We start from the raw sequence: 116,439 nt of genomic DNA, 5'->3' as shown, positions 1-116,439 counted from the left end.
AATCATTTACTTCAAAAACTTGCTTGATTTATTGTTGTTAATGAGTTATATGTACAGTTTACAAAAGTGTTGTGGTTTCAGCCCTCTTTACCATGTTTACAACATAACATAAACCACAGGACCTACAAAAGTATATCTGTGATATTTGAATTCTTCTACACACTCGCTTGAAATGATCAATGCAATTTTTGCCAAAGCTCACTACTATTCGCAAGATGATGTGAACTACCAAATCCCAACAGTTTAAAATAGATGCCAACATTAAACTTCTCAATGATTCACCTATTTGTCATTCAAAGATTAAAGATACAATGGTCTTGACCTGATTTACCCAGACATCTTTATCTGAAATTGGGCTATTCCCGTTGAAATCCATACTCCCCCATGGAAGACATGACCTTTATCTTTCACACGCAGAGTGTGAAAGATATTAAATGCAGTTACCTGATTGTGCGACTCCATTTGAAATCTACATTATCTATATGGAAGATTAAGGTCATATCTTCAATACAGGGGTGTATGGATTTTAATTGGAAGAGCCCAATGGTCTTGACCTGACTTGGCCAGACATATAGGGATGAATTCAAAACTCGACCAGCGGGCAACTGCCAGTTCCGGGTGGTTCCGTCTGGTTGGAGCCGGTTTCTATTGTTCTAAACAATGGAACGCAGTTGAACTGTGGGTTGGCTGGCGGTCGAGTTTTGATTTCCTCCCCTACCTAAATATTGTTATCAGTCATTCTTATAGACTTACCTGCAGTAGAACTGGGTTATAACAGTGGTGTAGCACCTGGGGGAAGGGGACAACAAGAAAGTGGAGCAGCGTTCTTTGCCTTTGGTGCAAGAGGTCCCGGGTTCAATTCTCCGCAGGACAAAAAAAAATCTTATCCGCTCTCCCCGTGGCTCATCTAGTAAAGGCGGTGCAGATGACCCATGATAAAAGACCTTGTTACAATCGGTTCCAATCAGGGTAACAAGCCCCATTGTTGGCTACACTTGACTGTCCTGTAAAAATACCCCAACCAGCTATCTACGGCAACCCCCTTCACCAGGTCACCTGTGCCTGGCTGAAGATTCATCAGCGTTATCTCCTAGATTCCAGCTGTTAATGCCTAGATATGCTCGACATAAAAAATTTAAATAAAAATTCCCTTTAAAAGGGAAAGCCAGCCTCAATGTAGAAGAGGTCTTGTAATTAGTTTTGGTCAATGTGAAAGGCATTTTTAGGATCACGCTTACATCTACATGACACTGACAGTCCACCAAACCATCAACGATGAGAACATGCACACTGAAACAGCAGAAAACATTAATTCCTAATCTCATGTCAACTCTTTTAATGCATTACATGTACTCCAAATTGTTCTGGTCTGTTTGTTTTGTTGTTGTTGTTGTTGTTGTTGTCGTTGGTTTTTTTTGTCTTTTCAGCTTTTTACCCACGATATCTCAATTTCCAATTTTGTAATACCAGAACTTACGAACTCGATTTCACTGCTTTCGATATATACACTGCCGGTTTGAGTTAACTTACATGTACATTTTATTTTAAAATAACTTAATTAATTCGCAATGTATAGTTTAAGCCTACTATATTATAATAGATAGTGGCCAGCACATTTATAAAGGACTGGTTACTCACTACAATCTTCACTCTTAAACTGTGTTTTTCTGAATGTGCTGATCACGTTGATTGCTAGTCGGAAACTCCTGCATGAAGCTATGGACATGGCATCTTACATACTCCATTCTATAACAGTCTGCCTAGTGCCTTGTGTGTTTTCTCTTCAATCATTTTGTTGAATGTAATTTTATGAATCAAATAGTTATGTGTCATTTTATTTATAATAAAGAAGTTATTAAATTAATAAAGTAAGACAATTTATTTATCTATAAGTGCATGTCAAATGGGGTACATTGTTCAATACTATATGCATAAATTATGCCCATATTATAGCTAGGCCCTAAAAACTTTATTTTGCATCGGATTTTTCCGTTGAAAAGACAAAACTGATGTTTATGATAGCAACCATTTCATCAATAACATTTTGAGTCATTTTTATCCATAAAAGCGACACAGGATATGATAGATAACTACTTTCACATCAATATGCCCATATGATCACAGATTGTTGAGAATCTGTGATATGATCCGGGATATGATGAAGATTTTGATTCTATAGATCTGTTATCAACATGATATCACGCTGTTCAGTGGTCAAGGAGTAAGGACCCCGGTCAAGGACACTGATATGACATCATAGGTGATGTCAGATTTTCTTCTGCTGACCATATGATGCTATATATATTAACTATTATTGTTACATTTAGGCCTTTAAACTTTTAAAGTCATAATTAATTAGTTCAAACATAACTTTGGTAATACTCACTCGTTTTGATTCGTTGAAGCGGCAAAACATACTTACTTTTCCTAACAAATCGAATTAAAATATTTTTAAAAAAAATTTAACCACAAAAAGTAAAAAAAAAAAATCATTCCAATACCACTAAAATATAATCTCTTGAGTAAACTGACCCCAAACCTGAAACAGGTACCAGCCCCGAATGGGCTGGCGAAAACTAGTTGAAAATCACGCAATGTTGTAGTAGGCCTATAAATTATTTTTTGCTTGTTCACTTTTGAGCACTAAGTTGGGCCACTGTCCCTCAACATGGACTTGCCCTCCCTACTCCAATGTTTTTAAAAGTGGGGGAGGGACAGGTCTCGATTCCCCTGATTGTTCAAAAATGATGAATTTGACCCTAAAATTATGAATTATGAACTTTACCTTAAGTTAAATTATAGAGGAGGGCCTGGAATATTTAGGCTTCCTACATTCAAATTATTAGGGGCACCAGCCCTCAAGTTCCTCCCCACCCTAGCCCAATACACTCGCTGTTTAATGGAACCAATGGGCTATTGCAGTTGCAATCCATACACCCTCTATGGAAAACATCAACTTAATCTTCCACACAGGGGGTGTAAATTTCTAATGTAGTCACCCATTCAGGTAACCCCATTTGAAATTTGCACTCCCTGTGTATAGGCCTTCCATAGGGGGTGTATGGATTTCAACTGGAATAGACAATTAAAAATACTTGACTTTTGCTCAGTCGGTTGATACCCTGGAAATACGATACATTTAATTTGTCTTCTCAAAAAATTAACAATGCATTATTTATTTAGGCAACAGATTTTGGCATAGTATCATAAACCGTGATGAACGTGACACAGAAAGAAATATGACCATGAACTTGGGACAAGCATGATTTTATGCGTATGCACATGCAGGTATGTGGAGGGGGTATGTGTGTACAGGGTGTATGTAATGCGTTTGTAATGATCCCGAACAAGGACACACCCTGAAAAATAGCTTGATAACCAACAACACCGAACAATGGAGGAGACCTCCACAGTTCCTTGTTCCGACCAGCATATTGCAAACAACATAAAAATGCATAAGATACAGCTGCCAGGAATATGTGATTTTGGAAAATATGCACCTCAATTTTCCAAAAAATGCAAAAATACATGATTTCCCACCAAAAAAAAAAATCTTAAAAATATTTGTTTATTTTTTTGCAGATTAGGAGAGACCCTGCACCTAACACCAAGTACATTAATCAAAATTGATTTTAAAAAATTTGGAAAAAAAATCACCCAAAAAAGTTAGAATTACACAATACACAATTTGCGCTGCAAATAATACAATTGCATATTCATAGCAGCCCTAATACGACTGTCTTAAAGTGCGTAGGCAGGTTGTAAAGCGGTCATCGCATCATGCTTGCGCAATGCAAAAGAGCTGATCTTGCCAAGGACATCAGCAGAATGTCCTCAAAGATTTTTATATAGTGTGACATACAGTAGGGTAGGTGTATATACATTAAGAATCATACACCCCCCCCTACACACACACACACAATTATTTATTTTACTATGCTTTTTAAGGGGTTGTGCCAACACATTGAAAGGACATTTATTTCCTGGGGGCACTTCAATGTGAAATGGATAGGTGTAGGGCTGGCACTTTTACAGAAAGGGGCATTTGTGAGAACAAAATATAAAAAATATGGGGTCATTGGGTGAGAGCATGATTTTTGGCATTCGGTGAGAGCTAAATGTACAAAATATGGGGTCATTGGGTGAGAGATGAACCATTTGGATCCAAATTAGGGGGCATTGGGTGAGAAAATGACCTTTTTTAAAATGGGGTATTTGGGTGAGAGCCAAAAGAAGCCTCAAAAATTGAATTTCTAGTTCTAAATGGCTTTGTTATTTCAAAAGAAGTAACAACAGCAGTGATAGATGACCATGATGACTCGTTGCTGTTCAAATGCAAATGTCTTTAGGTGACAGATCGAATGGGAAAATAAGGGGTCTTTGGGTGACAGAGCATGTGATTATAAAAATATAGGGTCTTTGGGTGCTGAAAAAGGGGGTCTTAACAGCCCTACATATGTGTCACCTCCAAAGTGGGAGTTCCCCCCCCCCCTTAGGTTTGATTTATTTAAACACACTGCTATTTTAAAATATTAAAACTGGTATGTTTAAATGTGTCCCAAGTATTGGCCATGCAAGACCAATAAGTTCCAACTTGACCCTCCAAAAACACCATAGCCCCCTCCCTGATATCGTACCACATAATAGTCCTGGAGGAAGGTAGGGCAAGTGCAGCACATGGGTACATTGTACCTCTGCCAAAACCACCTGCCAAAACCATTGGCAGATTGATCAAAAGACACCAACAACTGTATGTGTTTTAACCCACCCCAACCCCAAATAAAATTTCAACCCCATAAAACCAACCCCAAAAGCAAATTTAAACCCTAACACCTCTCTCAAATAGTGTAAAATTGACAATTTGCCTGGTAAACACAAAATTTCATCTTTATTTTAATTTTAAATGAACCAGATGTACAGCGGAAGTCTGATTAAATCTACAGAGGTTTGTAATTCAATTCAGACTTGTTTTTGCAAGTCAATTCCCCAGCAAGTTACCACTGATAGGAATTGAACCCGGGACCTCATGTACCAGAAGCAAATACTCAAACCACTATAGGCCATACTCTCCTCTATTTACAGATACTCCAATTTTGATGTGGAATTTATACCCGATCGCCAAGCAATTTCGATGCACCACTTTTGGAAAGCAATGGGCAATCACCAAATTTTACGATGCATCGCTTGTCGCTTTTCCATTTATACTTATCACTGCGATAGCAATTGCAGACAACAATTAAAATATTCTAAATGCCACAAAATACATTTTAGAACATCCATTTTGCTGTCAATAATTATTGCTTTGAATTAATTCATCACCGAAAGTTAATAATCAAGAAAGGTACATTAATTAGCAAAATAATAGATCCAGTTGGTTGGAAATGACTGATTGATACATTCACATGTTAAGCGATAAGCGATATCGCTCGAAAAGTGAGATTTCTTCAACTTGCAAAAGTGACTTCGTTTTTGCCTCAGCGATTTGTATTGATTGATCGGCTTGATGCTCTGAAAACGGAACTAAACACTGAGCATGTGTGTTAAATTCAGCAAATTTGTTTTGGTTTTATAACTACCATGAATGCAAAGAGTGACCACAAAATATGCACCTTGGTCAAATTCTCATTTATCAATATTATCAACATCTGGCTTATTTATCTATTGTTTATTACATGTATTACTATTTCAAACTGCCATGAATGACAAAAGTGACCACCAATATGCACCTTGGTCAAATTCTCATTTATCAATATTATCAATTAACTGGCTTATTTATCTATTATTTATTATTATTATTATTATTCAAATATTGTTAAAGTGGATTTGTCTCATATTTATTTACTTTTTAGCTATATTATTTCAAATCAACAATGCTCCTGTGGAAGATTTTGGATATGTATTCCACAGGGGGAGTATGTTTTTCAAATGTAATAGTTCAGAATAAATCATTTTGAAACCCATACTCCCCCTGTATATGGCTTGACCTATATTTTCCACAGCTAGAGTGAGTATTTCAAATGGAAGTTACCCAATTAGCTATTCTAATTGAAACTTATACATCTGTGGAAAACTTTTGCTAAATCTTCCATAGGAGGAGTGTGAATTTTAAATGGAAGAACCCAATGACAGCTACACCATGAAAATAGAAGATATCTACTATTTCCATGGTTACACACTTACAACTACGACCTGTCACGCTAGGCTGTCCAAAGTGCGCAAATATTCTAACAGGGGCCTGTGCATTGGATAAGCTTGAAAAATTTTTCCTGAAAATCAACTTTTTAATCCCCTGACACAAGGGATACTATATGTAAACTAATTAGTGCCCCCATAAGCGCCCCCTATGGCAATTGTCTTAGCACCCCTCCCCTCCTTTTCAATGCACCTGTACAACTTAATTCTCTTAAATTTATAAATAAATGTAGCATATAAATCTTCAAGCTAAAGATATGATGATTTTGACTTTAGATACACATATTTTTAATGTTTATTCGCTGGTGTAGTGCATGTTAGAATATGACCGTTGCTAGGTCAACTGGCTCACGTTTTCTTTGTTACGAACCACTGATCGAAATGATCACAGCACAAAGCCTATGGTATATCATAATTCGGAAGAGGTGTATGAGCCCAGGCTTGAACCAGTAACCAATGGTAACGTGCACTATGACAGCGAATATGTAAATTTCAAATTTTGACCTCCATTTCATCGCTACATAGGTCAAATATGGACTGCAAAAAAATTAAGGTACCAATTATTTTCACCACTATATCCCAAATAAAGACAGATATGTCATAATTAGAACCAGCAAGTAATAACTGCATCTTTTAGCTCGGATTTAAGACCTCGTTTGCATGAAATTGGTCAAGAAATGAAGACACATTGATCCAAAAACCCAAGGAAGATGCACATTCAAAAGTTGCAGTTTGCTCCATTGGATGCTCTATTGATTTGTACACAAAGCATTCTTGAATTAGAGAACTAGCGCTGTGCTTTCTATTGAGTAGAAGATTCAAATATGACTTTTGATTTTGTTCCTTTCAAAAGTTTAGCCGATTTCAACAATTTATGTCTTACAAAGAAAAAGGGTATTGACTGCTGGTTATAATTTTGACATATTTATCTTTGTTTAGGATATACAGGGTTAACATATCTGGTACCTTAATTTGTTTGCAGTCTGTATTATATGGTACACGTAAATTCCGTGCATAATTTCTTATGATCTCAGATATGATGTGCATTGTGTTTGGGAACAAATATGACATTGACAACAATGATTTACCCTTCCCCTCTCCAGATCAAGCAACGTTGGAACACATTGGGAAACTACTGAAAACATTGGCATTTGTCAATATCACAGGGCAGAGGAGTGGCAGTTTTCTGTTTTTTACATGCAAGCGTTCCAAGATTTATTTCCAAGATTGTAGAAATTTAAGCATGAGCCAAAATTGTATTTCTGCAAAATCAATCTAGTATAAATCCAACTTAAACCTACAAAAAAAGACAAAAAGTCTGTCCAACCCGTAATCTTCTAGAATTAATTACACAATTGTAACATTTTTACTTGTTTATTTGCGGACTGTCTGCTAACCAAATTGACGTCATAACTTCAGACCACTGTCCTTCAAAACATTTACACATTAGTCTTTATCTGATTTCTTTCTGTGTTTTTCCCACATACTACTAGATCATATGTTTCAAACCAGATCAGAAAAGATAACAAGAATAATGCTGTGCACATTGGCATAGACAAGCCCCACTGTGGAACATCTTCCCTCCAGTGGTGTAACCAGTGGGGAGCAAGCTGCCCCCCGACAAAAATATTTACCCAAAATTGTCTTAGTTTTTACAATATTTCCCAACATTTTGGGAAAATTTTTAAAATTTTGGCTAGATTAAGGAAACATTGGGCTGTTTTTTAAGAAAATTGAGAAAAAAAAGGACCCATTCATATACCAAAATAGGCTTTGAAAAAGGGGTCATTGATATACCAGAAGGCTGAAAATGCTACCCATGTTTGCGGCACGTCCCCGTATGGTCATTTGTACTGAGTACCCCCCGGGGGCCTCAACAAGCGTGTTCATCAATGATGCAGCTAGATGACATCCAAGAACCAGTGAGCGCTTACAAGCTCAACCACAGCCACTGACTAAGAATGTACATTTGTGCACATTAATCTCAGCACTAGTGTGTAATCACAGTAATGTAATTTGAATGTTTTGTATGGGGGTTCTCAGGTTTGGGCTCGCACATAAATACTACAACTTTTGATCAGAAATTGGGAAATTTTAAATCTTGCCCCCCCCCCCCCCCAGTAGGTCAGGTCTGGTTATGACACTGCTTCCCTCCCCCTTTTCACCCCTGTGAAATGCTGACCGAATTTTTAGGTTCTTTTTATCATTTTTGACCACTTTCATCAAATTTCTCAACCACCCTGTCAGAAAGTCATCTTTCCCCTTGCAGGGACCAGGATTCATACTCCACTTCTCCTTTCCTCCTCCTGTTTTCCTTATTCTCTTTACCGTTTCCTACTCTTTCTATTCTCTTCCTTTTTGTCTTTCCCCATTTGTCCTCATTACAGTTTTTTCATCTAGGAGCTTCTATAATCTGAGACAGAATTAAAAAGACTAGTTTGCATCTGATGTCACTGTCAATCAAACTCTCCACGATCCTTGATTGGTTAGTAGCTCATAAAAGGATTCATCTGGTGCCTTTATTGGAGAAAAAGAATCACAGAAAACGGCGAAAAAATTACGATTCTTTTGCAAGGCAAACATAATGAGGCATAATCTTCTCCCGTGGTAAACCAAGCAGCTTCCGTGGTAACTAAACCAAACTTTTGAGACAGTTTGTATATTTGAAGGTGCAAAATTAACCATAAGACACACTGTTTTGCCACCATGCTCAGAAACTCAACCATCCCAACAACTCGTAAATATATATCGTTGTTGACATGTGATGTCAGACACAAACTAGTCTTTTTAATTCCGTCTTCGATTATCAGGTCATCCACCTGGTTAAATCCAGGCTATGCCACTGTACATGTCCCTTTTCATACTTTGTTCTGGGGCTTCAGGGTGCACAATAGTAATAAATTTCCCTATACTTTGTGTACAAAATGGCCTCTATTCAAATGGCTCTACCTACCTTATGAAGCGACTCAATTTTTCAAAGTGATGTTTTCCTGACTGACAAACAAACAAGCAAGTAAACAAACTAAATTAAATATATTGGTGACCATTGAATTTTCGAGCTACCGGACCACGAATGCAATACACTTTTTTCACCCAATTTTCATAATAGAAGCACTTGTGATTTTACCTAGAAGCAGCCGGTTTGAGAAATACATGAAAAATCTGAATGAAAGCATGGAATCTTTTCCAATCTTGGCAGATGCTTAGATTCAAGCCTACATTTATTACCTGGCACAAATTTTTCCCAAAATCTGCACAATTTTTTTGGTTTTAATAATGATTTATAGGTGGGTAACTTTTACCGAAATGTAAAAACACCGCAGATCAGGACGGAATCCCACAAGAGACATTATTTAGTGATGTGAAATCTTCAAGTATTAGAAATTAAATGGACATTCAACTTCAACAATGAAAGGTATACGACCTACTGAGGCAGGCATACAAGCAATAAACTGAACACAAGAGGGCTCACATTCATCCTACTGACAAGGCAATAAAGTTCATAATCTTGAAACAGGTACTATTTTGGTTACAAGTGCAGTGGGAACTAAGAACTGAATGGTGGCTTCTGAACTACAATTTTAACATATTTTTGTGTTTAAAGAACTAACATAAGACACATGACAGTCCTGGGATCGTGCGTACCGACAGTCCATATTAACAAAATTGGCCAACATCTATGATGTGCTTTTTCTTATTAGCCTGTTGTTACATTTTTGTTCCTGGTAAGATTTAGTAATGCATTATCATAAGTTAATAACAAAAAATTTAAAAGGTTTTTGATTTTTTGAGCATTCAGAGGAATCAAGATCTGTGGCCAACTCGTTTGCATCCATATTTTGCAATCGAGGACATACATGTAACAGTGCAAATGCATTTTACTATGTTTCTGGAGTGAATCAAGGATTTAACAATTCCTTTGCAGGATTGGAAAAAAAATCAAACTGAAGGATTTCACTTCAATTTGTTATGTACTTCTTTATTTTCGAACCTTAAATTTCCTTCCAAACACCAAATTTCCCCAGTATATAAGAAGGTTCTCAAATTGCCCACTTTTTCCAGGCTTTCTATAACTCCCTGGTTCAAATGAGTGTTTTCATTTGAAGGTAATTACACACAAAAAATACAAACACAAATCTTGCATATTATTCATTGGTTCACCTTACGTTCGGTATAGAAGAGTATTTCATTGAGGGAAGTATCAATTCTTGTGGGTAAACCAGATTACATAAAGGTACAAAGGCAGTTTGTTGGCACGTTTGCAGCGCAACCTCGAAAAAGTCATTGACTGATCACTACCAAACTTGAGGTGAATCAAAGAATGTGACTTTGTGGGCAAAATTAAGCCAACAGATCTCACAGCATTACTTTACTTACTTTGACTTGATGTAATCCATAGCCCGGTGTTGCCCTTGGTTCTTCCATGCCATCCTCCTCCATTTCAGTGGCTTGTACCTGCTGTTCAGCGTCCCCCAATGGCATTCTTATGTTGTGTTGTGCTTGGTCTTTCCATCTCGCGCGATTTGATGGCCTAGAGAGAGTGAAGTCATTCTGGTAGGCTTCAAGAAGGTGCTTGGTCTTTCCATCTGGTAGGCGTGCGATTCGATGGCCTACATGTAGAGAGAGTGAAGTCATTCTGGTAGGCTTCAAGAGGGTGCTTGGTCTTTCCATCTGATAGACGTAGAGTCTGGTGGCCCTCACGGACAGTGAAGTTGTTCTAGTAGACTTATGAATTAGAGAAGGCGCTTGGTCTTTCCATCTGGCAGGCGTGCAGTCTAGTGGCCTAGGGACTGTGAAGTCATTCTGGTAGGAGCAAGACAGTGGTTGGGCATATAGGCAACATGCCATATATCAGTTCATCTGTCGTTGGGCTACTTCTTCTAGAATGGTCTTTGTTACATTCAGACTGTGCTTGATCTCCTCAATCCTTATCTTGTCCATGTATCAAGCTTGCTTTGGTCAACTGACTTATCTTGTCCATGTATCAAGCTTGCTTTGGTCAACTGACTTATCTTGTCCATGTATCAAGCTTGCTTTGGTCAACTGACTTATCTTGTCCATGTATCAAGCTTGCTTTGGTCAACTGACTTATCTTGTCCATGTATCAAGCTTGCTTTGGTCAACTGACTTATCTTGTCCATGTATCAAGCTTGCTTTGGTCAACTGACTTATCTTGTCCATGTATCAAGCTTGCTTTGGTCAACTGACTTATCTTGTCCATGTATCAAGCTTGCTTTGGTCAACTGACTTATCTTGTCCATGTATCAAGCTTGCTTTGGTCGACTGACTTGCACAAAGTCCAAGATTTGGTTCCATAGGTGGCAATAGGGAGGACAAGGGCTCCTTCAGAGAAGTTATCTTACACTTTCCAGAACTCTGCAAAGTGAGGCATCACCTCATTACATCAATTACACTCCTATTACTTTGTACAGGTTCCCTTTGTTTTCATGTTGAGAATAGACTGGCTAAGCATGGGTCGATTGTCAAGAAATAAACATACTTTGCAAGATCTGGATTTACTCTGTTCATTAAGGTACTTTTTGTCACAATCGACCCATGTTGCACTAGATAGCAAATCAGTACAGAAAATTAAAATTGAAGAGATGCATTGTGGGAAGTATAAGATATGTTCTTTGAGCTCCATTACTTCCTACACTTAAATTAATATGATAATTACTAACTCTTGTCAAAAAATACTCCGTATTATATATGTGCTATAATTGCACTATTTATTGAACCATATAAAATTAATTTGTACATAAAAAAGTTATTTATCATGGCAAAATATTGGTATAAATAGAATATTAATGAAGATACAAAAGCTCACAATCTGACACTACTCCCCCATTTCAGAAAAACGCAGCAATAATTTTTTGGGATAAAAAAAAAACATAGCTCAATCCTAATCATTCATTTAGCACTAAATGTAGATAAAAGAAAAAGTTCACTATTTTACTAATTTCTCAATATAAAAAGAGCCAAAAACATGCATTTTAGGCATGTTTTCTCTAAGCATTCAAATCTAAGTACATGCAAACATTTTGCTCTAACTTTCACTTTTCTGTGTTACTTTAATTAAATAAATGATTGGTTATAAGAATGAAACATGTCTTTTCAAAAAATCAGAATGCAAATTGAAATTAGACTTCTACAAGTCTTTAGACTTGATTGCCACAGCATGTGAAAAACACCCTAAAAATGCACATTTTAGCCCTTAATTCATAAATGTATTTCATTTGGCAGAAATTGATAATATTATTTTAATCTCAAGAAATTAGTGCTGTATTTTTCTGGAATAGGGAGCACACTCTACAATGTATACTACACACAAAAAGTATCTTTTATACTTAAGACAAAAGTGATTTCTTAGAGACAGTAATTACAAAATAAAGATGTCAAAAGATGGAGAATTTTGTTCTTCTTTAATACCTCATTCGGCATGATGCAACTTTATTCCCCCAAGCTATACGTAGAGTTTCAATTATTATATTATATTTCCTCCTTCAGGGTCATTCCAGCTGCCTTTTGTAACAGGATCATTACAGCATGACTAACAATCACTGCCTTGTGATCATCATCCAATTTGAGGGAAAAGTCTACATAAATTTTGTCACTGCATCTTTTTCATACAAATTACATCGTGCCGAATGAGCTATCAAAATATGCAGAGTAAATTTTCCATTTATCAACCACTTCATTTGGTAATTTAGGGAACCACCTAAAAGTTCGATGAAGTCCTATAAACGAAGTCCTTTCAGTAAGAAGGCTAACCATCTCCCCTCCCCTCTAATGTAAGTGTCAAAACCTGTATTCATAGGGTACAGGGGCCATGGTGCATGGGGTTGTGGAGGGGTGCGACAATGCTAGGATATTGATCACGTTTATGGAAGAAACAAATATTGTATTTTACTAAAAAAAAATTTTTTTTCTTCATACCTTTTTGGGCAGGAAAAAAATTAGGACTTGCTGTATTTTCAAATAAAAAAGAATCAAAGTGTGGTAAAGCTGCTTTAAAAATGAACTTACAAGTTGCAGGTTGCGAGAACTGCACTCTATATTGATTTGAAATCATTTTGAAGCAACCACTGTAAAATGTCAATATCGTACTTTGTTCAATACTAAAATTTGAAAATTGTATATTAAATCCTTAAAAAAAGATCAACTTTGACCGATATTTAAGCTACTCTTTTACAAATGTAATCGGACTTTTTGACCCCCTCCCTCCCTAACGAAAGGACTTTCATTTATAGGACTTCATCGAACTTTGGATTTGTTCCCTTAGTTTTAGGGTGTTTACGAAATTGCTTCTAAAGTGTGAAGATACTTTGATGCAAAAAAAAGATACTTTGATGTGCAGTATAGTTGTGTATTTGACTGATTATTTGAAATACAATATGGAACTCAATCCACATTTTTCTTAAGGCAAAAGAGTGTATGTTTGGCCTCAATTGACTGATCCTCATTTAGAAAAATAGGAAAAAAAGTATTTACTGTACAAAAGAATACCAACCCTAATTTCTGAAAATTAAGCACCACAATAGCATAATTTTGCAAGTTACATTATTTAGGCAACTGCGGGTATAACCAGTTAGAGATTTTACTTTATAATTAAAAAAAAAAAAGGGGGGGTAATCAACCGACCAACCGTTTTTTTTAAAAACAAGTGAGGCCAAAAATACACTTTTTATTTCCTTAAACCTGGGGGAATTATTCAATAACATACCGTATTTCGTCAAATAGTCGCCCCCCCTCAAATAAACGCCCCCACCACTTTTTTCAACCAAGATGTTTCGAAAATGCAGATATTTCCATGCTATCTTGTGTAGTAAGCTTACCAAGTTGCGCACATGGTCAATAATAGCGTCAATAATTGGCGAAAATCTGGATCAGAAACCCGGAAGTGAACCAAAAGTCAGTGTCAAAAGTTCATAGTTCGCCATTTTAGCGTGACTTTTAAGCTTACCTAATGATTTTAACTGGAATTGTCGTGCTAAAAATGACCTCTAATAAACGCCCCCCCTTGGGAAAATGTAATGCCCCCGGGGCGTTTATTTGACGAAATACAGTATTTACTCTATTAAACACTCCCTTTTCTATTAAAATCCCCCCATTTATAAAAAAAAAAAAAAGTGACCAAAATGCAAACAATTTTCATTCAATAGCATGTAAGAATTGTAAGTAAGCTTAAAACTAGCATGTCATGATTTCAAAATTGCATGGACAAATCCTATTTTAACTTACATTTCCATCCAATTCATCGCCACATTATAGTAGAATGTTCATATATTTAACTAAATAAATCACATTCTTGCATAAAAATCCACTTACAGATCTAATTTGGTAGCATTTTGCGGTAATACTGCTACAGTATGTGGTTCCTGTTTGGTTGCCACCATGTTGAGTTTGAACCCGGAAGTCGATTTTGTGATCTAAAAGTCGTATTTTGCAAGTTTTTTCCTTGAAAATTCACTTCTAATAGAGATGCCACTTAGTGTTGTCAAAATTTCCTAAAAAACATGGAAAATTCACTTTTCCCTTTTCTTTTGAATAGGAAGTGTAGAGAAAAAAATTATTGAAATTGGTCAATTTTCTTTGAAATATCCTGAAATCAAAATTGCAACGCCCCCGAGGTGTTTAATAGAGCAAATATGGTATGTAGAATTCTCCCCCGGTCCTGTCACTCTACAAAATATCTTATACACAAATTGTAAAAACAAATTGAAAATGCTCTTTTGTGTGCAGTAAAAAACACCCCTTTTTACATTGGGAAATTGACAAATTTTTGAGACATATCCCTTGTTGGTGAGATCACAGATACTTTTAATTTACACCCTTTTAACCCCATGAGAACTACCTGCCGATTGTCCAAAAAGAAGCTTTTATTATCAATTGGCCCAATCAGCAACATTGTTAGATTAATTTCACCACGCAAAAAAATTGCAAAGCTCCATTCTGATTGGTGATTAAAGTGAAGATATCATGTAATTGACCAATCAGAGGCAATGTTAGATCGGCAGGTAGTGCTCAGGGGGTTAACAAAACAAGCATCAAGTACAATAAATATACACTTCGTAAAAGAACAAAAATCAAAACTATTGCCCCTCTGTGACAAGTTAAAATTGGGCTATTCCATTTAAAATCCACACTACCCCTGTGGAAGATTTAGCTAAAATCTACCACAAAAGGACTATCAATTTTGAATAGAATAGACAATTGGGTGGCTTCCATTTGTAATACTCACTCCAGTTGTGGAAGATATAGGTAAAGCTATAATGCAAGGGGAGTATGGTTTCAAAATGATTACCTCTGACCAATTACATTTAAAAACATACTCCCCTGTGGAAGATATTTCCAAAATCTTCCACAGGGGTAGTGTGGATTTCAACTGGAATAGCCCATTATGATCTTGATGATGTGGATCACAGTCCATCATAGGACTGGATAGCTCACTAGCCTCGCAATCCAGAGGTGGCCGGTTCGAATCCTGATTCAGCCAAATAATGTTTTTGTGGAGGGTGTCTGCCTTTCGACTAATTCGTCAAAAAAAACCACTCATTTAGAGGCATATGCTTGTAGATGAAATTCTACGGTACCTATATTATTTGCTTAGTTCAGGAAGAGGTACAATAATCGTTCCATTAACCACCCATATCACTATATGCACCCACTCAGGGACTTACTTCACATGATCTTCTATCATTATGTGCAGGATCCATGCAACTACACGTGTATCAAACACAGACCCATCTACACATAAAATCCGTATGGGACATTTTTTTAAATATAATTAGGCCAAAAAAAAAAAAAAGGTTTGTCTCAAAGCTCACAATACGCATTTGTAAAATCGTGAGATATGGAAAAAAACAAATGCGGAAATTTTTTTTATTTCAAATTTTTTTTTTTTTTTAGTTTTTTCAGAAAAATTCGGCGAAAATCAGATTTTTTTCTCCAAATACCATGAAAAAAGTCGGGAATAAAAAAAAATTGCATTTCGCATTTGTTTTCAAACCACTCATGAGCTTTGAGATAAACCATTATTTTTTTGGCCTTATGTAAACAATATATAAATAAGCGCCAACCCAAAATGACTTTGTTAACCGCCCTGGGCGGTAAATAGAATGAATACAATACATCTACCTCACTTGTATTGCCACAAATACACATATTGAGGGGTTTATCTGCGATAGCTGCCAGATGTCATATTTTGAGATGTGTACAATATAGAATGCATAAATTCCCAAATGTTTATAGGGCAGCTATTACACTAATCCCTTGATTTGAATTGGTACAATATTTCATTCATATCAAACATGTAGCACTCAACATATTGAAGTGTAAGAAAGTCCATTCTGCAGTAGCTGCCCTGTATATATTGTACAATTTCTGCATTGTGACCGTACAGCTCGAATGAGCCGTAAATTCCCTCAATTGTATTCTGAGTTACAGTATAAAATGTGCATGCAGGTCGTATTTATCGGCGTCTCTAGCTGGCGCGACATCTATCTCATTTTGGTAGTCAAACACCTATCAATAATCCTATTATTGAAGAGAAAAATATAACTTCTACCTTAGATGGCAATAGAATTTTTAATAGCTCTGGTCTTTGTTTGCTTTGGCTAAATCCTGTTCAAGTGGTGGGTTACCAGGCATTGTATTTTGTATAGGTATGTATAACCAACAATTAACAATGAGAGAACTTTCTTGAACCTCGTTGACTTGGAGATGATTTGATATGACCGCCAATTATGACTGTTTGATATTTATTGCCAGCAATGTAGAAAAAGAGACACACGTAGAAACGAAAAAAGCTACCATTTTGTTGAAGGAGCAAAGTTCAACAAACCATAACCCCGCTACTGGATATCGTTTGGAGTCAAATAATATACCATTTTAAAGCATATGATGTATATTTTCTAAACACGAAATAAAACAATTTTGACCGGAGGAGGAATTTACGGCTCATTCGCCGTGACAGGTCACATATTGTACACATGACAGCTGGCAGCTATTACAGATGAGACATTCTAGCACCTAACCCTTCGATGCAATATAAAACACACTTTGTGTTGCAGCCATAGAAACATTTGCACTGCAATTGCCATATTCAAGTATAGCACTTTCAACAAATATTTCAACTGCAATTGCCATATTCAAGTATGGCACTTTCAACAAAAATTTCAACTGCAATTGCCATATTCAAGTATGGCACTTTCAACAAAAATTTGAACATCATCAAACAAAACAAGACTACAAAACTAAAACTTTTTAGAAATGGATCACATTTTTCTTCGATTACTTGCAATTTTATGAATACCTTACCACCATATTTGGTCATTCAACATCAAAATAAGAACACAGCATACACATAATTATACAGGAGTGACCACCAACAGGAGAGTACCGGTGTTTGGGATTTCTAAAATTTCACAAAAAATGGCAAGACTAATTTGAAGTGTTAATGACCCATAGCTGTCAGATATCTTGAAAATACTACCCTTGCCACACAGCACTTTCCACCAGAGTTGACACGATTTAAATCAATTGATTTAAATTAATTGATTTAAATTAACTTTTTCATTTTTTTACCATGTTTGACAAATTAAGTTAATTTCTTTCTTAAATTGACTTTTATTTCATTCCTAATGCTTCTACAACTTTTAGATACAATTAAAATACCTCTATGATGTCATAATTCATCTTCAAGGTGCAGAATTCAACAGGTTTTTCCACATGATTTTACCACATTTTGTCTTTGAAAGTTTCACATGTAAAAACACATTTTGATTTTTTTGTAAATACCTGATAGGATTGCGCATCTGTCTAATATTCCACTGGTAAATCAATTTTTTAATCAATAAAATCGCCAACCCCGCTTTCCACTAAGACCCCCATCCACCCAACTCCCAGCCAATAGTGGTACCATCAAATGGCAAAAAGTTACAAAATATTTATTAATATTTGTTTTGCATGCTGGCCATAGGCTTCAACATAAAAAGTTTTGACTTATTTTCTCAAAATATCAAGAGCTATCTCAAGAACTATTAAACCAATACTAAGCTTGTTTGTACTCATTTTAATGCATGCTGATTCCAAATATGTTCAAGAAAATCGAAAACATTTTTGAATTTTTAAACAAAATTAAAACTTGTCGTCTTCAGACAACACCAGTGTGGAGAGAATTAATATATCTCTAGATCGTGTTACATATGTAACCCCTCAGCACAACTGAGCCGGATGTCGCCAGTGCCACTATTGAGATATGCTTCATTGAACTTAACAACAATAGGAAACAAAGGATTTATTGACTGTTTTATTGATTTTCACTACTTAAATGTCAAGTACTATATGACATGATATACATCATTTTAAAGCTAATTTCAAGCAGAATATTTTGGTTGAATATCTCAAAAATGATGATTGGCGACTTCAGGGCTCAGTTGTGCTGAGGGGTCACATATTATGTTGAAAAGTATTTGTCCAGATATGTAATGATTTTTAATTCTCATGGAAAAAAGATTTAATCTAAAAGTACCATTTACTCATCATAGAAATTATACAGATCAGAATATATATATTTTTAAAATCAAGGTTTGTTTGTGGTTTATCATATCATATATCGGTCTTGGGCAATAATTTGATGGTGACAACTCTCTAGTCCAAAGGCTCCCTAGTCCAAAGGTTCGCTAGTCCGAACATGTAACTTACCATTTGCTTGTCCGAATTCTGAAAAAAGTTCACTAGTCAGAATATCGGGCTCTCTAGTCCGAGGGCTCGCTAGTCCGAATAATAAATAAGGTTCTCTAATCCGAATCTATTATAGAATAATAGAATAATAACCCTAAAACCCTAACCCCTAACCCTTATTCTATATTTGGACTAGAGAACATTCAAATTAGAAAAATTAATGTTTTCGGACTAGCGACCCTTTGAACTAGAGAACCTTCAGACTAGTGACCATGGTTTGAAACCATTGTATCACAAATATCGCTATACTTCCGATTTTATTAAACAACTGAATTTTGTTCAATTTTGTTAAGAAAAACACCCGTCTGAGACATGTGGGGACATGTGTTAGTGCGCCACCTATTGACGAAACTGCATTAACTAAACATTTTACTTTGTGGAACAACAACATTGTCAGTCGCGAACAATCAAAATGAATGTTGCAGCAGGCGGTGCATGTCAAAATTGCAGTAATAATATGCATGTGGCGTTTTGTGGATGTGAAAATTTGCAGGTTTTTGGAAAGTCCACACTTATCTGCACAATAAATTGTATTTTAACCGACGAGTTTTATAATTCTTTGCGAGAATGATTTGCAATTTACTCACTTAATAATGCTGAAATTGAACACTGTCCACCGGTAATATCACTTATCTCGATTAAATCGCTTGTTTTTATTACAACATCCTTGGAAAGAGGAACAACTCCTGTCCTCTCATTTGTTTCACATCATCATAACTTCTATCTTTCCTACCTTATTCCACAGCGAACCTATCATATAGTTCATCTTCCTTACCTTATTCCACAGTGCACCTATCACATAGGTCTTGCTTGGCTTGCATGGGGTTACAGTCATAAAGTTCTTGTTCTGAATGATAGAATGAAAAGGTCGTGGAGGATGTTATGCAGCAGCTATACTGTGACTTACAGAGTTCTTTCAATGTCATCCTATATGGCTTGCTTAGATCATATAGCTGCCTTGGGAACATCTGCAAATCAGCTCTCCTGAGGAAATCCAAACTTACAGAATATTTACTGGCTTGAAAGATGTTACACAGAGGCTCTACTGCAGAGTTTACCTTGGAGAGGCCTATAGGAGCCTTTGGAACCACTTACTGTCCCGAGAAAAATCAAACTTTGAATATTTACTGTAGCTGTGGAATCTGTTTTGAGATCTAGAAGTAAAAGGTGGACCATGATGCCCAAACTTGATGGCTGTGACACATAATATTTCAGAACAGTGTTATACATCCACTGGCAGCAGCCATGCACCATGCAGCATATTAATTAACATGGAGACTCTCGCAAAAAATCCAGGAACAGAGGACTCGCTTGGCAGTATGCTGTTTTTGAAGCATGAACGAACCAGTAGCTATAAAGCTGGGTACCAAAACATGGTGGCAGATATCCCAGAACATCTCCGCTCACTTATATATATGTTGATGGGAGTGGAGATATTATTGCTTCTGCTCGAGTGCTGTATGCAGCGCCCTTCTGGGCTATCACGGTACAGGTGAGGTACAGGTGAGGTAAAGCTATGCAGGACGAGAGGAAATTGCATACTCTTGTGGTAAGCATACCATCTAACATCCATATAATAGAGGGATTGCATGGGCTGAAAGACTTACTTTCAAAGTCTGTTAGTGTTCTATAAAAAGTTTCCAGGAACTGTATGATGGATAATCCACTCGCATGTTCATTACAATTCTATGTATATATAAAATATTGTCTTTGATATTAATATCACAGTACTTGACTAGCTGAACTCTGGCTCATGTATACAATAGCACCAAATATGTTCACACCTGATGACATAACAAAGACAGGGTACCAGTAGCCTGTGTATTCAACGACGGCTGCCGTGAAGGGCCCGCACACCAAGCCTGGTATCGTTGCCTGAAATAGAAAGATGGGAAAATATTTGAAGGGAAAATACTAGACAAAGTGGGTAAGTGCAATAGCTGCCAAGTGTACATAGCTGCCATGTATAGATGAGTACAATATACTGTGTGTAAATTACCAAATGATCACAGGGCAGCTATTGCACTTACCCACTTCTGGCATTAAGCAGTCAAATTTCTTTTTTGATTTAACAGAATATTACTATTCTGCAGCATGTTTTAAAATAATCCTGCGATGAAACACTGCAAACAAACACACATTCAACAACTTTTCCTGTACCTTTGAACAGGAGCCAACCATTGTTAAATCCACACTATGACAGTAGCATATTCACAAACGCAAGTTAACAGACTTTCAGAAACTGTGATTGGGCAATTCTCAAAAGCTGTGTTTGCGCCGTAAGTATGTGGTCTTTACCTAGTACACATGACGCAAATATCTGTGCGTACCCAAGCTGGCTCTCATGATCGAGAATTAGGTATCTTGCCTATAGCAGCCATAATGCAAACAAACAAAAAAACAAATAAAAGCAACTATATCAAAGATGTAAACGGGTAACAGACCACTGCTTTTATTGAAAATGTCACTATCAAAAAACAAAAAACAATTTTCCATTTTTTTCATCTCCAGCTTTCCAGATTTTTATCAAGGCTCCCATTTTAGGAAATCCAGAAATTTCTGGATATTTATATCTCTATGACAGATAATTGCTGAATTACTCACCAATGTATTTGAAATAGCAAATGTGATACCCGCATGGTTTGGGGCAACATCTGGGTGGTTACTCATGTGCCCAGAGGAATTGCAACCGCACAGGCCCAGAGATATTGATACAAAGCTGCAAAGGTAATAACAAAAATATGTTCAAATAGACATTTTTGATACTAACATTGTACATTACAGTTCAACCTCTATTATTCAAAAGATTCTTCAATTTGGTGTACGGAGGGGCCAGCTATGTTTACACGGCTCCATCGATCTTTTGGTTTGTATCATATTTTTCTTCCATGTATATTTCTTTTTAATTTCCTTGTGTATGAAGAGTGGCAGGCATGGCGGGATTAATAGCGCATCACACCCAATCAAACGTATAAGTAAACATACGTTTAACACATACGTTTACATCAGGCTTTTGTGGTTGGTAAAAAAAAAAACCTCATTAGCAAAATGACCTCAATTGACCCCTAGATAACATTTGATCTCACACCTGTTGACATCACACACATTAATGTACCTAGGTCATTGTGTCCAAGTCAAATTGAAAACCACCAAAAGCATGTGGGAAAAATCACCAAAAGGGTTAACATTTTTTTTGCAAAAGGTTAACATTTTCTGCACACACACATACAGCCACACAAACACCGAAGCTCGTTTTATAATTCCCATTCCAAACTTTGTTGGCAGAGACAAAAAACTTACCTTAATGCGAGTGCTAAACTATCTACAGATCCAAATAACATAAGAAATAAAGCTGGCCCTAACAAGCCTATACTTGTCATCAGTCTCCTCACTGATAGCACCGTCCACTTCTTTGCAATTAATGAATCTGCATAATGACCCGCAACTGTTTAAAATAGAAGAGAAGAAAATAAAACATATCAAGGCGGGTCAGAAGGGAGCATGGTCTAGCGGTGTTTGCACTCAAATATTGAGACAAATAAAGCAGACACACAGCAGGAATGGTATGGATTCTATTTAAAGGAGATCCCATCAGTAATAGTTTCCCAATGGGGTTTCCAATCTGAGAGGAGCATGACCTAGCAGTGTTTGCACTCAAATATTGAGACAAATAAAGCTGACACACAGCAGGAATGGTATTGGTTCTATAAAGGAGATCTCAAATGAGTTTACACACCCATCAGTAATGGTTTCCAAATGGGGTGTGTGTGTGTCAAAACATCCCCAGTTGACAGGCACAATTTCACAAAGTTGACCCAAATATTTGACCGTTTACAGTCCAACTGAAGAGAGTACCCCATACACTTTCTAAGTGTTTTAACACACGTATGTGATCAAGCAAAAATCAGTCGGAACTTGGAAATATTGATTTTGAGATATAGTCAAACAAAGAAAATATTTCTTTTTGTTTCCTGTTGTTTTGGAAACTCTTTAATTGCTCATATCTTTGGAACTGGTTGCTCAATTTCAATGGGGTTTTCTGCAAAATCTAGGACTGTTGTCGAGTAGTACTTACATTGCCGACAATCATCAAATCTCAAGATCTGATGTCGACAAGTTGTTGACAAAGCAATACGGTGATAAAGTAAAAATATTACGTTCAGAGACCCTGTTATACGTCGTTTATTTACATCAAAATATTACAACCCCATAATACACAGTATCTGAATATTGGGATTGTAATGGAAAGATAATCTGCAAATAAAAAACTGATGCAGTTATTTCATGGTAAATAATGGCGATGTTAAACTTATCTCTACCATTCTAATGACTAGTTTTTTTGTCGACAGTTAGTCCATGCTTGTTGACAATCTGGAAAATTGCTTTGTCGACAATATTGTAGATATAAGCCTTGTCGACAACAGTCCTAAATCGAATACATTAAAAATGCTGAAACTTGAATGTAAATTAATTCAGTTTTTGGTGATTCGCAGCGAGCGATGTTCAGTGTGTATGGCGAGTGGAAATCGCTCACTAGAAATCAAGTTTGGGCGAGCGGTGGCAAGTGAGAGCCGGATCACTTGCACCAAACGGCAAGGCCTGTATGCTACCAAGATCTTGTAGGCCTATTTATTTTTCATACGTAGGGATTGAAGGCTGTGTAGGAGAGGTTAGGCGTCATTTCATATACTCGTTAAAGTTCATTAGAGTACTTATGAGCTACCTAGAATATGTAGAATAAATGCAGTTTTGGAATCGAGTTGTAGTGAAAATGGCTTAAGAGTCCGTGCAAGCAAAAAACTACTCTTACAAGAATATATGAAGAAAATAAATATTAAACATTAACTATCATTAAATAGAGAAGAAGCAGCTTTACTACAAAATGACTGATGCAGGTTCCAAAAACAATGCATAAGTTTGAAAAATGCTTCTTCATTGCATATATCAAATGATGTTGAATTTTTAAAATTTGGTATGAGAGAGAATTCTATCTTTATACTATATAAAATGTGGAAGCAGCAATTGGACCATAAACCTACACATGCTAGCTGCGTCTCGCACCGTACCGATGAAGCTCCGAAACCCTTTCAAATTGTCCTTGCAAATAAGAAGTATTTTAAATAGCTTTAAATGAATCATTGAAAATTATAGGAGCCTGGCATAACCAGAGAATGTTCAAATTAATTTCAAAATTTAACGACGTGTAATGAAAACCATAAGATACAAAGCAATCGTACCCTTCTTTTATTAAAATCTCATTATCATTACCATTTTAGTTTCTCATAGACAAGATGAGAATATTTTATAAATTAAGTATATATTTTTTTTCTCAATCGTTAGTATCAGCAAAGCCAATACAAAATATGATCAAGCCTAAATGAGGAATATTTGCATACAACTGTTAATGAGATTTTACTAAAAGAGTGGTACAATTTTGTTCTTGTATTTTATTGTTTTTAGTAAAAATTGAAATTATAATTTTTGGGAACATTATGCCCAAATTTGATAGGTATAATTTAATCATAATCATGAATATACATGAGTATAACCATGATAACTGGTATATTTGCTTGATAATACAGCAAATCAAAGCGTGCGAGATAGAAAACAATTCAGGAATCCAAAGGTATCCTTAAAATATTTTTGATATTTTATAATTACCTATTAGTACTCTATGTGTTGCTTTTATGCAGAAACAAACATCACCAAAAGGCAATTCAAAATGTATACTTTTAACAAGGAACATGTCATGAGTGAAGAAAAATGTTGCCAAATAGTAACCTTTTAATATTATGTTCAAAAACCATGTTATACGTTGTTTCTTTACATCAAAATATTGCTACCGCATATATATACGCAGGATCAGAATATTGGGATTGTAATGGAAAGATAATCTGCACTGCACCACTTGTGAATGAAAATAGAAAACTGTTGCAGTTATTTCAAGGTAAATAATGGCAATGTTAAGCTTATCTCTAACATTTTAATGACTAGTTTTTTGTCCACAATTGGTCCAGAAACTGAAAATTTAATATTTCCAAGTTTCAACTGATTTTGCTTGATCACATCACATATATACCCAGTTGCATGACTTTAAGGCGCTTTATGGAACCAGGGATATCACAGTTTGAATGGGTATCCCCAATTACAGGCAAATTGTTCTCATTTATATCCCCGGCTGGATAGGCAAAACGAGAGCACAGTCACACACACTATTACTGACACCCACGACCCCAAACCCGATGGGTGTGCTGGTGATAGACCTGTAGCCAGTAAAGAAAAAAAAAATATTTGCCCTATTTCCCGATATACACCATGTAATATAATTTGTTTTATTACACCAAACTTAGGCTATGTGGATGAGGTTGTCATGTAGATAGGGAAACTATCGCCCAGTGAAATAGGTTGTGCCATTTAGGAGGTGTAATAATTCACATTAAGCCCATTGGCTCCCAGTTGTCTCTGTATATATGTGGGTAACAATGACTGGGCTACGTAATTTGAGTATGAGCCGTGACGCATGTGCACATACCCCTATCCCCCACCCCAACAGCCAACACCCCCACACACACACCAACTCACGCCCTCCTATGATAATATACTGCATGGCTGTAAAACTGCCATCTAGTGCGTTGGCTCCTAAGTGCCTTTGTAGATATGTGGGTAACCATGACTGGACTATGTAATTGGAGCATGAGCACTGACGCATACGCACACACCCCTCCCCCTCACCACACACTCACCAACTCACACCCTCCTATGAGGGAATTCATAATATACTGCATGGCTGTAAAACTGCCATCTAGTGCGTTGGCTCCAAAGTGCCTTTGTAGATATGTGGGTAACCATGACTGGACTATGTAATTGGAGCATGAGCACTGACGCATACGCACACACCCCTCCCCCTCACCACACACACACCAACTCACACCCTCCTATGAGGGAATTCATAATATATGGCATGGCTGTAAAACTGCCATCTAGTGCGTTGGCTCCTAAGTGCCTTTGTAGATATGTGGGTACCATGACTGGACTATGTAATTGGAGCATGAGCACTGACGACACGCACACACCCCTCCCCTCACCACACACTCACCAACTCACACCCTCCTATGAGGGAATTCATAATATATGGCATGGCTGTAAAACTGCCATCTAGTGCGTTGGCTCCTAAGTGCCTTTGTAGATATGTGGGTACCATGACTGGACTATGTAATTGGAGCATGAGCACTGACGCATACGCACACACCCCTCCCCCTCACCACACACACACACACACACCAACTCACCCCTCCTATGAGGGAATTCATAATATACTGCATGGCTGTAAAACTGACATCTAGTGCATTGGCTCCCAAGTGCCTCTGTAGATATGTGGGTACCATGACTGGACTATGTAATTGGAGCATGAGCACTGACGCATATGCACACACCCCTCCCCCTCACCACACACACACCAACTCACCCCCTCCTATGAGGGAATTCATAATATACTGCATGGCTGTAAAACTGACATCTAGTGCATTGGCTCCCAAGTGCCTCTGAAGATATGCGAGCAACCATGACTGAGCTACGTAATTGTAGCATGAGCCCTTACACATGCACACACCCCAACACAACTCACCTACTCCTATGAGGGAATTCATAATATACTGCATGGCTGTAAAACTGACATCTAGTGCGTTGGCTCCCAAGTGCCTCTGTAGATATGTGGGTACCATGACTGGACTATGTAATTGGAGCATGAGCACTGACGCATACGCACACACCCCTCCCCCTCACCACACACACACCAACTCACACCCTCCTATGAGGGAATTCATAATATATGGCATGGCTGTAAAACTGCCATCTAGTGCGTTGGCTCCTAAGTGCCTTTGTAGATATGTGGGTACCATGACTGGACTATGTAATTGGAGCATGAGCACTGACGCATACGCACACACCCCCCTCCCCCCCTCACCACACACTCACCAACTCACCCCCTCCTATGAGGGAATTCATAATATATGGCATGGCTGTAAAACTGCCATCTAGTGCATTGGCTCCTAAGTGCCTTTGTAGATATGTGGGTACCATGACTGGACTATGTAATTGGAGCATGAGCACTGACGCATACGCACACACCCCTCCCCCTCACCACACACACACACACACACCAACTCACCCCCTCCTATGAGGGAATTCATAATATACGGCATGGCTGTAAAACTGACATCTAGTGCATTGGCTCCCAAGTGCCTCTGTAGATATGTGGGTACCATGACTGGACTATGTAATTGGAGCATGAGCACTGGCGACACGCACACACCCTCCCCTCACCACACACACACCAACTCACCCCCTCCTATGAGGGAATTCATAATATACTGCATGGCTGTAAAACTGACATCTAGTGCATTGGCTCCCAAGTGCCTCTGAAGATATGCGAGCAACCATGACTGAGCTACGTAATTGTAGCATGAGCCCTTACACATGCACACACCCCAACACAACTCACCTACTCCTATGAGGGAATTCATAATATATGGCATGGCTGTAAAACTGACATCTAGTGCGTTGGCTCCTAAGTGCCTCTGTAGATATGTGGGTAACCATGACAGTACTATGTAGTTGGAAAAGTTCATGGCAAAATGGGCTACATATATGGCCCATAACGACCTGTGACTTAAGTAACTTGTCCATCGCACTGTGTTCTTTGTGTCAACCTATGAAAATAGACATTGAGAATTATATTTTATAACCTATTATTAAAATCAACATCAAATAATAAGATTGGTAGAAATATCTTTCTGAATGCTTAAGATTTGTGCCAATTAAAAATTTGTTGAATTTTGTAACTGCGATTGTCCGAAAACATGCAAAATTGCAAGTTTTTACAACTTTTCCCCAAAAAGCTGCCGATATGCTGCGTCAAGTAAGCGTAATGTGATACGTGAATGGTGTGATAAGGACTGTCGATGTCAGGATTTATAAAAAACATTTCAAAATATGTCTGTTCTGGTGTAATACCGGCAGTAAAGACACTGCATACACCTGATTTTTCGATACTTTTTTTCAGTTTAACGCCAACTTGGATATATCGATTTTCTTAAGAAACTGATATCTTTGGATAGGCGATTTATTGATTATTATCGATGGTCCTTATGGGCACTCTGGTTTCCTCCTGCATCTAAAACTGGGCTTTTTTCACTGAGTATATTGGGCTATTGCAGTTGAAATCCACACTACTCCTGTAGAAGATTTATAGAAACACCTTCCACAGGGGGGAGCAAATTTTTGAAATTGGTCAAAGTTAATCATTTTGAAACTCATACTCCCCCTGTATTATGGCTTTACCTATATCTTCCACAACCGGAGTGAGTATTTCAAACGGAAGTTACCCAATTGTCTATTCTATTCAAAGTTGACACTACTTCTGTGGAAGACTTAAGCTACATTTTCCACAGGGGTAGTGTGGATTTTAAATGGAATAGCCCAATAGCGTAAATGGTCTGAATAACAGACAATTGCCATTAAATTCCACCCCACGCCATGTACATGATAGACTGTGTAAAATTGTGTACTTACTGTCGGTCTCAAGAGCATTTCAGGATCATCTACTGCATCATCATCTCGGTAGAAAAATATCCAAATAGCCACCCAGATGAAGCCTAATATACCAAAACTACGAAACATATTAGGCCATGATAATTGTGGGCAAATCTGTAAAGGAGAGACAAAGAAAAACAAATTGGGGTGAATTATTTCAAAGCTCCATTCTGATTGGTGATTAAAGTGAAGACATCACATAATTGACCAATCAGAGGCAATGTTAGATCGGGAGGTAGTGCCCAGGGAGTTAAGGTGGGTAAGGAGATCTGAAAACTACTGCCTTTCTTACACTGTTTGTGACTGGTTTATTATGCAATATATATTCATCTGTGTGACCAACACAGCTTCTAGATATTTAAGCTCAATCCTCTTCAGGCCTACCACCATTCTTACCACATTGCTAATAGGCTCAATGAATCATAATAGTCTTCTTGTATTGTAACCAAACAGCAGGTAGTATTCATGGGGTTAATCCTCTTCAGGCCTACCACCATTCTTACCACATTGCTAATAGGCTCAATGAATCATACTAGTCTTCTAAGACTCTTATAATAGCCTTCCAAGACTCTCAGAGAAGATTAGAGAAAGGAGGACACACTTCGCTGGATACTGCTTCAGGAGTAAGTGGGAACCTGTCGCCAATCTGATAACCTGGACACCCAAAAATGGAACAATAAACCTTGGTAGACCACCCATTACATATGTAGATGTTCTGGACTACAAGCATCAGACCTGGGAACGGCGATGCAGGACAGGAGGATATGGAAAGCTGTTGTGGTTCGGGAAAACCACCCGATATAAGCAAGTAAATAAGCAAGTCTTCTTGTAACCAATCAGCAGGCAGTACTCATGGGGTTAAGCCTCTTCAGCCCTACAACCATTCTTACCATGCTGCTGATTGGCTCAATAAATCAGAATAGTCTTCTTGTAACCAATTACCACGCGGTACTCATGGGGTCAATCGTCTTCAGCCCTACCACCATTCTTACCATGTTGTTGATTGGCTCAATAAATCATAATAGTCTTCTTGTAACCAATCAGCAGGCAGTACTCATGGGATTAAGCCTCTTCAGCCCTACAACCATTCTTACCATGTTGCTAATTGGCTCAATAAATCATACTAGTCTTCTTGTAACCAATCAGCAGGCAGTACTCATGGGGTTAAGCCTCGTCAGCCCTACAACCATTCTTACCATGCTGCTGATTGGCTCAATAAATCATAATAGTCTTCTTGTAACCAATCAGCAGGCAGTACTCATGGGGTTAAGCCTCGTCAGCCCTACAACCATTCTTACCATGCTGCTGATTGGCTCAATAAATCATAATAGTCTTCTTGTAGCCAATCAGCAGGCAGTACTCGTGGGGTTAAGCCTCGTCAGCCCTACAACCATTCTTACCATGCTGCTGATTGGCTCAATAAATCATAATAGTCTTCTTGTAGCCAATCAGCAGATAGTACTCATAGGGTTAACATGATTGTAATGTTTTCTTACCATAGATGACAGTGTCTGTCCAACGGACCCAAGCGCTACCAAATACCCAAACGCTCTTGACCTCTCCTCCACAGGTACAGCAGTGGCAAAGATGTGAAATATTGTTGGTAGACAGAATCCCTCGGCAAAACCCAGTATGATGCGAGCTAGGGTGAGGACATTGAGGCTACTGGCTATAGAAGGAGTGAAGAAGGTAGCTAGTGACCAGACTGTGACGGCAATGGCTAGGGTGTATTTCCCACCAAACCGCTGTGCTGCTTTGCCTCCCATTACCTGTGCAGAGGATACATAATAAAATACAAATATTTCAATACTCAAGTTATTGCTTCAAGGCTGAAAAGTCCTAAGTTTTGAGATATTTTCTAAAAATATCAAGAGCTATCTTAAGAACCACTGAACCAATACAGGGTTTGTTTGTACCCACTGTAATGCATTTTTCAAGCTGATTCCAAATATGGTCATGAAAAAATAAAATTCTTAAAATTTATACTCCCCCCCCCAAAAAAAAAATTCTACTTACCTGACTACTAATATGCCCATAAGCAAAGGCACTCAGAATCCAGCCCTACTGCGCCAGATTCCAGTGGTACTCATCAGCCATGCAACCCAGCATTGATGTACTACCTCCCCCCTTCCCCAGAATTCTACTTACCCGACTGCTAATATACCCATAAGCAAAGGCACTCAGTATCCAGCCCTGCTGCGCCATATTCAAGTGGTATTCATCAGCCATGCAACCCAGCATTGATGTACTACCTCCCCCCTTCCCCAGAATTCTACTTACCTGACTACTAATATGCCCATAAGCAAAGGCACTCAGAATCCAGCCCTGCTGCGCCATATTCCAGTGGTACTCATCAGCCATGCAACCCAGCATTGATGTACTACCTCCCCCCTTCCCCAGAATTCTACTTACCTGACTACTAATATGCCCATAAGCAAAGGCACTCAGAATCCAGCCCTACTGCGCCAAATTCCAGTGGTACTCATCAGCCATGCAACCCAGCATTGATGTACTACCTCCCCCTTCCCCAGAATTCTACTTACCTGACTGCTAATATACCCATAAGCAAAGGCACTCAGTATCCAGCCCTACTGCGCCATATTCCAGTGGTATTCATCAGCCATGCAACCCAGCATTGATGTACTACTTCCCCCCCTTCCCCAGAATTCTACTTACCTGACTACTAATATGCCCATAAGCAAAGGCACTCAGAATCCAGCCCTGCTGCGCCATATTCAAGTGGTATTCATCAGCCAATGCAACCCAGCATTGATGTACTACTTCCCCCCTTCCCCAGAATTCTACTTACCTGACTGCTAATATACCCAAAGTAAAGGCACTCAGAATCCAGCCCTACTGCGCCATATTCAAGTGGTATTCATCAGCCATGCAACCCAGCATTGATGTACTACCTTCCCCCTTCCCCAGAATTCTACTTACCTGACTACTAATATACCCATAAGCAAAGGCACTCAGAATCCAGCCCTACTGCGCCATATTCCAGTGGTACTCATCAGCCATGCAACCCAGCATTGATGTACTACTTCCCCCCTTCCCCAGAATTCTACTTACCTGACTACTAATATACCCATAAGCAATAAAAATAAGTAAAATTCAATTTTTTTTCGATTTGGAGTATCTCTGGACCTAGCTAGAGCTAAATGCTAAGATCTTTTATGGTTGAAAATTAAAAAAAGCCCCTCAAAAACATTTTGTGTCTTCAATATGCAAAGTTATAACTTCATGTCATAGTCTATTATTTTTATTGACTTCAAAATACATTGGATTTGAAATCATTAAAAGACTATGACATGAACACAAATTATAACTTTAACTGCATATTAAAGAAACAAAATGTTGGTTTTTTTAAGTCACCATGACTGATTGTAGCTGATGAGTACCTGACTACTAATATACCCATAACCAAAGGCACTCATAATCCAGCCCTACTGCGCCATATTCCAGTGGTACTCATCAGCCATGCAACCCAGCATTGATGTACTACTTCTCCCCTTCCCCAGAATTCTACTTACCTGACTACTAATATACCCATAAGCAAAGGCACTCAGAATCCAGCCCTACTGCGCCATATTCCAGTGGTATTCATCAGCCATGCAACCCAGCATTGATGTACTACTTCCCCCTTCCCCAGAATTCTACTTACCTGACTACTAATATACCCATAAGCAAAGGCACTCAGAATCCAGCCCTACTGCGCCATATTCCAGTGGTATTCATCAGCCATGCAACCCAGCATTGATGTACTACCTCCCCCCTTCCCCAGAATTCTACTTACCTGACTGCTAATATACCCATAAGCAAAGGCACTCAGTATCCAGCCCTACTGCGCCAGATTCCAGTGGTACTCATCAGCCATGCAACCCAGCATTGATGTACTACCTCCCCCCTTCCCCATGAATTCTACTTACCTGACTACTAATATACCCATAAGCAAAGGCACTCAGAATCCAGCCCTACTGCGCCATATTCCAGTGGTACTCATCAGCCATGCAACCCAGCATTGATGTACTACCTCCCCCCTTCCCCAGAATTCTACTTACCTGACTGCTAATATACCCATAAGGCAAAAAAAAAAAAGTTGTTTGTTTGTCCTCCACCGCCCGCTCCTCGGATTAAGGCCTGACCAATATTTTTTTTTTTTTTTTTTTATATAAAAATAAGTAAAATTCAATTTTTTTTCGATTTGGAGTATCTCTGGACCTAGCTAGAGCTAAATGCTAAGATCTTTTATGGTTGAAAATTAAAAAAAGCCCCTCAAAAACATTTTGTGTCTTCAATATGCAAAGTTATAACTTCATGTCATAGTCTATTATTTTTATTGACATCAAAATACATTGGATTTGAAATCATTAAAAGACTATGACATGAACACAAATTATAACTTTAACTGCATATTAAAGAAACAAAATGTTGGTTTTTTTGAGTCACCATGACTGATTGTAGCATTTAGCTCTAGCAAGGTCCAGGAATACGCCAAATCCGATTCCAGTGGTACTCATCAGCCATGCAACCCAGCATTGATGTACTACCTCCCCCCTTCCCCATGAATTCTACTTACCTGACTACTAATATACCCATAAGCAAAGGCACTCAGAATCCAGCCCTACTGCGCCATATTCCAGTGGTACTCATCAGCCATGCAACCCAGCATTGATGTACTACCTCCCCCCTTCCCCAGAATTCTACTTACCTGACTGCTAATATACCCATATGCAAAGGCACTCAGTATCCAGCCCTACTGCGCCATATTCCAGTGGTATTCATCAGCCATGCAACCCAGCATTGATGTACTACTTCCCCCCTTCCCCAGATTCTACTTACCTGACTGCTAATATACCCATAAGCAAAGGCACTCAGAATCCAGCCCTGCTGCGCCAGATTCCAGTGGTATTCATCGGCCATGGGAACCACAGCAATAGGCATGATAGTCCTGTCAGCGGCATTGATGAAATTGGCTAGTGAGCATAAGGCCACTACCTTGGAGCTCTTGCTTAATTTCATGTTGAAATGGTGGTTTGTGGCGAGTGAAACAGATAACTAGAATTTTGATTCTGCAAAATTAAAGAGTTACAAAATTTTGGCATTTAATAATATATATGTCCTATGTCAACACACAAAGTAACAATCTTGGAGCTCTTGCCAACACAATAACAAAACAGATTTCTGAGTTACAAGAAATAGGTATACATGTACCGGTACCCTGATGTCTTCGGCAAAAAAACAAATATTAGTTTTCTGTTAATTATGTATTTTTCTGAGAAAATTCGCATATAAATTTCCTGCAACTTTTCACTCATCTAATCATATTTTCATGTGACGGAAGTGATGCTGATTTTATAAAAGTATGTTTCTTGCTTTCACAATCATTTTAAAATTATTTTTCGAGACAAAAACTCACAAGAAAAATGGTCATTTTCACTTGTTTTCAAAAAGATGTTTTGACCTTATTAAGCCAAGGTTTGTGGCCCAGATAGAGTTCATGTGAATATTCTTCGTGAGGTTCTAGACTTGGATGTTCTGCTTGCAATGATCTTTCAGCACTCGATTTCATCGGGAAGTGTACCACAATGCAAGACTGGAAAGATGCCAATGTGACCCCTCGGACCGTGGTAAAATCGCGTCTCAGGGAGGAATATTAGAGAGCTAGTATATAGACAGTTCACTATCCAATAAATACAATGTTTAATAACAAGGTTTAATTTAAAATTATTATACACAGCACCGCCAACTTCCGCCAAGAATTTTATTTTTTTATGTAACAATCTTTCGGCATTTACAGTTCAGTTCGTAATATAAATGTTTAACTGTATACTTAATATTTTTGTTGTCACTCATTTTAGCACAGTCATACCAGAGGGCTGACAGTAAATTTCTCTGATCCCTCCTTTTTTTCTATGTAGATTTAACACACGATTCCTGCTGTTGTTTTGGTTACACGCATGGAGGTCGCCATTTGAGGTTTTAGCACCCCGTTAGAACCCGGCTACCTTGACTACGCGTTCAGCATCGCGTACAGTCCGCGTTCCCAACTGTCAATCATTGGAGGTCAATCACCTCGAGCTTGACAACGATATCTGAATAGACTATCGCTAAGTCTTACGTGTATGCGCGAAATTTGGGTCAATTTTCGTGATTGAAACAGTATTTTTCTTGTATAAAATAGCGGGATTGTTGGTTGATTTAATGCATTTGATAAATTAAGTTCATGGATGCGCTAAAAAATATAATTAAAAGTATTCAAAAACCCAAAATGCACTGTAGCAGGCTTGAAAAAGTCTAAATGTGGATGCAGCAAGCGCGATTTTTCATGACTTGACGCAGAAGCACGGACGCGATATAGCGGTACGGTAGAAATCGTGGTAGTGTTCCAGGGCCGGCCTACGCGATGGCAGGGTAATGGCGGCTTCCATACTTTAATTACTTTTATAACGAGCTGTCTACGGGCTGGTCATACTTTTTTCAGTAAACTAGGGGGTCTTTTTTTAGCGGAGGCACATTAGAGAAGATGGCCCGATTCGATTTTGCACAATTTGTATGCAAAGTTGGGACTATAGGCGTGATAAACGTTTGCCGGAAACCCCATCACAGGCGGATTTAGTGGTATGAACCCTTAACTGACGTTTCCCTCTCATACCTAAATTATGCAGGGTTTCCGAATTCTGCCTCTCAATTTCATGATTCAATTCTATGCATAATAATCGCGCGTAGTTGAATTGCTTACAGATATTTTACACCATATCTCATTGTAAATAGGACGTTCTTGCCAAGGAAGTTAACCAAATTTTAAATCAAAATCTGAATTAAGACCAAGACATACTTACAATATTGCAACACATCGACAAAAATTTTATTTACCAAAAGGAAATCCCCATCGCAATTTGAATCTTTGATGGTTGTGGATATCCCACTTTCTTGTAGGAGCACATTTATGAATGAACTCTGACGCGTTGTTAGCAACATCACGGTAGTCGCGCTCGTCAAAGGTTTGCTGCATTTGACAAACCTTGATTTGACGAGCGCGACTACCGTGATGTTGCAAATTCTGCGCTAACAACGCGTCAGAGTTCATTCATAAATTTCCACTCAGCAACAACATATTGCCTTAGCAGCCAATCAGAGACAATTGCGTGCAACGCAGTAAATACGCGATGTATCCTTACAATACACGCTCGTCAAAGGTTTACTGCATTTTAGTATAGTAGAGCATAAAGTGGTAAAAATCGTGCACCATTGTGCTAAAACATTTAGCTTTTTAGTTTTATGATGACTAGCGGGACACCCGCGCTACGCGCGGGTCCCCGCTAGGTGAGTAAATGGGAGCGTTCACTAAAACGGGAGGAATTACTGAATAGGTAGAATCATTGAAAAGGTAAATTTCATTTATCTGAGTCTGACCCTCGTTAAGCCTAAGTTTCCATTTTAGTTTCTTTCTTTCTTTTAGTTTCTTCTACATAGGCCAATTTTGTTCCATTTTGAAAAAACATTTTGCTGCTAAGCTTGCAAATTTCCGTTACCATGTTTTTTATTTACTCAATCCCGTTCCCATTATTTTCTAAATCTGTCCTTTCTTACATTTCCCTGTTGACTTCATTTTTTTTTTATTTGCTGCTTAGCTTGTGATTTCCCGTTTTCATGTTATTTATTTAGTTCTGTCCTCAGTTTTTAAAATAGCTTTTTTTATTTAAATCATCTAATTTTATTAGATTTTATTATTCTTTCCTTCTTTAGCCTATTTTATTCCCGTTTTCATTTTCTTAGTACTGTGACTAACTATAGGCTAACCCACATACTCGTAGGCCTACCTGTTTGTCCTCATTTTGTTTTCTTTTTTAATTACAGTAGGCCTACCTCTTCATGTTGTTTGTACTTTTCACTTTTCCCCGTATTTATTACGCCTATGGTCGGTCGTTCACCCGTATTATCATTCATTGCGCGACTCTGCGTCGTTTACGCGCGACATGGCGTAGTGCTGCGTTACCCGCGCGCTATCGCTGCGCTACGCGAGCGGCTTGGCATTAGATACGCCCGTACGACGCGCACGGGCTAGCTTGACAACTGACTCCCTGTTTTGTTTACCCAGCATAGCAACGTACCACATTTTCACTGATTTTGAGGCCAATTCTTGACCGTTTTCAACCAAATAAAGTTTAACCACGTTGCCGTATATTCATCGATCTCCCGTATGAATTTGGCGACATTTGGATCGAAACTGACGGAGCCTTTATAGGCATACATAGATAGATACATACATAGATACATAGGTCTAACATTAAAAGAAACAATAGATACATACAACATTCCCCTATTTATAGTAAGACTAGCGGGACACCTGCGCTACGCGCGGGTCCCCGCTAGGTGAGTAAATGGGAGCGTTCACTAAAACGGGAGGAATTACTGAACAGGTAGAATCATTGAAAAGGTAAATTTCATTTATCTGAGTCTGACCCTCGTTAAGCCTAAGTTTCCATTTTAGCTTCTTTCTTTCTTTTTAGTTTCTTCTACATGGGCCAATTTTGTTCCATCTTTTAAAAACATTTTGCTGCTAAGCTTGCAAATTTCCGTTACCATGTTTTTTATTTACTCAATCCCGTTCCCATTATTTTCTAAATCTGTCCTTTCTTACATTTCCCTGTTGACTTCATTTTTTATTTGCTGCTTAGCTTGTGATTTCCCGTTTAGTCATGTTATAGTTCTGTCCTCAGTTTAATAGCTTTTTTTTTATTTAAATCATCTAATTTTATTAGATTTTATTATTCTTTCCTTCTTTAGCCTATTTTATTCCCGTTTTCATTTTCTTACTGTGACTAACTATAGGCTAACCCACATACTCGTAGGCCTACCTGTTTGTCCTCATTTTGTTTTCTTTTTTAATTACAGTAGGCCGACCTCTTCATGTTGTTTGTACTTTTTAACACACATCTTTTCCCCGTATTTATTACGCCTACGGTCGGTCGTTCACCCGTATTATCATTCATTGCGCGACTCTGCGTCGTTTACGCGCGACATGGCGTAGTGCTGCGTTACCCGCGCGCTATCGCTGCGCTACGCGAGCGGCTTGGCATTAGATACGCCCGTACGACGCGCACGGGTTAGCTTGACAACTGGCTCCCTTTTTTGTTTACCCAGCATAGCAACGTACCACATTTTCACTGATTTTGAGGCCAATTCTTGACCGTTTTCAACCAAATAAAGTTTAAACACGTTCCCGTATATTCCTCGATCTCCCGTATGAATTTGGCGACATTTGGATCGAAACTGACGGAGCCTTTATAGCGATACATACATAGATACATAGATACATAGATAACAAGTTTACTTTACAAGTGACTAACTTTGGAATTTTAGAGTGCTCAAACCCATTACAGGTGAGCAATAGAAACAAATTCAAAGTATAGACCTCTGGCAAGGCAACCGTTACTTAAAGTTTCACGGAATACCCTCACTTACGATCATTGGGTAAACCGATCATCAGACGGATAGTTTGTCATGATTTCAAATTTAGCTGCAGGTAATATGGGACAGCAGGTAATATGGGACACCTGTTTTCATTTTAACAAAAAGTAGCTTAGAGAAGGTACACACTTTAAGTTGATTTGTTAAGTGTTTAGAGACATCAATTGTGCTTCTAGAAATGCAGTTTTGGAGTCCGTGTATCAAACTCTTGGAAATCAATGCCAAAAAGAGTGAAATTGCCCAAAAATTTACGTCGTTTTTTTGGCCTGATATAAAATTAATGACGCCACATTTTATGATTGTGTATCCAAATACTCTGGTACTGAGGGTGCATTTGTCACTTTGTATGATCTTTAGGTGATGGGTTAAGCTTATCAGCAGGTAAAATTCCACTGAAAATTGGCACTTTCCTTTTATAAATGATTATTTTCTCTGATTTTCAACTGAATGGGTGCAGGTAATATGGGACACATAGGAAATTGTGTGCATTGTCAATGCGAAAAGCAAAACTATTTAGAAAATTGAATTTTCTTGTTGAAATTTGCATTTAACATTCAAAATCATGTAACAAGAATGTTTTTAGAACAAAAGAGTGATTTTCTGAACATTTTGATTTTCACTATAGAGATAACACAGTGTCCCATATTACCTGCACATGCAGGTAATATGGGACACTTGACGATGACGTCATTTTGACGTCATAGCGTCCAAACAAACATAAAAACAAGATAACATTGCCTGTTTTATTAATCTTAAAGGACAGGTTGTTCATCATAACAATCTCTTTTGGGCATATCTTCTATAGTTTTTATGCACATAAGCTAAACGTCCTTAATGGTCCCATATTACCTGCAGGTACCCTACATTCTGTGGTGTCAAAATCATGACGAACCAAGCCAACCAGAACAGTCTCTACTCATAGATACATAGATAGATACATACAACATTCCCCTATTTATAGTAAGATAAATAAGTAAATAATTAAATAATTAATTAATTAATTAATTAATTGATTGATTGATTGATTGATTGATTGATTGATTGATTGATTGATTGATTGATTGATTGATTAAATAATAATAACATTAAAATTCATTGAACTCTGGGGCGTAATTTGTGTTTGCTCATAACTCTAAATGACTATTATGATTATTTTATTTTAATATAGGCCTACTTTAATTTCAAAGACTTTATAAAAAATAGCATTTTGATATAAAAATGATCTATCCCGTATCAAATTAATTTTTAAAATTTATTAAAAATAGGCCTTTAATTTCTAACACTTCCGCCATTTTGGAATAATAAAGAGAAAGAAATAATGAGAAGTAAATAAAATAATAGAAAGATAAGGACATATTTATATTGGAATGACAGGGAGAGTGAGAGAGGACAAATAGAAAAGAAAGAGGGGGAAGAAGAGAGAGAAGGATAGCGAGGGAGTGATAATAAGATCGTATACATTATGGCTTTAATCCAGCACCTTTTGGCAACAGAATGTTTATGGTACGGTACGGGACAAATGCGTGCGAGGCACGCAAACGTTTTTGCCATTTTGAAGCTAAACTGATCAAATATTGTGCGCAAGTGTAATAATTTTGCGCGCAGTGTGCAAAAATTTGCACTTTTGGGGCTAAAATGGCCAAATATGAGGTTAATTTGGTAAACAACCCACATACAGGCGTCAACATTGGGGGAGGGTGATTGTATGGACCATCCCCGGGCAAAATATTGGGGATTTATTCCCCCCCCGATCCCCGGGTAAAGCCTGTGCGTTGAACAATTGAATATATACCATATAAACGAAGGAAGAAAGGGAAGGGCGCAGAGTACTAACTTAAAATGGACTCGGGTATCATCCCAGGGGGATGAGGGGGATATCCCCAATATTTTAATAAGAGGGGGGAGGATGGTCCATACAATCATTCCCCAATGTTAATGCCTATATAGGTGGATTTTAGTTTAAAAAGTGTCAATTTTTTGCCGCGCAATTGCACCATAAACTTATTTTGTCGCCAGAAGATACTGGCAGAGGGTTGACAGTAAATTTCGCTGATCCCTCCTGCTCTTTTCCTATGTCGATTTAACACATGATTCCCGCTGTTGTTTTGGTTCCACTTTAGCACCCCCCGGTACACGCGAGTCGCGAGGTCGCCATTTGAGGTTTTAGCATCCACCAGACCCTGGCACCCACTTTAGCACCCGGCTTTTATTATAAATGAAAATGAATCATGATCTATGATTTTTAAAAAAATAAAAAAAATACAGGAATTATTAGTACTAGAGATTTATCATGTAAAATAATAAACAAAGTCGTCATTTTAATAAATCATGACAAACTTATAAAATTAAAATCATGCTACTATGCTAGCCTACAGTGCCATCTAAATAAATTTAAATTAATTCATGAATGATAAATAAATGAAAGTTACCTGAAGAAATTAACAAAAATAAGAACATAAACAAATAATATATTATACTTAGCTGTACAAATAAACGAAAAGGCCTATAAAAAGAAAAAGATAAAGAAAAAATCTGAAATGAATTCAGTGTAGGCCTACTTTTTAATTAAATTTTTAAAAATAAAAAAATAAGATAGTGATATTAAATAATAAATAGTAATAATAATATTAGGTCTAGTAATAATAATAATAATAATAAAATAATGATTAATATTTATAATTATATTTATAATAAAAATTTAATAATATAATAGTAATAAATAAAAATAACAATAATAGATAATATAAATAAATAAATAATAAATAATAATAAATAGTAGTAATATAATATTTAACAAAAAAACATTCATCGTGTTTATATCGTGTTATTTTTAATAATATTATCAAACTTATTTCTCCACTGAAAATTATAAAATAACTGTAAACAAATATAACTAAATATATTATAACTAATCCAATCGATCAAAACCCATCATAAACATCCAGGCATCCATTGCCAAGACGGCGTAAGAGGATTAGGTAAATAATAACAAAGAACTAGTATTATAATAATAAAGGACGTTCCCTTGGGTTTGAACGGTTTGTGCTACCATGGCTTCGCGTGCAGCATCGTTATTTTTTGGCATAAAACAACTTGGCTTCGCCTCGTTGTTGTTTACTTAAAATAATGACGTCGCCCATGTAATATGACACAATAGATGCACTCCAGTGGCTAAAACCAATACCTTTATTCTCTAATTCTACATCACTGGGGGATGGGGGTTAAATCCTCCTAATAATAGGCCCTATTTCAATTAAGAGGGGCTGGTCCATACAATCATTCCCCAACGTTGACATCTTTATGTGGGTTTCTGACTAAATTATCCTCTTATTTTTAGCCTAAAAAGTGCAAATGTCTGCCCTCTTCCCGCGCATTTTTACCACAACTTGAGCAGAGAAGATGAGAAGCCATCTTCTCTGCCACAAGCTTACTCTGTCATCAAAAGATGGTGGATTCACTGTACTTCAGTAACAAAAATTTAAACCTCATTTCCCCCTTCCCATGTCAAATAGAAATCTATGCCACTGTAGAGTGTAACACTATGGTAAATCCGCCGACCACCATTTTGGCGTCACTCATGGAGCACAAATAGTATACATATTGGCAAGATTTTGAAATCAAACAGCAGTTTTAAGCTTATTCAGTGTTTCCAGCAAGCCTAGTGTAAAAAAATTAAAATTGTGTATAAATTGCCTAAAAGTGAAGAATAAGTCGTCAGTGCAAGAGATGCCAGTCAGTGTTGTCAATAAATCCCATACATTTGTACAGGATCATCCGAGTAAAATTTCCTGAAATCAGGAAATGTCCAGAAGACTGACAACACAGTCATTAAAATTATCATTAGATATTTTTGAAATGAAAAATTTGGCAGGAAAACAGCAATATTTGAAGCCCCATTCAAATACATGTAGCGAATTTCTCTAAATAGAGAAATTACAGATTCATGTAAAATGTCTTATTTTGTCTTCAATAGTTCATGGCTTTCTTTCGGTTTAACCACTAACAAGCCATGTTAGCACATCTATGACACTAACAAAGGTGCCAAAATCTGAATTTTGATTATTTTTATGATTCTCCGAATGAGCAAATCACTGAAGGATAAATCCCCCCAATATTTCAATAAGGGGGGCTGGCCAGTGGTCCATACAATAATCCCCCAATGTTGACGTCTGTATGTAAGTTTCTGACCAAATTAACCACTTATTTCCGGCCATTTTAAGCCAAAAGGTGCAAATGTTTGCCCTCTTCGCGCGTATTTGTACCATAAACTTACTGTCACCATAAGGTGCTGGATTCACTATACATCAGATCCTCGGAATGAGCAAATCACTGAATGTGCTTTTAAGCATTACACAGGTTTGTTCATGCATCGTACAGCATGTAACACACATTTTAAAGTTTGCAGCACAAATGGCAAAATTATCCATATGTACACTATTTGTTTTACATGAGCAACACACAAAACATGGTGGAATCGTTCCATCTCATTGATTAAACGGTAGCAGAGTGTAAGGCACTTTATCTCAATTAGTCCTCTCCAGTGGCGTAACTGGGGGGGGGGGGGCAACATGCCCCAGGCGCTACCACTATATTGAAACTACCACACCCCTGCATCTAAGATATTCTCAGGTGCGAAGTAGGGGCGCCAATTTTGTTTCTTGCCCCGGGCGCTACCAACCCTAGTTACGCCACTGGTCCTCCCCCCCCCCCCACAGGTGTATAAATGGGTACCAGCATTCTTAAATGCTGGGAAGGCAACAGACTAGCTGTGGAGATGTGGCGTTCCCCCACAGTGGAGTCTGGCCTAATCGCTAACAAAAGAGAGATGGGCACTCCGTCCTGCCTGTAAAACAATGTAGGTTTGACTTCTTTACATGGCATAATAATACAACAAAGTTACAACAAAAAAAAGAAACAGTCACATTCAATTGGTCATGTTTACATGAAATTTATTAAGCTCAAGTTATTCAAATTAAAAATCAATGTTTTCAACACAATCGCACCTGCAAACATACACAATTTTTTTTATTATTTGCAAACATACTTAATACAAGGTTTTTGGTCTTTGTCATTAAAATTTCTAATAGGGGAATAAAGGGCTACAAAGACCAGCATGGACTGGTGTTTCCAGGTTTTGTTTTTATATATTTTTTTCTTATTTTAAAAACACCACTTCATAGCCATATTTTGACCAATCATTAATTATCCCGCCATTTTGTTTAAGAAAAAAAAAAAAAACCTGAATGCATGGAAAACAAAAAATCATAACAACAACAACCAACATTCAATGACAAAGAAGAACATAAAAACAAACAAGACTGCATTTTTTGACTTGTTTTAAGACGAGTGAAATCCTACTTAACCCCATGAGAACTACCTGCCGATTGGCCAAAAAGAAGTTTTCATGTATCAATTGCACCAATCAGCAACATTGTTAGAATAATTTCACCACGCAAAAAAAAATGGGATGAATTATTTGCAAAGCTCAATTCTGATTGGTGATTAAAGTGAAGATATCATGTAATTGACCAATCAGAGGCAATGTCAGACCAGCAGGTAGTGCTCAGGGGGTTAATGTCAATCAATAAATTATGATAAGGAGTTGTCAAGGGTTGGTAAAAATTGCACAAACCCATTGAGACAAAAAAAAAAGAAGAAGCATCAGCAATTTTGTAACTATATACAGCAAAAAACAGTGCATGACCGCTGTACACAATACCAACTTTAGCTGGGTTTTGAAATTTTCACAATTTTTTTTTGGTCGTGCACATGTTCAATTTCACAGTTTGGTTGTATTTTTTTTGTCTTTCTTTGCATGATATCACTAAGAAGATCATAATGATGACACTAACATTAATAAAAAGAATGGTTTTTCAGTATTTTCTTCTCGAGTTCATATAAAGCATTGCTTGCTTGTAAACTTGCCTTACTACAAAAGTTATTCTGTGTTTAGCAGTACTTCATCTATATCATACAACATTATTTTATATCCCCTAATAAAATTAGACGATTCACATTTGAAATCCATACTCCCCATGGCACACGTGACTCTCCAACACAGGGGTGTATATTTCAAATAGTCAGCCATTCTGGTAACCACATTTGAAATTCACAACCCATGTCTTCCACACAGGGTGTATGGATTTCAACCGGAATAGCCCATTCATGTTTTCAGTAACCATGATAACAAACTTCGCATATCAATTTCACAGCCAACAAAAAAAAATGGTGCAGTGCTCATTTTTTTTCTTCAAACTTTTGTATCTTGTCATTTTTTTATAACTTTTTTCCTCACTCGCTCGTTTTATTTGTAGCAGCTATTTACACACATTAGCAAAACATCCACAAGCATTATAATAAATATCAAAGTTTTATAGTGCCTTGCATCTATTGGTGGTTTAGAGGGACGGACATTTGCATCCACTGTACACCAAATAAGTTATCTTACCCTTCCCAGAATCCTTTGCAACATGATACAGCCCTCATTTCAACACTCCAGTTACATTACAAAGGTTGTTTTCATGTTGAGAATAGACTGGCTAAACATGGTTCGATAGTCAAGAAATAAACATAATTTGCAAGATCTGGATGTGCTCTATCGACCCATGTTACACTAGATAGCAAATCACTACAGAAAATTGAAATGGGAGAAATGCATTGTGGGAAGGAGATAATCTTCTCTAATATGCACATCTGTAATATAAAGTTCTTGACCTCAACATGTTTATACACTCATAAAGTGACCTTTGAAAGTATAGGGTACAAAATATCACCCTCTCCAACACTTTATGGCCGATAAGTTGGCGATAACCCCGACGCACACATCTACAAGTGCAAAGCGACCTTGCTGAGAATGACAAGCAGTTACTGCTTGCACAATCCTCTATTCTAGTTGAAATCCTTACACCCCCTATGGAAGACATGATCTTAATCTCCAACACAGGGGGGGTGCAGATTTTAAATGGGAGTCACCCATTCAGGTAACCCTATTTAAAATTCACATGTACTGGTTTCAACCAGAATAACCCAATGTTTGTTGATGAAATAATGTCAAATAATTGCCAAATCAAATAGAAATGTCAATTATATTAGATGAAGAATATTTGTGGATAAAATGTTGACCCTCTTCTGACCAACTCATGATGCAAGACACTAAAAAGACCCCACAAGACAAGTTTCTTACGTACACTCTCTCGCACCAAACTGACCGCTGGTCAGCCCTGTAAACTACCCTATACATGCATATACATACATACAAAGAAAAGAACCTATAATATTCGGCACAGTATTAGTGCCATATTGCAATTGGTAACAGGGAAGGGAGATAAAGTGATATTTTGCTACCATATAAAGAAATATTATTAATTTAGAGTTTACTGTATTCGCCTGCAAATACATACAGAGGGGATCACAATTCAACTATTCTAGCATACTGGGCTATTCTGTTAGAAATCCACACTCCCTGTATGGAAGATTTAGCTAAACACTTCCATCCACGGAAGGAGAACGGTTTTCAAATAGAATAGACATTTGGGTAACTTCAATTTGAAATACTCCAGTTGTGGAAGCTATATGTAAAGCCATATTCAGGGGGAGTATAGGTTTGAAAATTATTAAGGGGGTACTACACCCCTGGCCAATTTTGTGCCTATTTTTGCATTTTTCTCAAAAATTATAGCGCATTTGTGACAGGTAAGATATGTATATTATAGGGGCAAAGACTACAACTACTGCACTGAACATTCAGCAACTCAAGGCAAGTAGTTATTGATTTATTGATCAAATATTGGTTTCCCTCATTTTTGACTGTAACTCCACAACTGTTGTCTGTGCTGAAATAAAATTTCCAGTGCAGTAGTTGTAGTCCTTGCCCTATAATATACATATCTAACTTGTCACCAATGCGCTATAATTTTTGAGAAAAATGCAAAAATAGGCATTAAAATTGGGCAGGTGTAGTATTCTAACCCAAGAAAATTCCATTTGAAAAACATCCCTCTGTGGAAAAATCTTCCACAGGGGAATTGCTGATTTCAAATGGAATAGCCCAAAATTTTGAAAAAATAAAAGGTTTAGTCTCATTGCTTGTAATCATAAAATTAACCTAGTTATCCAACCAAAAATATCTATAATTGCTTGTTTTATTATTGTTTCCAATTCACAAAATGAAAATGGGCGATTCCACATGGAAGGCCAGATTTGCATTAATCTGAGATATGGATCAATGTGAACTTCTTCTCTTGTGCGCTGTAACAAAAACGTGCTAATCACATGACCATTTGCCAGATGCAGATCACAGTGCCTGTGTATTAATGCAGATATTAGCGCCCGTGTCTTGGCGCACATGCTTTCTGCAAACAATACGGTCCAACCTCTTTTATCCGCTGGGACCAAGCATTGGCTGGATATGTGACAAATCTGGATATGCATTGATTGTTTGAAGTACTAAATGCTCTGCGTGCTAGCCATAGGCACCAACTTGAAAAAGTTTTGAGATATTTTCTCAAAATATCAAGAGCTATCTTAAGAACCACTGAACCAATACTAGGCTTGTTTGTTCTCATTTTAATGCATTTTTCAAGCTGATTCCAAATAGAGGTTATCAATGTTCTATAAGCTGCATATCCTATCAACGACTGCTATACCTTGTTTAGGACTTTCAAAAGAAGTACCTGCATGTGCAAGCATGACTGTTTCAAAATAGTCATGCAGGTAACTCCGAGGTCATTAATTGATTTGTTTTGAATAAGGAATACTACAGGAATCAGCGCCTTTTGTTAGAAGTCACACATGAGTAAAGTGGATAACCTCTATATGGTCATGACAATTTAAAATTCTGAAATGTTTGCAATTTTGGAAACAAAATTGAAACTTGTCGTCTGCAGCCAACACTTGCATGGAGAGAGTTAAATTCAGACAAAAAAGATTACTAAACTGAAAGATGATATTTGAGTGCTGAATATATATAGATCTGTCCTATGAAAAGGAAGGTGTCAAAAAACCAACAACTCATGTTTTCTTATATTATGAAGATCACACAGCCATATTATTAAGTGGTCCATATAAAAGAGATACAGAAAAAAGAGGTTGGACTGTAATATTCAAAATATCTATGATGTAAGCAAAATTCTCCTAGAACATGGGATGGAATAGGCTATTCCACTTGAAATCCATTCACCCCCCTGTGGAAGACACAACCTTAATCTCCCACACAGGGGATGTAGATTTCACCCATTCAGGTAACCCTATTTGAAATTTACACTGCCTGTGGTGAAGATTAAGATAATGTCTTCCACAGGGGGTGTACGGATCTCAACTGGAATAGCGTAATGTGGGAACAAGGGAGATTAAGAAACCAGAAGAGTAGTACACAAATAAGCTTAAAAACCAATATCAGAAGTATGCATCCTTATCATAATAGTGTAGTGCCTTAACAGTGAAGTACTTATAATTATTACTTGTAGAAGTGGCTGGTGTAAAAAAAACAGGCTAATACAGGAACTTACAGTCATATAGCAATGTTGTCTAACATACATACAGCTTACACCAAGTTATCATATTTTTTTGAAATCGTTTTACCCCTTATTTGTAACATTTCTCTCCAAACAACTAAAGCAGACAGCAATTTCTCTTTGCATGTACACCGGGCTGTTCCAGTTGAAATCCATACACCCTATGGAAGGCATGACCTTAATCTTCCACCCAGGGAGTGTGAATTTCAAATGGAGTAAACCTGATTGGGTAACTCTATATTTGAAATCTACACCTCCTGTGTGGAAGATTAAGGTTAAGTCTTCTGCAGGGGTGTATGGATTTCAACTGGAACAGTTCATTTGTCACACATTATGAGCTTGAGATTAAACAGACATACAAGATAACTTGTTTTGCTCTTGAAAACTGGTCAAAATTATATATCTCTTTAAAAGCTATCTTTTCTTTCTTTGCCCAAATTGTGGTAAGTTCACTAAATTTTCGTAACAATTTTCACTACAAATAAAACTACAAGTTATCGGGTAGGTCTGTTATTCCTATAATCCCATTAGTTAGCACCTAGAGGCCGACACAGGCCCACATTTACTGCATTTAAAAGCATTGTCAGAAAAAGTTCATGTAAGCAGAGACTACACCACATAAATTTAAAAAAGGAAACGTTTTTTGATATGTACTACAAGATTCATGGTTACATCTCAAATACAACCCTGTGACCTATGACCTTACCTATTTTATTCATTTCTGTCCATAATATTTCCCTGGTTTCATGAGAGGACATTATGCTAGTTTACACTGAACAAATAGTAGTAGGTCACTAGGTCATTCAATTTATAGGTCAGTGCAAGGGGGACTGAGTGGCTTAATGAGCCCAAAATCAATGGATTTTTCATGTTTTGGGCATAAACCTGGGGGTTTGAGCCCCCAAACCTCACCCCCTGGGCACATCTGGCAAACACCCCACAAATTTTGTCCATGTCTGAACAAAGATAGCGGTGAGACCTGATTTTCCTATTCATATGCTTCAATTGAAACTCTCCCAATGAGATTAGATCCAGAGAATACTAACTTAGAATCACACTGTGCGTAACGCTACGGTAAAAATACGCCATTTGCATGAGAACAACTTATTGTGTTATGAGCACAATACATTACTCGCATTACGCAAACAAGCTCCCTCTTTAAATCAAAGTTTGCGCATGGCGAAATAATCCGGAGGTTCACTATTTTGCCTTCTGTATGCGACGCACAAACGTGGCAGAGTCTGTACTCTTTGGGTGTACTCTCTTTGAACACTCTGGAAACCTCACCTCACAAAATTAACATTCATAACAGTTTCAAGACAAGTATCACTGAGGGCAGCAATTACAGAATTGAGAGCAGCTATTGCAGAAAGTGGCGACTTTGCTGCGCTCATTTTATAGGTACAATTTATGGATATCAAAAATGTCATGTTTCAAATGGCCTATACATTGTCCAAATCCAAAAAAAAAAAGAGTTCTCTTAAATCCCAACACAAAGACCATATTGGAATATTCAATTTATGTACAGATAACAACAGCATACAGTATATACAAAATACTATTTTAATGTTTGCTTTTAACAAACAAACAAAAAACGATTCTGCACTAAGTTTTTTCTCCCGCTATTACAACTAATTCCCATGCTATCATATACGGATCAGAGATATCGTTATTTTATCGCATTATGAAAAGAAATTCTCTCGCTATCATCTTACACGGATCAACGACATTGTTATTTCGTCACGTTAAGAAAACAAATTTCACTCTCGATTAAACTTACATTCCCGATAAATATTGTCATCAAAAATCAATCAATATAAGTGTTGGTTTTTTTTTTATTGAGGGAACAATTACCATAGTTATATGAATAATTCTCGACAAATTATAGTACACAAGCATCTCAACATGTTTAATAAAACGTGTCGATGGTAGATAGCTGCTATGTACGTTTATGGTAGATAGCTGCCATATACGTTTCTACAAGACACATGTTTACTTCTAATGCATATAACTCATTTTTGCACCAAAAATAGTCCTAACTACCTCTCACGAACGAGCACACTGAACTTTTAAGTTCAAAAAGTCGTAGCGACTTTTTTTTAAAGTGCGCCTGGCTCTGCATGTATATATAACATCAACAATTTTTAGTTGATATGAATCCTTAACACAAGGACTTTTTGTATATATAATTCTGTATACATACACTACAACTAGTCTTTGAAAGACTACCGATTGGTCATAATGGGGGGACTTCTTTACACGCTCTACCTGTAAACTAATATTATAGGAATACATGAATTAAATTCAAATAAAGGTGAAAGGTCAAGTGACAGTATCACACAGGGCTTGCTAGCTAAAAGCTGCACTCTCTGGGAGTTTTCACAGGGCTTAGTACATTTGGTCAAATTAATACCCAGTCTTGAAATGTACAAATCCACATATATGATGTTGCAAGTAACCCTGGTTAGTATTGCAGGTAACCCTGGTTAATATAAATTAACCAGCATATGTAAGTCAAGTTAATACCCACACTCGTGAAATGTGTAAGTTCACATGAATGATGTTACAAGTAACCCTGGTTAACATTGCAGGTAACCCTGGTTATTAAAAACCAACCAGGATCTGTGTGTCAAGTTAATGCCCACACTTTTGAAATGTACAAGTCCATAAGTATGATGTTACAAGTAACCCTGGTTAATATTGCAGGTAGCCATGATTAATGTAAATTAACCAGGATATGTGAGTCAAGTTAATACCTACACTCTTCAAATGTACAAGTTCACATGAATGATGTTGCAAATAAACCTGGTTAATATTGCAGGTAACCCTGGTTATTCAAAACTAACCAGGATCTATGCGTTAAATTAATGCCCACACTTTTGAAATGTACAAGTCCACAAGTATGATGTTACAAGTAACCCTAGTTAATATTGCAGGTAACCCTGGTTATTAAAAACTAACCAGGATATGTGCGGCAAGTTAATGCCCACACTTTTGAAATGTACAAGTTTTATGATGGTGCAAGTAACCCTGGTTAATATTACAAGTAACTCTGGTTAATATAAAATTAACCCTGGTTAACATAAATTAACCAGGATATGTGAGTTAAATCAATACTCACACTCTTGAAATGTACAAGTTCACATGAATGATAAGTAACCCTGGTTAATACAAAATAATGAAAATAATGAGACTACCATTGTGCATAGCAGGACAATACTCTGTTAGGCTAAACTCTTGTCTTTCCCAAAAGATTTAGTAGCGAGAATTGGTCATAAATGTCACAAATATAGCCATAGAGGACTGTTTAAGAAGTGTGATAAACTCCTCTGGTGTCCATCTAGTATTTACTTTACGCTTGTTGCATCTAGCATAGCAACAATATAATAGTTCTGCAAGGTTTTCATCAACTTATAATCTCGGCTTCATTCAAATGAATAGATATGAGATAAAAACGCTGTTACAATATAGTGATATTCAAATGTTCCCCACATTTTAAACTTGGTATGTATTATTTATCTCTAGAAACACTCTAATCTCACTCAAACACCACCACAGTTGCATTAGGATCACATTTGTTTCAATCCATTTCACACCACCTTACAGACTTTTCCCTCAATTTAGTACATCAATATTTCTCAAGAGTAAAAATACTGTATAGCATTGGGCTATTCCATTTGAAATCCACACTCCCTGTGGAAAATTTAGTCAAAGTATTCCACAGAGGGAGTAAGTGTTTCAAATAGAAATGACAATTGGTAACTTCCATTTGAAATACTCTAGTTGTGGAAGAAATTGGGTAATGCCACATGCAGTGAGTATGAGTTTCAATATAATCAACCCTAGCCAATTCCATTTGATAAACATACTCCCTCTGTGGAAGACTTTTCTTAAATCTTCCACAGGTGTTTGACAGATTTCCACTGGAATAGCCCATTTCATGTTCATTTCAGTAATAAAAAAGTACATATTTTTGTCGAATTAAAGAGGCAACTTAAATGAGTACAGACAGTATATCAATTGATATATTTAATATACGACAAACCATGATAGGAAATGAGAGTAATATATCATAATTCCACTCCCTTGAAAGGTTCCATATTATTTTAAATCTTACAAATAGGGGTTATTGTATGTTCTTATATTCCTACATATGATGCTGGCCCTTGATAATGCCCCCTTATGATTTGTGCACATGGTAAATCATACAGAGAATACTATATAACATATAAAAAAGGCTTTACAAGACATATTAAAAACATTTTTTACACAAACAAAAAAAGCACAAAAGCTCGGTATGCTTCTCATGTCAAACCAAGGACAAAAAACTACTGACGAACTGGAGTACTACAACAACGAACACAGGTTATGACACTATAATATACTATACACAAATTCAGTTCAAAGAAAAAAAAAGAAAAAATAAGCCGGCAAGCCATTCTGGTTCGCCTCTATTAATTAATGCAGTAGTCAACTACCGAATAAGACCTCAACTGTACTACTATTAAAGCAGTAGTCAAATACAAAAAAGTAATTTCTTCCACCATCTACATTATAATGCAGTAGTCAATTATAGAATGAGTCCCCCTTGTCTGACACCATCATTATTGCAGTACAAATCAAAGAGCCCTCATTGTCTGACAATCTTGTACTGCACACAAGTGGGTCAAACTATATAAATCATCAAAAAAAATTCTGCATCAACATCATCATAATCCAATCCCTTTTCCAGGTTTTAAGTATTTTTTTCAAACTTTTTAACAAAATTGTATTTTCAATATTTACAATAAGTTTGGTTCAAAATTAAACTCAAGCAACAAAAAAGCAGAATTTTAAAAACAAATGAAAAAAAGACTTGTTTGACCTTTAACCCCTCTTGCAGCAAAAAAGTACAGATATTCCATCGTCATCAGCAAATTGCACAATATATACATATATAATTGTCTCCAATTTATTCGTGGGCATATCCCAAAACTTCACTTTTTAATGGAAAATTTTTCCTGAGTTTTAATACTACCTCACACTACAACCCAAAACATGTCTCATCTCCGGATGGCACAGTTCAATAACCTTCACAGCTCAAAAGTTGACCTCACATTATGGAGGATGAGTTTTTGTACCCAAAGGTCATTGGATGAGTATACAAGTGTATTGAGGTCAACAAACCGTGCAATTAGAGACTGGCATATATTTTAGATCATGGTGTCAATTTCTTAGATTCAAACCTGTAAATTCTTATTATTGATTAAAAATCTCATGATAATAACAGAGCCCTGTTTTGGGTCAAGGTAAAAAGATGCAAAAACATTGACGTTAATAATAATATTTTAACAAACAAACATAATTTGTTTTCAAATGTTCGCAATTCTGCCCTCCAGAGGAAAAGAGCAGTACCTGCACATAAACTGACATTTTTGGTAAATCCCATAATTCCTTGCAGTTAGACCTGAGATGTCGTCATTTGACTTCACACCGATCGTTTAGATAACATCGTTACTGCGCACTGCAAGTCGGCATGACGTCAAATGACGACATCTCGGGTCTAACCGCAATGGAATTATGGGATTTACCACAAAGGTCAATTGCCAAACACATATAGCCTTTCTGACTTGGGTGACACAACATTGTTGGGCAGGAAAATCCTCCTATGTGTTATTGGCCCCTGAACATGTTTAAAGCAAAACCTCCTAGGTAACCTGTTGGCAGTTTAATTTTAAACATGTTCAGGGCCCATAAACACATAGGAGGTTTTTCCTCCCTTTCAAATGGGGTTACCTAAATGGGTGACTCCATTTGACATCTACACCACCTTTGTGGGAGATTAAGGTTATGTCTTACATGGGGGTGTATGGATTTGAACTGGAATAGCCCAATCAGTAAAGTAAAAGACAGTATCTGTTAACAATTAATTACTGTAAAAGTGGTAATTTTTGCGCAACAAATTTTTGTGCTTCGCTGTTTCACCGATTTATTTTTAAATTTGCTATTCTAAACTTCCCAGCTTCTATCACCAATGATGATGTTGATCAATACACAAATGGAATTTAATCATGTATTGTTATTTTACGCACCTGTTGCTGCTTGGAACTAAATCAAATGCTCGAAAATAAATTAAGCGTGAAAATTTCCACTTTCGCAGTTCACAGGAGGGCAGAAATGTTGTAAACAACATTCAAATCAATTTAGTATGTATCATTATAGAGGGACAGTAATTAGAACTTCGCTTAATGCATATATATTCCAATACCATAAAAGCTACCGGCATTGACAGTCGCATTACCAAATCTGTTGGCAGCAAAAAAAATCATTTTCCCCATCCATTCGTTTTCAAATATGCAAGCACATATTCACTTAGGCTACAAAAAATTGTTTGGTTGCCCTTCCAAGACAAAAACGGTCAGTCCATTTTGAAAATGCTAGTATTGACAAATGCTTGAAAATTTTACGGTAAAACATTGCACGTTTTTGGACTGACTTTAGAATGGAAATACTTCTTGTTTTTAATCAGATATGCATTTAAGGAATAAAATGAGTTAATAACAAATACAGAATGTCCTTAATACTGTCAAAATTTAAGGTTTCTTTTTTAAAAAGTGATTGGAAAAAAAAAACTTGATCCCAGATTTCTAATTTTTTTGGTCAGTCGCAGAGGGCAACCAAACATTTTTTGGGGGGCTTTAACATGATCACAAGGGGTAAAACAATATACACCCTAAATCCCTAATTATCAGACCTCATAGCCGTATCGCACAGCAATTTACACCTCAAATATCTTCAGTTGCGACACAGCTTTTCTTATATATTAGCACAGGGAAACACATTACTGCATTTCTTTTCTATCTGTAAAGCACCCTTATTGCAAGGTAGAATTTTTTGCGACATACGACAAATTATTTCTAGGCCTTCCTATAATCAAACTAATACTTCCCAAATTTTGTTACCCCTACATGACCTCTTGACCTGTCTTAACCTCTGACCTTCAAAATCACAATCATTGTCAGCACACATCTCATACTGTTTTACTCAGTGTCTAATTGAAAACTACTTCAAATAAAAAATATAGTATTGTTAAAATTTCAGAATAGAACATTTTAATAATCCCCAAAAGCCCTCACAATTAAAACTTTCACTATGTCATAGTTGATGCGTACATCATTGCGCTACATTTCAATGTGAGCAGTGACGATCTGCGCATCGGCGAGGACATGCTTTGCAAAAGATTCTGGGAATTAACAATAACCTCCAGGTTTACCCTGTTTATCGCGAGTTGTCATGATTAAGCCGCATTAAAAAATAATTTGTTTCACGTCCAAACGATTTTGGAAACACGAAACCCAGAGGCAGGTTATTTTTTTCCCTCCTTCTCACATGTTAATTTTCGGGGGGGAGATACTCAGTATAAATAACCATACCGGGATAGTTCACAAACATGAGTCACATTTTAGACCATTTTTCTAGGCCAATTTTGGTATATGGATGGGTCTTTTTTTTCAATTTTTCCAAAAATTGAGCAAATTTTCCTTACTGTAGACAAAAATTTTCAAAAGTTGCCAAAAAAGTTGTACAAACATTGGCAATTGCATTAAATTTGGCTAAAAATTTTGACTTTTGGTAAGTGATTGGTCCAAATTTCTTTGGATCCACTTTCAAATTCTCAGCAGCACATCCCTACTCAAACCAAAAATTATAAAAATTGATACCTGGAATAATTTCAAGCAAGCCAGACGTGAAACTGGTTATTTTTTTAACAGCGCCTTCTTTAAATAGACTGGTCAAGGATATTATTGCACATTTTTTCTTTGCGCTTTACCGAACACAACTAATGTATTGCGATTCAGACTACCAAGTTATGCAATTAATAGCTATAAATATTTCAACTGCTTGCTAAGTATACATCTAGGGTATAGTGTAAGAAAGACCTATCTACAATAGCTGCCAGGTGTCATAAGTGTAAACTGTGTATAGGGCAGCTATTGCAGGAAGGCTTTTCTTGCACCAAACCCTCGATAAATCCACATTCTTTATCATGATGGTCACCATTTTATCAGTAAACAAAAATTTTGGGAGCTGGCGCCCAGTGTTTCTGCCATCCGTTTTGATCAACTGTCTTTCTTTTCCACGCTTTGTCAAACTTACTGATCATATGACAGGTCACATGTGGTATTGAGTGGATTAAACCTCATAATTCACCCTTTCAGTAAGAATTATTTCTAAACAAAACTGAGGCTACTTCGCCGTCGATGCACAGATCGAAACTGCGCATATACTGTTAGAGCGGGCACAGTAACAACATGCTCCCATGATACACTTCACCAATGATAGCATGATTTTGAAGCCATCGCCATTCACCACAAGCGTTCATAGGAACTTTGCAAAGAATGCCTAGACCATCATACATCATGAAACTACCTCCCTATCTATGCTTGTATTTTGGTGGCGTATCTCTAGCACACTTAGCATAATCAAAAAGGAATTCAACTGAGGATACGACACAACAGAATGGGTTGCTTGTCAAGAAAAATGTTAAAGATTTCATACTTACATTGTCAGCTATATCAAATTGTTCACCGATAAAACATGAAAGGATTATTCTGGAGTTAATCCTAAAAGAGGCGCTAAAGATATTCGACCCGACCCACTTTATCCAATACACAAAACCCGAGCATTGTGAAACATTTTACATTAATGTTGCTTACAGTTTTCTTCGAAGAATGAAAAAATCTCTAATACACTCATGTCATATTCATCACTGTTAGGGTTCAAACTCAAGACTATACACGGAACCAAAAATTGTATTATTTCTCTCCGTTTTTCCCTATATTTCATTCACAAATAGCAGACTATCAACTTGAAGAAAAGCAATTTTTTTATAACAAATACTTTATTACAGTACTGGCGTAGATCCTACATCACAGAGCGCGACGAGTGAATTTCCTCTCGCCGATACCGCAATGATAAACAAAGTACCTCACGATACAGCAACGAGGGCGTCTTTTGGTAAAAGGGCGGCGACAAGTTTCTGCGCTGCCATCCAAGGTCAAAAGAGGAGATCGAAGGAAGTTGTTGTATATGCTTGTTGACTGTCGGGATAACCACCACCATTTTACCCAGGTTGCAATGCCCTTTATCAGCTGTCGATTTTATTCCCCGGGTAACCGACAAGATCTTGTTTGAAGTTCCGGATGCTTGCCACCGACTGGCCTCCTGACGTTTCATCCAACGACAGATGAACGAGCCCGGAAAGGAGGGCACGCTCCTCCTCAGCATCTTGGTGTGGGGTGTGTGACTCGTGCTGGCCTACTCCTATCACCTGTGGAGCAGAACAACATAACATGATTAATCCCATGAGAACTATCTGCTGATTGGCCAAAATGAATATTGTGTCCAATTTTAAACCAATCAAGGAGGGTATTAATAAGATCATCTGGAAATGCAAGTTTGACGTCTAGTTATAATTGGCAATTGAAATGAGCATTTCAAGTTATCAACCATTCAGAAATGCTGGTAGATGACCAGTAGTGTCTAGGGGTTAAGTCACCGACCATCATTGAGCATCTACTGCGCACTACTGTGTATTTGGGACTATCTCAGAAGTGTAAATTTTCCACAATGTTCAGAGTTCTGTATGTGTTTGAGGTTTGTTTTATTGGGGTGTCAAGAGAGCTGCTAGACGAGCTGATCCGGACAGTACATCTTTCACCGAGTGATTATATGTTGTCCATTAGGTACACAAGACAGTATTTGTTTGATGACATTCATACATAAATTCCATAACATTTCAAGAATATTTCCCATTTTTACAACACGACAATAAGTTTTGCCATTGCTAAAGTCATTTATCAAAATGGTAACGCATGCACAAATTGCGCTAAGGATCAGTCCTTTCCCTGCATGTTATGGACATGCATGCTGTGTCTGACAAAGGCATGGTGGCTTGTTACGTATTGCATGACATAAGGGATGGTAAAATCCTACAGACATTCAGACAGCAGTGGAGTATAACAACAACAGAATAAATTGCCCTATTCCATTTACAATCCACACTACCCCCAAGTAAGCACATTAAGTTAAATATCAAAATTCATGGTTTTAGGAAAATTCATAGGATATTAAGTGATTACATACTCCTTGTAAAAAACAAAATATATGAGATAAAATCTTCAATACAAATTTTTTGCTTGAAAATGTAATATTTTTCCAAATTTCTCAAATAAAAATACAAAATGAGATAAAATTACTCCTAAAAACAAAATGTTCGCCATCTACAGGAAACAAGCCTTTTTTAAAAATCCTAATGGCATATTATTTGCTGAGTGGCATTACCTGAGCACTGAGTTTGCGGAAGTGACTGCCTCCATGGATATGACTTATAAGGAAATCCTTCACTTCACGAAAGATAAACTCCGTAAAAGCGTCCACCTGAAAAAATTAAACAAAACAAAATCATGTATTAGTTTGAAATCCCTGATGAGAAGTGGACAATGGACACTACCAGCAAAATTATCAGCCTCTATAAGAACTATTTTGATTGGTTACAAAGAGGGCTATATCATGTATTGAGCCAATCAGAGATATGATAAGAATGGCCAGTAGAGCTGAAGGGGATTAAGCTTTGAAGTGCTAAGATATTTAAAAGCTCTATTTCGATTGGCTACTCAGATTATTTTGTCATGTAATTAACCAATCAGATGCACTATAAGAAAACCAGTAGTGTCCATAGAGTTACAAATGTAACACCCTGAGAACTACAGCTTTTCTGATTGGTTATTATGCGATATAGTCATCCGAATGACCAATTAAAATGCCAATCAGCAGATAGTACTCATGGGGTTAAGCCGCTTCAGCCCTACCACTATTCTTACCATGTTGCTGATTGGCTCAATAAATCATACTAGTCTCCTTGTAACCAATCAGCAGGTAGTTAAGTACTCCTCATAGGGTTAAAGCATAAAATCAATTTGATAGTAACAGCCCCTATTTTAGGCCTATGGATCACATCCAAACACTGTCACAAAACAAATGTTGAAAAACACAACTGGTTCCGGTCGATCTCAAATGCTGGAGTGTGTTGTCTGTGCTGTTTACCCCTCACTGCTCAACCATAAGTACCTGACTTGAGCCATGTATATCACACTACACAGACAGCCTGTGTAGCTCAGTTGGTAGAGCATTGGACTCGTTATCTGAGGGTCTAGTTTTTTTCTATTCATGTTATGTTTACATTGTACAATAATGTTCAAATATTCTAGCGTGCGATGCAAGGTTCCCTCTCCCTTTGTATATCCAGGTACTTACTTCTCGGATAAGCCTATCAAAGACATAGGTATGGTGAAGCACCTCCCACCAATTTCTGTCCACCTCCTCTCCCAGATGCACGTCGGCGCACAGCTTGAGGTTGACCAGGGCCTCCACCTGACCCTCAAAGTTCTCCTCGGTTAAATTGCACAGCTTATCGTGGTAGAAAGATTCTAAAAAAGCATCTATGCGTTGGTCCACATGGGCGGCACTGTGTGTGGGATAACAGATGAAACGAGAATAATAGCAGATTAAGATTATTGAATTAACCGAGGTATAAGAGCACAAACTGTTCCTCTTGCAGATTTGTTTTGATTTGATTTGATTTTGTTCGGTTCTTGACAACCCTGGATAACCCAAGAAAGCCTCTATTGAAGCTTATTTCCACTGGGGTCCATTTGAACACCGGGAAGGGTTGGGAACAGTCAGGGGTTAACACTCTATTCTTTTTAAGCTGGCTGCGAGATAAACGTACAGGTATGGCTCTCTGTACACAGGACCGACGTCTTAACGTCCACTCCAAAGGACGGAATACTTTCATGATTGCAAGTTGCAAATTAATTTTACACATTTTTCCTGAAGTCAATATCCCAGCAAATCTCCACTGCCAGGAATTGAACCCGGGACCTCATGCACTAAAGGCAAGTACCATTCTTATTTCTTTGTTCCTTATTCTCCTATTTGGAAATTCTTTGGACTCACCTGAACTTTGTAGCCTGTGTTGTGACCGTGACAGAGAATCCGATGATGCCAAAACTATTTCTACACGTTGCATGCACACTGTACCTGTAGTCAAAAGAAAAATAATGCACATGTATTATTCTTATGCGCCAATTAAAAATGTTAAAAACAACAGACTTTTAAAGTGCATCACGCTGAATCTCCTGCCTAAAGGAAAACAGCACATACAAATCAATGACGGAAAACAACAATCAATCACCAAATGAACATAACAATTTTTGCATAGGTCAATTTTTGCATAGGAAAAATACCCCAATATTTGTTTTCAACAATATATAAAATAGCAAATTTCATGAACATACCAATATGTCCAAGGCCTGCGATGTCTTGAATCAAAGAGCATGTTTCCAAAATTCACTCAGTCTAAAGCCGTCATATTATTATTTTGTGGTCTTCAGCTAAAGAGCTAATATTTTTCAACAGTTAAATCTCCCCTTCTCCACCCCTCTCTCTCTCTTTCACTGTATTTTGGAACATCGTACATGAGGAGCATTTAGGCGGTGGAGTGAACTGGTTTTGGAAAAGATTACTCTTGTTTGTGTGTCTCTGCCATCATTTTCTGGAAAAACTCATAGCTTAATACCTAAGACACCGAGTGAACTATACTGTGCTCAGAGACCATAAATGAGTTGCATCAGTGTCATTATTGGGAGGCCAATTTATGAAACAAGACAATAAGGATTTACTTCATTAATGAACTTACCCTAGCTGTTCTTTGGTCCTCAGAACATCAAAACATGGCTCCTCCATCATCATCTACAAAGAAAATTAAGGCAGTAGTTTTACACACTTGTAATTTGAGTACTTTTTCATAAGTACTCTTAGCAGTATTTTGTTGCGAGTACAAGTACAGTAACATCACAATTTGTGACTACGAATATGAGTACAAGTACTTCAACAAGTACACTAACCATAGTGTTAAACACAAGGCAATTTTGAGTCAGTCGGTACTCTTTGGGTATAATCTCAGTGGCATAAATTAGAAGCATGGGAAATGCTGGCAAACAAAGACACAAACATGTCTTTCACATGGAGGGCTCTGTAATGGGGGAACTGTATGCAAATGTATGTATAATGCATTTGTGAGATAAGTCCTCTTTCGTACGTAAGATATAACATCTGCAGTTCCTTGGCACAAATTTCACCTTTTTATACACAAAAATACCAAAAAATGGCAGAAAGCGTCCTTGGTACGTCGATTGAGTAGATTCAGATGCCCATGTTTGCATATTCCTAAACAGTGTCCACATTTGGAGGTGCTCACATATGAGAGCATGTTTGTGTGGGCGAGGGGTGAGTGTATGAGATGATCACTTCCCCATCCATTTTTGTAAGGGCCTAGAAGGAAGAGAGGGATTACTCACCACCAGCACATCAATAATACTGAGTTTCCTGATTGTTCCAGGTCCAGCCTGGTAGTAATTGGTCACCACCGTGTTGGTGTCATCCCTATTGAAGCCCTTCACCTTGCACACATGGTAGCCAATGGGCAGCTCTACCACCCTGGTCTGAGGGAACTCGTCCTTCGGGAGCGGTGTGCAACCCAGCTTTGAGCGCAGGTACTCCTCGAAGCGAAGAGCCTCCTGTAAGGATGGGGAAAAAAGTAAAAAATGCAACTGGGTCAGTGGTGAAACTAAACTTTGCAGGCAAAATTTACAGACCACCCCAAGTTGGGGCATGTTTCAACACCGATATTTGAGAGTTTGTGATTTCTTATTTTTGATATCACATTAAAAACATTATCCAGATTTATTCAATAACTCAGATGGATCAAATCTTGCTGAAAAATATCTCCAAAGACCATTTTCATCCAGTAAATTTGAATGTAAGATGTTGAAATTGGCTCCTTTATTCCATGTAAAATCCACACTCCCCCTCTGGAAGATTTAGCTATTAGGTCATCCACATGGGTTTCAAATAGAATAGACAATATGGGAACTTCCATTTGAAATACTCACTCCAGTTGTGCTAGATATAGGTAAAGCCATACACAGAGGGAGTATGTATTTCAAAATAATCAACTCTAGCCAATTCCAGTTGAAAAACATACTCCTTCCATGGAAGATTTTATGTAAATCTTCCACAGGAGGAGTGTGGCTTTTAAAAGAAATAGACCACTACATCAAACATCTGTAAATGATAATAATAAGTTCTTACGTCTGAAGTGAAGTTCCCCTGCACCAGACCTTCAATGAAGAGTGTCCGTTTGAAGACACTGGCAAAGTCCAGCACCTCTTTCTTGGTGATGCCACCACCATCATCCTCTTCTCTCACGGGTATCCATTTGAACTGCTGGAGGATACCTAACCTTACATCGCTGTATGGAGAGAATAGAAAATAATAAACTGTAATGCCCACAAGGCCTCACAAAAGATATAGATAGTACTGTATAATATCATAGATATTAAGACGTAACAGAATAATGACACCAGAATACTGGTGTCTTGTTTTTTGAAACGCTTCACAATCTTTTTTAAATAGTCAGAGTACTGATGCAATTTCCGCTCGCAAGGTCTTGCGGTTCTTAAGATGTGTCAAACTATGGAAACATTAAGACTAAATTGCGTCATTGTCTAAATGCATGAACCGAAACTTAGCATGTTTAACATGTGATATTTATTAGCGACAACTTAAAACATACATTCCAATCCAAAAAGGGCTTGGATCAAGAAAATATTTGGCGTAACTTTTGTCACAAACCATAGCACAACTTCCTATGCACCTGTGTCTTCATACGATCGTGTGCTGAATATTCTAAAAATATGTGTCAAATAACAAACACAGGTTAGAAGGTTAGAAGGTTAACTAGGACACAATTTCGCAGAATAAGTCCTCACATTCTGTGAGCTTCTCAGTCGTCAACTTGTTGACAACTTATGACAGTCTACGCCTGAACAAGTTTAAGGTGCATATATTCATATCTTTCAAGTACATTTGCAAAAGAAGCCAAGCTCTAAAATACACCCTAGTCAAGCTATGGTTGACCATGTGGCCAAGATGAGCTCGAAGTTTTATGAAATAGGTAATTTATTGGAATAAAGGTTCTCAATCTTGATTCGGTTATTCCAGTTGAAATCCATACACCACCTATGGAAGGCATGACCTTAATCTCCCACACAAGGGGTGTATGTTTCAAATGGATTCACCCATTCAGGTGACTGACCCTGTTTGAAATGCACACTTCCTGTGTAGAAGATTAAGGACATGTCTTCCACAGGGGGTGGATTTCAACTGGAGCAGCCCATTCTATAAACCAGGTAAGCCCTTATTTTCCATCTCCAGATATATTGTGCTCATTTATTTCCAATATTGCCTACTCACTTGTTGAGTTTGTTTGGTTTGATGATATGGTTGTAGTATGATCTGCCAATGGATTCTTTCACGGCTTGGAACATGTCGTCTGTCACGCTGAAGTTGGCCAAGTAATCAATGATGGTCTCAAAAAGCAGCTGAGGATTGGAAAAAGGGACATTTTCAGCGTGTTATTGATGCTAGCTTTGCTTATCCACAACCCGTTATTGAAAATATTTTTCTTACAGAGTAATTTTGACTAGGTTTCACAAATTATAAAATGCAAGGTGGTAAAATTACCCCCCCCCCCAAAAAAAAGTGGGCACAGCCTGCAGAGATTATCCTTTTAAATGCTGTTTTCTACTGACATTCTTTTATATCCGCTATTCATCGGAGACTAATTAAGAACACCAACATTTTTAATTACAATACATTCTATATTACATTAGAGTGTTGGGAAAAGGTTTAAGAGTATTGGACCTCGACCATTAATTGTCTGAATTTCCGAAATAGGTAACAGAATTAAGTATTACTGATCGCTTATTAACTAAACTGTGGAGTCAGTGAGCCCATCAATTTGATAATAATGCCTGCACAAAAATAAAGGTTACTCTAAACGAATGTGGAAGGTATTGTAATTAATTGCCAAACTTAACCTCATCTAACAGCATTTCTGATTGGTTGATAACTTGAAATGCTCATTTCAATTGCCAATAATGACTAGGCTTTAAATATTTATGGTCAAACTTGCATTTGCAGATGATCTTATTAATACCATCCTTGTTTGGTTCAAAATTGGATACAACATTCATTCAGGTAGTTCTCATGGTGTTACAACTTACAGGAAGCTTGTCGTTGAAGCCGTTCATCTTCATGACCAATCCCGACTCCTCCGTCTTGAGTGTGTACTCCAGCTGTGCTGTGTCCGCCTCGTAACCGATTTCCGTCAGGTTGTGCTCCAGTATCGTGGCCAAGAAATCAAAGAGCACCAGGTTTTTGGCAGACTTATTCACTAACGGAGTGATCAACTGAAAGATGATGTAGCCTAGACACACACAAAAAGAGAAAGACAAGTTACATTATGTGACCCATTAAAAAACTCTAATGTTGTGACGTCAGGCGGCGAGGAATGTCTCGCAATGCCGGGTCCCATGTGTGAGACAACTGGAAACAGAGACCCCTTTCCTGTTAATGGCGGGCTCATCCAATCTCTCCCACATGGATTCTCAGACTTGTCACAATATCTGATGTCACACCATCAAAAGAGAAAGGCATATTACATATGTGATCCATTAAAAAAACCTGATATAATGTTTAACCCCAACCCTACCCGTGGTTTTTTTGCTTTCGGTATGGAAAGAAGAAACGAAAAGGGAGAGAAGGTGAAGAAAGAAGTCACTTGGTTGCCCCGGGATTCGTGCCGGGACCCCCCGCATGCCACGTACATGATCACCGACCTGTAGCTGCCGAGGTTAGGCTGCCCCAGGCAGCAATTCCCCTGGGCATATGACTTTGGCTGATTGCGCCATCAAGTCACATGGAATGCATGCACGCAGAGTGGTTTTAATAGTGAGCTTTAGAGAGACTTAGTTTTATTTTTAAAGCAGAAAAAAAATCAAAATTTCCCAATTAGAGTTTTTAGTGTCTTGTCAATTTTAGAAAATATGTTTTAACACCAACATTTCCATTTAGATTTTTTCTGATTCATAATAATGAATTCATGGGTGGGAGTGCCGTAATAATCTTGGGGTAGTGATCTTGTTATCCCTCTTGTACCATAGCTTACTGTGATGTGTGTCTTAATATGCACACTGGGAAGTCAGTGTCAGTATGAACTCAAGAATTATGATCAATAAAAGGAAAATAAGAGTGCATTACTAACCTCGAGGGGCAGCGAACTTGTTATCCCTCTTGTACCATAGCTTACTGTGATGTGTGTCTAATATGCACACTGGGTAGTCAGTGTCATCACGATCTGGACATTTCAACTTAAAATCTTTGGCTGTAGGGAGAAATAAAACAATCAAAATTTAGATAAATGTAATTTAATGAAATCTACAGACAAATTATCCTTGATATTTTAAAACTAAGACCTATCACTACAACTTTTTCTCCACAAAAGCCTGAATTTCCTACCGCATTTTAAAATCGACCTATTACCAATATTCTTGTCCTATCTTTACCAGTACTCATCATTGTATTGCAGCTGCACAGTAACACACAAATAAAATTCTCGCAATTTGAAAAGAAATATCAATTTTGTGGCATGTAATTTTTATCAAATATATACATTTACGTGATTTTAACATTTGAGAGCGTGAAAATTCTGCAAAAATCACGTCTCTTGCAAAAATAAATTGTATTATACAACAGAGTTATAAGCATCCATTTTGATGAAAAGTCAACCATTATTTATAAAGCCTTATGAGTATTTATATTTATACTATATAACTGAAAACAATCTTACCAATAAACTTGTTTGGCTCAGGAAGATGAAGATCTGAATTGAGTTCCAAATCTGTAATGAAAGCAGATAAAACAGGAATTTATGCAAAGTGTACTTGGGTACATGTTCAGAACCTCTACAATATGGTTGATCACAGGTTCTCCAATGTAGGGCAGCCAGACACGGACATGTATAAATAGAGACACACATGACAGACAGACAGACAGAACCAGACAGATTATGTACTTACTGACTATTCTTTCCACCCACTGCCTAGGTACATCTTTTACAATGTACTGCATCTGATACCAAGGCTCTACAATTTGTCCTCCCCTCATATCAAAAGACAAACAGAGCCATGGAGAAAGACAGACATGTATGACTGACAGACACACACAGACAAACAAGAATTGTGTACTTACTGACTATTCTTTCCATCCACTGCCTAGGTACATCTTCTACACTGTACTGCGCCTGATACCAAGGCTCTACACAGTTTGTCCTCCCTTCATAGCGCTTTGATAATATCATGAAGTTGGCCGTCTCAGCTTTCAGTTGGTTGGTACAGTCCGCTATCAACTGTGATATCGAAGCAAGAAAACAATTTCAAATTAAAATTTTTCAATGTTCTGCTATTAATAAAAAATATATATTTCTTAATATGATCAAGTGCATCTTTGCCTTTATTTTGCCTTTTTTTTAAGTTTAGCAATTTCTTCTATTCCTAGCAAAACTCAATTCAAAACATTTATCAACCTGGCACATTATATCACATTATATAATTTTACAACAAACTTGCGAACAAACATATGTTGTAGATCAGACGGTTTGTTTATTTTGAAACAATTTTGAAGTTTTCTGCATCTCAAAAGACAATGTAAAAAGTGGTATATTCAGTGCAAAAAGTCATGTGTCACAAATTCAAACACACTTGGCCATTCCAGTTGAAGATGTGACCTTAATCTCCCACACAGAGGATGTAGATTTCAAATGGAGTCCCCCCATTCAGGTAACCCAATTTGAAATTCACACTGTGTGTGTGGAAATTAAGGTCACATCTTCCATAGGGGTATATGGAATAGCCAAATATATCATCAGTTTTAAAGAAGTAAAAGGTATATGAAAGAGGATGATATCAAGGTATGTATTTTTGCAACAAAAAACAAGAAAGACACTTCAATTATATACTACCATCATGCTTATTTCGCCTCTACCACAAATTGGAATTTTCCGTCATCCGCCTCATTGCTCCAAAAATGTGACCATAAATTTACTGAAGATATTCAAGTAAATGATTAAAAAACATCAAAACTTTAGCTTCAGCTTCCACTTACCTTCTCATCGTATTCAAACTCCAGCAGATGCCCATTGAGGTAGTGTTCAGGGGGATACAACTGCATGTTTTCTGACAACGGTAACTACATGGTCTTGTGGTGGTAACTGCAATGATATGAACATGAAAAAATATGGACTGAAAAATGTTGACCTTTGTAGGCATTCAACTGCAAGACAGTACAACATACACTTCTTCTTAATTGACACCATCCAAGGTATCAGTGTAAATTATGCAACCTTTAGAGGGGAGAAAGATCCACATTTTGGGAATTCTGCACCCCAGCAAATAAAATACAGGGAAATGGGCCTGTTACCTGCTTGGATTATCCAAAAAAGGGGTTATTCATGTATGAAATTTTATACGATATTAGGGTTAGGATTAGGCTTAGGCTTATTAGGTTTAGGATTAGGATTCAGGTTACGATTAGGCTAAGCAGTAGGATTAGGATAAGGGTTACGGCTAGAGATAGGCTTAAGGTTAGGGATAGGGTTAAGGTTTGAAGGATCAACCATAAAAGGTTTGCTTTTAGACCAGGTTACCTCTTCTTATGTTAGGGTTAGGATTAGGTTTAGGATTAGTATAAGCAGACATGAAATAATTACATGAAGGGTCAAGGGTTGCTTTTAAGCACTCTTACCTCTTCTTGGAATCTGAAATCAGTGTCATCTATCGTCTTGATCTCTTCAAATATCCTCTGCTGAGGTCCCAGTTTCTGCAGCATTTTGATGTACTGAAATATGATAGCTATGACCTGCAAGAGAAGAGAAAAAATACAAAATGTTGTTCATTGATTAAGTTTGGTAGTTTTATAATAGTGTAAGTATTAAAAGCACATTGAGGAATCTGTGATTCACAATGCGCTATATAAGCGCTGTTTTATTATTACTCGCATTTGGGGGTCTAAATAATAGCTTGTGGTATCTAATTAAATACCCATAATGCATGGTAAACAAATTTTAATTTGTTTTAAAATATATATGAATTAAAATACATGGACTAAGAACAAATAATGCAATCAACACAATAAACAAGCATATGTTTATGTGGCATGTATATGTTCTATATTGACACACCATGGATGTTTTTTGCCATTTTTATGTAAAATTTTGTTAACATTTTCTGGGGATATAACAAAAAAGAAATGCTATCTTACCTGTTCAACATGGTCAAAGCCCAGATCAGTCAGAGTGACTGATATCATGAATGCAGCGTAGGTCTCGTTGTGTTCAAAGCCAGTCTCACAGTTGCCACTGAACAGGCTTAATGCTAAGGCTCTGTAAAAAAGAAGACGGGAAAAATTAGTGGTTATGCTCTGCGTGCTGGCCATATGTTTCAACATATATGGTCATGAAAATTTACAATTCTGAAAATGTTGAGTTTTTAAAGGAAATTCGGAACTTGTCTTTTGCACCCGAGTGGAGAGGGTTTAAGATAATTTTAGATTAGCAATGCATGGGTAAGATACATCAATGAAATCAAGTTTATCTTCATATTTTTACAGGCTACAGTTTAATGTTTCAGGCAAATAGAGTATGTGAAATTTGCCTTTTGTCAACCTCGTAAATGCATTGATGGCACTGTCAACAGCTCTCAACTTGAGAAGAGACAGACTACGCAGAAGTCAGAACTTCGCAAAGTTTGCTGACACCATACAACACATATAATTGGTTCAATTTCAGGCTTCCACCAAATTATACTGTTTTGCACGGTTTGTACCGGTAACTTACTAGCAGGCAAGAGAAGGACTTACCTCTTTTTGAGCAATGCCAGTATGCTTCCATGGCCTTCATGTCCCAATAACCAGGACAAGTAGTAGAGTGGTTTGCACGGTAACCTTTGAGCAGGCAAGGGAGGAACAGTTGATCTCTAATGTGTGTGTCTCTTTCACAGGAATAACTAGATACAAGACAAAAAAGACAAGAATAATGTGTGTGAAGGAATCTCCAGCAAAAGAGGTTAATTATCATAGCAATGGCAGCTTATAGCATCAGCAATAAATACACATGTTTCAAGTAGGCAAGAAATGACAATAGGCCTGAGCTATTCCAGTTGAAAGCCATACCCCCTATGGAAGACATGACCCTAATTGCCTACACAAGGGGTGTAGATTTCAAATAGAGTCACCCATTCAGGCAATCCCATTTGAAATTTGCACTCCCTGTGTGTAAGATTAAGGTCATGTCTTCCATATGGGGTGTATGGGTTTCAATAGGAATAGTCCAACAGAAATTTTCCTCATATTGTAGTTTGCCATTAGTGAAATCAACATGACTATTCACAGAGTCACCATTTTCAATTCAAACACTATCAATGGGCTTTTCTCTCTGAGATCTGCCTACCCTTATGGAGGATTTAAGAAACATCTGCCTGCCACAGAGGGAGTAGGTTTTACAAATGGAATTGACTAGGATTAATTATTTTGAAACTCATACTCCCTCTGTATTATGGCTTCACCTGTATCTTCCACAACTGGTGTGAAAGTTACCCAATTGTCTATTCTATTTGAAACCCATACTCCCTCTGTGTGTGGAAGACTTTAAGCTAAATCTTCCACAGGGATAGTATGCATTTCAAATAGTGAAAAGTAACATGTTCCCCAGAACATTGCTTTGATATTAAACATAAGCTTAAGAGGTCATTCAACATTCTTGACATTTTCCTAAAGCATACAATATGAAGGGGGGGATTAACCATGGCGTTTATGAAAAAAAGTATTAAAAAAATATCATTTTGTTTTTCACTTGAAAGCCCATTATGTGATTTGCTCACGGACAATCATAAAAATCGTCAAAAATTTTAGTACTTTTGTCATGGTCATAGATGTGCTAACATAGCCTGCTAGCATGGCTAGTGGATCATCCTAAAGCCATATATTTAAAGACAAAATAAGGCATTTCCATGAAATCTGTAATGCTACATGTATTTGAACGGGGGCCTCAAATTTGACACTACTGCTATTTTCCTCATTTTTTGCCAAATTTTTAATGACTTATCCTTCACTTTTAGGCAATTTATAAACAATTTTAATTTTTTTGCACTTTCGCTGGGATCACTGAAAGGGCCTTTAAATATAAATGAGAAATGAGAAAATACTGTTGAAAGAAAAGACAGAGCAGAAGGAAGAAATATAAACTAAAATTAGCAAGCGAAATATGAAAATCACAAGGAAGTTATATGCCCTACCATTGTGGGATCAAATGTCGCAAGTACATCACTGATTGAACATCAGCAAAACTTGCAAAACACTTAAACACACAAACACGCACCCCTACAAAACCCACACACCCTACCTACGCCTCCCATCAAACGCTGACATTTTGTGTTAATATAAAATCAAGGGCGTCTGAATCAATGCATAATCAGCAAACCGAGGACACAAATTTTTTACAACCGTGCCCCTACCCACACTCCCACCCAAATCTTACTGCTAGCCTTACCTTTGTATAACTTGTGGTACTTGTTCATGTCAAAAGGTTGCCCCAGATGGGCAAAACTAGGTCTGTCTAGGCCACTGTAAGAAAAACAAGAATAAACATTTGAAATCTTGCAATCATTTATTAACACTTGCTCATTCTGTCCTGTAGCTGGTAGGCCATTGGGGGCAATGTGATGGCAATGGCTACACATTTTTGCAAAAAAAAAGTGGGAAATTCATATGATGAAGTATTATATCAAACCTAATTAGTGCTGCTCCCCTAATAAGCACCCCTAGAGAATTGTTCAAGTGATAACAGTCTAAGTGTTCCCTTTTCAATGCACCTGTACAAGTCAATTTCATCAAGTTTTTCAAATTAAAATACCTTACAAGTTCCCACTTGTTACTTTCATTTCATCATTTTGATAAGCTCCCCAAAAGACAGACTTGAGTGCCAGGGGAGCTAATTAGGTAGTATACCATATACATTAATGACCCATTTTTTTAAAAATCCCACCACAAATTTAAGTTGCACTCTTACACAAATCTAAAATGGTGGAGGGGAAAAACCCAGACAAAATCTTTAAGCATTGTTAAATTTTTGAGGCACTGTTCATTGTCTTAATGTATGACATGTACATTTGAAAGTAACAAGTGCATCCAAAACATTCCACAAGCATATGTGACGTGTCATGTTAAAAGGAGACACTTTTGGGCAGGTTATCAATTTTGAGGTTTTTACATATCTTAAATATGGAGATATTTAGCTCCACAACGCCGTTTTCCCAAATGAAATCGGGCATTCCTAAGCGAAGATATTGAGTTCGTAAGCTATCGTATTATAAAATTGGAAATTGAGATATTGGCCTTTGAAAATATTATTGACAATGTTGAGAGTAGGAATTACCTTGAAAAGATGCCAGTTATATTCCGGTCTGAAACTATCAGACAATATTTTAAACATTAATAACATCACAAATTCGCAACAACCCCAAATTGTTAAAAGATTTTTGGTTATTTCTCCATTTACGATCCTGCCCAAAAGTGTCTCCTTTTGACATGACACGTCACATATGATGTTGTAAACTATACATTACTTGAAAAAATTAAACCAATCATGCTAAGTTATGTGGTTGCTATGCAGCCGGTCGCTAATGTCGGAGCTTCTGCGAAGTACGCACATGCCTTGACACAACACCAGGCATGTACACAATTGTCCATGAACTAAACATACCATCAGTAGTGACTGTCAGGGTTGTCACCAGAAAAAAAAAAGTACTGGTTAAAATATTGAAGGCGAAGTGTAGCGAGCGAAGCTCTTGCGCCTCGCACTATCTTTTTAGTGAGCGCTTCAGAGATTGGGGAATTGGCTTTGAGGTACCACCCACTAAAAACATTTTCTTGCTCTTTTTATGATGAAATATCATCATCCACTTCGAATGTAAATTTTTTGGAGAGTGCGGACTGACCCGGACAGTGCCGGACGGACTCGACGGCGCCAAATCGGCGTGGTGACAACCCTGGTGACTGTAACCCCAAGAATGAACATTTTACACATTTACTGAGGAATTGCCATATATCTTAACATGTTTACACATTTATGTTCAAGTTAATGCTTTTGTAAACAATAAACACCAACTTGTGTTGTAAGAGCATTTCACAAAACAAGCATTATTACATAAACTTTGGTCTTCATATTCGTGACCATAATCATATTTGATCCCCACCCACACCCCACCATACACAAAACCGTCTACTCACTTGTTCGGAATGTCAGAGAAGGACTGCTTTACCCACTCTTCAAGAGTATCCAGAGTTTCTGAAAATAATAATAAAAATATCCATGTTATACAAATTACTTATATACTACAGAAAGACTAAACACTCCTATTCAGGGGAAATGTTTTGAAATAATATATTGTTATTCTTCTTAACTTCCTTCCTTCCTATATGTGCTGTATGTCAGCTATTTAGAGGCTAATGACTGCACATCAGTTGTTCTGAGGGTATTGTGAAATATCTAAACATTGTGCTTTGGAACAGGGGACTAATTTCGAGGTCCAAAGCACAATGGCTAGATATTTCACAAGACCCAAAAAAAAACTGATGCAAAGTCATTAACCTCATTCATAACCGTTACTTTTCACTTTTTAAATTCAATTTACGCCAAATTTTTTTCTTTTAAATTTGAAAACAAAATATAATTTTAACTGTATCTTTTGTTTTCCCTGTAAAAAATCGAATAGCCCATTAGAGAAATACCGCTAGCAACCAATCACACTAGCGGCAATCAGGCGATGTCCAAATCACGCGGCCAGCACCGCATAAATTGTTGAATGCATAACCGTCCGCACTTAGCGGTCATTGTTAAAGGCAGCGGTCATTATACTTTTCAATAACCTGCATTTGCATCGGCGTATTTTCAAGTTATTATCTGTGATTGGATTAAACACATCGTGTATATTAATGAGGTTATGAATGAGTATTAATGCACAAACTTTTTACATGCATAGCCATTGCACCATCCATGATCCTAAAAGGTAGGATTGAGTGCAGATATTATTAGCCTGGCCGACGGCTTAGCACCTTAGACCTCTCGGCCATCACAACCTCGCAAACCTGGTTGAATCGTTTCATATTCAACAATGTTCTCCCATGATGCCCAAGGCAGGGTGTGTAAATAGCCACATGCTATCCATCGAAACTGGCTGCGAGGTCTTTGTCATTGACAGCGATGGAGAGAGCACAGGAATGTTAGTGATTCCTTTCCTCCATCAAGAATCTGACTTGGAAACACTGTGCCAAATTTTCCTGAACTCTTCCTGAAGTTTGTCCCAAACACAGATCCTTTTGTGGAACTTTCTGCTGAGTGCACAACACATTCAGTGTGTTTTCACTGCACATCCTGCATCACCTAGTGTCTAAAGATGTCACACAGAAGAACAAAGCTAATATTTTCAACAAAAAAACACGGAGAAGAATGGAAGAACAGAAAACCGTCATGCCAAATGCCCATCCAGCCCATGTGACTTACCTCTAGATTGGACGGCAAGCGTCATGTAATGTGCTGAGTACATGTATTTCCTAAATTCTACTAGTCTGTGGTGGACGTCGAGTCCCTTCGCAGCTGGGTGTGTTTTCAATGTGGAGGAATTACCTGTGTGAGTCAAAAAGAATATTTTCAAACAGTTTAAAAATAGTAGTAATTTGTGATGTGATCAAGCTAAATGAGTTTATACAAAATATTGAATGCCTGAGCGTATAATAGTATAAAATATCGCATAATGTCAAATTAATTTTTATGAAATAGTCCAAATTTGACAGACTGATACATTTATACCATCGCACAAAACATAGGCCGGCAATATTTGTTTTACATAATGATACAGAACAAACTCTTTTCCAGCCGTTGAATAGTACAAACTATTCAAAAGCTCAAATCAAAACCACCATTATATAATTATCGCTAATATTAATTTTGAGATATAGATAATAATAATAGTATTCAACTTTCATTTGTATTTTATTGTTCTGAGCAACAATGAAATGACAACATCTCTGGAATCAAAAGTCCAATTGCGATGAAAATGAAATTGAATACTGAAATTTATTTGAAAAAATGACTGATATCTCATTTGACATTTCTCATCCAAAGATCACCGATTAAAGTAAGATAAGTAACAACTCATGGAAACTTAATATTTAATCTGCAAATAATAATTTATATAAATATATGCCGTCCACGAGCTGCGCTTTCTGTGTATGATGCACTGTTCTTAAAATAATCAGAAGGCATCTGAGAGGACCGCATTGCAGAAGTGTTCTTCTGAACATTAGTAATTACTTACCCCACATAAATTTGCCCATAGGGTGGCGTCGTTTACACATACTACCCAGTAACTGTTGTTTCTGAAAGTGGTCTGTTGGTAAACTCATATGAAATTCTGAAAATTCAAGAAAGAATAACAAATAATTTATTTTAGCAAAAATACTACAAGCATCATCTACTTTAAATCAAGCAGAGATATTCTATACAGGTTACCAACCTGCTCCAAAAATTATCAAGAGGACCTAGAACAGATCCTTGAGGTACACGTAGCAATTTAAATAACATTTATTATTTTATTTATTATCTATACTGCCAATTTGAGGAAGCGGTACAAAATATAAGCAGACCTAAAGAAAGGACCTGGTACAGATCCTTGAGGTACACATGGTATGGTACTTACCACTATCGACTGCTTCTAATTCTCTATCTGTACTGCTAGCCTTGAGGAGTGGTGCAACAAAGAACTGGGCAAACCTTAGGAGAGCCTCCTTGAAGTGATACTGATCCACTTCAAATTGGAACACAGTCTAAATAAAAATAACAATAATTATATTTCAGTAAGATCACAAGGCAAGTTTAAATTTGTTACATGATCAGTTCATCATCATCATTCGTCCTCATTGAGTGAAATTGGTAAATCATTACATCATCACATCATCAACTTTGTCATCAATGACCACCATGTTATTTTCATCATCATCCTCATATCATCAACATCATCATCATCATCATCATCATCATCATCATCATCATCATCATCATCATCATCATCATCATCATCATCTTTGTCATCATTAACATCACCATTATCACCAGATAACCTGTCATTATCATTTTCCCAGCTATAATCATATTGTTCATGCTATCATCATCCTCATAGAAGTTGTCAATATGACATCATTATCATCCTCATCATCCTCATCAACTTAATCATCATTACCACCACCACTATAACCGGGAAGCAGCTAGTAGTTGAATTTAAAAATAAGAACAATTATCCCCATTTGTATATATCTAATTGTATAGTAATTTCTATCATCTATGTCAATGTTTTTAATTATGAGTATGGAATGTTAATTATCAACTGATATTCTTTTATATTTGTTCTTAAATGTAAGAGAAAAGCATTGATTGATTTAAGAACTTAGTCAAAATTACAACTGAATTACAACTAGGCTTATACCCAAGTGCACCCTTGTTTCCAGAATGTTTTGAAAAATAACGGATATATATCCAAAGATGGGCTTATACCCACATGATTACGGTAATTAGCATCATCATTACAACATCATCATCAGGAAAAAACTTGTTGTGTTGCCTTCAAATGGGAAACATTGCAAATATCACCTAACATTTATGAGTTTTACTAAGAGCAATACAACTGTTCCTTTTTTTTTTGCCTCATCATCAACAATACATCCCCATTTCCACTTCTATCGTCATATTATCCATGTCATCCTCAAATTGCCAACACAACCAAGTACATTCCTATAAAGTATAATTACATTAAACAAGATGTGACCAACCACTCTTTACCCTCTCCACACGGGTGTCAACTGCAGACGACAAGTTTCAAATTTTCTTCAAAAATTCACAAATTTCAGATTTGTACATTTTCAAGAACATATTTGGAATCAGCATGAAAAAATGTATTAAAATGGGTACAAACAAGCCTAGTATTGGTTCAGCGGTTCTTAAGATAGCTCTTGATATTTTGGGAAAATATCTCAAAACTTGGGACTTTTTATGTTGAAGCCTATGGCCAGCACACAGAGCTAATTATCAATGATCCAATTATTCATATGCTAATAGTACTTTGACCCAGTGGTCTTCTTCTTAAGTAGATTACTAAGAACTAGGTAGATAATTTTAAGGTCAAAGTCATGGAACTAATTAACTGATTAGCCAAGTTCAAAAATAGTACATTCACTGTCATTTGGTTAAGGCATAGTAATCTTATTTTTTTCTTTGAATAAGAGACAGCCATTTGAAGTATCAAACACACTGTCAAGAATCACCGAACGGGACGGATTGGAACAGTGAAGGCCGAGGGGTTAACTCCCTACTCTTGTCAGAACTAAATGCATCATTGTTGTAACAGGTATAGCTCTCTGTACATGAGACCAAGCGGCTTAAAAGCCATAATGTGCCATTTGCTCACAGCGATCCTCTCAATTTGTCTTGAATTTCCAGTTTTGGCATGATTGTAATACCCAATGATGTGCTTAAATCGCCTGAGAAAGACTAAGCCTGAAATACTAAATTATAATAAAACCAGGATCAAACAGGGATCCAGGTTTTATTTGATAAACTCACTGATACATACAGTGGACGATATTGGCGCAGGAACGAAATAGTAATTTTCTCTGTATTACATCATTTGTTTGGCATAGAAATTAATGCTTTAATGATGGATAGTGTACATGTACTACCATATGCACCATGGGAGAGCAGGAGGCTGAATTTAATCCACAAATGCTACCACCACCCACCCCCTCATGAGAGGTGACTACTAGACTTACCCGTTCTGTGTCTGTGGAAGCATTGTCACTGCCCCCGTGTTGTTTGATGAATGTGTCAAAGGAATTCTCATCAGGAAACTTCTCGCTCCCCATGAAAACCACTGAAACAGAGAAACAAACAGCATAAATATTAGTGTCTTCTTATGTTGGTTTCATAAGTGCCATACTACTGCTGCTGAGCAGCGTATCGCTTTGGTGGATTGCTGCTAGCAGGTCTTTGTAAGCTGCACTTGCCAAACGGCCCATGGCTCAGTGACAGAGGAATTACTTTTTGGTCAAAAGTTGTGACCCAAGCCATACGCCACATGTGGCAACACTCCTGAATCGACTCCCAGCTATTTGCCGCTTTGTGTCTTATGCTTGTTAAAGTATCCAAAACTACCAAACACACAAAAATCAATGTGCACAATTTTGGTTGCAAATCATATAGCAGAACTTTTTATTTGCTTGTGTCTTTGAGTGGTCTTGTGACATGATTGAGGGCTGAATGTTGTGAAATAAATATCAAATTTCAGATGCTTGTTAAAAGGTTAACATGGACAAAAATCCTCAGCTCATTAGATTCTGACATAAAATTTACACAAAAGTTTCTAAGTCGTCAACCTGAACGTTGACCGCCTGGGGCAGCAGTCTACTTGTCCCTTTTGTCCAATCAAGGGAACTGCAGATGGGAATACTTACCATGTACAAGAAAATGGGTGAATCCAGGGATTTCATCTGGATCACAGAAACTGCCCACTCCCTACATGCAAATGTATGTGGGGATGTATGCACGCTTATCACCTCTGATGTGATTTGTGCCTAACCAAGGGAACATCAGATTGATAGGAATACTTACTGTGTTCAAGAAAGTGGGCAAACCCAGGAATGTCATCTGGATCACAGAAACTGCCCCTCCCTCACGCAAATGTGTGTGTGGGTGTGTGTATGCAGCTTATGACCTCTGATGTGATTTGTGCCTAACCAAGGGAACATCAGATTGATAGGAATACTTACTGTGTTCAAGAAAGTGGGCAAACCCAGGAATGTCATCTGGATCACAGAAACTGCCCACTCCTACGCAAATGTGTGTGGGGTGTGTGTACGCTTATGACCTCTGATGTGATTTGTGCCTAACCAAGGGAACATCAGATTGATAGGAATACTTACTGTGTTCAAGAAAGTGGGCAAACCCAGGAATGTCATCTGGATCACAGAAACTGCCCTCTACTACGCAAATGTGTGTGTGGGGTGTGTATGCGCTTATGACCTCTGATGTGATTTGTGCCTAACCAAGGGAACATCAGATTGATAGGAATACTTACTGTGTTCAAGAAAGTGGGCAAACCCAGGAATGTCATCTGGATCACAGAAACTGCCCACTCCTACGCATAGTGCAGCTGCAGCCTGTAGGAGAAGAAAAACAAAGTCTACTTTCAAATACCTGACAACTCAAAACACCTCAAAAAGAGGACATGGAACCAAGTGGCAGTGATGTTTTTGCTATGTGAATAGCAACACGTTTGATTGAGCTAATAAACAAATACCCCAGCCCCCCCAACTCAACACAAAAGTTGGCAACCATGAGAGTTACCAAATCTTTTAAAGACCCCCTTTGCAATGATTTTTCATCAAATTTACCCCCCTTTATTCATGCAAAATCGAGGACAAAATTTGGCCAAAAACAACACCCTTTTTTGGTTTTCAATTACTAAATTTCCAACACCCTTTTCAGTGACACTAAATATTGACATAAAATTGCGAATTTTCCCAAGTACCCTTTTGTCCAAATTTTGCGTACAGTGCAAATTAAATACCCCTATTTTGCTGATTTCACGGTCAAATTTCGTGGAATGTTCAAATTAAATACCCCCTATTTTCCCCAATTTTGCGGTCCTCGCTACTGGTAAAAAAATTACCCGTTTTCCGCGCTATTTGGTAACTCTCATGGTTGTCAATTTTTGTGTTGAGTTGGGGGCCGGGGCAAATACATGCTTGGTTCCAATTTTCTAGAATGACCATAAATTTAAAGAAAACAACTAGATCTACCATCTTTTGGACTGATTCTAAATATTTTTGAGGCCTGAAGTGCTATGGACTATTCTAGTTGAAATCTATACAACCTCTATGGAAGACATACATATGACATTACTTTTCTACACAGGGAGTATGAATTTCAAATGGAATTACCTGAATTGGTGACTCCATTTGAATCTACACCCCGTGTAGGAGATTTAGGTTATGTCTTCCATAAGGAGTGTATGGATTTGAACTGGAATAACCCCTTTCACAGTTCTTATGTCAACTTGTTGCAATATTCATTCACATGCAAAAGTTGGCAATCAAATCTTTTACCAGCAAAATACAATATTTTTCATATCAACTAGTATAGAAGTAAAACATTTTTGGATAAAACTAACAATTTCACCAACTTACTTATTTTCTAAACACTGGAACCAGACATACTATTTTACTCAGCCTAATCAGAACGTCCATGTTGCATATAGAGTTAGAAATATGGCAAATAAATGAACAAAACATTACGAATATGACAGGGAGGCTTCGGGACACATGCAATTAAGTGTGTGTCTGAAATGGCACAAGTGTGTTCATTCATTTGCCATTCTGACTGTAGCACCTCCATAACATTTCTGGTAAAATATGCAAAATGGACTCATCAACAGGGAGAAAACTTGGCAGAAAAATGTTGTGTAGCATTGATGGTAGAAATTAGTGAAATAAATGTTACTATAAAATAGAACAGCTATGTCACAAGGACCCCTTCAAGCCAGCAAAACTAAAAACTCAACTTCAAACCAAAAACTCAACTTCAAACTGAAGTGTAAGGAATGATGGCCCTATTCACACAGTCCATATGATTGATCACTATGGGCTATTCCAGTTGATATCCATACACCCCCTGTGGGGTGTAAATTTCAAATGACATCATCCATTCAGGTAACCCCTTTTGAAATTCACTCCCTGTGTGGAAGATTAAAGTTATGTCTTCCATAGGGGTGTATGGATAGCAACTGTGCGTAGCCCTTTGCCAGTATCATATCATACTAGGCAATCGCACAGGTAATAGACACAATCCTCTGACAATGTATCGCCACACAATGTTTGGATTTGCTTTTATAATACAGCCTGGTTCTTAGCATGTACAAACAATGCATGTTTGGTATTCCACCACCAACACAGGATTTCCATATCGTACACTGTGTGGAGATCCTCCGGTCATTTTCAACAAATCCAAACACTTGCAGCGATCCACCTTAAAAGTGACCGATTCTATACACTGTAAATGTTGTTAGTATCATTTTCTCAAACGCATTCTATGCAACTTACCAATACATACGCCCAAATTATACCTCGTTAATGAAAATGATCTATGCAGATTGGTGTTACTTTCAACTTCAGCAGGGATTAACTAAAGTATTTTGTTTTTGTAATTAATGATGTTATGATGAAGATGCAGAATGTAGCATGTTTTGTTATATGGCATAAATATATTGATATGTTAATTTTTAAACAAGTTAATGAATGAAAAGGGCAGGGTTACAATTTGTCACACAGTGAAAGAACCAATCTTGATGTTTTCAATAGAATTTTGAAGGAACCAGTTGATTTGCACAAATTATCTATCTATGTGTATACTTTGAACACTTCAGAAAATCAACAATCCTGGAGTGCAAATGTCCATGATGACATCAAAATTGAAGCTATTAGCAGTTTTTGAAGATGCTCTTCAAATGATTCAAAACTGAATGAGAATATAGCAACCAAACTAAATGGTAGTCGGTGTTGGATTGGCCTATTCCAGTTATAATCCATACACCCCCTATGGAAACCAAGACCTTAATCTCCTACACAGGAGTGTAGATTTCAAATAGAACTACCTGATCATGAATGGGCGATTTCATTTGAAATTCATACCACCTGCGTGAGATAAATCTTCCATAGGGGTATACTGAAATAACCCATTGAGCATAAAATAAGACATGGAATTCCTTTTTTCTTTTAATCTCTGCATTAAAACTTATTCAGTGTGACTGTTAGATGGTTAGATATTAATGCAAGCATAAATGAACTTCAAGCATTAGATGAACTATGTTAGGTGGGCTGATGTATACAGTGATGCCAACAATGCGATTTAGGTGCTGGAATTTTGGCTCACGGTACTTGAAGATCACTTGCTGAGCCTCAGAAAATCGTACCAAAACTTGCCCCAAAATGGGCTACTTTTGCAAGTGTCAGGCTATGGCAATAATTTTGGTGCATTTTCCTTTAATTTTTTCTATGTCACTGAATTATAAAGGGTTTTGAGTATCTGAATTTCCAAATTGCAATCACAATGGTCTTGTGGCCATTTATTGATCACTCAGTGTTATTAGACCAAGTACCGGTACATTAGAAGTTTTTCACTCAAATGCCAATAGGGTGGTTTATGTTCTAAATTCTGGTTAAACTGCCCAAATATCCAATATTGGGTGCACTTCTGAAGTTGTTAAAAACTGGGCTGCTTGAGGGTTATTCACAGCAGTCTGGTGTACCAATTCACCACGCCTTGCTACTTAAATTGACAACACTGCACTCAAAACTGCCCAAATATCTAATATTGGGTGCATTTTTGAAGTTGTTAAACTGGGCTAGTTGAGGGTCATTCACAATGGTCTGGCGTGCCAATTCACCACACCTTGGCAGCACTCAAAACTGTCCAAATATCCAATATTGGATGCTTTTTTGAAGTTTTTGGCAACACTGCGCTCATATCATGGTTAGATGCTGCGTGAAGTTAGTAGTCCGCAACAGGAAAAGCGTGCATGATGATGATGGTGATGATATAATCAGTAAAGTCTCACTTGCAAAATCGACTGCTGTTTATTGGCTTTTTAATATTTCCGGGTTGCAGAATAAATGTATCGTCGTGGGCTTTTAATCGTGATCTGGATACGTAACGTCAAGATCTCAGTCTGTGTATCAACAGCAGTGTATCATACATGAAACAGTTGCATAGTACATCAGGATTAAACTTCCATACAATCCTGTTTAAATCAGTTTAAATCCAGGTTAAGTCATTGTTAAATCCAGCTTAAATTTAATCAAATTGGTTTAAATCCAGTTACAATCAGTTCAAATCCAGACATATAAAGTTTCTTTGCCTGTTTGTTTGCTTTTGTATCAAAATCACTCAACATTCTGAACTATATTGGCTCCATAATCATATAAAGATTAAACCTTAATACAATCCAGTTAAATCACTGTTTAAAGCTAGTCAAAATCATTATTAAATCCAGTTTAAATTCAATCAAATTGGTTTTAAATTAATTCAAATCCAGTTTCTTTACCAGTTTGTTTTACTTTCATAACAAATTCGCTGAACATTCTGAACTTTATTGACCCTTCCACCATTCAAGAATATGTTCTGTGTTTTCAGTTATTTCCAAACCACATTTTGAACCAATGTCTAGAAACACCGACCAAGAAACACTGATCAATTAATCATGCATTATGAGTCTAAAAATACTAAGTAACCAATCATGACAAAAAAAACATCTAGAAACACCACACAACCAGATCAAACACCATCATGCAAAGACGTTGATGATGATAATGAAGGCTCGTAACTTTGATGTGACATCTATAAATTGTATAATGGCTTTAATCCATTTATGTTAAAATAGGCCTACCTCATGGGAGGGGGGTATCAAAATGAGACGGGGTAAATCTGGTCCCAACTTTTCAACGAGAAGACAGTACGGTATCTTAACCTTTGAGGTATAAGGACATTCTATTTTTGAGTACCAGCATGGATTAGGGAAACAGAGAATTGAATACCAGAAGTCTCAATTATCAACATGCTGTGCAAAAATTAGAGAGAAAAAAGTGCATTTTATGGCTAGAAACCAACTGATTGAAAACTGAGGTTATAGCGCCCTCAATTGTCACTATCTCCGTAGACATTTGTTTACATAAAAACTCTTTTACTAAAAAGGCCACAACTTTTAAAAAATGCACCTAAATTATGTTCATAACAGTTGCACATTTTGTTATTCGACCATAAAGGTACTTATTCAATAATCCACCAATCAGGGTTTGCTTTTTGCAATTTATCTAAAATGGCCGCTCAGTATGAGCGGCATGATGGGAAAAAATAAGCCAACATATTCTAGCCAGTTTATGACAGCGTTTTGCCAAGTGATACTTAACTTTGTGGCCATGTAGATGAGACATACGAGCTTCTCCTCTTTCTGCTTTGGTTTTTGCCGGCTGGTGCTAGGATACTCTGGGTCGTCGCTGGCAGCGCTGTTGCCATTTCCGTCATCATCGGTGTAGCCGTCGGGATCGTCACCCCTGGCCCTGGTAGCCCTGGGTAATCTCCCATCACTACATCGTCAGGACTGTTTTTGTTGCCTAATATGGTAAAATGATAAACAGTTCAGAGATTATAGATTACACAAGTGGAATGGTATGGGTTATATAAAAGAAATACCAAGGGATGTCATTTCCGGCCCACAGGGAAAATGCCAAAACCTTTGCTATATTATTGGCCGTAACTCGGGAAATATAAAAGTAATTATTGTTTTTTAATGACTCAATTCCTGTAAGATCAATGTATTAATATTAAGAGGTACACTGCAGTTATTTAAATGGCTAAAACAGGAAAATTATAGCTCCTGTCATTGTAGTCACCTTAATCAAACAAAACAGACACACATCTTGTATGTACACCCCTACCTCTACATACATGATACACAAATATATCCACAACAATAGTGAACAAAAACATGCTCTACACACACCCCACCCACTCACACATACACCCCCGCACATGTACCTACTCATATTCACACACAACCGTGGATCCTTGGATTTTTACACAGGCAACCGACGACATGAAAATAATTTTGAGAGTTCACTGACAAATCTGATATTTAATCAATCACCACATTATGGAAGTGACGTTAATCAGGGAACCTGTAGGCTGAATTCTTTCTAAAGGTGACGTAGTAGTCCTACAACCCCCCCAACAAACACACAACCACAGCCTGGTCCCATCATGACCAAAGTGTGTCTCTGCACAGAACAACTGTTTTTACACAAACATGCCATTGAACCCTTACAGGTGATTGACACATAACTAAAAATTGAAAAGCGATTTTAATAATCTTTTAACTAAGAAAATGTAGGGGAGTAAACAGATGAACATTTCACCCACTTTCTCTCTATGCTACTGTTTTACATTGCTACATTTTCGCACTACATTTATTTTCATGCTTTCTGCATCTCAAGCAAAGACCCCATAAATTTACAAAACTAGAGCTCCAAGACCCTTGATTTTGATCATTTCAGCTCTAGAAGACAAATAAACTGTTCATTCTTTACATTTCTGGGTTTTTCAGACCAATCAGAAATCCAAGAAAGACCCTTGAACATACCAGCCAAAAATTGATGATGTGCAACCCCCCCCCTCCTCTGGTTCCCTCCATGCTACCATACAGTGAAGTAGACATTTTCACACACCAATTTCTTTTAGAACTTCTTGCATTTCAAGCAACTAAAACTAAATACATACCGTAGAATTCCGTCTAGAAGCATATATGCCTCTAAACGAGGGGTTTTTTTAACGAAAGATATGAAAGGCCAATACCCTTCTCAAAAACATTGCAATAGATTGGTCTTACAAATATACATGTTTGTACAGCCGCCTTTATCAGTAATATAGTTGTTCAAACTCCAAATAACGTTTTTGTTGAGAGTGTCTGCCTCTTGTCTTTTGGGTCAAAAAAACCTCGTTTAGAAAATATATATCTTTAGAGCCGGAATTTTGATATTCCTTTTGTGTATAGGTCATTGTCAGGAAGCTTAGAATCGCGAAAACATGCAAATCGTGAAAAATTAACTGCGGAAAAATTTAACATTTACAGTATTTGATTGATTTGGCTGTTGTTCCCACAAAAGACTAAATTAATTGTGCTCCCAATAATGCAAAATAACTTAATTTCTTTTGCATTTTGTATGTTGCAAATCATGGTGTTTTGATTGATGTTGCCAATAGCTCTGCACAATGATGTAATGGTGTGATCGTACAGAATGCTCATCCAAATGAATTTTATGCTGTTTAATATTTTGAGTTGTTTTTTAAGTTCATGAAGAATCAGGCCCGTAACCAGGGGGGTGCGGCCTTTTACCCCTAAAATATCAAAGGCCCAAAAAGGTCCTTTTTGACCCAAAAATGCCATTTGCGACCGTGGCGAGCAAAAAAATAGAGGTTTTTTTATGCCTTTTTGGTCCAAAAATGTCCAAATCCGCCGCCCCCAGTCCAAAAAGGTCCAACTTTTGAAAAAAAGTCCACTTTTTTTCAAAATCAGCACCCCCCCCAAAATAAATCCTGCGTACGGGCCTGTGAAGAATACACCAAGAGCACTTAAATTTTATGCACTTTTGGTTCAAAAATTTTTTTGCAAACTCATTAAAAAAAACCCAGATTTCTGCATTTATGTAAATGGTTTAAAATACTCTGCAAGCAATTATAAAGAACAAAAACTAAAGAGGATATTATTTGAACGGTTTCTATTGGCGGTTTGAATGAACATTTAAATGTTACATTATATGAAGGTCATAAAACAGGGGATGTGTTATTCCCTTATTTTCTTGAACATTTCTATCAATTTTCATATTGACCACTGACCATGTATAGAGGTGCGGTAACATTGAATTTCTGGATTCATGAAATTAAGTCCCCACAAACAAAATCTAGCTTTTCCTTTTAAAATGTTAGTTCAGTATCTTAATGCTGTATATTTAAATATTGTTGCCATGTGTTTATGCTTTTATGTATGCTTTGTAAAGCGCATTGAGATTTGTTTGTAATGCGCTATATAAGATTAAATTATTATTATTATTATTATTATTCCTGCCCATCGGTTGGTAGCAAAAATAAAGTACCAGCGAAATTTAAATAGTTTCCCACATAACCACCAAAAGCGCATTGTATGCCTACAACAACCTATGTTTGTATGTACGTTTGCAAGCAGGCATTGTGTAAGCTCATAACAAAGCTATTATTTCACCAGTCTGTATAATGTAAAAAGCTACTGTTTTTTAAAGAAATTTTCTAAAAATTTATACTCAAAATTTGAATGCACAAGAAGATTTTGGTACAAGTAGATTTTATTTTTTTATTTTTAGACAACCCATGTCTGCGTGTAGGGGTGGATGTACATTTGCAAGACTGGCATTGTGTAAGCTCATAACAAAGCTATTATTTCACCCCCCAGTCTGTAAAAAGCTACTAGTTAGCTTATTTTTAAAGACATTTTCTACAAATTATGCAAAATTTGAATGCACAAGAACAAGATGATTTATTTTGCATGAGAACTGTTTTTATTTTTTATTTTTAGACAACCCATGTCTGTGTGTATGCATGGATGTACATTTGCAAGACTGGTATTGTATAAGCTCATAACAAAGCTATTATTTTCTCAGTCTGTAAAAAGCTACTGGTTAGCTTTTTTAAAGAAATTTTGCATGAGAACAACCCCGAGGTGTGTGGGTGTGTGTGTGGGGGGGGGTGGATATACAAGCAGACATTGTGTAAGCCCATGTCAAAGCTAAAACTGATTCATTTATTTTCGCCAGCCCATAGGGCTGGTACCTAATTCTGAGATGGGATTTGTGTACACTAAAGATTAGCTAAGATGATAGCCTTCTTCTATTGGTATGAATTATTTTTTTCACTTCTTGTGGCGGAAATGTTTTTGATGTCTGCTAATTCGATTTGCAAGGAAAAGAAAGTATGTTTTGCCGTTTCAACGAACTAAAAACGATTGAGTATTGCCAAAGTTATGTTTGAATTAATTATGACTTAAAAAGTTATCATAGGTTAGGCCTACACATATAAACATCAACTTGTTCAGCAATCAGCATATCAAAAAATGACATGGTCAACAATTAGTAATAAGCGGGGAATGATCACTGGAACAAGGTCATATCAGTGGACTACTGAGCATAGCATGATGTTTGGTTGCCTGTGAGTGCATAATTGATGTTGATAACAGATCTAATAATGTTGTAGAATCAAAATCTTCATTATATGGACCACATTGAAGTCAAAGTAATTATCTATCCTATCCTGTATCGTTTATGGATAAAATTGACTCAAAATGTTATTGATGATATTATTGCTATCTTTAACATTAGTTTTGTCTTTTCAACGGGGAAAATCCGATGGAAAATTAAGTTTTTAGGGGTTAGCTATATAATATTGAACAATATATCCCATATTTTGGCATGCACTTATAGAAAATAAATAAATTATTGTCTTACTTTATAAATTATAAATACTGTAAAATAACACATACCTAAAGTGAGGCCACTTTCTATCTTTTTTATTTGATTCATAAAATTACATTCAACAAAATGATTGAAGACTGAGAAAACACACAATGCAGACTATTACAGAAGTACAGAGTAGGTAAAATGCCATGTCCATAGCTTTGCAGGAGTTTGGACTAACAATCAACACATTCAAAAATACAGCTAGTTTAAAAGTGAAGATTGTAGTGAATGATCAGTCCTTTTATCATGTGCTTGCCACTATCTACTTTATAGTAAACTATACATTGCGAAATAATATAAAATCATTTTAAAATAAAATGTGCATGTAAGTTGAGTTTACATAGCGAATTAACTAACAACTGCAGTGTATTTCTTGATTTTAATAATAAGCATGGGTAAAAAGCAGTTAAGACAAAAATACAGAACAATTTGGAGTAATGAATTACCCAGCAAACACAAAATCATTTTAAAAACGTTTTAAATAAGTTATATTTTGGCTTTTGGTTTAGGTAAAAACGTTTTAATAACATTAAAATGTCGGGTTATATCAAGGTCATGATAACGTTTTAAAAACGTTTTGTATAAAAACACACTACAACAATATTTTTAAATGTTTTCATAAAATGTTATTGTAAACTATTCTTGCAAACATTTTTGCCAAATATTGTGTCAATGCTTAAATAACATGTTAAAATATTTGAAGCCAGCAAACACAGAAATGTTCTTAAAATGTTTTTTCAAAACCTTTTAATAACATTTAAATGTCGGGTTATATAAAGGTCATGAAAACGCTTTTTAAAGCGTTATTGAAAATATTTTCGCCAAATATTTTTTCAACCCCAAAATAACATTCTGTTTAGAATGTTTTGTATCAAGTTTTCAAGAATGTTTTTTGAATGTTATTAAAAGCGTTTTTATACCCTTTATATAACCCGAGATTTAAAGCGTTTTCTGTAAAACATTTTTGTTTGCTGAGCAGTAGATTATCAACAAATGTTTTTAAGGTTATGAAAACGTTTTATACTCTTAATATACCCTTTATATAACCCGACATTTAAACGTTTTCTGGCAACCTTTTATAACCTTTTGCGAATGATGTTGAAAACGTTTTGTGTTTGCTGGGTAAAGAGTTGACAGGAGTTATAGGAGTTAATGCTTTTTGCTGTTTCAGTGTGCATGTTCTCACCATTGATGGTTTGGTGAACTGTCATGTAACATGGATGTAAGCGTGATCCTAAAAATGCCTTTCACGGTGACCCAAACTATTTACAAGACCTCTTCTGCATTGAGGCTGGCCTTCCCTTTTAAAGGGAATTTTTATTTATTTTTATAGCCTTAGTAGACATGAGCTGTGAGTGTGTTCACATTGTCAGACATACGCCCGTCGGAATTATTTGGACCACCAATGTAACACTTTTCTGTTAGTATGCAGCCTTGTCGGCTTGGCAGCATGTGATAAACAAGGCTTAAATAAGCTTAAATATTAAGCAGAAGCCGGCCTTTTTACCCCATGGTTGCCAAGTTTTGGTTCCTGGTCCCAAAGATGACTCCTCGTCCAAAAGTTTATGTTACAAACTATAGGACCAGGAGTCATCTTTGGGACCAGGAGCTCATTTTAGATCCTGGTCCAGGCCCGGGGTCCAAGAGGCTTGGTGATAAAGATCATTGCCCTGATGGTGAGTCACAGTGCAGGGCAATCAAATAAAATCCAACCATATATTTATTTTTATTTTTATGGCCATAGTAGACATGTAGAAGGGAATTCCCCTTGCCTGTCTAGTGTGATATATTTTGATCACACCAATGTCATTATCATTACAGAAAACACCTGGATTGCAATCCCTAACATACTTGTACAGTCCATGAAGGTAGTTTATGTATGGTCAATATACCTGAAGCTCAATGGTAATTTCATTGCCAAAGAAACTTTCATGTTGTGTGAATAAACTCTCGTGCAGATTTGGTCGTTTGACAAAGATATAGTCCCATTTGTATTTTCCGGCTGTTGACAGTGCCAAATTAACAACAGTGGCCTATATGTTGCACTGTAATACATGTATCAGCTCAGATTCTGAACATGTAGTCCTCAATAAAGTTGTCATGTTAAAAACAAAATGTGAAAACCATGGCCTACACTCTCTGAGCTGTTCTAGATGTGTCTGTGAATCTTCGGCTGGCAGCGGTCACTAAATATTTTGCATTCAGAGAGAAGGGGTAGAACTGGCTCAGTTCCCTCTGATCGCGACACCCGATAGCAAGCAAATAAGGCGAGCGCAAATTTCTTTCTAATATATGTAGCAGCCAAACATATTAACAGCACAAGGTGAATAGCATAATGGCAAACTTTTTTTTGGTAAGTGAATGATATGAGATAGGTAGGAGAAACTTTTCCAAACCACCCTAATTTTCTAATTTGCATATGCAAACTTCGCGTTGCGGAATGATGCGCACGGGGGCAGTATTTTTTTCACTAAAACGTTTTTGGCAAACTCTGTGAGTTTAGTAATCTGAGATATTAAATTTTCCACACTGGGAGTGTGAATTTTTAATGTCAGAGAGGGGTTGTCATGGTCCCATACAGGTACTGGACAAGTGCTAGGAAGGGGCAGTCTCAGGACATGTGGTGATCAGAGGGTTTATGTATGGTTTGTGCCCTAGTCACTAGACTGAACTTGTATCAAATCATAGACACTTTGATACAAGGAAAAACTAAATTAATAACATCTCCCACCTCAAACAAATAAAAAGCATAAGAAAAATATGCTCCCTTTGGTATACACAATTCCAGTCAAAAGATGTTTGAAATTGTCATACCATGAAAAATTAATCATGCAGAAAAATTACTACTCGGATAAATACTGCCTATGACTCCCATCAATTGAATTTTTCATTTTTCTTGTTGTCGTTTTTTTTCCTACAAATTTGTGCAAAATTTTGATTGTTGTTTTAACACTGATAAGTGATATCAACAACAAAAATTTACACACACAAATTAAATTATATGAAAATGTTTGAAATTTCCCCAAAAGTTGATTATTTATACATGCAGACAACCAAAATCATAATCTTACCTAAATGTTACTCAAAAAGCACAGAAATAACAATGTTTTAACAGCAGAAAATTTACTAAATTAGCTCACAATTAATTAACATTTTAAGCAAATAATTTGTCATGATAATTAGACATGTTCTTTGCCCAAGTACACTAATAAAACAATGTATGAGCAAAAAAATGAGCGAACAAAAAAAATTGATCTGACCAACAATCCCCCCTCAAGGCAGGCTACTCCAACTAGTTCACAATGTAAGCCCAAATAGCCTCAATTCAAACACCACAGTTCACGAATCTCCCATTCATTACTCACATCAAAATCTGACCTCAAGTTGTATGAGTATGAGTTTTAGTACCCAACACATTCAAAGGTCGATCTTCAATGTGTACAAGCATATTGGGGTTAAAGAACTGTGTACTGATGGATGAGCATGTTTGACATCCTAGTGTCGACGATTCATCAAACCACTGACTGCATAATTGACAAGAAATGCGGTGTCAAATTTGCCGTCAACATAATTCAACATAACACAGCGAAATCATAATAATGCGTGGCTGGCTGCGAACACAAAGTAAAGTCTTCTCACAGCTGATCTATAGAGGGAGTTGTACTACGTACGCTCTTTTGTCAACGATTCTATTCAAAGCACACCACTCATTGGCACTCAATATGGACCACAATGGTCTCATCCCAATGGCATTGTACAATAACCTCAATAAAACAATCAGAGTACAAAATTTGACCTCAAGTTGTAGAGTATGAGTTTTTGTACCCAAATTTTCAAAGGTCATTCAATGACTGTACAAATGTATTGGGGTTAAAAAACTGTGCCCTGATAGATGAGCATGTTGTGGATCCTAGTGACTCAATATAGGAGATTTATAAAAGCAAAAAAAAATTGTCAGACCAATGTCTTTGTCTCTAGCCATATAAATACAGAATCTACCGAGTGAAACGGACGAACCCGATTGAATTCACATAAGCGTGGACAATCTGTGTAATGTATAAGAAAAGAAAAAAACATCAAGGTCAGAGTCGTGGCCAGACCAAGCCAAGTGAATGAGATTTTTTTTCCACTACAATGAACTCTAATCAATATTCATATCACATAATGCTGTGCAAATGACTTGGAGGCCATGGAAATCGTTCCATTTATAATTTCCTGGGATTGGGAACTTAAAAAACTGTGTTTTGTTAATAAAAATAGTATGGGGAGCAAAACATTTGAAACATAATTATGTGGTCAAGAGGAGGGGGGGGAGACAAAATGATGTTTCCCCTTTCCAATGATCACACAGCATATAAAGTGGTACAAACTAGTTGGAGACATGGAAATCATTTTTTTTTTTGAGTTATTGAATTGTTTTGTTGGTGTTTAATGTATGGGGAGCAAAAATAAAAAGATGATATTAATGATGTGGTCAAGGGAGAGGTGGAGATAGTGGATGACTTTTTTTCTCTTCGATGTTCTCTAATCAATAATCATACAACATAATATTAATACTGTACAAATGACTGGACTACATTCTGTCATGATTTCCTGGGAATTCAAATAAATTTGCTTTGTTGGCGTTAAATGTATGAGTTTTTGGCGTTGCATGTACATTAGCACACACCACGAAAACATATAAACATAAACAATGGCTATTCCAACTGAAATCCATACACCCCCTACAGAAGATGTACACAACCTAAATCGTCCACACAGAGCAAATATCAAATGGGGTTATCTGAATGGGTGACTCCATTTGAAATCTACACCCCTGTGTAGGAGATCAAAGTCATATCTTCCAGAGGGTGTATATGGATTTAACTGGAATAGCCCATTGTGCTGTTTCAGGGGAAGGGAAACCCCCAGCCAAATACCTTCACTTTACAAAGACGGAAAATAGGAAAAGGAAAAAATGCAATAGCTTGGTACTGTAGTCATGTTCATAAAGCCTAGTGTTATTAAAAACTGCATAATTTACACAGTTCATGATCATGAGGAACAATCCTTTGTTTGATCACTGCACAAGAAAACAACAACATCATCTCACATGAGTAATTTTAACTGTCTTTTGTAAATTTCAATAGCATTCTAATAATCCAGTTTTTTAAGTTTGAAAAAATATGCAAAATTATTCTGCATTTGGCCCAGAAACTGTCAATACCTGAGAATTCAATTTCAATATTTGCTCAACACTTTTGAGGCAAAACTCCTTATTTTGCATTTAAAAAAATAATAACCGGCATAAAATTCAAGCCTAAGCATTGTAAAATCTTACGACGTATTATTTTTTCACTAACAAAAATTGTGTAGGGGGGTGTGCACGGGGGTGTGTATGTGAGATGTGTATGTAGGTGCATCTTGAAGGTGCTTGCAGGAAAACGCGGGCGTTAGCATGAAACTTTACATTCTAATTGTGGACGTTACTGCAATCGAGGACCATCCCGTTTAGCTAAGTTGTGCAAAACAGCCTGAATATATAGTTGAGATTGTTCCCTATTGTTGATATAAAAGTCAGTTCCCAGTTGATTAAAATCTTTAAAAAAATTGACAAGTGCAAAAATAAATGTTGCACAAAAATGTACACTTTTACAGTAGTCACTAATCACTATGGACCACAATAGCCTCATCCCAATTGCATAGTCCAATAACCTCAATTACATAATCATAGTGCAAATTTGACCTCAAGTTGCAGAGTATGAGTTTTTGTACCAAAATCTTCAAAGGTCATTCAATGAATGTACAAATGTATTGGGTTTTAAGAACTGCGCCCCTGATAGATGAGCATGTTGTGGATCCTAGTGAGTATATTATGTATAGAAATGGGCTATTACATTTGACACAACCCCTATGAAAGACATCTTAATATTTCACACAGGGAGTGAATTTCAAATAGGGTTACATGAATGGGTGACTCCATTTGAAATCTACACCCCTTGTGTGGGAGAATAAGGTCATGTCTTCCATAGGGGGTGTATGGATTTCAACTGGAATGACCCAAATACTATTGGTCAGAAGTCACACTAGGGACTCTCCGGTGTCGGTCAATGACCTGGAATGTATACATGTATATTCTGGCCAATTTGAATTGTTATTACCAATGTGTTGCATCAATATTATGCGCAATCTACGTTTCAGTGCGTACCTCTGCAGCAGTTTGACACTGGGATTGCGCACAGAAATATTAACAAGTTTTCTTTCAATTTTCTTGACTCTCTGTTCATTCATTATTGCTCTGTTATATTGTGTCGGTGAAAGTAGACTGCTTTGCATTCCCTTTTCTCGCTAAATTAGGGCTTCCTAATCCCCCGTACCCTAAATTTCATAAGAAAAAATTGGTTGTGTGACCCACATACAAATGTTGTTACTAATACCCCAGGGAGGGAGGGGCACTCACATGTTAAGGTGGTACGGGTATGTGCTTGGCGGTCACAGTTCCCCTTTTCAGGCTCTCTGGAAGTTTTGCAAGCCCCACATTTGGATCTGCTCCAGTTCTTTGAGCCTCAAACAATGACAATCAAATTTGGAAAAAAATATTTTGGCTCCACAGCCTATAATTTGGCCCTAATTTCAGTTCATCAAGCCCCTATTTTGCTTGAAAATCAGTTATTAGTTCCGAGCTGCACACCCCTATTAAAATTTAAGTTGAGTGTCCATGGCCTGTGTTGTGTCTAAACTGATGTATCATGAGAAAATGTTTTTCCAAAACTAAATTGCCTTTCACATATGATGTACTGCCAGTTCCATATGATCATAATGATTAAGTTAAATTCTTGTCCGCTCAATTTCACGTTATCATGTTATAAACTGTAATCAATTCTATTTTTTGCCTTTTTAAAATTTGCACGACAGATTTTCAAAAAAAATTAAAATACTCTGTTATAAAAATACCATGTTGCATTAAATCAGTTTGATTTTGTTTCCAAATCATGAAAATAATTGTGGTGAATTTCACTACATATAAAAAATGAGCCTTTATATGAATAGGCTATTCCAGATGAAACCCATACCCCCTATGGAAGACATGACAATAATCTTCCACACAGGGGGTGTGAATGTCAAATGTGGTTACCTGAATGGGTGACTCCATTTGAATTCTACATAAAGGGTGTACAGGTCTTGACTGGAATAGCCCAATACAATCATAAACAGAACATGGTATTGAGCTATTCCAGTTGTGATCCATACACCCCCTATGGTAGACATGACTTTAAGCTTCCACACAGGGAGTGTGAACTTCAAATGGAGTCACGTCACCCATTCAACCTAGAATGATTCCCACTTTTTTCCTTTTTGGATAGGACACATTTTTAATGTCTGCTTTACAGAATTTTAATTAATTTTACGAAATTAAATACAATCAAAATACATCTTAAAATTTGTCAGTACAGTATTGTAAAAGTGTAAATTTTTGCGCAAAATTATTTTCACGCTTTTCACATTTTAAGCAACTGCTGCAAAAATAACACAGCGCGAATACCTTTTTTTAGTAAATAAAAGTTCAATGTATCGTTATGTAGCTAAGAATCGCGAATTGAAAAACAAGTGACACAGTTCAAAATCGGTAAAGCGGGAAAATTTACACACATGAAAATTTACATATTTACAGTACATGAAAAAATGATTAGTTTTGTAACACAAAGGTCAACGTCCTTCATCACAGAGGGAATATTATACAGTGATGATTAGGAATATACAGTTTGGATCGGAGCCAAACTTTGCTAACACACCGTCAATGCACTACCCAGTTAATATTTCCCTACACTTTGATCAGCTCGTAATCTGCGGGCCTTATAACATCGCAGATAAATAGCAATATATATATCAGACCTGCCAACCTGCTGAAGTCAGAAAGACTGACATTGATGCCAAAACCTTGTACATGTACACAAACCAGGTACCGACAAATTCAAAGACTTGAGATGTGCAATACTTTCAGAATTCAGGGAAGGTTTTGCAGGTCCAAAAATGCTATAGCAAATTTCAAGTGAAATTTGCATCATTTTCTGCTGTTCTTACATTTAAATTTGCCATCACTAAAATTTGCAGAAAGCAGGACTGTCCTTCTTTTTCACTTTGGAAAACCCCAAATGAGGGACAGTTGGCAGGTCTGTATTATTTCGAGAATTGGCTTATGACAACACGTCAGTAGTATCACAAATTATTAATTTAAGTCCTATACTTTGCCTACTCTATTTAACACACGCAATATAGACCAGACATGTCAACTAAATCACTATTTTTCAGCATAGTGGTAAAAGCCTAACATTTCCCTGCTGTCACTGCTTGGTTACATTTAAATGATACTGTATTAAGATTGTGTGTATATATTAAGGACCATTGATGTCAGGATCTAAAAAAGAAATCGATATATTGGCCTCTCAATATCGAAAATCGATAAATCGATTTTCCTCCCAATTTTATATATCTTCTACATTCACCCATAAATTTCCCATACCTATGTAACAGGATGTATCATGCCATTTGGACTCACAAATGCACCAGACACCTTCCAGTGACTTATGAAGCATTGTGCCATTTGGACTCACATATGCACCAGACACCTTCCAGTGACTTATGAAGCGCTGTGCCATTTGGACTCACAATGCACCAGCCACCTTCCAGTGAAGCGTTTTGCCATTTGGACTCACAAATGCACCAGACACCTTCCAGTGACTTATGAAGCATTGTGCCATTTGGACTCACAAATGCACCAGACACCTTCCAGTGACTTATGAAGCGCTGTGCCATTTGGACTCACAATGCACCAGCCACCTTCCAGTGAAGCGTTTTGCCATTTGGACTCACAAATGCACCAGCCACCTTCCAGTGACTTATGGAGCGCTATGCCATTTGGACTCACAAATGCACCAGCCACCTTCCAGTGACTTATGAAGCGTTGTGCCATTTGGACTCACAAATGCACCAGCCACCTTCCAGTGACTTATGGAGCAATATGCCATTTGGACTCACAAATGCACCAGCCCCCTTCCAGTGACTTATGGAGCAATATGCCATTTGGACTCACAAATGCACCAGCCACCTTCCAGCGACTTATGAAGCTCAATTTCAGTCCTTTTTTCCTGATATTTCTTATCCTTTTTTTCATTATCGGCAACTTAGATATTATTCAATTTTCTTCAGAAGGTGATATTGGCGATATTGATAATTATTGGATAGTACATTTATTGATTATAATTGATATATCAATGGTCCGACCTTAGTATATATTATATCATGCTCAGGGTGGTGTAATTTGGCTTGCATGGCAGGTGATAAATTTGTAATATAAGTCACAACTTTTTGAGAAAATCAGAAGGTATTACAAATATAATCAAAATATAGTGTTACTTTATCACATGGGCATCAATCCTGGATGGACAGGGGGATGTATCCCCCCCCAAAAAAGACAATTTTTTTGTTCTTTTCAGTCACTTTTTGACAATTGAATTCAAGCCGACGGTCCCCCTACATTTCAAGACGGATTGATGCTAATGCTTCATCATAGCCATGTGGGATATGATGGTATATTTTACATTAAAATGCAACTAAAATTTTGGGTTTGAAGTTCAACACAATGTAACTCTGCATGCACCATACATTAACTTGGCGAAATCTAGAATCACTGCAATGCATTAAAAACACCACATGCTACTCCAATTTCCCAGTTTATTTGTCAGTGGTGTGTTTTCATAGCAGCCCAAGCCTTAACCATCACAAGCAGAGCTAACGCTATCCCATAATATTCAGCTAGGAATGACTACGAGTGAATTTGAAAAGGCTCACAATTTTGCAATTTTCAGGAAGGGGGGTGAGCCGGGTGACACTCAACTTTCATGTTGGTTATTATATCCCGACACAGTCAACACTACCAATTTCTACTCTGAACTTCACGGCCAAGTGTTTCAGAATTAATTGGAGTACCAGATTTCAAAATTGCAATTATTTTTTTTAAGACAAATTAAAATTTACTCTCTTCATTAATTTTTAGCTTTAAAATACACACTCTTTTAAAGAACAATTTTCACATTTAAAATTTACATTTTTTATAGGATTTAGTTTAAATTTGATTTTTATACCACACTGCATGCAGGAAGATCTTCGTCTAAATAACAAACCTTCAGCATAGGCTTCCAATTGCATTGGGTTAATGCCAAGTACAGTGTGCCCGGTTTACAATAAGCCATATTGTTCAGTGAATTTGGGAAGCCATAAATGCAAACAAATATTTGGTCATTTCAATTTACAAGTTGACAATAAATAATAATTATTATGATGTTTCATTTTGTAAACAATATTATGGTCACTGATGTGAGGATTATTGGTTTACCAGCAAAAGCAGGCAATGAACTCAAATCCCATTTTGGAAAATAGCCATGGCTATAATTAGGCCGATTCTTGGAAAATATAAATAAAATGAATTAGTTGCTCGTTAAAAAACATCCGAAACTGCCAATCTGCTTTATGCCTTACCCTTTGGATGCAGGTATCCATGCATGTACAATGTATGTGCAGTGTGAAAACACTCACTATACACACCCATCCCCACCCCACACACCCCTGGGGGGGTGTGTGTGTAGTGTGCAGCACAAGTGTGTAGGATGTGTGCATGTTATGTAATATTGTATGTTCATACCACAAACCCTAGAAAGGGTCTGAGTTCACACACAAATTCACATCCACCATATGCTACCAAATGACAAGACACTTCCAGTATAGGTTACGCAATGGTCAAAAGACAACAGAGCTACAGATTGCAATCACCATGAACTAAACCCGAACCACAACATCCTGATTTCTAAGGGAATTACCCAAAAGATTGATGACGTCCTATGAACGCAACTAGTTTTGTTTCATAGTTGGCCACTCTCCCCCGAACAACACCGTAAGTGGTTCAAAATAGCATCAACAAGGCAGGTTGTGAACCACTAGATCCCCTGGTGGCCTCAACTTTGGATGGGGATGTGCGGCTAGAATTCCCAACAAGACCCGACGATGAAAATGACCTAAAATTATACCAATTTTTGAACATTTTGCTAAAGACTATTAAGAAGTTACACTTTTTTACAAAGTTAGGGCCATCAATAAACCAAAATGGCTGACAATGCACCCCAAATCTAAACTAAATGGCTGACCCATACCCTCATTTCCACTAAGAACCACCCCCCCCCTTGCAGGCAGTCACATGGAGGGCTGTGATGGAAATAGAAGGCGGTTCTCAAATCTCCTGCCATAGCAGTTGCAAAAAAGCTCCAGTGGCAGCTGCACCTGGAACGCAAGTAGGTGGATGAACCCGGGACAATTGACCCATGACACATAAATCACTCGGACCCGACCAAAATTTGATGAAAATTACCTAAAATTATACCAATTTTTGAACATTTTGCTAAAAACTATTAAGAAGTTACACTTTTTTACAAATTTTAGGGCCATTAATAAACCAAAATGGCTGACAATGCACTCCGAATCTAAATCAAATGGCTGCAAATGCACCCCGAATCTGCCACACTCACTCATACCCATTTCCACTAGAACCTCCCCCCTCCCACGGTCACATGGAGGGCTGTGATGGAAATAGAAGGCTGTTCTTGAATCTCCGGGCTTGACGCTTGACCCATTGGACCTCCTGTCATAGCAGTTGCAAAGAAGCTCCAGTAGCAGCTGCACCTGGAGTGCAAGTAGGTGGATGAACCCGGGACAATTGACCCATGACACATAAATCACTCGGTATTCAAACTAAATTAAAGAGATTTAATGACCATATTCCAGGTCAAACCATTTTCATCATAGATCGTGGAAAGATGCAGGAGATTTTGGAATTCTAAACAAAATTATATAATTCTAAGCTAAAATGTTTACAAAATTCAACTGGATTTTATCAATTAACAACAGTTTTCAACAGGGTATTTCATGATCCTCTTTTTATGACATTTTTCAGTAGATATCCATGAAAAATGTTTATGTGTATTACACTGCTCCATAGGCTACTGTGTTGTAATTTACTTCTGGTGTACTAGAACGTAATTCAAATTTGGCGATATTTTTGCAAAACAAATTGATCTGCAAGAAATTTTTTGTACATCAAATTATGTAACCAGAGATTTCCAGTGGTATCAAAATCTTTTTTTTTTAGAAAAGTGGGAGGATGAGGATGCCCCTGTAACATAAAACTGGCAAAAACTTGCAGCTGGATTGAACATGGAGCTGGAGATGCACAAGATCTTCCACAGGGGGGTGTATTGATTTATAGAATAGCCAAGTAGTTTCCTACAATGACAAGATATACCATGAAATTGTCCAGGGGAACTTGTTCATCGTGGGCAGATACATAGTAAACCCACCCACCCACCAAACCAAGATGACCTTTCATTCATTATTTTAAACAACCACGATTCACAGATTAGCACTAATTATTGTACTTACGGTGCAAATTACTGATCGTATAAAATATACTGGTAGGGTGGTGTGGACAACAAGCTGAATCGCGCAATCATGCCAACTGTGTTCACTGTCATACACCCAAAAAACGCAAGGCCTGGCTAGCGATAAGCTCATGGTTTGCAATCCTGGGATTTTTCTCCGCATGCGACAACTTTTCTTTATCTTCATACTTTTCTTCTTTCCTTTCCCTTCGCCAAAGAGCAGAAAAGGTTTAGAGGTAAGTATCATGTGTGACCAAAGCCAGAGAAGATTATCTAACCCATCCCAGAATCCTTTGCAACATGACGTATCACTTCACTACATCAAATAGCATTCCCAATTACTTTATACAGGTTCCTTTTGTTTCATGCTAAGCATGGTTTGATAGTCAAGAAATAAACACATTTTGCAAGATCTGATGTGTTCTGTTCATCAATGTACATTTCATCATAATTGACCCATGATGCACTGAACAGTAAATCAGTACAGAAAATTGAAATGGAAGAAATGTATTGTGGGAAGTGTAAAATTGTCTTCTCTGGAACAAATCTACTGAATGCAAAACAGTTCCTTCTGCTCATCCAATGGACAAGCCTCATTTAATCTGTGATGAAAATTATTTGATGGGTTTGGTCTTCTCTGACCACCACTTTAATAAATCCAACCACAGAAGATGTTCTTTTACATTTATTAGGCCTACTACTACTTCGTTTTCATCGGTGAATGAATAATTTATTTGAATATTGTGCTTAAAAAGATTAATTATTGAAAACAAAGATAATATAGTCAGTCAGCCAAGGTCAACAAGTTCAAAATTTGATGCACTGGTAACAATTGAAAAATTATGCAAACATACTCACTTACATCAAAAGATATCACACTATTGGGTGCCCAAACATAGAAACGCATAGACGCATAGCATTTGCCCTTTTCTATAGGAACTTCCCAATCTTACATTCTTATACTAATGAAATATTTCCACTAATTTAAAGTATTAATCACACAATTCCACCAACCAATGCTTTTAAAACATATTGTTACATGCCTTGTCTTCTGCATTTTAAAGGCGAGTGGTCATCACTCGCTCATGATGCTAGGCGAGTGAGTGGTTGAATCACTCTCTAGTATGTAGTGGTCGTATCACTCTCTAGTATGTAGTGGTCGTATCACTCTCTAGGTCTAAAAGATAATTCATACCAATATGAAACACTTACGCACTGTTTACACCCTCATTTTCAGGGATTAAGGCAAAGTTATTAAGATAAATCAAATACATTGACAGTCAGTGTTGTAGGTCTCGAGACCAGGTCTCGGTCTCGAGACCATCTCGAGACCTTTTTTGTAGTGTCTCGGTCTCGGATGTCAAGGTCTCGGTCTCGAACTCAAAAGTCTCGGTCTCGGACCTCAAAGTCTCGGTCTCGAACGCTTTTTTGTTCGAGACCTGTCGAGACCTGAAGAAGAAAAGATATGATTTTCTGTTTTTGTTCATTATTTATTCCTTACCCTAAATTTCAATGAATGTTGAAGAAATTGTTAAGAATAAAGATACAGAAATCATTTTATAAGGTTATAAAAAGTTATAAATGAATCATAAGTGAGCTTGTTCGGATGTGAGCTTCCAATTTCAGTTCATGATTAAACATAGGTGGGCAGGTGGTGGAAGTGAGGATCCCACTTAACTTTTGCAAGGGGAACATTCTCCACAAAAGCAAAATAGATGAACAAATAGTTGCCCTGTGCAGTGTGCATCTTCTTTTCAGCACGAAAAACAAATGTGTTTTTGGCCCAAATATGGTAAAATTGCTCAATTTTGCGCGCTTCGCGCACTGTTGTTTCCAACCCTTCACACACTAGCCTAATTTTGCCTCCTATCGCCAACATTTTTGAAATTTTCCCAAAATTTGGAGAAAAAATTGCAAAAATTAAGACAAAAGTGTTAACTGCAGGTCCAAATTTCTTGAACAGTTGGTACAATGATGGGTTCCCTTTTAAATTCTCAGTGGCACACCCCTACCCAAACCAAACTTGAGTATCACAGGGGATTAAACCAAGGTCTCGGTCTCGGTCTTGGTCTCGGAACTTAGAGGTCTCGGTCTCGGAAGGGGTGGTCTTGGTCTCGGAAGGTTTGGTCTCGGTCTCGGTCTCGATCTCGGATGGGCAGGTCTTGGTCTCGGTCTCGGTCTCGGACATAGAGGTCTTGACTACAACACTGTTGACAGTGCCAAAACTTTTATGTGCAGATGATTCCACGCAAGCGATATTTAGTGTCTATGGCGAGTGGAAAATCGCTCACTAGAAATTGAGTTTGGGCGAGCGGTGGCGAGCGAGAGCGAGACTCAAACGGCAAGGCTTGTTCTTACCGATATTTTGTAATTTGTAAAAAAAAGATTGGCAAATTTCTCTGAGACAGATGCACACCGCAATACGGTAGCTTTGCGACTTCTTGTTTTTTGGCCTTCCAAAAATGATACCAACTCCCAAATTTTGATAAATTTTAGTTTGTTCTGCTTTAGTGAATCACTGATGTCAACAGTCAAAAAAGCATGGCAATTATTTAATACACATGGCATTGTCATACTCTTTGCATGAATGAGCTGCATATAAACAAAGGAGTGAAGGGCTAGCATCAGAAGGTCCTATCTGCAATAGCTGCCATATACACATTTGACTAATTCTGCATTCTATATTGTACACTGTACACATGGCTCGAAAAAATGTTGGTGTTTGGAGGAAATTCTGGTATTTGGAGGAAATTGTGTCTTTTTGTATATAAAAACATGCTATAAATTGTGGGAAATTTAGCTTGCTTACCGGGAAATTAACATTTTTTCGAGCCCTGACTGTACACATCTAAAACTGTGATGCCTACATGCAGCAGCTATTGCCAATGAAGCGTCCTTGCCCTATTACCCAGGTACCAGCAAGAACAAAATTTGGTACATACAGGCCAGCTATATTGTTGATAGGAAGATAGAAACGCTTTTAAGATTAAACGCTTTTAAAATTCCCTCTATCCAAACCATTGCTCTTAATCTCATTTTAACAATAGAGCCATTCAACCAAATCAACCATCAATATATTATATTAAAATAAAAGGCACAATTTGTTTATGCACATATTATATGCAAATTTATAAGGCCAAATAAAAAATAAAACATGTTCCACGTCCCCTCCCGCTTCCTTTTTGGAGGTTTCTTCAATTTTATTTTTATTTTTTGAAATTCAGTTATAACTTTTCAAAAAATATGTCTAGGAAGTAGAGATGCTTTCTATAGCCTTTCTAACATACAAGAAACACTTTTGTAAGGTTTTGTGATAGTAAGAGGGGCCTATCTCTCAGAACAACAAATAAAAAGAGGCCTCCTCCTTTTTCCAGGCATTATTGTTTACGCTAAAACAGCTCGAATTATGGGTATTTACACCAATTTTGCGATAAAAAATAAAAGCCCCCTCTTCCTCCTTTTTTTCAAAAACCCGGACGTGAAACATGTTTTTTATTTTACTTGGCCTAACTGATAATTGTGCTGTTTTGTGTCAAAATCAAACCCAAGCTAATCAATCATTGCAGTTTGAAAAAATAATTATTATAAATGTGCATGATGCAAACAAAGTACCATATTCATCCCATTAACTGCCCAGGGCGCTTAACAAAGTCATTTTGGGTGGGCGCTTACTTTTACATTGTTTAGGTCAACAATACGTAAAAAAGGCCCAAAATATTCATCCATCATTCATCATCAGTGTTTCATATGTTTCAGACTTGCAAATTTTGCATTGGCAGTTAATAAACTAATATCACCGTTTTCTTGTTGTAAAGTCACTGGGTGGGCACTTATAGGGGCATGGGTGGTTAATGGAATGAATATGGTATCTGACCTTGGTGGTGTACAAGCCAAGCCAGTTCAGCTAGTGCCCCATGTCATTATTCCTCTGGGTTTCAGACACTGCTGAACCACATGATCAGAAAGAAAAAGGAATCATGTTGCTGATTGGCTCAATAGGTCATAATAACCTTCTTGTAGCCAATCAGCAGATAGTACTCATGGGGGTTAGGCCTCTTCAGCCCTACTACCATTCTTATCATGTTGCTGATTGGCTAAATAAGGCATTATAATCTTCTTGTATCCAATCAGCAGATAGTAATCATAGGGTTAAGCCTCTTCAGCCCTACTACCATTCTTACCATGTTGCTGATTGGCTCAATAGGTCATAATAGCCTTATTGTAGCCAATCAGCAGATAGTACTCATGGGGTTAAGGCAGCCTCTTCAGCCCTACTACCATTCTTACCATGCTGCTGATTGGCTCAAATGGTCATAATAGCCTTCTTGTAGCCAATCAGCTGATAGTACTCATGGGGTTAAGCTTCTTCAGCCCTACCACCATTCTTACCATGTTGCTGATTGGCTCAATAGGTCATAATAGCCTTCTTGTAGCCAATCAGCAGATAGTACTCGTGGGGTTAAGGCAGCCTCTTCAGCCCTACTACCATTCTTACCATGCTGCTGATTGGCTCAAATGGTCATAATAGCCTTCTTGTAGCCAATCAGCTGATAGTACTCATGGGGTTAAGCTTCTTCAGCCCTACCACCATTCTTACCATGTTGCTGATTGGCTCAATAGGTCATAATAGCCTTCTTGTAGCCAATCAGCAGATAGTACTCATGGGGATAAGGCAGCCTCTTCAGCCCTACAACCATTCTTACCATGCTGCTGATTGGCTCAAATGGTCATAATAGCCTTCTTGTAGCCAATCAGCAGATAGTACTCATGGGGTTAAGCCTCTTCTGCCCTACCACCATTCTTACCATGCATGCTGATTGGCACAATAGGTCATAATAGCCTATCAGCAAATAGTACTCATGGGGTTAAGCCTCTTCTGAACTACCACCATTCTTACCATGTTGCTGATTGGCTCAATCAGTCATAATAGCCTTCTTGTAGCCAATCAGCAGATAGTACTCATGGGGATAAGGCAGCCTCTTCAGCCCTACAACCATTCTTACCATGCTGCTGATTGGCTCAAATGGTCATAATAGCCTTCTTGTAACCAATCAGCAAATAGTACTCATGGGGTTAAGCCTCTTCTGAACTACCACCATTCTTACCATGTTGCTGATTGGCTCAATCAGTCATAATAGCCTTCTTATAGCCAATCAACATGTAGTTTTTATGGTTAAAGAACTGTGTCCCGACTGACAGATCCTAACACATGGACTAATCAAAATTCGGCCTCCCTTTTTCTTTAGTGCTGTGTTTTTAATTTCCCAATATTGCCACGGCCACTGTGTTTAACACACTTCTGCACGATGGAGGGCAATAAACAGCACAGCGGTATAAACATTGTCTATCACCATTTTGCGACGTTGTTAAAATGGACAAAAAGTGGGGCGATCATATGACCTGCTAACATGTACAACTTGTCATGTGATTAATGATGTCATAACATAGCAAATGACATGCTCAAGCTATTTTTGATAGGATGGAGACAAAAGAAGATATCTTACCCTTCCCAGAATCCTTTGCAACATATATCACCTTATTTCATCAAGACACTCCAATTACCTTGAACAGGTTCCCTTTTGTTTTCATTTTGAGAATATACTGGTCATGGGTAAGTAGTCAAGAAATAATATATTTTGCAAGATCTGGATGTGCTCTGTTCATTCAGGTACATTTTGTCACAATCAAGTATCAACCCACATTGCACTAGATAGCAGATCGGTACAGCAAATTAAAATGGGAGAAATGCATTATGGGAAGTGTAGGATATCTTCTCTGGGATGGAGAGGAAAAGGACGAACTATGAAAGTGATACATTTTGTGCATGTAATTTTTCATGCTTTGCTGATTTTTGAACTAGTTTGCTTGTGACATGATTTTGAGTTTTCTTACGTCTACATAAAATAACATAATATTCACCAGGGTTGCTGATTTTTTCTATTTAAATTGGATTTTTTATTTATTTAAATGCATTTTTTGTTCATCTCTTTGATTCCAAGAACTGCTATACCCCATTATAAAGTCAAAAGAGACCAGTGGAATGCTAGACATAATATGCACAATCCTATCGTATATTACAAAAAATGTGAAAATTTCAAAGAACACATTTGGTAAAATCATGGGAAAAAACCTGTTGAATTCTGCAACTTTTTAGTAAGTGACATCATTAGGTATTTTAATTGTATCCAAAAGTTGTAGAACATTAAGAATGATGTAAAACAGTCAAATAAGAAACAAATTAACTTTCATTTATCAAAAATGGTAAAAAATGAAAAAGTTGATTCAAATCAGTGATTTTTTGGAAATCGATGTGATTTAAATCAAGCATCCCTGATACTCACTAGTTTTATTTTTGCAGCAGCTGGGTTGAGCATGAAAGAGTGCAAACATTAATGCCTCAAATTCTCAAATAAAAATTTTACTGTATGTTTCAAATAACTAGATGGACCGCGGTTCTCGGATGTCGCGGTTTTCGACGCAAAGCGTCGACCGTGATGCCTCCACCAAAGGGAGTGATGTGGCACATACTCACAAGTTGATACAAAGCTGGGTGACCCCGGATGACCCCAAAATGACCTTCCAAATATTCGGCTCTAAATGTTGACTGTACCCACCAAGTTTCATGTACGTATGACCGTTTTTACTAATTTGACCTCAGATGACCCCTGGGTGACCCCAAAATGACCTCCCAAAAATTTGGCTCTAAATGTGACTGTACTCACCAAGTTTCATGCCTATATGAGTTTTTACTAATTTGACCTCAGATGACCCCTGGGTGACCCCAAAATGTCGCAAAAATTTGGCTAAATGTGACTGTACTCACCAAGTTTCATGCCCATATGATAGTTCAAACTAATTTGACCTCAGATGACCCCTGGTGACCCCAAAATGACCTTCCACAAATATGGCTCTAAATGTTGACTGTACCCCATACAGTACCCAATACGTTTTATGCCCATCCAACAGTTTATACTAATTTGACCTCAGATGACCCCTGGGTGACCCCAAAATGATGTCCCAAAAATTTGGCTCTAAATGTTGACTGTACTCACTAAGTTTCATGCCCATATGATAGTTTTATTTAATTTGACCTCAAATAACCCCTGGTGACCCCTAAATGACCTCCCAAAAATTTGGCTCTAAATGTTGACTGTACCCACCAAGTTTCATGCTCATAAGATAGTTTTAACTAATTTGACCTCAGATGAACCCTGGTGAGTGGTGACCCCAAAATGACCTTCCAAAAATTTGGCTCTAAATGTTGACTGTACCCACCAAGTTTCATTCCCATACGACAGTTTTTACTAACTTTACCTCAGATGACCCCTGGGTGCCCAAATGACCTTCCAAACGGAAGCACGGAAGCACGGAAGGACGGAAGGACGGACATTGCAAAAACAGTATGCCTCGCGGTGGAGGCATAAAAATACCATACGGTGGTATAATTGCTTCAAAAATTATGTTTCCTTTTTTTTGCTTTTCAGCTTTAGCACAAAACAAAACACAATCGCGGTATTCATGGCCGCAATTGTGTTTTTTGGGGTGTGATTTTGCGTTTCTTTCAAAACGTTTTTTTTTTTTTAAATTACCGTTTTTCTCTGGTTCCAACATTGAATAACAAGAAATTTAAGGTCTATAACTTTAAAATAATAATAACAATAATTTGTGTGTGTGTGTTTTTTGGGGAAATCGTGATTTTTTTTTTGTTTTTGGAAAACCGTGGTGCATTTTTTGGCTTCCCAAATTGCGTTTTCTTCGGTGCTTAGCATATTATTAACCATCCTTCCACTTATCAGCAATAATGAAATTGAGATCTAGCTGAAAATAAGGAGCTAGTAAACTAGTATAAAACTTCATCATAACTATGCAATACAGGGCCATAGCAAACATGGCAGCCGGGGAAGCCATGACTGCCCCCCTTTTGTTATGCTTTTTTTTATAGCTTTATTCCCATGATTTTAATGCATATTTGTATTTTGGCTGCCCCATATTGATAATTTTTGTCTTTAATTTAGCTAAAATCAGCTATTTTGGGGCCAAAATTGATTAATTTTGGCTGGACATTTTTAAAAAATATGTTTGCAAAAAATCTTTTTTTTTCTTCAGATTTTGGTGGTATTTTAGGGCAATTTTAGCTTTAAAAAAAAAAAACCGCCTGACTGACCAACCCTACTTGAAAGGGTTTTCTCTAAATCGTCTATAAGCGCATTAGAAATCCAGAAGATGAGCTCCTAGAACACCATATTCAGTCGTGAGAGTGACCATCGAAGAACAGTTAGAGCAGCAACACTTTTAACCCTATTCTATCATATCTACTAGGAAGCTCCAGAACTATTATGCCACCGGAGGCAAAACAGACACAACCCAGATCTTAGGCTTTAATGCTGAAAGATCTCATGACCTTGCAGTTGAGATACCAGGATCAAACGTCAGCCATCAAAGATCTCTTGTACCATCTACAGCCTGCAGGTGGAATGCTTTACGCGCATCCCTGTTGTCGGACTTCGGCACAACAACAGCAAGATGGTTAATATCTTACATTCACTTGGTACAGAGTCTCTGTTAACGTCCATGATGATGATCGGTTACCAATGTGGAGTTGCGCATCCACCTTTGTGGGCACCTAGAGCATTGCCTACTCACAATCACCAAAACAAACTTGATATACAGCCTTATACCCAACACACACATACCACTTTATATGAAATACGAAATTCCATGATCAAATATGAAAGTAATGTACCTGTGCCATTTTGAAGCTAAAATAGCTCAAATGTTTAATCTGTTAAAAATGCACACAAAGTATGCAAACAATTTGCAGAATTTCTAAAATTAAGGGGCCATTGGGTGTAAGCTGATGAAAAAAGGGGGTCATTGGGTGTAGTGTTTACTTACAAAAGGGGGTCAATAGACAGGCACATGACACATACTACCAATATATGAGATTGCCTCCAACCCCCCCCCCACAGTAATACACATATGTATAAACAGTTTCAAAACAAACAAACACAAAACACCAACACACAAACAAAACCAATTGCTTACCTGGTGGGCCTGGTGCTATTATATCTGTGACGTCTCTAACATTGGTCACTTTTGCTGTACCGGTTGGTGTGGGAACTACCCGGAAGGGGGAATGCATGCCGTTAATATCCATGGACTCGGGAGTGCCCGGGCTAGTCTCCACCGAGGAGCCCATGGTCGTTGGCGGTCTATCGCCATCTGTGCTAATACTAAGAATACTGGCTAGGTCAGATATAAGTAGTGCTGTTAGACCATTTGGAAGCTTTATGACCCTGTATCATAAAAGAAAAAGAAGACAATGCAAAATGTTATATTATCTAAAATTACAAGATACGACCATTTTGTGATTCACATTCAGACAGGATGTACATTTGCAATGAGCAATCTTTTATTACATGTAGCTCGATCACTCTCCACAAACCTATCTCCTACGTTGAGTTACTCCAGTTGAAATCCATACATCCCCTTTCTAAGGAAGACACAACCTAAATCTTCCACACAAGGAATGTGGATTTCCAATGAAGTTACCTGAATGGGTGATCCATTTGAAACATGTATAGGCCTAATCAGCTCAATAAATAATAGCCCAAATAGGTGTGAATTGGGGATATGCCTCATTCATGATTTAAAACAGATCACAAGTGTCAAGAAACTGTTTAAAGATGTTGGAAGATCATAGATGCTGATCTTGAGCTGAGTGGAGACATGGCTTGATTTTCAGATTCTGTCTAGTTTACAAAAGGCAGCCCATGTGTCTGAGCTCTGTGTCTTCTAATATCCTGTTCGCTAGAGGCCATCACGGATCCAAGGATATTTGACCCCACATGCCTTAAATTTCTATCCCTCATCTAAAGATGACCGTATGGTGATCCCAATTACCAATATCTTTGTCCGTCACTGATCATTATTATGTTTTGATGGATCCAAGTTGTGATAATATTGGATCCAAAACATAATAATGATAAAATTGGATGCTTTACGCCCAATATTTATTGGTCTCGCTACGAGTTGTAAAATATTGGACTCGACTACGTCTCGTCCAATATTTTAAAACTCATAGCTCGACCAATAAATATGGGCTCAACCGATCCAATTTTATATCAGAGCCATGCAATGTCATGTGGCAGAGGATTACACCCAAATTAATATACCATACATATTATTTATACTAACACTTTTTGGAAAGATAAAATATTTGCAAGAATACATTTGATACACGTTAATAGATCTTGCTTCACGGTAATATATACTTCCATTTACAGATTTTTATCAGTCTTATCAGCAATACACTATATAAAAGAAATAATAATAATAAAAGAAGATCAAAGATAACACGTGTCCTTGACCATTCTAGGTAAACCTCAATTAGTTTATGAGGGACATTTATGAAAGCAATTTAGTGGAATATACACAAATTTGGTGTTTAATTGCATAACTGTTTTCAGTGTTTAGGGGTGTGTGGGGGTGTGTTTGTGTGGTTTTGTAAACACAGTCAATCAGAGACACAAACATGAAAAAAAGGTTGTCTGCCTTTGCTGGATGATGTCAATTACGGTTGCATGAAGAAGTCGCCAAAAGTCGTAGTCACGACTTTGAACTATAACTTGGTAATAGTCGACTATTGATGACTATCTATTGTGTCCCTTGCATTAACTTAGTCACCAATAGTCATAGTCATGATGACTATAAAGGTTGTGCATATGACGTATCATACCGTAAATATGGCGGACTTCTCAAAGGCATTCAACAAAAGCATGACTTGCAATCTACCGTGATAGTTTGTCTCACACACATAACAAATGCACTACGATCAAATAGGTTGATGACAACATTTGATTGAATGGACTGCACTGCGCCATGATTATGGTGAAGGACACCGGTTCAAATCCTTTGTTTGGAGCCAGTTGATAAAGGCATGCAGGGCCTCTATTAGCTAGCTGTAGTCGCAACTTTCAACTACGACTTGGTAATAATTGACTATCAATTGTGTCAGTTGCATGACTGTTGCCAATAGTCATATTCGCAAAAATTAGCAGAAGTCTTATCTCATGACTTGCTAATATTCGACTAATGACGACTATCAATTGCGTAGGCTAGGTTGCATGACTTAGTCACCAATAGTTATACAGTTGTGACTATTAGCTAGCACTCGCTAGTATTTGGCGATATCGCACTTTGTGATATATCGCGATATTAAATCCTTATCGCAATATTAAATCATTATCGCAAACACGATATGTAGAAATGGTGATAGGTGATATTGGTCTCCCATCCAGCATCTGGCCACAACCGACTTAATGTTCATTACCCATCATGCAATGCAATAAAATAGTGAAAAATATGCACAATAATGACGGTGCTTGTGGAGAAATCTTGAAGGACTGCCGACTGCACTTACAAATATGGCAAGTGTACAATACGCAACTGGATTCATACTGGTTTTAGTAACATTTCGGATAGAAAGAAGCTGTTTTGAACGATGGCAGTGGATTGAATAAGTATGTTTTGTACATATTTATTTGTATACTTGTTACTTCACTGCTTGCCGCAGTTGCCAGGCTGTTTTGCACCCGTATAACAGCGAACTTCTGTGGACTTCTGTGATATCGTGATATGTTTTGGCCGTGATATGCGATTATGCGAAAGACTGACGATGCCCATGCCTTAGAGTCTTTCACACAGGGAGTTTATATTTCAAATGGGGTTACCTGAACGGATGATTTGGTTTGCAAACTCATTCCCCCAAAAAAACTTTTTAGGACAACAATACCAATTTAAAGGCCCATGGTCCGATCAACAGCGTTATCACCACATAGAACCAGACTTAATTAGAAATGGCCCAAATTTTAATGAGAAGAAATCTACAATTTTCTCACTAACCCAGTTAAATATTTAGGGCTGAAAGTGTGTTAACCCAGATTTCAATCCAATTTTGTTCACACAGTTTTCTATGAGAGTAAGTAAGGGGGAGCCCCCACCCCCACACTATTCAGAGACAAAATGGGGACAGCAAAGAGGTACATGTAAGTGTCATTAAAATGACTAAAAATGGGGCACAAGATTGACAAATGGGGACGAAAATGTGGCTTTGCCCCCACACTCAATTTTTTTATTCTTAATCAGGGGTTCACAATTAGGCAGTCAGCCACCCAGATCAGAAGATAAGGTTGCTACGTCGGCACGCAAAAAGTGGTTTTCCAAGTAAAGTGTTGGATGTGAGCCGTTAGACCAATAGGTCTATAAAATAAATGCTGTGTCAGACGAAAGTCTTTAAACATGGCAAAAGTTCCAAGTCGGCAAAAACATCTAAATCCAGCGATGCTGAGGTCTTCATTAGTGCTCGACTGCTCGGGCCCCAGTACTATAAAATAGGAATACTCGGAGACCAGATCAGGCCCCCTGACCAATTGTGGTTGGCCTTTAGTTCTGAAATTTACATGTACAGCAAACATAGCAAAATCAAGGAGTATTTGGCGCTCAAACACAGATCTAAGATCTCCAAAATAAATTTGACCCTCTGGCTCTGCAGCCCCCAAGAATATAATAGAGAACCCCTGTTCTAATCTAAATGTACCAGATCGGATTGGAATACCAGCATCTAAACATTTTTGTTCTGATGTTTTCCCCCCTCCACCCAAAAATAATTTCTTCCCCTACCCTCCACAAAATTTTTTTACAGATGTCAAGTCTTCAGCCGGTTCTGATTTTTTTAGCTGATGAATGACAGGCCTCCAGAAAACATTCCCCTTTGCAGCTTTTATGGAATTTGAAGAGTAATGCTGCAATTTTTTTTCTGAAAATATGCGCGAACCGGTCACCACAAGCGCACAGCACAAAGTCCTTACAGTAATGACTAAAAATGGGGCACAAGATGGGGATGAAAATTTGGCTTTGCCCCCACACTCAATTTTTTAAATTCTAAATCAGGGGTCCACAATTAGGCAGTCAGCCACCAAGATCAGGCCCCCGTTGTGGTTGGCATTCAGCTCTGAAATATACGTATGTATAGTAAACATAGAAAAATAGAGGAGTATTTACAGACCTAAGAGATATCCAAAATACATTTGACCCTCTGGCTCTGTAGCCCACAAGAATATAATAGAGAACCCCTGTTCTAATCTAAATGTATCAGATCGGATTGGAATACCAGCATCTGAACATTTTTGTTCTGATGTTTTCCCCCCTCCACCCAAAAATATATCCCCCCCCCCACAAAATAACCCTGGTACCACCACTGTGAATAGCATGTGAATAACAATTGTAATCAATTCTTTTGGCATTTTACAGATGTCAAGTCTTCAGCCGGTTCTGGTTTTTTTAGCTGATGAATGACAGGCCTCCAGAAATCATTCACCTTTGCAGCTTTTATGGAATTTGAAGAGTAATGCTGCAATTTTTTTCTGAAAATATGCACGAACCGGTCACCACAAGCGGCGCAGCGCACAGCACAAAGTCCTTACAGTCAGTGTCAGAAAGCTGAAAGAATCTGAGCTTATTTGAGGCCGGGGTACTCAGTACAAATGACCATACGGGACGTGCCGCAAACATGGGTAGCATTTTCAGCCTTCTGGTATATCAATGACCCCTTTTTCAAAGCTTATTTTGGTATATGAATGGGTCCTTTTTCAAAATTTTCTCAATTTTTTGGAAAACAGCCCAATTTTTCCTTAATCTAGCAAAAAATTTTAAAATTTTCCCAAAATTTTCCCAAAATTTTGGGAAAATTTGTAAAAACTAAGACAATTTTGGGTAAATTCGGCCGACAATTTTGACCTTTGGTATATAAATGGGTCCAAATTTCTTGGAAAATTGGTATATTCATGGGTCTACTTCCAAAATCTCAGCGGCACGTCCCTACAAAACCAAACTTGAGTACCCCCCCCCCCCCGGGTTTGAGGCCCTCTTTTGCATTAAAAATTAGGATCAATATTCCTTTCTGGGAGCAGTGCTCCTGGGGATTTTGGAGGCCTGATGAATGATTTGATTTTTAAATTGGGTCCTAAACAGTGTTTACTCAGAGGACCTATGTCGTGATTTTTGCCCAATAAAAATTAGATTCGGTGCACAAGTATTTGCCATTCTGTTTGTCAATTTGAGGAATTTTTGAAGCAGCTAGAACTGGGTCTATTTGGGGATAAAATGCTTGATTTGGTGTGCCCATTTTCAGAGAGTATTTAACACTGGTCCTAGGCATAATCACAATAATTTTAATATCGTTTATCGCAATATGTTTTCATTATCGCGATCAGGATAATGGTATGACAGTCAGCAATATTTTGCTGAAAATGTGTCTTCAAAAATATGGTCAGTCAAATTTGCCTGTTTTAAACATCACAGATTAGCAATAACATTTAAACCACAGATTACATGTAGGCCTTTGAACTGAATTTTTGGCCAAACTTGGCATAAAGAACGGCTCATAAATTTTTTTAAGGACAAAATTTGTTAACTATCATGATGATAGGGTTTTGAAGTTGCCCCTATTATCGTCATTATCATTCATTGCAAGTAAATGTTACTGGTAATATCGCGATATTAAAGAAAAAGTACTAATGAACATGCGTTCATACATACGTGCTATATAACGGCGCGCATGATGATGATTGGTCGAGAGCCAGGCGTAAACAACATTTATGCCCGGTGGTCCGGATGTGCAAAAGCGGGGTAGGGAAAACAAAGGAAATTCATGGTTTTTGTAAATGATGTTACTACTTGTTATTTTTTGTTATTATTTTGATGAAATAAGAATCACAAAATGTTCTGGTATACATGTATGAATGGGGAAGCGGTCCCTCGGGCATAATTTGCAAATTTTGCATTATGAATGAACCCCTAATTTACAACTGGTCCTAGACTCCAGCTAGAAGCCTTTTTGCTGCACTATGGAGACTAATGGAGTGTAGCCCAGAGACTCCAGAAGATTTTAAACATGGGGGGGGGGGGCATGGCGCCTGGCCCAAGTTAGGGGCCTACAGGTACTTTTCCATAGCCACCAAAATTATTGGGGGCTGGCCCTTTCGGTTTCCGGAGCGAGCAACTGCAGCCTATATCATAATACTAGTCATGGCGTGTCCGTCCGTCCCTCTGTCCGCGCGCTATCGCGTGCGCGTGGCTCGCTGACGCGTGCTCGCAGTGCGTATCGCGTGCTCGCGGTGCGCTATCGCGTAGTGCGCGGAGTACCGGCGGGCGCAGTGCGAGCATCGGAAAGCATTACAGTGTGGTTAATCGTGCAGGTGCATTTCAATACGGCACACGTGCAGAGGCCTTAGTAGCAGAACATGACTATTTCCGGGGTGCGATAGTGAAGGTCAGGGCAAGTAGGCCTATATGGGTAATGGGTGTTGGGTAATTAGAGACAGTCACAAGAACCACCCAACCCGAGAACCGCGAAATCTAGTAATATATAAGAGCATACATGTATCTTATAAGTAGCCTACCCTTTTGGTCTAAACCTTTTGATTTTAAATGGACATATCTCGAAATGCCACAAAGGTATGACCCCCAGAGTGGTGTCAAATGAAAAAGGAACAAAATTAAACTTAAGAATATTTTATATAATTAAAGTATTTCCCTCATTTGTTAAGTACCGTAAATAAGTAAAAAATGGCTCTCTTTTCAATTAATGATTTTTCTTTTAGCTGAAATTATTAAATTTCAAAGTTATAATGAACATGCCACCTCTTAGTACCGGTACTCAGACCATACTCTAGTTTGTAATTTTAACACCGTGAAGTTGAAAACTGACTGGAAGATTTAAAATAGCCAGCATGTAATTTCCACTGAATGTCCCATATATTATAGTTGCACATTTAGGTCATCTTCAGTGGACAGCAAAGTTATGCATTAACCATCTGCACATTTTCCTTTTCGATGAAGTACCGGTAGCTACATGTATCTACTGCTGATATTGGTATTGACGAAGTAGCTATCTACTGCTGATATGGGTGTATTTTTGCATGTCTGGTGCAAAATTATAAGATATCAATAAAAGTATTCTGACAATGCGTCCAGTTATTTTAGAATACTTGGATAGCCTTTTAAAAAGGTAGAGAGAATGCAGAAAAAAGACCAGTGTGGGTTTATTCATCATGTTTGGCCTGCCACTGCCATGACTGCCACACTGGGTCTGGCCACTGGCACTGCTCATAAAATTTTATCAATAAAATTTATAAATTCATTATACAATATAAACTGGCTCTCCAAAGGCAGCTCTCAAACTAAATTTTGATATGCAATGCTCAAAATTTAGCAGCAGCCTGATTAAATCTGACTCCAACTCCCGTTTGTTTACCATTGTATTCGCCGAATTGGTATACACACAAACAATGGAAATTGAACGATCGTACACCGTACACAGGCGATGTTTACGGCGATGTTTATGCTATGTTCGCGACAAGTAGGTGGCATTTTAGGGCTATATATGCAATCATATATTCGTGAATATACCATATATGTGAGTTAGAGTGGATATAAGGTTGTAAAAGGTGAGATTTTCGCCGAGATAAAGGATGCTAATGTCCAAAATGGCCGTTTCGCTCTTGTCACTGCATGTACGCTTTCCGTACCGAGTATGATATACTCGCAAAATCGCCGCGGCCTGGAGCGTTGAATGTACAAATTCGCTCCAACTGAGCACTTCAAATTAAAGCCAATGTATCTAAGTATACTTTAAATTCCAAATATATGTCTTAGGATTCCTAATTTGAGAATAATTTAGCTTTTTTTTCTTACCTGTATTCTCGTGTATCGTTGGGCGACTTACTCAATTCCGCGGTCGCCATATTTGTTATTGACGTTGCCAGTTGTTTCCCCGAAGAAAGAAAAAATCCCTAAATTTTCCACAATGATGACCAATGAAAAATAGCGACAATATGCGGCGTTTGTAAAATCCATAGGTTTCATTGTCAAAGGAAATTCTTTCCAAGAATAGGATTTAAAAATCTTCTGTATAGCTAAAAATTAAAAGAAAGTGGATAATTAATCAATTATTACGTTCTAAGTAAGGCTATTGTTACAATAATGGAGAGAATTTGTAAGTAACACTCTAATACTTTTATTTCAGAACAAAATGTACGCTTTTCAAAAATTAGAGAATATGTATTATTTTTTATATTTTATTGACCTTGAAGATTTATCATACAGGGAGGGGGCAAGGCACTTTGTATATAGGGCCTACATGAGAGAGGTTATTTTTCTACATGAATATTGTACTGTACACAGTGAGTAATACATTGAATAATTAT

At 37.4% G+C, this 116,439-nt stretch overlaps 2 protein-coding genes across 5 annotated transcripts; both read right to left on the bottom strand.

The window, feature by feature from the left end:
- Nucleotides 1-16,117: 16,117 nt before the first annotated feature.
- Nucleotides 16,118-35,437, bottom strand: LOC140145918 (uncharacterized). 4 transcript variants are annotated; one of them, XM_072167643.1, is made up of 8 exons: nt 35,370-35,437; nt 33,370-33,599; nt 30,024-30,296; nt 28,507-28,641; nt 27,437-27,644; nt 22,237-22,381; nt 21,541-21,655; nt 16,118-20,811 (listed from the first exon to the last, which is right to left on the bottom strand). In XM_072167643.1, the coding sequence occupies exons 2-8, from the start codon at nt 33,547-33,549 to the stop codon at nt 20,659-20,661; spliced, it is 1,209 nt and encodes a 402-aa protein (XP_072023744.1). In that variant the 5' UTR covers nt 33,550-33,599; nt 35,370-35,437; the 3' UTR covers nt 16,118-20,658. The 4 variants fall into 4 exon arrangements, with proteins under 4 accessions (XP_072023744.1, XP_072023746.1, XP_072023745.1 ...); XM_072167645.1 differs by lacking the exons at nt 33,370-33,599; nt 35,370-35,437 and adding an exon at nt 31,468-31,542; XM_072167644.1 differs by lacking the exons at nt 33,370-33,599; nt 35,370-35,437 and adding an exon at nt 31,071-31,151.
- Nucleotides 35,438-46,005: 10,568 nt separating this feature from the next.
- On the bottom strand, nt 46,006-115,977 carry LOC140138407 (nardilysin-like). The gene is given in 28 exon segments (XM_072160308.1): nt 46,006-56,823; nt 57,837-57,932; nt 58,809-59,019; nt 59,511-59,594; nt 60,253-60,305; nt 60,914-61,132; nt 61,707-61,866; nt 62,871-62,998; nt 63,683-63,885; nt 64,723-64,842; nt 65,308-65,358; nt 65,709-65,865; nt 66,621-66,698; nt 66,700-66,726; nt 67,260-67,373; nt 67,776-67,896; nt 68,373-68,474; nt 68,476-68,518; nt 70,060-70,133; nt 71,799-71,856; nt 73,072-73,194; nt 73,886-73,981; nt 74,267-74,393; nt 76,389-76,489; nt 77,693-77,774; nt 82,604-82,761; nt 108,218-108,468; nt 115,928-115,977. Coding segments are annotated over 28 exon segments (3,270 nt in total). The 3' UTR covers nt 46,006-56,640.
- Between the last annotated feature and the right edge of the window lie 462 nt (nt 115,978-116,439).

This window comes from Amphiura filiformis, chromosome 2 (assembly GCF_039555335.1).
Source record: "Amphiura filiformis chromosome 2, Afil_fr2py, whole genome shotgun sequence".
Classification (NCBI taxonomy): Eukaryota; Metazoa; Echinodermata; class Ophiuroidea; order Amphilepidida; family Amphiuridae; genus Amphiura; species Amphiura filiformis.
Note: the sequence above shows the minus strand (reverse complement) of the source record. Positions and strands in the feature narration are given on the sequence as shown.

Bases quoted from the DNA above. Each gene is read 5' to 3' on its own strand.
- LOC140145918 (XM_072167643.1), bottom strand. From the start codon at position 33,549: ATGAAATTAAGCAAGAGCTCCAAGGTAGTGGCCTTATGCTCACTAGCC. The intron at 30,297-33,369 runs GTAAGTAGAATC...TCCTCTGCACAG, and splicing joins ATGGGTATATTAGCAGTCAG to GTAATGGGAGGCAAAGCAGC. The intron at 27,645-28,506 runs GTAAGTACACAA...CTATTTTCATAG, and splicing joins AAATGCTCTTGAGACCGACA to GTTGACACAAAGAACACAGT.